At 47.4% G+C, this 144179-nt stretch overlaps 6 protein-coding genes and 1 pseudogene across 8 annotated transcripts in view; 5 read left to right on the top strand and 2 right to left on the bottom strand.

The window, feature by feature from the left end:
* Positions 1 to 18536, bottom strand: part of prom2 (prominin 2) — a 238101-nt gene extending 219565 nt beyond the window's left edge. The window contains exons 1-2 of one of the 3 annotated variants that reach the window (XM_085994192.1): positions 18447 to 18536; positions 987 to 1406 (exon numbers count right to left, since the gene is read on the bottom strand). In XM_085994192.1, coding sequence (XP_085850318.1) covers positions 987 to 1224 — 238 coding nt within the window. In that variant the 5' untranslated portion in view covers positions 1225 to 1406; positions 18447 to 18536. Of the gene's footprint in view, positions 1 to 986; positions 1407 to 5936; positions 6379 to 18446 lie in introns of those variants that run through there. The other 2 variants (XM_085994191.1, XM_085994190.1) reach the window with 2 other exon arrangements.
* Positions 18537 to 50287: 31751 nt separating this feature from the next.
* LOC147113290 (uncharacterized) lies at positions 50288 to 52098 on the top strand. Its single transcript, XM_085994005.1, has one exon. The coding sequence runs from the start codon at positions 50295 to 50297 to the stop codon at positions 51180 to 51182; it is 888 nt and encodes a 295-aa protein (XP_085850131.1). The 5' UTR covers positions 50288 to 50294; the 3' UTR covers positions 51183 to 52098.
* A 28835-nt stretch (positions 52099 to 80933) lies between these two features.
* Positions 80934 to 104839, top strand: LOC147113288 (uncharacterized; annotated as a pseudogene).
* On the bottom strand, positions 94482 to 99648 carry LOC147113289 (uncharacterized). Its single transcript, XM_085994188.1, has one exon. The coding sequence runs from the start codon at positions 96285 to 96287 to the stop codon at positions 94821 to 94823; it is 1467 nt and encodes a 488-aa protein (XP_085850314.1). The 5' UTR covers positions 96288 to 99648; the 3' UTR covers positions 94482 to 94820.
* A 14261-nt stretch (positions 104840 to 119100) lies between the features above and the next one.
* LOC147113287 (uncharacterized) lies at positions 119101 to 126798 on the top strand. Its single transcript, XM_085994187.1, has 2 exons — positions 119101 to 119158; positions 121263 to 126798. The coding sequence occupies exon 2, from the start codon at positions 121289 to 121291 to the stop codon at positions 122717 to 122719; it is 1431 nt and encodes a 476-aa protein (XP_085850313.1). The 5' UTR covers positions 119101 to 119158; positions 121263 to 121288; the 3' UTR covers positions 122720 to 126798.
* A 2593-nt stretch (positions 126799 to 129391) lies between these two features.
* LOC147113286 (uncharacterized) lies at positions 129392 to 130877 on the top strand. Its single transcript, XM_085994184.1, has one exon. It carries the CDS (start codon positions 129674 to 129676, stop codon positions 130652 to 130654), a length of 981 nt encoding a protein of 326 aa, XP_085850310.1. The 5' UTR covers positions 129392 to 129673; the 3' UTR covers positions 130655 to 130877.
* Positions 130878 to 131606: 729 nt separating this feature from the next.
* On the top strand, positions 131607 to 133903 carry LOC147113285 (uncharacterized). Its single transcript, XM_085994185.1, has one exon. The coding sequence runs from the start codon at positions 131972 to 131974 to the stop codon at positions 132932 to 132934; it is 963 nt and encodes a 320-aa protein (XP_085850311.1). The 5' UTR covers positions 131607 to 131971; the 3' UTR covers positions 132935 to 133903.
* The last annotated feature ends 10276 nt before the right edge of the window (positions 133904 to 144179 follow it).

Raw genomic sequence — 144179 nt, 5'->3', positions numbered from 1 at the left:
AGAGCTTAGGGCCCAGGCAGCTGAAGGCACGGCCGCCAATGGTGGAGCGATGGAAATCGGGGATGGGCAAGAGGCCAGAATTGGAGGAGCGCAGATATCTCAGAGGGTTGTGGGGCTGGAGGAGGTTACAGAGATAGGGAGGGGCGAGGCCATGGAGGGATTTGAAAACAAGGATGAGAATTTTAAAATCAAGGCATTGCCAGACTGGGATCCAATGTAGGTCAGTGAGCACAGGGGATGATGGGTGAACAGGACTCGGTGCGAGTTAGGAACGGGCATCAGAGTTTTGGATGAGCTGATGTTTCTGGAGAGGGTTGGGATGGGAGGCCGCCCAGGAGAGCGTGGGGCTAGCCAAGCCGAGAGGTAACAGAGGCATGAATGAGGGTTTCAGCAGCAGATAAGCTGAGGCAGGGGCTGAGACAACCTCTGTTCGAAGTCCAAATAATTACCCATTGGTTCCATGAGCCTTAGCCTTCTCTTAAAGACTTAGAGACAGAGAGGGCCAATGTTGACTTTGGGTGAAGATCGAGCGGGCAGTGGGTGGTGTGATTGCGTTACACCACACCGCCCCCCTCCCCCCCCTCCCCCATCTCCACTTTCTGAACCTGGCGAGAAGCCCGAGTCACGTTAATGGTTGGGTTGGGCCTCATTTTAGATAATGCTGGGGAATTGCGAATGCTGAGCCAGCACTCAGTGGCATCTCGCCGGTCGGGGGAGGGGGCAGGAACTCTGGCTGCTCCACCAAGTGGAGTTGAGGTCGAAGATCAGCCATGATCTTATTGAATGGCGGAGCAGGCTACTGGAATGGCCGACTATTGCTCCTATTTCTTATGTTCTTAAGAGAACTCTCGGTGGGAGTTTCTCTCTTTAAAAGTTTGCATTGCTTGGCGCTAGCAACCCTGGTTCTTTGGCTACATCGCTTCCCTTCCTATGTTACATTTACCTGTTGCCCGATTCGCTGGTCAGTACAATAGGAGGCTCCTCACCTGTTGGGAAGGGGTTTGGTTGGACCATATCGAGGAAGATGTGCACCATGCGGTAAAGGACCGTTATCTCCCCAGAAGCGGGGATGGGATTGCTGCTGTACTGGGCTTCGGGGATGCTGCTGAAATTGTTCTGGCTCCTGCTGCAGCTTTGTGTGGCTGCAGACAGCTGGAAACAGGTGAGTGTCGCGAACACCAGCAGTCCCAGCCCGGAGTGGGCGATGTGCCAACGGAAAGCCATGGCAGACACAGGGAAGAAACCTGGTAACGCCCCGAAGCTGATCTTCCTTTTCTCTTTTTGTCAAAGTCTAGTTTACAATAAAAACTCTTTTTTCCAGAGCTGCAGTGATTCTTCTCAGCGTGCCAGGCCTTGGTTCCACACGTCGGAACGCAGAGAGGGTGTTCTGTCGATGTACAGTTGTGCTATCAAAATAAATAAATAAATGTTACTGAACAATGCAATTTGCTTCCTATTTCGTTATTTGCATATAATGCTTTGTTTACTAAATATTTCTTTCTTTTTTTAATTTACTAAACATCTATTCACAAAATATATAAGTCTTGCATCTAGCAAGTGCCTGTTATACTACGGATGTCACATTTAAAAAGTGTCAAAAGTATATATTTACAAAAAGGAACAAAGTCAGCCCTTTCCTGCTACTGGTTACCGTGGTTATGTTACTGGACTGGTAATCACAGGGAAGATGAATTCAAATCTTATCGTGCCAGTTTGAGAAGCTGAATTCAGTTCAAAATACAGGTATCGGTAAAAGTGGTTCCACAAACCTGTCAGTACTGCTGTAAAAACCCAACTGGTTCACTAATGTTCTTCAGGGAAGGAAACCTGCCGTCCTTACGCAGTCTGGCTGATGTCCCAGTCCCTCACTGGTTAACTCTTAACTATCCTCTGAAGTCGCCCAGCAAGTCCCCCAGTTGTATCAAACCAAGAAGAAGGCCCATCACCACCTTCTCAGGGACATGAGGAATGGCCAATAAATGTCAACTTTGCCAGCAAAGCCCGCGTCCCGAGAGTTAGGGTTTTGTTGGCCTTGGTAGCGCGGTCTCTCCCCCGGGGACCAGCGCTGGGGATTTGCAACCAGCGGAAAGTCTAATGAAATACCCCTTGCAATTAGCCTCTAACTGACCTCAGTGTGTTGCCTATTCAGGCCATGGCCCACATGGAGTATTGAGCAGCGGCCTTACAGGGACGGGGCGGGGGGTTAAATACAGCTCCATCTCAGCAAATAACCAGCACAACCACACTGCCGAGGACCTGCGGAAACGGGTGGGTTAGTAAGGAATCGGTGGGGGAAACGGCAAGTCTGTGATCGGGGAACGGGATGGGCTGGGGGGGTTGGCGGGGAAGGCACAAGGTATCCTTGTGGGGCCAGGAGGTGTCTTCCCACTCCTCACAGGAACCTTCAAAAAAGGAACAATAAATTAGACATACCTGGGCCTCCTGGGCCCCGGGATCCAGGCTGCCCCTGGCTTTCCCTGGCAGGTTTGAGGCCGCGCTGGCCTTTGTCAAGCCCAGGGTTAAAATTGCGTGCACATCCCGATTGCATCACTTGCGGACGACCTTGCCGTTAAAATTAGGCCCTCTGGGGCAGGCGGCCTTCCCCTGCTTGATTTGGGGCTTGTTAAAATGTTGCCAAAGGGAACATGACGGAAATGCTGCGCGAGAGAGTCTAGAACAAGGGGACATAACCTTAAAATCAGAGCCAGGCCATTCAAGAGAGAAGTTAGGAAACACTTCTTCATGTAAAGGGTGGTAGGAGTGTGGAACTCTCTCCCACAAAAAGCAGTAGATGCTGGGGACAATTAATAATTTCAAATCTGAGAACGATAGATTTTAGCTAGACAAGGGTATTCAGGGATATGAAGCCCAGGCGGGTGGATGGCGTTCGGATACAGACAGTGTTCCCTGTAAGATGCGCAGCCGCAGGTATTTTGTCCGTGTATAATTGAGACACGGACTGCAGGAGTTGATTATAACAAGTCTTTACTGAATGGAGACAACCTGGAAACTGAAACTACAGAAGCCTGCTAGGGCCTTTTATACAGGGGTGGTCACTGCCGGTACTGCAGTCTGAAACCAGTTATTCCCTTAAAGGTACATACACAACAATTCCTCCCCTTTTAGATAAACAGCACATAACATTCATTTAACAACTAAATAATAACTAATTACAATTACGGTTGCTAGTTACATTGGTTGAAGTTAAGCAATTATAAGTTCAGTCTTTGAGGAGGCTTCCTGATTCTGTCTGGATAATGCCTCTTTGGGATATCAGGTTCTTCTGGCAAGGTTGAGTCGGGATCAATGTCGTTGTTTGGTTCGTCTGCTTCCAATATCACCGATTCTGCGGTAGATGCAATTGGTACTTCGGTTTCATCGCCAGGTGTATCAGATCGTGGTGTGGAGTTGACTTTTTCCAGTGACTCTAGAATCTGGTCAGCATGGCGTCTTACAATGCTCACTCCAACGTCCACGGTATACATTAGAGGTCCTTGCCGTGTACAGATCGTTCCTGGCTGCCATTTCGCTGTGCGGTAGTCCCGGGCCAAAACTGGTTGACCTATCTTAAAACTCCTGGTCGGCCTTTCATTCATATTCTGAAACTGCCTGTTCTCCACATCTCTTCTGACGTTTGGCTTAACCAAATCCAAGCGGCATCGTAGTCTTCGATTGAAGAACATCATGGCTGGAGTTTGGTTGGTAACCGCATGTGTCGCATTCCGGTAGGCAAACAAGAAGTTATCCACCTTGTGTTGTAGGGGCATATCTTCATTACACATTGCCTTGATAGCCTTCTTGAATGTTTGAACAAACCTCTCGGCCAATCCATTAGTGGCTGGATGATATGGGGCGGATGTGTAATGCTTAACACCATTGTTCTTTAAGAACCTCCGGAACTCTTCAGACACAAACTGTGGTCCATTGTCAGAGCAAATCTGTTCAGGCAGCCCATTCCTGGCGAATATGGTTCGTAAAACTGTGATAGTTTTTTCTGTGGTGGTTGAGGACATTTTTATTACCTCTGGCCACTTTGAATGTGCATCCACCGCAATTAAAAACATCGAGTCCATAAAGGGACCAGCAAAATCAATGTGCACCCTTTGCCATGGAGATGAGGGCCACTCCCATGGATGTAGAGGGGCTTGTGGTGGGGCGTTTTGGACCTTCTGGCATCCTGTACAGCTCTTGGTCATCTCTTCGATTTCTCTATCGATTCCCGGCCACCACACAAACGCTCTGGCTAAGTTCTTCATTTTTACCCCTCCCAGATGACCCTCATGAAGCTCATTGAGCACTCTATCCTTCAATTTGGGTGGAATTTAAATCTTTCTGCTATCAGCAGCGGTGTAGGATTTAGGTGTTCCTGTAGGATAGCAACAATTTCGTTAAAACTCTTCGCCTTCGGTTTGGCTGGAGTAATCAGGTCCCACAATAGGCCGTACGTTCTTGCGCCCATTAAATTTAGCAATACCGATGCCTTTTTCTCATCGGCTATTTCGTTTGCCTCGCAATATACCTCGACTCTTTCCACATACGTGGTCCAGTCTTCTATTGCATTATCGAAGGCAGTGATATCGCCAGTCTTTGGCATCTTGAAAATCTAAGATGCCGCCTCCCGCGCTTTGCCTTCATCCCCGACGGATCAAAATGGCGCCTCCCACACTTTTCCTTCTTCCCCGCCGAGTTAAGATGGCGCCTCCCGCGCTTTCCCGCCGCTGCCGCTGCTGCCAACGCTGTTGCTGGCGATTATATTTATTTTACTATCCTGTAATGGCGATGCCCTATGGTCTTCGCGCCTCCCCGATCGCTGCTGCCAACGCCGCTCTCCGCGGTATTTTTATTTTTCTATCGCGCTCCAATATTTGCTCCGTTAATTGAAGAACCGTTCCCGTCGTGGAGCGGACCCTCTGGGACACTTCCCTCCCTCTTCTTAGGTCCGAACACTGCCCGGCTTCGAAGCACCGGCCGTGCCCTGTGTGCTCCACCCTCTCTCTCTCTCTCTTTGCTTCCCGACTCGCTGCCCGGCCCCGTTGCAGAGCCACCCGATCGAGCTCTAGCCCGCCGCAGCCCAGGAAGGATCAGTGCACGACCTGCCACCAGCCCGATTAGCTGAGAAACCACAGACTGGAGAACCAAACCTGGCTCTCGACAGTCTCTCCTGCACTTTTCAATTCGATGATTTGGAGGGCGGTTGCCCACGGTCGACGCCCGTTTCTCGAGTTTCTTTGGATTATTATTTTTTCTTTCTTCTGGCTTCGACCTTCAATAACGTCGTCTGAGGTGCTGCCGAGTTGCAGGTAAGTTCGTTTCTTACTCGCCGCCAGTATTATGTCCGTGTATAATTGAGACACGGACTGCAGGAGTTGATTATAACAAGTCTTTACGGAATGGAGACAACCTGGAAACTGAAACTACAGAAGCCTGCTAGGGCCTTTTATACAGGGGTGGTCACTGCCGGTACTGCAGTCTGAGACCAGTTATTCCCTTAAAGGTACATACACAACAGCAGGGCCACGCACTACTTCAAGGAATCCGCGCAGCCGGCTTCCAGCATTTCAATGTAAAAACCGCACATGCGAGATACCTTGAATGGCCCGTGCAGCTCCTTAAAGGGGCCGCGCAGGGCCAGAAGAAATTACAGGGAACATAGGATACAGATCAGCCGCGATCTCATTGAATGGCGGAACAGGCTCGAGGGGCTGCATGGCCTCCTCCTGTGTACATGAGAACCCCCCTCCCGTCATCTCAATCCCCCCCATCATCTCACCCCCCCATCATCTCAACAGCCCCCCTCCCACCCCCGCCCCCATTAAAATTCCCGCTTATATCATTATTTCTGACCCAGCTAAAAATATACAGGTATAAACAACATTGATAATATAAAAGTACATATTAGAATGAAATAACCCCTGTCTCGGGGGTCTGGGGATTACCTGTTCTCTCGGCTTCTGGCTTCATTTCATTACCTGGCCCATGTTACTCATTTCTTTCCTTGCACTCAGCCCCAAACTTTGACATTTCCCTCAAATCTTTTTTTTATCAGTCTCTACTCTGCTGTCTTCCTTTGATCCAGCTCCTTCACATTCCTGCAGCTTTTCAAACGTGGCTGTTTTAATGGGATTGTTAAACCCGTTCAAATGGTAAACAGAGGAGTCTGACCCAAATGCATTAAGCAATCTTAAAAAACAACACACGGAATAATTATTACTCCCAGCAGCCTCTCGTACTATTCGCTCCCTTGGTAAATTATTAACCTTGGGGTGAAAAAAATTACAGGATCTTCCTGACAGTTCAGAGGTTTACAACATAATTTTCTCTTTCCAAATTAGTTTCACAGAACTTTCCACAAGCTGGCTCGTCCCCCTTTGCACAATCAGGAAAGGCGTTTCCCTCACTTTTCATTATCTGGAAAATGTCAATAAACTTTCCTCCAATCCAACGGGAAGAAGCTCAAATTAATTTAACTTTTCTCATAATTTAAGTTTCGAATACTCTGCGTCATCGTGGTTCCTCCATATCCTCTCAAGGACAATGATAGCCTTCCTGTGGTCAGGTGACCAGAGCCCCATGCGATACTGACCTGTGCCCTTTTACAGCACAAATACAAGGGCCTAGAAATTCGGTGGGCTGCGCCACCAGTTAGCGCCTAAAGAGGGCACTCAGTGGCTTTAGCGCCACTGGCCGCGCCTCCCACGATATTTAGCTGGGGCGCTAATGGCAGCGTTAACCTGTTGCGCTGCGCCGCCTCCGATGACGTCATCGGTGTGCGCAGCGCCCCGCTACCGCCCCGATCGCGATATTTGGCAGCGACCGCCTCTGTAGCGCTGTTCGCAAATGGCGCCCGGTTCATGGGGCCTTCCTGTGGCGGCAGTGACGCAAATTAAGGTGGAGGTGCAGGGCGGCCGTTTTTTTCGGTGGCCGCCTGCCAGCACCTCCGTCCCCGGCCTCCTGATCGCCCCCCGCGGCATTGCCGGCTGTTTTCCGAGAGCCCGGCACTTCTCCTCGGTGCCGGGCTCTTTTGCTGGCATTTGCGATCTCCGATCGCACTGGTGCAGGCCCCTCCCCCTTAAGAATGGGAGAAAGGCCTGCAGTACCGCAGCGCGCCGTGCCGCAGCGTGTGGCGCTGTGGCACGTTGCACTGCGATATTCAGTTTCAGCGCCCTAAGAGGGATGCGGAGCGCCTCAAGCCTCGCCCCGTGTCACTCTTGGGGCGCTCAAGCTGAATTTCCGGCGGTCGCTACTGCTCCAAACGCTGCGCTAAATCCGGCACCCAGGCGAACTTGGCGCCCCATTTGCGGCTCAACCCAATTTCTCCCCCTAGCTCTTCTGAATGATGTCCTGCCACTCTGCAACTGCGACCGCTTCCTCATTTCCTGTCTTCTCGCTGCCCCCTTTGTGGAACAGTGTGAAGTGGCGGAAGGAGCCACAGGCTGATTAACAGTCTGACGGGCTGCGTAAATGCTCCTTCCATGGCCGTAACCGACTTTCTCCCAGCTGATGGGGGGGTGGGGGGGGAGTTAGTCCGATACGGCGGGAGGGTTTGATGGGCTCCCACAACCCATACGATGAGGAGGGGGGGCGGGGGCCACCCACACCCACCGGACGCAAGTATCCCGCTGGATGTCATAGATACATAGAAGATAGGAGCATGAGTAAGCCATTCAGCCCCTCGAGCCTGCTCTGCCATTCAATGAGATCATGGCTGATCAGCCAAACTCAGTACCCTGTCCCTGCCTTCTCCCCATTTCCCTTGATCCCTTTAGCCTTGAGAAATATATCCAACTCCTTCTTAAATATATTTAATGAATTGGCCTCAACTGTCTTCTGTGGTAGAGAATTCCACAGGTTCACCACTCTCTGGGTGGAGAAATTCCTCCTCATCTCAGTCCTAAATGGCTTACCCCTTATCTTTAGACTGTGACCCCTGGTTCTGGACTCCCCCGACCATCGGGAACAACCTTCCTGCATCTAGTCTGTCTAGTCCTGTTTGAATTTTGTAAGTTTCAATGAGATCCCCTCTCATTCTTCTAAACTCTAGCGAGTATAAGCCCAATCGACCCAATCTCTCCTCATACGTCATTCCTGCCATCCCAGGTATCAGCCTGGTGAATCTTCGCTGAACTCCCTCCATGGCAAGAACATCCTTCCTCAGATAAGGAATTCTGAGCTGGAGCGCCGGTTTCCAATCACCGGGACGTCTGCAAATGGTGTTCCGAACCCTGCACCTTCCGGCCCAGAGACGGGATTGTTACCACTGCGCCAAAGGCTCACGCCTACAACTGCATCACATCACCTATAACTGAGCTGTCGGCTATCAATTTCTCCATTCTAACCCCCGAGACAGGTGGTTATGGTACTAGACTAGTAAGCTCAAGAACACCGAGTTCAAAGCCCACCATGGCAGTTTGGGAACCTGAGTTCAGTTTTAAATAAAATCTGGAAATAAAAAGCTGGGATTAGCAAAAGGGAATGTCGTTAGAAACCCAAATGTTTGAAGATAGAAATGTGCCGTCGTTACCTGGTCTGGCTCATGTGACTCCAGTCCTACACCAATGTCGTTGTCTCCGACCTGCTTTTAAACAGGCAGTAAGCATGTCACCACTTTCTCAAGGGCAGATAGGGATGGCCTTGTCAGTGACATTCACATCCCAGGAATGAATTTAAAAGAAAGACTGCATTCCTAACTGGTCACTGTTCCAGTTAACAAATGTTCCCTTTTTTGGCTTCTTTATAAGTGTCAGCGTAGCTCAATTAGTCCGTGCGTCAGAAGGTTGTGGGCTCAATCCCACTCTGACTTGAGCACAGAATCTGGGCTGACACGTCACTGAAATGCGAAGGGTGTGCTGCATTGCTGAAAGTGCTGTTTTTCAGGCGACACCTTAAACCAAGGTCCGGCCCGCCTGTTCAGGACCAATTCCCTTATTTGAGGTGAGGCGGGGGGAGGTGGGTGGAGGGAGAGGCTGCGTTGTCTGTGCTGGTGCCCTGTTCTCGACCCTGCTGGACTCTGTGGGGTCAGGCCATCGAAACATTCGCATACACCTCCTGCACCTTGTCCTCAGTGTGCAGGGAGTGTGATGAGAACTGGTGATCAGGGCATAAGGAGTGTAGATGTACAGGAGGAGGCCAGTCAGCCTTTCAAACCTGTTTCGCCATTCAGTTAGATCACGGCTGATCTGTACCTCAACCCCATTGACCCGCCTTTGCTCCGTATCCCTCGATACTCTTGCCCAACAAAAATCTATCGATCTCAGCCTTGAATATTTCAATTGGCCCTCAGCATCCACAGCCTTTGGGGGGAGAGAGTTCCAGATTTTCACTAAATCTTTGTGTGAAAAAGTGCTTCTTGCTTTCACTCCCAAACAGCCTAGCTCTAATTTTAAGATTGTGCCCCCTTGTTCTGGATTTCCCCATCAGAGGAAATAGTTCCTCTGTATCTGCCCTATTGGATCCCTTTATCATTTTAAACACTTTGATTGGATCGCCCGTCAACTTTTTAAACTCAAGAGCATATAAAAGTGCGAAAAAAATATGTTACGAGAATGGAAAGGAAAAAGTTAGCAACAAGTTTGGGACAACAGCTAAAACTTGTGACAGCGTATGTTTGTGGCCACATTTCTCCACAATTTGGGTTACTTGACCATTTTCACACCAATTCGAGATGCGAGTCATGCTAAGACACTTCTCCACGGGGAGGGGAAATCACAACAGTCACTTTTGATTAAAATATATAAGATCCTGAGGGTGGATGTGGAGAGGATGTTTCCTCTTGTGGGAGAATCTAGAACTAGGGGTCACTATTTAAAAATAAGGGGTCGCCCATTTAAGACAGAGAGGAGGAGAATTTTTTTCTCACAGAGGGTCGTGAGTCTTTGGAACTCTCTTCCTCAGAGGGCGGTGGAAGCAGAGTCTTTGAATATTTTTAAGGCAGAGGTAGATAGATTCTTGATAAGCAAGGGGTGAAAGGTTACCGGGGGTGAAAGGTTATCGGGGGTAGGCGGGAATGTGGAGTAATCAGATCAGCCATGATCTTATTGAATGGAGCAGGCTCGAGGGGCCGAGAGGCCGACTCCTGCTCCTAATTCGTATGCTCGTATGTTCGTATGTTCACTTAACTATTTATAAGCTAACAACCCAGCCTGTGACCCTGGCTTAAACCCAAGATCAGGCTATGAATCTGAATTAGGTTTAAATTCCTGCTTGGCATGGCAAAACCAAGAAGGAGAAAACAAAGAGGTCCCCTACACGAAATTGGTGGGTTAAAGGCATCACCCAGAATGATACAACAACAATAACTTGTATTTATATAGTGCCTTTAACGTAGTAAAACGTCTCAAGGTGCTTCACAGGGGCGATTATCAAACAAAATTTGACACCGAGCCACGTAAGGAGATATCAGGACAGGAGAACAAAAGCTTGGTCAAAGAGGTCGGTTTTAAGGAGCATCTTAAAGGAGGAGAGAGAGAGGCAGAGAGGTTTAGGGAGGGAATTCCAGAGCTCAGGGCCCAGGCAGCTGAAGGCATGGCCGCCAATGGTGGAGCGATTAAAATCGGGCATGCGGAAAAGGCCAGATTAATTTGGAGCAGCGAGGTCCCAGGTTGAATTAGTGGTCCAGGCTAAGGAGCGGCGTTCTAATCAGTTTCAGTTCCCTGATGTAGGGCAGGGAGAGAGAAATTAACCAGATGAACAGAATTTTAAAAGGAGCAGAACAAAGGGCAAGGGGAAGGGAAGAGGGGTAAAAAATAAAACAAATCACATAGGGGAAATAGAAACAGAATGGCCTGGTGATAGTGAAAGAGGCGGTCGGAGAGATACTGGATGAGATAAAAATTGATAAAGAGGAGGTACTAGAAAGGCTGGCTGTACTTAAAGTAGATAAGTCACCAGGTCCGGATGGGATGCATCCGAGGATGCTGAGGGAATTGAGGGTGGAAATCGCGGAGGTACTGGCCATAATCTTCCAATCCTCTTTAGATACGGGGGTGGTGCCAGAGGACTGGAGAATTGCAAATGTTACACCATTGTTCAAAAAAGGGTGTAAAGATAAACCCAGCAACTACAGGCCAGTCAGTTTAACCTCGGTAGTGAGGAAGCTTTTAGAAACAGTAATCGGGGGCAAAATTAACAGTCACTTGGATAGGGGTGGATTAATTAAGGAAAGCCAGCATGGAGTTGTTAAAGGCAAATCGTGTTTAACTAACTTGCTCGAGTTTTTTGATGAGGTAACAGAGAGGGTTGATGAGGGCAATGCGGTTGACATGGTGTACATGGATTTCCAAAAGGCATTTGATAAAGTGCCACATAATAGGCTTGCCATCAAAGTTGAAGCCCATGGAATAAAAGGGACAGTGGCAGCTTGGATACGGAATTGGCTAAGTGACAGGAGACAGAGAGTAGTGGTGAACGGTTGTCTATCGGACTGGAGGAAGGCATACAGTGGTGTTCCCCAGGGGTCGGTACTGGGACCACTGCTTTTCTTGATATATATTAATGTCTTGGACTTGGGTGTACAGGGCACAATTTCAAAATTTGCAGATGACACAAAACTTGGAAGTATAGTGAACAGTGAGGAGGATAGTGATAGACTTCAAGACAACATAGATAGGCTGGTGAAATGGGCGGACACGTGGCAGATGAAATTTAATACAGAAATGTGCGAAGTGATACATTTTGGTAGGAAGAACGAGGAGAGGATGAGATACTTCAGTTATGTGGAGAGACTGGAGGAGCAGGGGTCCTCCTTAGAGCAGAGAAGGTTGAGAGGAGATTTGATAGAGTTGTTCAAAATCATGAGGGGTCTAGACAGAGTAGATAGAGAGAAACTGTTCCCATTGGTGGAAGGGTCGAGAACCAGAGGACACAGATTTAAGGTGATTGGGAAAAGAACCAAAGGCGACATGAGGAAAAACTTTTTTACGCAGCGAGTGGTTAGGATCTCGAATGTACTGCCTGAAAGGGTGGTGGAGGCAGATTCAATTGTGGCTTTCAAAAGGGAATTGGATAAGTACCTGAAGGAAAAAATTTGTAGGGCTACGGGGAAAGGGCGGGGAGTGGGACTAGCAGAGACCCAGCACAGGCTTGACGGGCTGAATGGCCTCCTTCTGTGCTGTAACCGTTCTATGATTCTATGGTGGAGAACAGGAGATGGTTAAATTGAATCATAGAATAGTACAGCACAGGAGGAGGCCCGTCAGCCCATTGGGTTTCCGCCGGCTCTTTCGAAGAGCAGTCCCTCTCCTCCGCTCTTTCCACATATCCCTGCAATTTTTTCTCCTTCAAGTATTTATCCAATTCCCTTTTGAAGGCTACTAATGAATCTGTTTCCACCGCCCTATCAGGCAGCGCATTCCAAATCCTAACCACACGTTGTGTAAAATAGTTTTTCCTCATGTCGCCTCTGGTTCTTTTGACAATCACCTTAAATCTGTTATCGACCCTTCAGCCATTGGAAACAGTTTCTCTTTATTTACTCCATCTAAACCCTTCATGATTTTAAACACCTCTATCAAATCTCCTCTTGGCCTTCTCCAAGGAGGACAACCTCAGCTTCTCCAGTCTATCCACGTAACTATAATCCCACATCCCTGGAACCATTCTAGTAAATCTCTCCTGCACCCTCTCCAAAGCCTCCACGTCCTTCCGAAAGTGCGGAGCCCAGAATTGGACACAATACACCAGCTGGGGTCAAACTCGTGTTTTATAAAGGTTTAGCAGAACTTCCTGTCTTTTGTACTCTCTGCCTCTGTTTATAAAGCCCAGGATCCCATGTGCTTCATTAACTGCTTTGTTAACCTCTCCTGCCACCTTCACAGATTTGTGCACAAACCCCCCCAGGTCGCTCTGTTCTTCACCCCCTTTAACATTGTACCTTTTAGTGTGTCTGGTCTCTCCTCATTCTTCCTACCAAAATGTATCACCTCACATTTCTCTGTGTTGGATTTCATTTGCCACGTGTCCGCCCATTCCACCAGCCTGTCGATGTCTTCTTGAAGTCTGTCACTATCTTCCTCACTGTTTACTACACTTCCAAGTTTCGGGTCATCTGCAAATTTTGAAATTGTGCCCTGTACCCCCAAGTCCAAGTCATTAATGTGTATCAGAAACAGCAGTGGTCCTAGTATTGAACCCTGGCGATCTCCACTGTATACCACCCTCCAGTCAAAAAAACAGCCATTCACCACAACTCTCTGTTTTCTATCTTTTAGTTAATTTTGTGTCCATGCTGCTACTGCCCCTTTTATCCCATGGACTTCAGTTTTGCCAACAAGCCTAATATGTGGTACTTTATCAAACGCCTTTTGCAAGTCCATATACACAACATCAACTGCACTGCCCTCATCCACCCTCTCTGTTACCTCATCAAAAAACTCAATCAAGTTAGTCAAACACGATTTGCCCTTAACAAATCCGTGCTGGCTCTCCTTTATTAGTCCACACTTGTCCAAGTGGCTGTTAATATTCTCCCAGATTATTGTTTCCGAAAGTTTCCCCACCACCGGCAGTAAACTGCCTGACCTATAATTGCCAGGTTTATCCTTCTCCACTTTTCTGAACAAAGGTGTAACATTTGCAATCCTTCAGTCCTTTGGCACCACCCCTGTATCTAAGGGGGACGGGAAGATTGTGACCAGCACCTCCGCAATTTCTACCCTTACTTCCCTCAGTAACCTGGGATGCTTCCCATCCGGACTGAGTGACTTATCCACTTTAATTACCGCCAGCCTTTCTAGTACCTGCTATTTATCTATTTTTATCTCATCCAGTATCCCGGCAACCTCCTCGTTTATCATAGCTTTGGCAAGTCCTCTTCCTTGGTGAAGACTGATGCAAAATGCTCAGTTAGTACCTCAGCCATGCCTTCTGCCTCCACCAATGGATTTCCATTTTGGTCCCTAATCTGCCCCTCGGTCCTCTGACAACCCTTTTAATAATGTTAATATGCCAGCAGAAGACCTTTAGATTCCCTTTTATGTTAGCTGCCAATCTATCTAAATGGCAGAACGGATTTGCACACGGGAAGAAAGAGGTATAATGAGAGAAATCAAAGAAATGAAAGACATTAAATGATGTTCATATCTATCTATCTATCTATCTATCTATATTATGTCTGTCTGTCTGTATGTCTGTATGTATGTCTGTATGTATGTCTGTATGTCTGTCTGTCCGCTATACACTCAAAAGTTATAGAGCGTACCTACACATATGTTATATCAAAAGAAAGCTGATGATCAGGGGAGTGTCATAGGTATATTTACTTTTTGGTCAGACAAAAATTGTTCGGACAGTATACAAAAAACGTTCAAAAATCCGCTCATTAGCAGTTGACCAACCCTACCGCTCATTAGCGTTGAGTGACGTGATGGTTGACCAATCCTACAGTTCAGTGACCTGATGGTTGACCAATCGGTGCATCACGGGTGGGACCTAATCCTGCAGCCTCCCGAAACTTCGCCGCCATTTTTTCCCCTGCTGTTCCTCAACAGCAAGCGGGGCAGCTGCGTTGGCCCGCCGGAGCGGGAGGTGAGTTGGGGTCACTCAGGCCGATGGGGTCACTCGGGCCGGGCCTCACAACCGCTTGGACCGAGACACAGAGCGGGGGAGCGTCAGCGGCCGGCCGTCAACCACGCGGCCCTCTAAACTGCCCTGGCAACGCCAGGCCCCCCCTGCTAGTGTAATATATTCCAATTCCGAGGAGGTATTCCACACTTTAACATCAGTCCGTGTTCTCCCGACAGACACTGCCTGATCTGCTGAGTGTTTCCAGTGTGTTATGTATTTGTTCCATGTAAAAGCAAGTTCTTTTCTTTCTCTACACTACACCACTCCATCCCAGTAAAGATCCCCGTACACTGCCCAAGTCATAGGTCTTAATTCCAAAAGTGAAGATTCTAATTCAACCGTCCATGTATCTTCACTGAGTGCAATTCAGCTTGAGTACAAAAATTCAGATCAAATAAAGCAAGCCCTTTCACCCCCACTATATAGATTTATGTATCAATCCCATTCCCATTCATTCTTATCGTATAGATTCCAGTGGATCAAACCCATTCCCATTCAATCCCAATGCATAGATTCCCAATGGATAAAACCCATTCCAGTCCAATCCCAATGTATAGATTCCCAATGGATCAATCCCATTCCCGTTCAATCCAAATGTATAGATTCCCAATGGATCAAACCCATTCCCATTCAATCCCAATGTATAGATTCCCAATGGATAAAACCCATTCCAGTCCAATCCCAATGTATAGATTCCCAATGGATCAATCCCATTCCCGTTCAATCCCAATGTATAGATTCCCAATGGGTGAAACAAATTCCTGTTCAATCCCAATGTATAGATTCCCAATGGATAAAACCCATTCCAGTCCAATCCCAATGTATAGATTCCCAATGGATCAATCCCATTCCCATTCAATCCCAATGTATAGATTCCCAATGGGTGAAACAAATTCCTGTTCAATCCCAATGTATAGATTCCCAATGGATAAAACCCATTCCCATTGAATCCCAATGTATAGATTCCCAATGGATAAAACCCATTCCCATTCAATCCCAATGTATAGATTCCCAATTGGTAAAACCCATTCCCATTCACTCCCAATGTATAGATTCCCAATGGATAAAACCATCCCCCTTCAATTGCAATGTTTAGATTGTCGATGGTCAAAACCTTTCCCCAGTGTATAAAATGGTCAAGTTAAATATAATACTTCCGTACACAATTTTAGATCAGGCATGAAATGTTTGATAATCTTCTTAATTTAAATACCTCAGTTCAGAGTCAACAGCAGTTTAGAGATTAAAGCGATTTGGTTTCAAAATCTTTTCTCTCAGACCGAATGACTCCATGATTATAGGATTATAGGTCCGTAAATGTCTTTTATTTGCTAAAGCAAATCACACACTTTACTCCAGGTGAGAAAGGTTTTCTTCCTTGAGATGTTTTTTAAAAAATGTTTCTTGCCATGTTGACAGGAAACCATTAGACTCCTGGCAACATGTTCGAAACGGCCTGGCTCATTTCAGTAAATGTAAAGTACAAACCAATAGCCTCCATGTTAGTATGCAGCAGCACAACAGCGAGTTACCAACCCTCCAGGATTGCCCTGGAGTCTCTGGGAATTAAACATTAATCTCCAGGGCACAGCTGCGAGTAACACCGGGAGAGAAAAATCATAGAGGCATTAAAAAGGATTGTGTGCACTTTACATTCTCTTTCAACACTTCTGCTTGTCAGATATAAAAATATCGGAGTTGGAGAAAAAGAGGCTGTTTGACCGGGTGGGGCGGTTGGGCGCGGGAGGTCCTGTGGTGAAACCTCCAGAAATACGTCCAACCAGAGTTGGCAACCCTGGTGCACCATCCAGCCGAGCGTAACATTTCTTGGGAAAGTCGGAGGACGATTCCCTAGACCTGACGCCATGTAAAGGCGTGGGAGCAGTGCAGGGCCCCCTCTACCCACCGCACATTGTGGGGATGGGCCGGAATCCTCGGGTAGGAGAGCGTGACTGGGCCGCAGAAATTGCATCAAGGAATTCTCTGAACGGTATGCTGAGCTCATTCAGACTCCGGCATATTTCTAAGCAAGAACTTCAATACCATTTGAAAGCATTCCTTGCATTTCTGCTCATAAGGGTCCAATAGTTCAAAGTATTAACAGCACAGAAACAGGTCATTCGGATCAACAGGTCCATGTCAGTGTTTGTTCTCCACACGAGCCTCCTCCCACTCTACTTTATCGAACTCTACCAGCATAACCTTCTATTCCTTTCTCCCTCGTGTTTATCCAGCTTCCCCTTAAATGTATCTATACTATTCGCCTCAACCACTCCCTGTGGTAGCGAGTTCCACATTCTCACCACTCTCTGGGTAAAGAAGTTTTTCCTGAATTCCCTATTGGATTTATTAGTGATTATCTTATATTTAGGGCCCCAGTATTTGCAGGACATTCTGGAGTCTATGACAAACCCTTTCAAAATCAGGTCACCTCTCAGTCTTCTCTTTTCAAGAGAAAAGAGCCCCAGGCTGTTCAGTCTTTCCTGATAGGTTTAACCTCTCCATTCTGATATCATCCCAGTAAATCTTTTTCTCAATTTCACAAGTTCCTCTATATCCTTTTTATAATATGGAGACCAGAACTGATCACAGTACTCCAAGTGTGGTCTAACCAAGGTTCGATACCAGTTTAACGTCACTTCTCTGCTTTTCAATTCTATCCCTCTAGAAATGAACCCCAGTGTTTCCTTTGCTTTTTTTTTAATGGCCTTATTAACCTGGTTAACGCAACAAGTAATTAAAGATGTGGCGTGTGTCTGTCTTATTTTAAATTAATAAGAGCTTCATTCCCCCCCGCCCCCGACACCCACCGGCCCCACCCACCCCCCCGCCGCTCACCCCCCCCACCCCCCACCCACCACCACCCCCCCCACTCACCACTCACCAGCCACCACCCACCGGCCCCACCCACCACCACCCCCCCACCCACCACCACCCCCCCCACTCACCACTCACCAGCCACCACCCACCGGCCCCACCCACCACCACCCCCCCCACCCACCACCACCCCCCCCACTCACCACTCACCAGCCACCACCCCGACTCCTCTGTGGGGAGATGCAGCCTGTAATAAGCCACACAGAGCAGAAAGGCCCAGATTTGATCCCTGGTCTTTGCTGAGTTAAGTGATCTCACTAGAGACAGCAAGAGGTGGAGGTGGGGGTGGAGGTGAGTGGGTGGGCGGGTGGGTGGTCGGTGGTGGGGGTGGGGGGTGGGGTGGGAGTGAGCTGCTGAGTTGTGGGTGGGGATGGGTGGGTGGGGGTGGGGGTAAGTGGGTGGGGGTGAGCGGGTGGGTGGTGGGTGGCTGGTGGGTGGGGGTGGGTGGGTGGCGAGTGGTGGGGTGGTGGGGGTAAGCGGGTGGGTGGGTGGCGAGCGGGTGGGCGGGTGGGTGGGGGTGGGCGGGTGAGTGGGGGGTGGGCGGGCGGGTGGGGGTGGCGAGCGGGTGGGGGGTGGGGGTAGGGGTGGGGGTGGGCGGGCGGGTAGTGGGGATGGGTGGTGGGTGGACGGGTGGGGGGTGGGCGAGCGGGTGGGTGGTGGGTGGGGGTAGGCAGGTGGGTGGTGGGTGGGGGTAGGCAGGTGGGTGGTGGGGTGGTGCCTAGAACTGACCTCTGCCCAAGGAAAGGGGAAGCTCCCGGGGCTCGCACATTAAAGCTAGTTACCCGGGTGACGCAGTGAGTGTTGTGGACACACTTGGCAAGTTTCGGTGCTTTCAGAAAATTGCTAAAAGGTAAAAAAGAAATCAATGAATATAAGAGAGCGGCTAACTTGTTTGCACTGAATTCCACCCCGCACACATATACATTCTCATATACAAATTTAAATTCAACAAACATCATTCACAATAAGTGAGAAAATAAAAGCTTTTAATGTGCTGTCAGCGATCTTACCTGGGCTTGCTGCAATCGAGGTCTGGAGTGTGGCGAGGAGCGAGCAGGTACTATATCTACACACTCAAAAGACTTTTGTTTTGAAAAGGAAGTAGTTGGTTATAGGTTGACTGAAGATTATTAGGGGCTGTCAAGCACAGCAATGACGTTTGAAAATGCATTTCCTTCACAGGACTTTACAGATAACGATTGCCTTCATCCTCTTGGCTGTTATCCAACTTTCACTGCTAATGTGTAACTAAACGTTCTCTTGTTTCAAAAGCACATGACAGCTCAGTGCCAGCACTGGGCGCAGAAGGACATAATGATTAGGAGCAGGAGTGGGCCATTCGGCCCCTCAATAGAACCATGGCTGAGCTTCGACCTCAACACCACTTTCCCGCCCAATCCCCATATCCCTTGATTCCGCTGGAATCCAAAGATCTATCGATCTCAGATTTGAATATACTCAACGACTGATCCTCCACAGCCCTCCAAAGATTCACCACCCTCTGAGTGAAGAAATTCCTCCTCATCTCAGTCTTAAATGGCCGACCCCTTATTCTGAGACTGTGACCCCTGGTTCTAGACTCTGCAGCCAGGGGGAAACAATCTCTCAGCGTCTACTCTGTCAATCCCCCTCAGAACCTTACGATGCAGAGATATCAGCTGGAAATGGTCAAAAACCCAGATCTTCTTCTCAACGTATTTCCTAGCGGATATTTGGGGGGGCGGTAGCGGGGGGGGGTTGGATTTTCCTTCTCAATTCCCCACTCCACCCCCCCCGAAATCAGTCTGAATAACAGCGAGAAAAGTGGGAAAGGCCTACTGCTGCGCTCCACCCACGAGCTCAATTTTCCTCTCCCTGCCCCTGCTGGCTGCCTCATCCTTGTCTGCGGCTAAAGGTAGATGCTGGTGGGGAGGTGGGCCCTGACCAGCCACCAGATTTCTCTTCCCGACCGCCAGGCCCTTTTTTTTGGCCTGGGACTTGGCGAAGGCCTCAAAAAGCAAATGTCCTCTTCTCATCTCTGGGGACTCTTCAGCAGCACCAGAATTCTTCGCCCTTACAACACTGGCCTCCGTCTGGGTGGAATGGGGAGCGCGCTGACCCAGAAAAATGATTTAGGGTTATAGGGGGGTCAAAGTTGCGAGCTGAAGTCCTGCCCTAGTGTTGCCAGCAGGAAGTCAACTCCTTCAGGAATGGAGGAGGAGGGGTGGGACTGGTGGGCGGGGGTGGGGGGGGTGGAGGTTGTAGGGGGGAATTTGGCAGAACAATGAAGCAAACAATCCAGGAAATAAGATAGAAAGAAAGACTTGCATTTCTATAGCGCCTTTCATGACCACCAGATGTCTCAAAGCGCTTTATAGCCAATGAAGTACTATTTGAAGTGGAGCCGCTGTTGTAATGTAGGAAATGCAACAGCCAATTTGCGCACAGCAAGATCCCACAAACAGCAATATGATAATGACCAGATATTGGCCCAGAAATTCCAGAACGGGGCTTGCAGCGCGTGCAAGCCCTGTATTTACACTTACCCCGCGCTACTGCCGATCAGCTCCAGGGACGCCTGGAATTGGTGTTTCCAGAAGAAGAATCCCGGGCAGCGTATGACGTCACGCCGCCCAGGAGTGCAGCCAGCGCGAAGCCAGGAGCGTGCAGTGCAAGTGAGACATGCCCCTTGAGGTCTCAGTTTCACTGGACACGCCCCCAATGTTTCTGTCAAGCTGCTTTGCTTTTTTACATGCAAAGCAGCAGTTTAAATAGGTTTTTGGAAGTTTTTTGAAGATTTTGGTAACTTTTATAAACTTTTTTAAATGTTTACATTATTTTGAGTAATCTGAAGTAGTTTTAAACAGAATTAAAGCAATTTAAAGACTTTTAAAAGCCCTAAAAGAATTTTTTTAATTCCATTTATTTATTTAGCAATGTCGTCGTCATACGTGTCTTCACACTGTTCCCTTTGGGGAACTGTATGAAGTGGTGGAAGGATTTATGGCCATGATTAACGCTCATTCCGTGACCGTAACCATCTTTGAACCAGGCATTAGGGTGGTTAGTCCTATGGCGGGAGGGTTTTACGGGCTCCCACAAGCTATACAAGGAGGGGGGGCCACCCACACCCACGGACGCAAATATCCCACTGGATGTCAACCCAGAATTTAGAGCCGGAGCTCCGACTCCACTTGCCGGGACTGTCTGGAGCGGGGTTCGAAACCCTACGCTGATCTGGCCCAGCAGCGGGGATCCTACCGCTATGACAAAGGCCCAATCCGATTAGCAACGTGAAATGGCAGCATAGGGCTCCAGTCACGGGGAGGGAAAAGGCGCAGGAAACGTATGGGTGTCACCTTTTGTGCGGAGTGGGCCTTTTGCGTAGCAGTAAGCATCCCCGCCGCTGGGCCAGAAGGAGTAGGGTTTTGAACCCCACTCCAGACAGTCCCGGCAAGTGGAGTCGGAGTTCCAACTTTAAATTCTGGGTGGACATCCAGCGGGATACTTGCGTCCGTGGGTGTTGGTGGCCCCCCCCACCTCAGATGGGTTGTGGGAGCCCGTAAAACCCTCCCGCCATAGGACTAACCACCCTAATGGCTGGTTCAAAGATGGTTACGGTCACGGAATGAGCGTTAATCACGGCCATAAATCCTTCCACCACTTCATACAGTTCCCCAAAGGGAACAGTGTGAGGATGCGTACGATGATGACCTCTTGCGCAATGCACCTCCTTGGACCCTCAGTCGCAGATGCGAGGGGGCAAGTCGTGCAATTGTTAAATTTTTCATTTTATTGACATGTAAAATGTTGGCCCAGTAATTCCCTTCCAAATGCGCGAGTACGGTCGGGGTACTTACGCATCTGGCTGGATGAAATGTCGGTTTTCAGCATGCACAGTGCATGTGGGGAAAACCGGCATTTCCTGTCCTCTGAACGAAGGGGTTCAGAGGCAGAACGCGTGCGACTGCACAGGCAGCGCGTGCGCAGTATAATTCGCCGCTTTCATTAATGCTTTCAGTGAGGTCAAGTCATTACAACTTACACATGAAAAAAGCATGGGTACAGTTGCTCCAGAGGCTGTGGAGGAAGATATTTATTATCGTGGAGCTTCTGAAAGTATGTATGTCTGTATATATTCCTTTGCGTGTTATGTATATATTCCTTTACTTATGTGTATGAATGTATTATTTAATTATGACTTTCAGAGAAAGTAACTTATTGGAAAATCATAATTAAAAACATACATTCATACACATTAGTAAAGGAATATAAAACATACATACATATACGTAAAGGAATATATGTGGACATACATACATAACTCATTCTCACATTCCATTCACACACCCACAATTGCTCCTTCTACCTACCGTTCTGAAAACCCTTTTAAAAAAAAAAAAAATTTTAACTTTAAAACTTACTTAAAATTTCTTAAAATAACTTCCCTCCCTTTCCCAAACAAAAATATTGCATTTCAGAAGCTCCACGATAAAATGTTTCTTCCTCCGCAGCCAATGAACCACTTTACACTTGCTTTTTTCAAGTGTAAATTCTGAGGACTTACCCTCACGGATTTCATGAATGAAATCTATGAAGTTCACTGCGCAAGCGCTGCCTGTGCAGTCGCACGCGCTCGAGGTCTGGAAATGCCGGCGTTCCCCGCATGCACTGTTCATGCTGAACGCCGGCATTTCCAACGGCCAGATGCGTGAGTACCCCGAGCGCACTCACGCCTTTGGCCGCGAATTTCTGGCCCAATCTATTTTTGTTATGTTGGTTGAGGGATAAATGTTAGCAAGGCAACCGGGGAGAACTCCCCTGCTCTTCTTCGAAATAGTGCCGTGGGATCTTTTACGTCTACCTGAGAGAGCAGACGGGGCCTCGGTTTAACGTCTCGTCCGAAAGACGGCACCTCCGACAGTGCGGCGCTCCCTCAGCACTGCACTGGGAGTGTCAGCCTAGCTTTATGTGCTCAAGTCTCTGGAGTGGAACTCTAAACCCACGACCTTCTGACTCAGAGGCGAGAGTGCTGCCCACTGAGCCACGGCTGACACTAAGTGAGTACCCACTCCACCGCTGGGAATACAGTGGCAGCAGGGCCTCTGGCCACTGACTGTTCCGACCATTGGCCCTGTCCAAAAATCCTGGGGACGGAGTCTTATTAATATTTAGGGCACATGGGCCATGACTGAAAAGAGGGTCTGCCAGTGCTGTGCTAGGCACAGTGGCACATAGTGACTTTGTTACTGGAGTCAGGGACATGAGAACAATCAATCCAGAGAATGGGAGCTCAAATCCCACTATGGACAGTTCAAGAATTTGAATTCAATTTAAAATAAAAAGCTGGTCTCAGTAAACGTGACCATGGTGCTGTCGGATTGATGTAAAAACCCAACTGCTTCACAAATGTCCTTTAGGGAAGGAAACCTTCTGTCCTTACAAGTCTGGGCCTATATGTAACTCCAGTCCCCCATCAACAGGGTTGACCCTCTAGTGTCGTCCGCATGCCCGATACGAGACTCCCAAAACAAGCGCTCTACTCAAAGCTCCGACACGGCAAGAGAGCCCCAGGTGGGCAGAGGAAACGCTTCAAGGACACCCTCAAAGCCTCCTTGAAAAAGTGTAACATCCCCACCGACACCTGGAAATCCCTGGTCCAAGATTGCACAAAGTGGAGGAGAAGCAGCCGGGAAGGTGCCGAACACCTCGAGTCTCTTCGCCAGGAGCAAGCGGAAGCCAAGCGCAGGCAGCGGAAGGAGCGCACGTCAACCCAAGCACCCCACCCACCCGCCCCCTTCAACCACCGTCTGCCCCACCTGTGACAGAGACTGTAGGTCCCGCATTGGACTCATCAGTCACCTGCGAACTCATTTTTAATGTGGAAGCAAGTCATCCTCAGTTCCGAGGGACTGCCTAAGAAGAAGAAGAAGAAGAAGAGTGGCCTAGAAAGCCGCTCCGTTGTATCAAAACTGCTCACTGCCTTTTCAGGGCAGCTGGAGATGGGGAATCAATGACCACATCCCGAGGATGAATAATTATTTCAAATGGGTGATTTCGCGCATGCGCAAAAGTTTGAACGGGCCGCGCAGCCCGTTAAAGGGACCGCGCATCCAAAAAAAATGAGGGGGAAGAGAGGTTATAACCTCTCAGTTCTGGTATCATTTTTGTTAACTTTTTTGCACCTGCTCCAGCCTCCACAGTCTCTTCTATCAATACTCTTGTGGTCAGTGTTTCTTGTTGGTTTCACTCTTATGCTCTTCCTCCTCGTGTTTGCAATGCGTTGCGATACTAATTCACTTTCTCCTACTTTCATTCATTCAAGGCTTCGGAACTGTGCAATCCCTTACTTTGCCTGCATAACAACAGTGATGGCACATCCCAATTATAATTTCATTGGCTGTGACAGCACCTTATATAAATGCAACTTCATTCTTTCTTTCCTGCATCTGACAATCTACAGATTGCTAAACATTACCTAACCACTATTCCCTGACCCTGAAACTGTCTCTGTGAAGGGTTTATATAACTATTAGGGGCGGGAGACAAAGAGATAGCGAGAGACAGATGAGCTAAAATTTCCTCTAATTAAATATTCGGAAGACCAAAGCCAGTCTTCAGTCCCCGCCACAAACTCCATTCCCCAGCCACCGATTCCTTCCCCCTCCCCAGCCACTGTCTCAGGCTGAACCAGACCGATTGCAACTTCGACCTCCTATTTGACCCTGAGGAATAAACGGCTCTTTTTCCGAGTGGCAGGCAGTGACTAGTGGGGTACCGCAGGGATCGGTCCTTGGACCCCAGCTATTCACAATATATATTAATGATCTAGACAAGGGAACTAGATGTAATATCTCCAAATTTGCAGACAACACAAAGCTGGGTGGGCGTGTGTGCTGTGAGGAGGATGCCGAGAAACTCCAGTATGATTTGGACAGGTTGGGTGATTGGGCAGCAGCATGGCAGATGCAATATAATGTGGATAAATGCGAGGTTATCCACTTTGGTAGCAAAAACAGGAAGGCAGATTATTATCTGAATGGCAATAGATTGGGAGAAGGGGAAGTGCAACGAGACCTGGGTGTCCTTGTGCACCAGTCGCTGAAGGTAAGCATGCAGGTGCAGCAGGCGGTTGAGAAGGCAAATGGTATATTGGCCTTCGTAGCAAGAGGGTTCGAGTACAGGAACAAGGATGTCTTGCTGCAGTTGTACAGGGCCTTGGTGAGACCACATCTTGAGTATTGTGTGTAGTTTTGTATCTGAGGAAGGATGTTCTTGCCACGGAGGGAGTGCAGCGAAGATTCACCAGGCTGATACCTGGGATGGCAGGAATGACTATGAGGAGAGATTGGGTCAATTGGGCTTATACTCGCTGGAGTTTAGAAGAATGAGAGGGGATCTCATTGAAACTTATAAAATTCTAAAAGGACTGGACAGACTAGATGCAGGAAGGATGTTCCCGATGGTCGGGGAGTCCAAAACCAGGGGTCACAGTCTAAGGATAAGGGGTAAGCTATTTAGGACAGAGATGAGGAGGAATTTCTTCACCCAGAGAGTGGTGAACCTGTGGAATTCTCTACCACAGAAGGCAGTGGAGGCCAATTCATTAAATATATTCAAGAAGGAGTTGGATATATTTCTTAAGGCTAAAGGGATCAAGGGATATGCGGAGAAGGCAGGGACCGGGTACTGAGTTTGGATGATCAGCCATGATCCCATTGAATGGCGGAGCAGGCTCGAGGGGCCGAATGGCCTACTCCTGCTCCTATCGTCTATGTCTCTATGAGCTGACCTTCCGACCCCGTATTCTCTCCATCAACAAGACCGCCTACTTCCACCTCCATAACATCGCCTGTCTCCGCCCCTGCCTCAGCTCATCCGCTGCTGAAACCCACATCCATGCCTTTGTTACCTCCAGACTTGACTATTCCAACGCACTCCTGGCCGGCCTCCCACATTCCACCCTCCATAAACTTAAACTCATCAAAAACCGACCTCTTTGACCAAGCATTTGGTCACCTGTCCTAATAACTCCTTATGTGGCTCGGTGTCAATTTTCTGTTTGATAATCGCTCCTGTGAAGCACCTTGGGACGTTTTACTATGTTAAAGGTGCTATATAAATGCAAACTGTTAGAATCACCGAATGGTTACAGCACAGAAGGAGGCCATTCGGCCCGTCGAGCCCGTGCCGGCTCTCTGCAAGAGCACTTCAGCTAGTCCCACTCCCCCCGCCCTTTCCCCGTAGCCCTACAATTTTTTTTCCATTCAGGTACTTATCCAATTCCCTTTTGAAAGCCGCGATTGAATCTGCCTCCACCGCCCTTTCAGGCAGTGCATTCCAGATCCTCACCACTCGCTGCGTAAAAAAGTTTTTCCTCATGTCGCCTTTGGTTCTTTTGCCAATCACCTTAAATCTGTCTCCTCTGGTTCTCGATCCTTCCGCCAATGGGGACAGTTTCTCTCGACCTACTCTGTCTAGACCCCTTGTTGTTGTTTCATTCTTTTCAGTCTTGCGGTATGGACTTGGGCCTTTCATGAAGTTTCCTGAATAATAATTCAGTAAGATTTTCACCACTTCTCTTTGAGCCAGACATGCGTGTATACAATGGGGAAAATACCCGGAGATGCTGCTACTTCCATTGGATGGACTCCGACTTCTTCCTAAGTTGGTTTCTCCGATGCCAATGATTGTCCAGCTTCTGGAGGAGGAACATCAACGTGATGAGGGCCCGCCAGTCCAGAGAAGGATGCTCAGGTTGGGAGGTAACTTGGACCCAGGCCAGAAGACTGGGCACTGTCGTACAATGTGTTGATCTTAGAAGGCCGATGCCCTACAGAGCTCCTCTAGAGGCCCGATTTGTGGTCCGGACTAAGTTGAGGCTTTTCTGCCTAGCTGCTGGCACAAGCCAACTAACAGTGCAATAGGTAGGGTAAGCTGGCAAGCAAGAACAGAGGGACCTGGGGGTGCATATTCACAAAACGCTGAAGATGGCAGGATAAGTTGATAAGGCAGTTAAGAATATTATTAATATGGGATAATTGGCTTTGTAAACCGGGGCATTAAATACAAAAACAAGAAAGTCATGCTAAACCTTTACACCTGAGAGGTCAGATGGGGCCTCGGTTTAATGTCTCATCTGAAAGGCGGCACCTCCGACAGTGCAGCACTCCCTCAGTACAGCCCCGGGAGTGTCAGCCTGGATTTTTGTGCTCAAGTCTCTGGAGTGGGACTTGAACCCACGACCTTTTGACTCGGAGGCGAGGGTGCCCCAGGAGAGCGGGTGTGCAATCGACACAGAGGGGTCGCTGAATTGCAAAAACAGGCTCTGTGTCCGTGGGTTGCATTTCCGTGGCTAGAGTGCCCCTCTGATTTCTCTCTCTCTCTCTCTCTCTCTCACTCGCTCCCCATTACTCTCTTTCCCATTAACCTATTTCACAGAATTACAAAGAAACTACATCACAGAAATGGTCCATTCAGCCCAACTGGTCTAGGACAGTGTTAATACTCCACACGAGCCTCCTCCCACTCTAATTACCTTTTCCCACCCTGCTTCCATATCCCTCTATTACCTGTTTCCTCATGTATGTATCAATGCTATTTGCTTTAACCGTTCAACATAACAGCGATTTCCCCATTCTCACTGCTCATAGAGTCATAGAGTCATAGAGTTTTACAGCACAGAAAGAGGCCCTTCGGCCCATCGTGTCTGCGCCGCCCATCCATCCCTGTCCAGTCTAATCCCATTTTCCAGCATTTGGTCCATAGCCTTGTATGCAATGGCATTTCAAGTGCTCATCCAAATGCTTCTTGAATGTTGTGAGGGTTCCTGCCTCTACCACCCTTTCAGGCAGTGAGTTCCAGCTTCCAACCACCCTCTGGGTGAAAAAGTTCCTCCTCAAATCCCCCCTAAATCTCCTGCCCCTTACCCTGAATCTGTGCCCCCTTGTTATTGACCCCCCTACTAAGGGGAAAAGTTCCTCTTTATCTACCCTATCTATGCCCCTCATCATTTTGTACACCTCAATCAGGTCCCCCCTCAGCCTCCTTTGCTCCAAGGAAAACAACCCCAGCCTGTAGAGTCTCTCTTCATAGCTAAGGCGCTCCATCCCAGGTAACATCCTGGTGAATCTTCTCTGCACCCTCTCCAGAGCAATCACATCCTTCCTATAGTGAGGCGACCAGAACTGCACACAGTACTCCAGCTGTGGCCTCACCAGCGTTTTGTACAGCTCCATCATAACCTCCCTACTCTTATATTCTATGCCTCTGCTAATGAAGGCAAGTATCCCATATGCCTTTTTAACCACCTTATCTACCTGCTCCGCTGCCTTCAGGGATCTATGTACATGTACACCAAGGTCCCTCTGACCCTCTGTACTTCCTAGGGCCCTACCACCCATTGTGTATTCCCTTGCCTTATTTGACCGTCCAAAATGCATCACCTCGCATTTTTCCGGGTTAAATTCCATTTGCCACTTTTCCGCCCATCTGACCAACCCGTTAATATCGTCCTGTAGCCTGAGACTTTCCTCCTCGCAATTTACCACCCCACCAATTTTCGTGTCATCCGCGAACTTACTGATCATACCCTTTACATTCTCATCCAAATCGTTAATGTAGATCACAAACAGCAAGGGACCCAGCACCGATCCCTGAGGTACCCCACTGGACACAGGCTTCCAGTCACAAAAGCAACCTTCGACCATCACCCTCTGCCTCCTGCCACTCAGCCAGTTTAGGATCCAACGCGCCAAGGCCCCCTGGATCCCATGGGCTCTTACCTTCTTGACCAGTCTCCTATGCGGGACTTTGTCAAAAGCTTTACTGAAGTCCATGTAAACCACATCCACAGCATTTCCCTCATCTACACAGCTAGTCACCCCCTCGAAAAATTCAATCAGATTGGTCAGACATGATTTACCCTTGACAAAGCCATGCTGACTATCCCCGATTAATCCTTGCCTCTCCAAGTGGAGACTAATTCTGTCCCTCAGAATTTTTTCCAATAATTTCCCTACCACAGATGTTAGGCTCACTGGCCTGTAATTCCCTGGTTTATCCCTGCTACCCTTCTTGAATAATGGTACTACGTTAGCTGTTCTCCAGTCCTCTGGTACATCCCCTGTGGCCAGAGAGGTTCTGAAAATTTGTGTCAGAGCCCCCGCAATCTCCTCCCTTGCCTCACACAACAGCCTGGGATACATCTCGTCCGGGCCTGGGGATTTATCCACTTTTTGGCCTGCTAAAACCGCTAGTACCTCCTCCCTCTCGATGCTAATATGTTCAAGTATGTCACAGTCCCCTTGCCCGATTTCTATGCCTACATCATCTTTCTCCACAGTGAACACGGAGGCAAAAAATTCATTTAAAACCCCACCTACTTCTTCTGGCTCTACACACAGCTTGCCACTTTGGTCCCTAATGGGCCCTACCCTTTCCCTGGTTATCCTCTTGCCCTTAATATACTTATAAAACATCTTAGGATTTTCCTTTATCTTGCTCGCCAGTGTTATTTCATGGCCCCTCCTCGCCCTCCTAATTTCCTTTTTAAGTATGCCCCTGCACCTCTTATACTCCTCTAGGGCTTCCACCGTCTTTTGTCTTTTGTAACTGCCAAAAGCCCCCCTTTTTTTCCTAATGCATTTTTGTATGTCCTTTGTCATCCAAGGTTCCCTTTGCTTGTTGGTCCCACCCTTGACCCTTACAGGAACATGTTGGTGTTGTACTCTCTCTATTTCCCTTCTGAAAGCCTCCCACTGTTTTGATGTGGATTTTCCTATAAGTAGCTGCTCCCAGTCCACTTTGGCCAGATCCTGTCTTATCTTATTAAAATCTGCCTTCCCCCAATTTAGAACCCTTATTTCCGGGCCGTCTTTGTCTTTTTCCATGACCACCTTAAATCTCACCGAATTGTGGTCACTATCGCCAAAATGCTCTCCTACAGACACGTCCACCACCTGCCCGTCTCCATTCCCTAGAATTAGGTCCAGCACCGCTCCCTCTCTTGTAGGACCTTCTACATGTTGGCTCAAAAAGCTTTCCTGAATGCACTTTAAGAATTTTTCACCCTCCAAGCCTTTCACACTCTGACTATCCCAATTTATATTGGGGAAGTTGAAATCCCCCACTATTATTACCCTATTATTTTCGCACTTCTCTGAGATTTGCCTGCATATCTGTTCCTCTATCTCCCCCTGGCTGTTTGGGGGCCTATAGTACACTCCCAGCAAGGTGCTTGCCCCCTTTTTGTTTTTAAGTTCTACCCATATGGCCTCATTAGAGGAACCCGCTAATATATCATCCCTCCTTACAGCAGTAATAGACTCCTTAATTAATATTGCAACACCCCCTCCCCTTTTACCCCCCCCTCTGTCTCGCCTGAAGATTCTATACCCCGGAATATTCAGCTGCCAGTCCTGACCCTCCCTCAACCATGTCTCCGTGATAGCCACAATATCGTACTCCCATGTGTTCATCAACAACTTCAGTTCATCCACCTTATTTGCAAGACTCCTTGCATTAAAATAAATGCATTCCAGCCCTGCCATATTCCCTTTTGCCTTCACATCTTTGCTCTGCCTTCCCTGCTGACTTGTTTTTTCCTCCGTATTTGGCTGTACCTCACCCCCTACTATAGCTCCACTCTGTATCCCATCCCCCTGCCGAGTTAGTTTAAACCCCCCCCAGCAGTGCTAGCAAACCTCCCCGCAAGGATATTGGTTCCCCTCTGGTTCAGGTGTAAACCGTCCGACTTGTACAAGTCCCACCTGCCCCAGAAGCAGTCCCAGTGATCCAGGAAACTAAAGCCCTCCCTCCTGCACCATCCCTTCAGCCACGCATTCATCTGTTCTATCCTCCTATTCCTATACTCACTAGCACGTGGCACCGGGAGTAATCCAGAGATTACAACCTTTGAGGTCCTGCTCCTTAACCCTGCCCCTAGCTCCCTAAATTCTTGCTGCAGGACCTCATCCCTCTTTTTACCTATGTCGTTGGTACCAATGTGGACCACGACCTCCGGCTGTTCACCCTCCCCCTCCAGAATGCCCTGCAGCCGCTCAGTGACATCCTTGACCCTGGCACCAGGGAGGCAACAAACCATCCTGGATTCACGTCTACGGCCACAGAAACGCCTATCCGTTCCCCTTACTATGCTCTCTGTGTAACTTCCTCCTAAGTTCTTCATTTGTTCTGTTAGTGGTTATTTTATATTTATGCTTCCTTGTTCTGACTCACCCACAAGTGGAAACGGTTTCCCCACATCCGCACTATCGAACCACTTCATAATTTTAAAGTTCTCTGTCAGGTTTTCGATCTGGGATAGTGTCCAGGTGTGTCCTGTCCACAAAAAGCAGGACAAATCCAACCCGGCCAATTACTGCCCCATCAGCCTACTCTTAATCATCAGCAAAGTGATGGAAGGTGTCGTCGACAGTGCTATCAAGCGGCACTTACTCACCAATAACTTGCTCACTGATGCCCAGTTTGGGTTCCGCCAGGACCACTCGGCTCCTGACCTCATTACAGCCTTGGTCCAAACATGGACAAAGGAGCTGAATTCCAGAGGTGAGGTGAGAGTGACTGCCCTTGACATCAAGGCAGCACTTGACCAAGTGTGGCATCAAGGAGCCCTAGTAAAACTGAAGTCAAAGGGGATCAGGGGGAAAACTCGCCACTGACTGGAGTCATACCTAGCACAAAGGAAGATGGTTGTTGGAGGTCAATCATCACAGCCCCAGGACATCGCTGCAGGAGTTCCTCAGGGCAGTGTCATAGGCCCAACCATCTTCAGCTGCTTTATCAATGACCTTCCCTCCATCATAAGGTCAGAAGAGGGGATGTTCACTGATGACTGCACAGTGTTCAGTTCCATTTGCAACTCTCCAGACAATGAAGCAGTCCATGCCCGCATGCAGCAAGCCCTGAACAACAGGAAGAAGGCCCACCACCACCTTCTCAAGGGCAACTGGGGATAGGCAGTAAATGCTGATCTTGCCAGCGACACCCACATCCCAGGAACGAATAAAATAAATAAAAAAGGTCTCCTCTTAGGTCCCGCCCTTTCCTGATAGAGGCATTCTGATAACGTCCTTGTTAATCTTTTCTGCACTTTCTCCAGACCTCATCTGTGCGTGTCTCCCTCTCTCCTGTGATGTCTCTATCTCTCGCGGCCTCTTCTCATCATCTCTCCATCAGCCAATCTGTGCCCTCCCATCTCTCTCTGTTCCCTGACCTCTTCGCCCCATTTCTCCAATGATCTGCAGTCCTCTTGAAGCATCTCTCATAACCCCTATCTCTTCGATTCCCCCCAATTCTGTCTCTATACCCCAATAAATTAAAGGAACCATTACCGCTCGAGGCCTCTGGAAGGAAAGGCTGGAAAAATAATGAGGCAAATTGGCACAGTGGGAGACAAGTTGGGGAGCCATTTAATAAATTATTTAGACCGAGGAGCAGGGCTGAGTGCATCAAGAACAAGGCCAAAGGCCAAAGATGGAAAGCCATTTGTTTATTTATTTAATTATTTGCAAATGGCATGTTGGCCTTTATTGCAAGGGGGTTGGAGTATAAGAGTGAGGAAGTCTTGCTACAATTGTACAGGGCCCTGGTGAGACCACACCTAGAGTACTGTGCACAGTTCTGGTCTCCTTAGCTAAGGAAGGATATACTTGCCATACAGGGAGTGCAGCAAAGGTTCACTAGATTGATTCCTGGGATGAGAGGGTTTTCCTAAGAGGAGAGATTGAGTAGATGGACCTATACTCTCTGGATTTTAGAAGAATGAGAGCTGATCTCGTTGAAATGTATAAAATTCTTTAGAGGGCTTGACAGGATAGATGCAGGGAGGATGTTTCCCCTGGCTGGGGAATCTAGAACCAGGGGTCACAGTCTCAGAATAAGGGGTCGGCCATTTAGGACTGAAGTGAGGAGGAATGGAAGGAGGAGAGAAGAGAGGAAGGAACTGTTTCCCTTGGCAGAGGGGTCAACAACCAGGGGGCAGAGATTTAAAGTAAATGGTAGAAGGTTTAGAGGGGATTTGAGGGGAAATGTTTTCACCCAGAGGGTGGTGGTGGTCTGGAACTCACTGCCTGAAAGGGTGGTAGAGGCAGAAACTCTCACCGCATTCAAAAAGAACTTGGATGTGCACTGGAAATGCTGTGGCCTACAAGGTTACTATAAGGGGTGGTGTGTGTGGTCAGCTTCACCTCTGACTCCCTGAGTGGTTCGAATCGCTCCCACTCCCTCGGTTCTAGACTTTGGACTTATTTGGGGGTTGTAATGAATTTGCAACAGACACCTAAGTTGGTCAAAAGAATTGAGATTTTTATTTTGAGACAGGAAAATAGACAATACAATAAAACTTATACTCTAAAAGGGGGAACACTTCGGAATATGCGAGGGAGAATGACAACAGACAAAATACCTAACCCCTCCCAATCCCACTATCCTAACTAGGCTGAATTCCAGAGGACCAGGAAATGCTCACTAAACGACTTTCTTGACAGATTGTAGAGGTTCGCGATTTCGGGGTTCTCTTTAGTTGTGGCGGTTGGGGCCTGCTGTACCCCGACGTGGTGGAAGACTGCACCTGCGTTGGGTTTTCAGTCTTCGCCTGTCCGCTGATGTGGTTGGATGCGTAGTTGGATTTATCGGGTAAGTACCCAATTTCCTTTGGTTAGGTATAGTTTTTAGAGTCTTTTGTGTCAAATCTTATCCAGGGGTAAGTCAGGCTAGCTTGTAGAGTGGAAACAAACTTGCGAATTTTCGACTTCTTGTTGGTTGGTTTCTTGTTGGTCGCGGTGGCCCAATATTACCTAATTGGTGGTAATATTGTTAGTTGTTGGTTTCTTGAGGCCTTTGGCTGCTGCGATTCCTTTTTCCTTTTGTTTCGTTCTTCTTTCCTCAAGTCTTCGATCCTCCAACTATGTACGGTGATGATGATAACGAGTAGTACTCTTTCTGAACCGTACTTTCTCTCTCCTGTACTGAACTTGAACCTTCTTGAGCTGTGTCCTCAACTGACTCTCCGTTGAACTGCCCGTTGAACTGTCTGTCTTTTCTGTCTGTCTTTACTGAACAAGCAGGCCTCAATTACACTGTGTTGAGGCCTGGCTTATCTGACCGCCAAATCTCCTCTGATTCATTGTTAATTTTGGCAGGCTCGTTAACTTTAATAGTTTTAAAATTCTTATTGAGTTTCGGGGCTGGTCCCATCTATTTTTAATTGGCCTTTAACTGGTTTCGGGATTGCTTCGAAAATCAGTTTAAGTGTGCAAAGTGGTTTTGGAAATCTTTCTGACTGGTTTAAACTGTTATTTGATTGTTTTCTCCTGCTGGGGCCAGGGTCTCTTTTGTTGGTTGTGGGCATGTATTGTATTATTCATGTTCTTGATGACCCTGTAGGTTTTCGGCGGGAACTGTCCTCCCGTGGGCTTATTGTCTTTATGTAGAATGACTGGGATGGCCCAGAACATTCTCAGACAATCTGGCCTTTCCAATACTCAAACTGTCTGTCCCACAGTGTCCAACCCATTCTTTTTGTTGCAGCTTTTCCACAGGCCTGAACATGCCTTTTAAACTAGCAGAAATCCTGGGGTTTTGAGTTTAAGCCCCTTTTGGCCCAATATTTCCTTCAAACAGTCCAATATCTCATCTTTTCTTACTTTGGGGGAATCTGTATAATTTTGCGAGCATTACAGTACGGACCAAGAGCTAGCAGGTGGGGTTAGGCTGGATCGCTCTTTGTCGGCCGGCACGGACATGATGGGCCGAATGGCCTCTTTCCATGCTGTAATCATTCTATGATTCTATGATTCTTGGACACTAAGGGATATGGGGAGAGAGCAGGAAAGTGGAATTGAGGTAGAAGATTAGCCATGACCTTATTTTTTTATCCATTCAGGGGATCTGGGCATCTCTGGCAAGGCCAGCATTTATTGCCCATCCTTAGTTGCCCTTGAGAAGGTGATGGTGAGCCACCTTCTTGAAATGCTGCAGTCCGTGTGGTGAAGGTACTCCCACAGCGCTGTTAGGGAGGGAGTTCCAGGATTTTGACCCAGCGACGATGAAGGATCGGCGATATACTTCTAAGTCAGGATGGTCTGTGACTTGGAGGGAAACTTGGAGGTGGTGGTGTTCCCATGCGCCTCCTGCCCTTGTCCTTCTAGGTGGAAGAGGTCGCGGGTTTGGGAGGTGCTGCCAAAGAAGCCTTGGTGAGTTGCTGCAGTGCATCTTGTAGATGGTACACACTGCAGCCACGGTGCGCCGGTGGTGGAGGGAGTGAATGTTTAAGGTGGTGGATGGGGTGCCAATCAAGTGGGCTACTTTGTGCTGGATGTTGTCGAGCTTCTTGAGTGTTGTTGGAGCTGCACTCATCCAGGCAAGTGCAGAGTATTCCATCACACTCCTTACTTGTGCCTTGTAGATGGTGGAAAGGCTTTGGGGAGTCAGGTGGTGAGACACAGTATTTATGTGGCTGGTCCAGTTAAGTTTCTGGTCAATGGTGACCTCCCAGGATGTTGATGGTGGGGGATTTGTCGATGGTAATGCCGTTGAATGTCAAGAGGCGGTGGTTAGACTCTCACTTGTTGGAGATAGTCATTGCCTGGCACTTGTGTGGCGTGAATGTTACCTGCCACTTATCAGCCCAAGCCTGAATGTCGTCAGGTCTTGTTGCATGCGGGCATGGACTGCTTCATTATCTGAGGAGTTGTGAATGGCACTGAACATTGTGCAGTCATCAGCGAACATCCCCATTTCTGACCTTATGATGGGGGAAGGTCATTGATGAAGCAGCTGAAGATGGTTGGGCCTAGGACACTGCCCTGAGGAACTCCTGCAGCGATATCCTGGGGCTGTGATGATTGACCTTCAACCATCTTCCTTTGTGCTAGGTATGACTCCAGCCAGTGGAGAGTTTTCCCTCCGATTCCCATTGACTTCAGTTTTATTGGGCTCCTTGATGCCACACTCGATCAAATGCTGCCTTGATGTCAAGGGCAGTCACTCTCACCTCACCTCTGGAACGGTGGAGCAGGCTCGAGGGGCTCTATGGCCTACTCCTGCTCCTAATCCTTATGTTCTTAACAGCAGAGAGAGGAACGAGAGCGAGCTAGAAGCTAAACGGTGAGGCCAGAGCTGGAAGACGGGCCCAAGGCCAAGCCTAAACTTTATAGAGCTGGGGAGCCATTTTTTTATTTACTGGAAGAAGCAGAGGTGGGCAGGTGGCCTGAGGCACACACTGGAACCCTGCAATCCTAGGAGGAAAGGGTGTGGGCGGGCGGTCAGAGTCCAGATGTCCGAGGCATTGGGTTTCAGGAGAGGGAGGGGGGCAATCAGGGTCGCCAACTCTGGTTGGACACAATCCTGGAGATTTCATCACACGAACTCCCGCCTCCAACCGCCCCGCCCCCCAGGCCAAACAGCGTTTTCCCCCAACCTCCAATAATCTTATAACTAATAAATTCAAGTGTTCAAAGAAAATGAAACACACACACCATTTTTTTTAATGCCCCTGTGAATTGTTCTCTCCCGGGGTTTTTGCTGGCAGCCCATGTCCAGGAGATTAATCTTCAATTCCTGGAGTCTCCAGGGCATTCCTGGAGCGTTGGCAACCCCCGGTGCCCACTACAGGGCAGAGCTGGGCCTGGGTGGGTGAGGGCAGGCCGGCAGAGCGCCGGGGCCTGTCATGCAGAGAAGAGAAGCTGGAACTGGTGCATTTTGTTTCAGTTTTTTTTACAAAGCAGGCAGGGACTTGGAGCCAAACATCTCGGCAAGGGGAAGATCTATGGAATGCAGCAACAGCACTGCCAGTGGTGATGGCTCTGGAGATGGAAGACAAGCGTTACACAGTGTCACCAGTAGTGGGAGCCCTGCAGCTACTTGCTGAAAACTCAAAGCATTTTCAGTTGTCGCAGGTCAGTGATCAGCTTCACATTGGAAATCCTTTACAGTGGCACCCCTTGCTGGCATTACACCGAATTGTCAATGAAAGCATCGCAACGACCTGCAGACGTGTTAACAGGAGAGTCGCCGTGGAAATGTTTACATAACATTTTGCCATGGAACACCTAGCCAACTTATCAATTTTAATATATTGGCCCAGAAATTCGGGTCCCCACGGGCGAGTACGCACTGGGTACTCACGCGTAGGCCCAATGGAAGTGTCGGTTTCGTGCATGCACTGCGCATGCGCGGGAAACCAGCACTTCCGTTCCCTTGAAAGAAGGGGTTCAGAGTTCGAACGCGTGCGTGGGAGAGGCAGCGCATGTGCATCGAACTTAGGTTTTTTTGCAGGTTTCTCCGGGAGGGTAAGTCTCCAGCAGTTAGACATTTAAAACGCAGGCACAAGGCCTGCTTTTAACAAGGTAAGTGGTGAATTAATTAAAATTAAAACATTTTTTCCACAGGTTTATTATGTTTAAATACTTTAAAGAAAGGTAAGTTTATTTTAGCCCCGTTAGAAAATGTAGTTAATTTTTTCAAAAATTTAAATTATTGTTTAAAATAGTTATTTCATATAATTTATAGTTTTTTTTAAAATGTGATTTTTTAAAATTTATTTATAGTGATGTTTTGGGGCTTATAGTATTTATAGGTTTGACAGCTCTTCCTGTCAAACTTATGAATGAAGCATTCCCTGCTACCATTGGCTCTCCATGGCCCACGTGATCCCAGGGGACGCTTCGAACTAACTGCGCCCCTGGGATACGCAAGCACTGCGCGCTGGCAGTTGGAGGAGGCCCAGGATCGCAATCCCACGGGGGCCCACAGCTCAACGGCCGGCGCGCTAGGTAAGTGCAGGTCAGAGGCTTACACCCGCGGGAAGCCCCCGACCCGAATTTCTGGGCCAATATTATAGATTGTCAGTTTTGTCTACATTTTAGTGATCTCTGTACATGGACCCCTAAATCTTCTTGGACCTCCTCTGTTCCTAGCTTTTAACCTTTAAATAATGCGTGGATCTCTCCTTTCTCTGTCCAAAATGGATGACCTCACACTTACCTGCATTGAAGTCCATCTGCCGCAGTTTTGCTCCCTCACTTCATCTATCAATGTCTCTTTGTAATTTTATGTTCCCATCTACACTACTTACTGTGTCATCGGTAAACTGGGATATTTGGCTCTCTATTGTGTTATCCAAGACATTAATAAATACAGTGAATAGTTGAGGACCCAGCACAAATCCACTAGTCACTTCCTTCCAATTTGAGTACATTCCCATTCTCCCTACTCTCTGTCTTCTACCACCTAATCAATCTCCTAACCAGGTCAATAATTTGCCTTCAATTCCATGAGCTTTAATTTTAGCTAACAGTCTCTTGTGTGGAACCTTATCGAATGCCTTCTGGAAGTCCATATAAACTACATCCACAGACATTTTCCTGTCTACTACTTTAGTTACATTCTCCAACAATTCAATTACGTTCATTAGACATGACCTACCCTTCACAAATCCATGTTGGCTCTTTCTAATCAGCTCAAATTTCTCCAAGTGCTCAGTCACTCTGTCCTTAATTACAGATTCCAATAACTGCCCCATAACAGATGTTAGACTAATCATCTCAGCCCCAGGACATCGCTGCAAGATTTCCTCAGGGCAGTGTCCTAGGCCCAACCCTCTTCAGCTGCTTCATCAATGACCTTCCCTCCATCATAAGGGCAGAAATGGGGATGTTCGCTGATGACTGCACAGTGTTCAGCGCCATTCACAACTCCTCAGATAATGAAGCAGTCCATGCCCGCATGCAGCAAGAACTGAACATTCAGGCTTGGGCTGATAAGTGGCAGGTAACATTCAAGTCACACAAGTGTCAGACAATGACTATCTCCAACAAGCAAGAGCCTAACCACTGTCCCTTGACATTCATCGGCATTACCATCGCCGAATCCCCCACCGTCAATATTCTGAGGGTCACCATTGACCAGAAACTTAACTGGACCAGCCACATAAATAAATACTGTGGCAACAAGAGCAGGCCAGAGGCTGGGTATTCTGCATCGAATGTCTCACCTCCTGACTCCCCAAAGCCTTTCTACCATCTACAAGGCACAAGTCAGGAGTGTGATGGAATACTCTCCACTTGCCTGGATGAGTGCAGCTCCAACAACACTCAAGAAACTCGACACCCTCCAGGACAAAGCAGCCCGCTTGATTGGCACCCCATCCACCACCTTAAACATTCACTCCCTCCACCACCGGCGCACCGTGGCTGCAGTGTGTACCATCTACAAGATGCACTGCAGCAACTCGCCAAGGCTTCTTCGGCAGCACCTCCCAAACCCGCGACCACTTCCACCTGGAAGGACAAGGGCAGCAGGCGCATGGGAACATCACCACCTCCAAGTTCCCCTCCAAGTCACACACCATCCTGACTTGGAAATATATCGCCGTTCCTTCATCATCACTGGGTCAAAATCCTGGAACTCCCTCCCTAACAGCACTGTGGGAGCACCTTCACCACACGGACTGCAGCGGTTCAGGAAGGCGGCTCACCACCACCTTCTCAAGGGGCAACTAGGGATGGGCAATAAATGCTGGCCTTGCCAGCGACGCCCACATCACTTGAATGAATAAATAACATTTCCATTTCTGCTTTTATTTCAGATTTCCAGCAGTTTTCTTTATCTGCTCCAAGTCGGGGCCGATTCTGGGCAGCTATATCCCGGGACCTGCCGCACGATCAGCCCATTGGTGGCAGGAGGGAGTGGACATGGCGCTCAATACATAAACCAATGATGTTTTGAGCCTTTTAGATGCCTTACAAAACCTTGAAATTGTAGATGCTCTCGGCATGATCCAGGAGTAATTAAGTAGAATGGGCCTATGTTCTTCGGAGTTTAGAAGAATGAGCGGTGATCTCATTGAAATGCATAAAATTCTTACAGGGTAGATGCAGGGAGGATGTTTCCCCTGGCTGGGGAGTCTAGAACCAGGGGTCATAGTCTCAGGATAAGGGGTCAGCCATTTAGGACTGAGATGAGGAGAAATTTCTTCACTCAGAGGGTGGTGAATCTCTGGAATTCTCTACCCCAGAGGGCTGTGGAGGCTCAGTCGTTGAGTATATTCAAGGCTGAGATCGATAGATTTTTGGACTCTAGGGGAATCGAGGGATATGGGGATCGGGCGGGAAAGTGGAGTTGAGGTCGAAGATCAGCCATGATCTTATTGAATGGTGGAACAGGCTCGAGGGGCCGTATGGCCGACTCCTGATCATAGAAACATAGAAGATAGGAGCAGGAGTAGGCCATTCAGCCCCTTAAGCCTGCTCCGCCATTTAATGAGATCATGGCTGATCATCCAAATTCAGTACCCTGTCCCTGCTTTCTCCCCATATCCCTTGATCCCTTTAACCTTAAGAAATATATCTAACTCCTTCTTGAATATATTTAATAATAAGCTGACCTCAACTGCCTTCTGTGGTAGAGAATTCCACAGGTTCACCACTCTCTGGGTGAAAAAATTCCTCCTCATCTCAGTCCTAAATGGCTTACCCCTTACCCTTAGACTGCGACCCCTGGTTCTGGACTCCCCGGCCATCGGGAACATCCTTCCTGCATCTAGTCTGTCTAGTCCTGTTAGAATTTTATAAGTTTCAATGAGATCGCCTCTCATTCTTCTAAACTCCAGCGAGTATAAGCCCAATCGACCCAATCTCTCCTCATACGTCATTCCTGCCATCCCAGGTATCAGTCTGGTGAATCTTCGCTGCACTCTCTCCATGGCAAGAACATCCTTCCTCAGATAAGGTGACCAAAACTGCACACAATACTCAAGGTGTGGTCTCACCAAGGCCCTGTACAACTGCAGCAAGACATCCTTGCTCCTGCCGGGACCGATGTCCAAGGGGGAGTGTTTGCTAGTGCTCTGGTGGAGGGTTTAAACTAAAATGGCAGGGGGTTGGGAACCTGAGCAGAGGGACAGAGGAAAGGGAAACAAGGATAAAAGAAAAAGATAGGAAGGAGAAAAACAAAAGTGGCAGTCAGAGAAATCAACAGTTTAAATCAAACATGGCCACAGTAAATAATAATTCTAATAGGTCTAAGAGCATTAAAAAAACAAACCTGAAGGCTTTGTGTCTTAATGCGTGGAGCATTCGTAATAAGGTGGATGAATTAGCTGCACAAATAGAGGTAAACAATTATGATTTGATTGCGATTACAGAAACATGGCTCCAGGGTGGCCAAGGCTGGGAACTCAACATCCAGGGGTATTCAATATTCAGGAAAGATAGGCAAAAAGGAATGGGAGGTGGGGTAGCATTGCTGGTTAAAGAAGGGATTAACACAATTGTGAGGAAGGATATTAGCTCTGATGATGTGAAATCTGTATGGGTATAACTGAGAAATACCAAGGGGCAGAAAACATTAGTGGGAGTGGTATATAGACCTCCAAACAGTAATGCGGAGGTTGGGGATGGCATTAAAAGGGAAATTAGAGAAGCATGCAATAAGGGCACAGCAGTTATCATGGGTGACTTTAATCTACATATAAATTGGGCTAACCAAATTAGTAACAATACTGTGGAGGAGGAACTCCTTGAGTGTTTACGGGATGGTTTCCTGGACCAATATGTCAAGGAACCAACCAGAGATCAGGCCATCTTAGACTGGGTATTATGTAATGAGAAAGGATTAATTAACAATCTTGTTTTACGAGGCCACTTGGGTCGGAGCGATCATAATATGATAGAATTCTTCATTAAGATGGAGAATGAAGTTGTTGATTCAAAGACTAGGGTCCTGAATTTAAATAAAGGAAACTACGATGGTCTGAGGCGCACGTTGGGTAGGATTGATTGGGGAATGTCACTCAAAGGGTTGATGGTGGATAGGCAATGGCAAACATTCAAAGACCGCATGGATGAACTACAGAATTTGTTCATCCCAGTTTGGCATAAAAATAAAACAAAAAAGGTGACTCAACCATGGCTAACAAGGGAAATTAGGGATAGCATAAGATCCAAGGAGAGGACATATAAATTGGCCAGAAAAAGCAGTAAACCTGAGGATTGGGAGCAGTTTAGGATTCAACAAAGGAGGACAAAGGTATTAATTAAGAAGGGGAAAATAGAATATGAGAGTAAGCTTGCTGGGAACATAAAAACTGACTGTAAAAGCTTTTATAGATATGTGAAGAGAAAAAGATTGGTGAAGTCAAGCGTAGGTCCCTTGCAGTCAGAATCAGGGGAATTTATAATGGGGAAAAAAGAAATGGCAGACCAATTAAATATATATTTTGATTCTGTCTTCACAAAGGAGGACACAAATAACCTCCCAGAGATGTCGGGGAACATAGGGTCTGATGAAAGGGAGGAACTGAAAGAAATCAGTATTTGTAGGGAAATGGTGTTAAGGAAATTGATGGGATTGAAGGCCGATAAATCCCCAGGGCCTGATAATCTACATCCTAGGGCACTTAAGGAAGTGGCCCTAGAAATAGTAGATGCATTGCTGATCATCTTCCAACATTCATTGGAATCTGGAACAGTACCCATGGATTGGCGGGTAGCTAATGTTACCCCTCTATTCAAAAAAGGTGGTGGAGAGAAAACAGGGAATTATAGACCGGTAAGCCTGACATCGGTAGTGGGGAAAATGCTTGAGTCCATTATAAAAGATGTAATAGCAGAGCACTTGGAAAACAGTGACAGGATCGGACAAAGTCAACATGGATTTACAAAAGGTAAATCATGCTTGAGTAATCTACTGGAATTTTTTGAGGATGTAACTGGTAAAATAGATAAGGGAGAACCAGTGGATGTGGTGTATTTGGACTTTCAGAAGGCTTTTGATAAGGTCCCGCATAAGAGATTAGCATGATTGAGGGCAAGGTACTGACTTGGATAGAGAACTGGCTGGCAGACAGAAAGCAAAGAGTTGGAATAAACGGGTCTTTTTCCGAGTGGCAGGCAGTGACTAGTGGGGTACCGCAGGGATCGGTCCTTGGACCCCAGCTATTCACAATATATATTAATGATCTAGACAAGGGAACTAGATGTAATATCTCCAAATTTGCAGACGACACAAAGCTGGGTGGGCGTGTGTGCTGTGAGGAGGATACCGAGAAACTCCAGGATGATTTGGACAGGTTGGGTGATTGGTCAGAAGCATGGCAGATGCAATATAACGTGGATAAATGTGAGGTTATCCACTTTGGTAGCAAAACCAGGAAGGCAGATTATTATCTGAATGGCAATAGATTGGGAGAAGGGGAAGTGCAGCGAGACCTGGGTGTCCTTGTGCACCAGTCGCTGAAGGTAAGCATGCAGGTGCAGCAGACAGTTAAGAAGGCAAATGGTATGTTGGCCTTCGTAGCGAGAGGGTTTGAGTACAGGAACAAGGATGTCTTGCTGCAGTTGTACAGGGCCTTGGTGAGACCACATCTTGAGTATTGTGTGCAGTTTTGGTCACCTTATCTGAGGAAGGATGATACCTGGGATGGCAGGAATGACGTATGAGGAGAGATTGGATCAATTGGGCTTGTACTCGCTGGAGTTTAGAAGAATGAGAGGGGATCTCATCGAAACTTATAAAATTCTAACAGGACTAGACAGACTAGATGTTGGAAGGATGTTCCCGATGGCTGGGGAGTCCAGAACCAGGGGTCACAGTCTAAGGATAAGGGGTAGGCCATTTAGGACAGAAATGAGGAGGAATTTCTTCACCCAGAGAGCGGTGAACCTGTGGAATTCTCTACCACAGAAGGCAGTAGAGGCCAATTCATTACATATATTCAAGAAGGAGTTGGATATATTTCTAAACGCTAAAGGGACCAAGGGGTATGGGGAGAAAGCAGGGACCGGGTACTGAATTTGGATGATCAGCCATGATCGCATTGAATGGCGGAGCAGGCTCGAGGGCTCAAATGGCCTAATCCTGCTCCTATCTTCTATATTTCTATGTTTCTATGTACTTGAATCCTCTCGCTATGAAGGCCAACATACCATTTGCCTTCTTAACCGCCTGCTGCACCTGCATACTTACCTTCAGCGACTGGTGCAAAAGGACACCCAGGTCTCGTTGCACTTCCCCTTTTCCCAATCTATTGCCGTTCAGATAATAATCTGTCTTCCTGTTTTTGCCACCAAAGTGGATAACCTCGCATTTATCCACATTATATTGCATCTGCCATGCATCTGCCCAATCACCCAACCTCCCCAAATCATACTAGAGTTTCTCTGCATCCTCCTCACAGCACACACGTCCACCCAGCTTTGTGTCGTCTGCAAACTTGGAGATATTACATCTAGTTCCCTCGTCTAGATCATTAATATATATTGTGAATAGCTGGGATCCTAGCACCGATCCCTGCGGTACCCCACTAGTCACTGCCTGCCACTCGGAAAAAGACCCGTTTATTGCAACTCTTTGCTTTCTGTCTGCCAACCAGTTCTCTATCCAAGTTAGTACCTTACCCCCAATCCCGTGTGCTTTAACTTTACACGTCAATCTCTTATGCGGGACCTTATCGAAAGCCTTCTGAATACACCACATCCACTGGTTCTCCCTTATCTATTCTACCAGTTACATCCTCAAAAAATTCCATAGATTAGTCAAGCATGATTTACCTTTTGTAAATCAATGTTGACTTTGTCCGATCCTGTCACTGTTTTCCACGTGCTCTGCTATTACATCTTTTATAATGGACTCTAGCATTTCCCCCACTACCGATGTCAGGCTTACTGGTCTATAATTCCCCGTTTTCTCTCGACCACCTTTTTTGAAATAGTGGGGTTACATTAGCTACCCTCCAATCCATGGGAACTATTCCAGATTCTATAGAATTTTGGAAGATGATCAGCAATGCATCACTATTTCTAGGGCCACTTCCTTAAGTACCTTAGGATGTAGATTATCAGGCCCTGAGGATTTATCGGCCTTCAATCCCATCAATTTCTCTAACACAATTTCCCTACAAATACTGGTTTCATTCAATTCCTCCCTCTCATTGGACCCTATGTTCCCCGAAATCTCTGGAAGATTATTTGTGTCCCCCTTTGTGAAGACAGAACCAAAGTATGTATTTAATTGGTCTGCCATTTCTTTGTTCCCCATTATAAATGCCCCTGATTTTGACTGCAAGGGACCTACGCTTGACTTCACCAATCTTTTTCTCTTCACATATCTATAGAAGCTTTTACAAGTCAGTTTTTATGTTCCCAGCAAGCTTACTCTCATATTCTATTTTCCCCCTCTTAATTAATCCCTTTGCCCTCCTTTGCTCAATCCTAAACTGCTCCCAATCCTCAGTTTTGCTGCTTTTTCTGGCCAATTTATATGTGCTCTCCTTGGATCTTATGCTATCCCTAATTTCCCTTGTTAGCCACGGTTGAGTCAACTTTTTTGTTTTATTTTTATGCCAAACAGGGATGAACAAATTCTGTAGTTCATCCGTGCGATCTTTAAATGTTTGCCATTGCCTATTCACCGTCAACCCTTTAAGTAACATTCCCCAATCCATCCTAGCCAACTCACGCCTCATACCATCATAGTTTCCTTTATTTAAATTCAGGAACCTAGTCTCTGAGTCAACTACTTCACTCTCCATCTTAATGAAGAATTCTATCATATTATGATTGCTCCTCCCCAAGGGGCCTCGCACAACAAGATTGCTAATTAATCCTTTCTCATTACATAATACCCAGTCTAAGATGGCCTGATCTCTAGTTGGTTCCTCGACATATTGGTCCAGGAAACCATCCTGTATACACTTCAGGAATTCCTCCGCCACAGTATTGTTACTAATTTGGTTAGCCCAATCTATATGTAGATTAAAGTCACCCATGATAACTGCTGTGCCCCTATTGCACGCGTCTCTAATTTCCCGTTTAATGCCATCCCCAACCTCAGCATTACTGTTTGGGGGTCTGTATACAACTCCCACTAACGTTTTCTGCCCCTTGGTATTTCTCAGCTCTACCCATACAGATTCCACATCATCAGAGCTAATATCCTTCCTTACTATTGTGTTAATCTCCTCTTTAACCAGCAATGCTACCCCACCGCCTTTTCCTTTCGGCCTGTCCTTCCTGAATATTGAATACCCCTCCCAGCCTTGGTCAACCTGGAGCCATGTCTACGTAATTCCAATTACATCATATCCATTTACATCTATTTGCGCAGCTAATTCATCCACCTTATTACGAATGCTCCTTGCATTAAGACACAAAGGCCTAGAAATTCAGTTGCTTGCGCCATCAGTTTGCGCCCAAAGAGGCCACTCAGAGGCTTTAGCGCCACTGGCCACAACCACCGCGATATTTAGCGGGGCGCTAATGGCGGCGTTAGCCTGTAGCGCTGCGCCGCCACCGATGACATCATCGGTGTGCGCAGCACCCCGCTACCGCCCCGAGCGCCATATTAGGTCGCGGCCGCCTCTTCCGCGCCGGCCGCAAATAGCGACCGGTACACAGGGGCCTACCTGTGGCGGTAGTGGGGCGAGTTAAGGTGGAGGTGCAGCCGGCCGCTTTTTCGGCGGCCACCTGCCCGCACCTCCGTCCCCGGCCTCCTACACCTCCCCCCCCCCCCGCGGCATTGCCGGCTGTTTCCCGAGAGCCCGGCACTTCTCCTTGGTGCCGGGCTCATTTGCCGGCACTCGTGAGCGGGGATCGCGCTGTTGCAGGCACCTCCCCCTTAACAGTGGGAGGAAGGGCTGCAGTACCGCAGCCTGCCGTGCCACAGCGGGTGGCGCTGCGGCACTTTGCACGCCGAAATTCAGTTTCAGCGCCCCAAGCGGGGCGCCGAAAGCCTTGTTTAGCGGCTGGCTTCCATTTGGGGTGCTGAAACTGAATATCCCGATGGCGCAAGTGGCTCCGCGCGCAGCGGTAATTCCGGCGCCCAGGCGAGCTTGGCGCCCCAAACTGAATTTTTAGCCCAAAGCCTTCAGGCTTGTTTTTTTAACACTCTTAGGGCTAAAAATTCAGTTGGGCGCCGTTTGGGGCGCCAAGCTCGCCTGGGCGCCGGAATTACCGCTGCGAGCGGAGCCACTTGCGCCATCCGCATATTCAGTTTCTGCGCCCCAAATGGAAGCGGGCCGCTACTCGAGGCTTCCCGCGCCCCATTTGGGGCGCTCACCCTGTATATCGGCACGCTAAGGGCCGCAGTGCCACATGCTGTGGCACGGCACGCTGCGGTACTGCAGGCCTTCCTCCCACTGTTAAGGGGGAGGTGCCTGCAACAGCGCAAGCCCCGCTCGCGAGTGCCGGCAAATGAGCCCGGCACCAAGGAGAAGTGCCGGGCTCTCGGGGAACAGCCGGCAATGCCGTGGGGGGGGGGGGGTTTAGGAGGCCGGGGACGGAGGTGCTGGCAGGCGGCCACCGAAAAAGCGGCCGCCCGCACCTCCACCATAACTAGCGCCACTACCGCCACAGGTAGGCCCCTGTGAACCGGTCGCTATTTGCGACCAGCGCTAAAGAGGTGGGCGCAACCAAATATGGTCATCGGGGCGGGAGCGGGGCGCTGCGCACACCGATGACGTCATTGGTGGTGGCGCAGTGCTACAGGCTAACGCCGCCATTAGCGCCCCGCTAAATATCGCGGTAGGTGTGGCCAGTGGCGCTAAAGCCACTGAGTGCCCTCTTTGGGTGCAAACTGGTGGCGCAGCCCACTGAATTTCTAGGCCTTAGTCCTTTTAGAATTATTGTTTACTGTAGCCCTGTTTGATTTACACCCTTGATTTCTCTGCCTTCCACTTTTGCTTTTCTCCTTCCTGTCTTTTGTTTCTATCCTTGCTTCCCTTTCCTCTGTCTACCTGCACAGGTTCCCAACCCCCTGCCATTTTAGTTTAAATCCTCCCCAACAGCACTAGCAAACACTCCCCCTAGGACATCGGTCCCAGTCCCGCCCAGGTGCAAACCATCCAGTTTGTACTGGTCCCACCTCCCCCAGAACCAGTTCCAATGTCCCAGGAATTTGAATCCCGCTCCCCCTTCCTATTTCTTATGTTCTTCCGGCTGCACAGTGACGGGATTCTCATTGCATCCCTAGTTCACCCGAGAGCATCAAGTACTTCCCTCTGTGTCTGCTCCTCCATATTAAAAGGTGCTCCAAAACAACATCTTCTCTTCACCTTTCAGTATTCTCCTCTTTCTTAACAAGGTGGGATCCTTGGGGATCCAATGCTTTGCCCTGCTCACGATCTAGTTTCTCTGGGGATGAGTTGGAGAAGGGCGAGATCTTGCATGTGTTGCCTCTTAAGAGAGATCTCCACTTATTCTTTCAGCAACTGTGGATTGAGAACATAATGGAAAACAACGAGTGAAATGTGAAGGGCATCATTTATTCCTGGAACACCTTCCTACTTTGTTGTTCATTCTAAGTCTGTATCCTTGCACTGATTTGCGACAAGATCAAATCAAAAACCAAGACAAGGCCAGTACCTCGTTGACAAGGGTTGAGAGGCATAATGCAATACTGTCCTTTCACTTCTGGGTGATTCAAATTCAGCTCAGACTGGTAGAAGAAAGTCTCCATTCTGGTCCAGCTGTAAGAGTGCTAGGTGAAACAGGTATAGTCTAGTTTACGGGTTGTATTCCTTAGAGTTTGGAAGGTTAAGGAATGATTTGATTGAAGTTTTCAAGATATTAAGGGGAACTGATAGGGGAGATAGAGAGAAACTATTTCCGCTGGTTGGGGAGTCTAGGACTAGGGGGCATAGTCTAAAAATTAGAGCCAGACCTTTCAGGAGTCAAGTTAGGAAACACTTCTACACACAAAGGGTGGTAGAAGTTTGGAACTCTCTTCCGCAAAGGGCAATTGATGCTGGGTCAATTGTTAATTTTAAATCTGAGCTTGATAGATTTTTGTTAACCAAAGGTTTTAAGGGATATGGGCCAAAGGTGAGTAGATGTAGTTAGGTCGCAGATCAGCCAGGATCTCATTAAATGATGAAACAGGCTCGAGGGGCTGAATGGCCTCCTCCTGTTCCTCTGTGTCTTTGAGTCTGAACCTACAGCATAAACCTGCCCAGAATTTGACACTAATTTAGCAGTCTCATTTTGAAAGCTAATACAAGAAGCGGCACGTAGAAGGTCGGAGTCTGGGGTTGGGCTTGAGGCCCAGGCAGGTTTCTACCCAGTATTGAGCTATGCTAAGAGTTAGAACTAAAAAAAGAAAAATACTGCAGGTTCTGGAAATTTGAAAAAAAACCCACCAGAAAATGCGAGAAGTGCTCAGCTGGTCAGGCAGCCTCTGCAGGGAGAGGAAAGTCAGGTTAACGTTTTAGGCCGATGACATTGTTTCAGAATCCTTTTTTTGAGGAAAGGCCATCGCCCTGAAATGCTAACTCTGCCCTCTCTCTCAGCCTGACTGTTTCCAGCTTTTTCTGTTTTTATGCTAAGTGTAAGATTAGGTTCAGTGGTAGCACTCTCCGTTCACTCAGAAGGTCGTGGGATCAAGCCCCACTTTAGAGGCTTGAGAACACACTCTAACCTGACACTTCAGTGCACCGTCAGAGGTGCCGTCTTTCGGACGAGATTTTTAACTGAAGCCCCGTCTGCCCTCTCGAGGGGCCATAAAAGATCCCATGAGGCTATTTTGAAGAAGAGCTGGCAGCCTCAGTCAGGCAGGGCACAAGGATGTTCACAATGTTCAACAGCTTCAGAGATATTCGTGGCAACAGGTGTGGCCAGACAGATGGGCCTGGATTCTCGTATCCACATTGTATGGGTTGTGGGAGACAATAAACCCTCCCACCCAATAGGACGGAGCACCCTATCATTGAGTCAACTGTTAGTCAACCTCCTTCCTTCTATAGTTCACAATGATTCGCTTTGTGTAAGCACGAGACACTTGATGGCGGCATATACAGAACAGACTTTATTCATACAGCACAGGTGATCAATCTATACAGTAAAAAGGAATCAGTTTCGGGTTTCTCTCTGTTTCCAGCTCTCCAACACCCTGGATGTACACACCTTGTTTATACATCCCAGTTTGCCTGCATCAAATGTACATTTCAAAGATAAGACCTCGCTATCTATCTGTTCTCAGATCCTTTCAAGAACAGTTTATTGACAGCTTCTTTACCTAAACATCCACTCTCTACCATGGTTCATTGATCCCTCTGCCTATGTTTATTACACTAGTCACTAAAGTTATACATTAATCACTCATGGTCAACGTCCCAGTCACTTATTTCCATCATTGGAGGTGATGGTGTTCCCATGGGCTTGCTGCTCTTGTCCTCCTCGGTCACAGAGGTCGTGGGTTTGGGAGGTGTTGTCGAAGAAGCCTTGGCGAGTTGCTGCAGTGCATCTTGTAGCTGGTACACACCTGTATAGTGTGCAAGGAATTGGCTACTAAAATTAGCGCATGTGGCTAAAACGGTATCGCCATGTCGATACCTGGGGCTAGTCAGCAATTTGTATTGGACAACACAGGATTAGGAGATGTGACTAAAAGGGTCTTACATGAGGAGAGGGAGGGTAGACATCCATATCTGGGATCATCCAACAGGTTTCTATTCAGTTGTTTGCCGGTCAGTCAGCCCATTACAATAATTCCAGCTCTGTGCTTGGGCTAGCTGATGATTCATTCCCCTTTCTCTATATATTTTCCAATCTTACTAAAATACTTGGGTCAATTTTAGTCTGAAGGTCTGATGAAGGGTCACACCCCACACATTAACCATTCTTCGCTTCACACATGCTGCACACCTGCTGTGTATTTTCATCATTTTCTGTTTTTCTTAAAATCTATATTTTTGGGGGCTGGGTTTCACGTTTCTCTGCCAGTTGAACTCCGGAACATTGCCCTCAATCTGGGCGATTGTTTATTTTCTGGACAATGCCCTGGCAACCAGTTCTTATAAAAAGCGCAATTGAATCGCTTCACACAGCAGACGCGCTCTGAGCCGCAGGTGAGGAATTAGAACCATGTTCAACGAAGAGGAATGGCACAGAGCAGGCTCAGCCAGGGCTGGAGAGGAAGAATTCTACCCCAAGAAGCATGTGCGCTCGGATCAATGGGGAGCTGATAATTACCCGCGCACACCTGACTACGAGATGCTTGGAGTCCAGGACACGGACCGCGCTTCATTCCAGCCCACAAAACTCTTCCATGTCACTAATTCTAATGGAGCCAAAGCCATCATCGCTGGCAGAATTTTCAGGAGTAAAACTAAAAAGAAAATCGGAGAAGAAGTGGAGGAGCATTTCTCCTGGTGGAGCTTTGTAATAGATAAAGATGAGAAAGAGAGAGAGAACAACAGATACAAAGAGATAATAAATCAGAATCTTCAGAGAAAGAATATCCGATTAGAGGAGTTTTTCAACTCTCCCGCTTTCCAGGATGAATCCCGATACGGAAATTTCCAGTTCACCTATGATATTCAGACCCTGATTGAAACATATAAACAGTCGGTCTGCGATGGAGAGGAACCCGAGTTCCGGGTGTTGGGCACTTTCCGATACAGAAAGGAGATCATACACACAGTGGTTGTCCTTCCTCCAGGTGTCCCTTTATTCCAGGATTGTCCTCAAGTTCCGAATGATCCCAATGCGGTTGTTTCTGTTTCAGACCAGGGGTGGAGGTGGAGACCCGATTCAACCGGTGACAGAAAGCCGAAATATCCTTTATACCGCCGGTGGGACCATGTGGGCTTTGCTTTCTACCTCCTATCGGAGAAGCATCAAATCAATCTGCCTGATGGCGAGCTACCCCTTACTCACTGTGAGATAGGGGAAAGAAATCTCTCTGGTTCCAAAGCTGTGAGTGAGGAGGAATTGACTCAGCTGTTGCAAACCTGGGGTGTCAGCAAGTAATTGACACAGAAAAGGCAAAGCCAACCTCTGGACAGAGAGAAGCCAAGTTATCGCCAGATCAGGACTGAGACACGACACTCCAGTCACTGATCATCTCAGCACCAATCCCCAGAGCTTCTTCCAAAGATTGCTCCAAATTCCAATCCTTCTCCTTTATCCTGCTCTTCATCCACTTTCTGTTGTGATATTTTGACTGTAACCAATAAAGGGGGAAGAACTGTTCCAGTCCCGATGCGGACTCCATATTGGGAATGTCAGCAAAACGGTGAACAGATCAGAAAGAAGGTGTTCAGCATTCACCGGAGGGTGTCTGAATATTTACAACATGCTACAGACACCAGAGCAAGTCCTCCCCAAATATATTTTAACATCAAGAGACTATGTTACTAAGGAAAAAGAATACTTCTCTATTATCGCAATATTCTATCCTGAAACTTTAACAAGCTTTGTAACCAGTGCTCAGGGCACTGATATGAACTTTGACTGATTCTGAAGCTCTTACTGTTTTACATTGTGAAACTGGTGTAGTTGGTATTAGATATTAATGGTTAATGATGCATTGGGTACTACAATATCTCCCGGGGTTATTATATGAATTTAGTCCAGTCTGGGTATTAATGTATAAATAAAGGGTATTAAGGGATACGGAACCAAGGCGGGTAGATGGAGTTAAGATACAGAATAGCCATGATCTAATTGAATGGTGGAACAGGATCGAGGGGCTAAATGGCCTCCTGTTCCTGTGCTCTCAATGGGAAAAGGAGGTGGAATTTGGAATTCTGGTCAAAGCCACGAGATGGAGACAGAGTTTACAGGGACTCGAGCCAAGCCGTGTAAGAGAGTTCGTTGATCAGATGGATGAGAGAAATTTGTACTCATTCTTATAACATCAACCAAATGTATGTCCTGATTTCATTACTGCTGTTATTGTCAATCAATAAATAAATGTAATACTCGTTAAACGTCACTTCAGATATTGTGTCTTTCATTCTCTTCACAAAATGCTCGGACTGCCTGTACTCACTGTTCACTCCTTCACGGATGGTTCACTGTATTTGGTCCGTGCGCCCACTGGACTGAAACACAAGAAAAACTAGAAACCACCTTCAGGTCAATACCTGAGCTTATGGCCAAGAGCTGTCAGGGGTCGGGTCAAGCTCCATTATCTTGAACCAAGCCCCTCACCTCATGCTCCCAGACTCCAGCCCTCCCACATGCTGCTACTGAGGCTCCATGCTCTCCCATCCCAGGACCTCTATCAGTAGTACTACCTGGGACCTCTATCAGCAGCACTACCTGGGACCTCTATCAGTAGTACCACCTGGGACTTCTATCAGTAGTACTACCTGGGACCTCTATCAGTAGTACTACCTGGGACCTCTATCAGTAATACTACCTGGGACCTCTATCAGTAGTACTACCTGGGACCTCTATCAGTAGTACCACCTGGGACTTCTATCAGTAGTACTACCTGGGACTTCTATCAGTAGTACCACCTGGGACTTCTATCAGTAGTACTACCTGGGACCTCTATCAGTAGCACTACCTGGGACCTCTATCAGTAGTACCACCTGGGACTTCTATCAGTAGTACTACCTGGGACCTCTATCAGTAGTACTACCTGGGACCTCTATCAGTAGTACTACCTGGGACCTCTATCAGTAGTACTACCTGGGACCTCTATCAGTAGTACTACCTGGGACCTCTATCAGTAGTACTACCTGAGACCTCTATCAGTAGTACCACCTGGGACTTCTATCAGTAGTACTACCTGGGACCTCTATCAGTAGTACTACCTGGGACCTCTATCAGTAGTACTACCTGGGACCTCTATCAATAGCACTACCTGGGACCTCTATCAGTAGTACTACCTGGGACCCCTATCAGTAGTACTACCTGGGACCTCTATCAGTAGTATTACCTGGGACCTCTATCAGTAGTACTACCTGGGACCTCTATCAGTAATACTACCTGGGACCTCTATCAGTAGTACTACCTGGGACCTCTATCAGTAGTACTACCTGGGACCTCTATCAGTAGTACTACCTGGGACCTCTATCAGTAGTACTACCTGGGACCTCTATCAGTCGTATTACCAACTGAATGCAAGTTAGCAATTCAGAAATATAAAGCAAAATAAAAACTGAATATGCTGGAAATACTCAGCCAGTCAGGCAGCATCTGTAGAGAGAGAAACAGTTAACATTTCAGATCAATGACCATTCATCAGAACTGGAAAGTGTTAGAGATGTAACAGGATTTAAGCAAGTATATTATATTAATAATTGAATTAGGGACATCTTAGTCTTAAGTTTCTGTAAAGTTAGTCAATAGTTGAATAAATAAAGGCAGGGAAGGTCAGTCCCGCGGGATACGCATCCTGTGCCATGTGGGAAATCCAGGACGCTTCCCATGTCCTGGACAACCATATGTGCAGGAAGTGTCGTCAGCTGGAGGAGCTCGAGCTCTGGGTTTCGGAGCTTGAACAGCAGCTGGCGTCACTGTGATGGATCCGTGAGGCTGAGAGCCGTGGATAGCACGTTTCAGGAGGTCGTCACCCCGCAGCTGAGGAGTGTGTAGGCAGAGAGGGAATGGGTGACAGCCAGACAGACAAGGAGGACCAGGCAGGTAGTGCAGGAGTCCCCTGAGTGCATCTCGCTCTCCAGTCAGTATTCTGTTCTGAGTACTGGTGAGGGCGATGGTTCCTCTCGGGAGTACAGCCAGAGCCAAGTCCACGGCACCACGGGTAGCTCAGCTGTACAGGGGGAGGGAAGAGAAAGATCGGGAAAGCAATAGTGGTAGGGGATTCGATAGTTAAGGGAGCAGACAGGCATTTCTACAGCCGCAGACGTGACACCAGGAAGGTATGTTGCCTCCCTGGTGCCAGGGTCAAGGATGTCAATGAGCGGCTGCAGAACACTCTGAGGGGGGAGGGTGAACAGCCAGAGGTCATGGTTCATATCGGTACCAACGAAATAGGTAGAAAGAGGGATGAGGTCATGCAGGCAGATTTCAGGGAGCTAGGAAAGAGATTAAAAAGCAGGACCTCAGAGGTAGTAATCTCTGGATTACTCCCGGTGCCACGGGTGAGTGAGTATAGAAATAGGAGAATAGAGCAGATGAATACATGGCTGGAGAGATGGTGCGGGAGGGAGGGCTTCAGATTCCTGGGGCATTGGGACTGGTTCTGGGGGAGGTGGGACCTGTACAGGCCGGACGGGTTGCACCTCAACAGAGCCGGGAACAATATCCTCGCGGGGAGGATTTGCTAGTGCTGTCAGGGAGGGTTTAAACTAATTTGGCAGGGGGTTAGGCACCAGGATGTAGCATTAGAAAGGAGAAACAAAGGGCCCAAAGGATTGGGAGAGACGGATCGCACCAAAGTAAGAAATAGTAAAGTGTTAGGTGGGGTCAGACTAAGAGAGAACACAGGATGGTTTAAGATGGGTTTACATTGTATGTATGTGAACGCACAAAGCACAGTTAGCAATGTTGGTGAGCTGCAGGCACAAATAACCACATGGGAATATGATGTTGTGGCAGTTACTGAAACCTGGCTCAAAAAAGGGCAGGATTGGTGTTAAATATTCCTGGTTATAAGGTGTTCAGGAAAGATAGGGAAGGGAAGAAAGGAGGTGGGGTGGCAGTATTGATTAAGGAGAATGTTACAGTGCTGGAGAGAGAGGATGTCCTGGAAGGGTCAAGGACAGAATCTATATGGCTAGAGTTAAGAAATAATAGAGGTGCCATTACACTACTGGGTTTATTCTATAGACCACCAAATAGTGGGAAAATATGGAGGAGCAAATTTGCAGAGAAATTACTGAGATACAAGAACTATAGAGGAGTGATAATGCTTCAGTTGTACAAGGTATTGGTGAGACCGCACCTGGAATACTGCGTACAATTTTGGTGTCCATACTTAAGAAAGGACATACTTGCTCTCGAGTCAGTACAAAGAAGGTTCACTCGGTTAATCCCGGGGATGAGGGGATGGACATATGAGGCGAGGTTGAGTAGATTGGGACTCTACTCATTGGAGTTCAGAAAAATGAGAGGCGATCTTATTGAAACATATAAGATTGTGAAGGGGTTGGATCGGGTGGATGCGGGGAAGATGTTCCCGATGATGGGTGAAACTAGAACTAGGGGGCATAGTCTTAGAATAAGGGGCTGCTCTTTCAAAACTGAGATGAGGAGGAACTACTTCACTCAGAGGGTGGTAGGTCCATGGAATATGCTGCCCCAAAAAGCTGTAGAAGCTATATCATTACATAAATTTAAAACAGAAATAGACAGTTTCCTAGAAGTAAAGGGAATTAAGGGTTACGGGGAGCGGGCAGGAATTTGGACATGAGTCTAGGTTCGGATCGGTCATGGCCCTGTGGGTAGTGGAGCGGGCCCAGGGGCCGTGTAGCCTGATCCTGCTCCTATTTCGTGTGTCTAATTCTGTTAGATTCAGGAGATGGTTCTGTGATAGTGGATTGGCGGTTAGGATCAGATCAGCCATGATCTTATTGAATGGCGGAGCAGGCTCGACGGGCCGATTGGCCTACTCCTGCTCCTATTTCTTATGTTCTTATGTTCTTATGGACTTCAACTATCCTAATATAGACTGAGATAGTAATAGTGTAAAGGGCAGAGAGGTGGAAGAATTTCTGAAGTGTGTTCAGGAGAACTTTCTTGATCAGTATGTTTCCGGCCCAACGAGGAAGGAGGCATTGTGAGATCTGGTTCTGGGGAATGAGGTAGGTCAAATGGAGCAAGTGTCAGTCGTTGAACATTTAGGGAACAGTGATCATAGTATCATAAGGTTTAGATTAGCTATGGAAAAGGACAGGGAGCAATCTTGTGTAAAAATACTTAACTGGAACAAAGTTGAAGCCAATGGAATAAAAGGGACAGTGGCAGCACGGATACGAAATTGGCTAAGTGACAGGAAACAGAGAGTAGTGGTGAACGGTTGTTTTTCGGACTGGAGGAAGGTACACAGTGGTGTTCCCCAGGGGTCGGTTCTAGGACCACCGCTTTCCTTGATAGATATTAATGACTTGGATGTGGGTGTACAGGGCACAATTTCAAAATTTGCAGATGACTCAAATCTTGGAAGAATAGTGAACAGTGAGGAGGATAGTGATAGACTTCAAGAGAACATAGACAGGCTGGTGGAATGGGCTGGTGAAATTTAACACAGAAAAGTGCAATGTGATACATTTTGGTTAAGGAATGAAGAGAGGAAATATAAACAAAAGGGTACAATCCTAAAGGGGGCGATTGAACAGAGACCTGGGGTATATATGCACAAATCGGTGACGCTGGCAGGGCAGGTTGAGAAAGCGGTTAAAAAAGCAAACGGGTTCCTGGGCTTCATGAATCGAGGTATAGAGTACAAAAGTGTGGGAATTATGATAAGAACACAGGAACATAAGACGTAGGAGCAGGAGTCGGTCATTCGGCCCCTCGAGCCTGCTCCACCATTCAATAAGATCATGGCTGATCGGATCTTGGCCTCAACTCCACTTCCCTGCCCGCTCCCCATAACCCCTGACCCCCTTACCATTCAAAAATCTGTCTATCTCCACCTTAAATATATTCACTGACTCCGCCTCCACAGCTCTCTGGGGAAGAGGGTTCCAAAGATTCACGACCCTCAGAGAAGAAATTCCTCCTCATTTCTCTTTTAAAAGGGTGCCCCCTTATTCTGAAATTATGCCCCCTAGTTCTAGATTTCCCCACGAGGGGAAACAGCCTCTCTGCATCTACCCTGTCAATCCCCCTCAGTATCTTATATGTTTCAATAAGATCCCCTCTCATTCTTCTAAACTCCAATGCGTATCGGCCCAACCTGCTCAACCTTTCTTCATAAGACAACCCCTTCATCTCTGGAATCAACCTCGTGAACCTTCTCTGAACTGCCTCCAATGCAAGTATATCCTTTCTTAAATAAGGGGACCAAAACTGTACGCAGTACTCCAGGTGCGGTCTCACCAACGCCCTGTACAGTTGTAACAGGACTTCCCTACTTTTATTCTCCATTCCCTTTGCAATAAAGGCCAACATTCCATTTGCCTTCCTAATTACTTGCTGTACCTGCATGCTAACTTTTTGTGTTTCATGTACAAGGACCCCCAGATCCCTCTGTACCGCAGCATTTTGTAATCTCTCCCAATTTAAATAATAATTTGCTTTTTTATTTTTCGTACCAATGTGGATAACCTCGCATTTTCCCACATTATACTCCATCTGCCAGATTTTTGCCCATTCACTTAGCCTGTCTATATCCCTTTGGAGATTCTTTGCGTCCTCCTCACAATTTGCTTTCCCACCTATCTTTGTATCATCAGCAAATTTGGCTACAGTGCACTCGGTCCCTTCATCCAAGTCATTAATATAAATTGTAAATAGTTGAGGCCCCAGCACTGATCCCTGTGGCACCCCACTAGTTACAGTTTGCCAACCTGAAAATGACCCATTTATCCCGACTCTCTGTTTCCTGTTAGTTAGCCAATCCTCTATCCATGCTAATATATTACCCCCAACCTTGTGAGCTCTTATAGAGTCAGAGTCATAGAGTTATACAGCACAGAAAGAGGCCTTTCGGCCCATCGTGTCCGCCCCGGCCATTAAGCCCTGTCGATTCTAATCCCATTTTCCAGCACTTGGTCCGTAGCCTTGTATGCTATGGCGTTTCAAGTGCTCATCTAAATGCTTCTTGAATGTTGTGAGGGTTCCTGCCTCTACCACCCTTTCAGGCAGTGAGTTCCAGATTCCAACCACCCTCTGGGTGAAAAAGTTTTTCTTCAAATCCCCTCTAAACCTCCTGTCCCTTACCTTCAAACTATGCCCCCTGGTTATTGACACCTCTACTAAGGGGAAAAGTTGTTTCTATCCACCCTATCTATGCCCCTCATAATTTTGTACACCTCAATCAGGTGATGGGGATCAGATTGAGGGTGATGGGAAAGTCATACTCACTTTTCCTGTGCGGAGAAGGTCATGAAACCTCTTCCTGCACTGCAGCCAGGTTCTGCATCTCATTGATATGGAGTTGACCTCCTGGGCTACTTGCAGCCACACAGCTTTTGTCTGCTGGGGTGGCTTTTTTCTCCCTGAGGAAGGGAACAGCACCTCCTTATTACAGCTGGCTCCGTGCACCAGAGCTTGGAGGGGGGGCTCATCAAACCGAGGAGCACACTTTTGCTTGATCATGGACATTGTCGGGAAATCATCTCCTTCATACAATTTGCAAAGCGTTTGCAGTCTCCAGAATAATCAAGGCATGCAGCAGCATTGATGACCTCATCGGAGGCGACTTTCTGTATGAAAAGACTCATTGGGCCAGGGGTCCCCACACGCAGGAAATCAATTGCCTAATCAGGGGCAAATCACACATTTTCAACACATTACTTAGAAGTCGGGGTCCTGACACGATTTCCACCTGACACGCCCCAGCCCGCCCACACTGGCAAAATCCAGCCCTCTATGTCCTCCTCACAACTTGCTTTCCCACCAATAGTTGAGGCCCCAGCACTGGTCCCTGTGGCACCCCACTAGTTACAGATTGCCATCCTGAAAATGACCCATTTATCCCGACTCTCTGTTTTCTGTTCGTTAGCCAATCCTCTATCCATGCTAATATATTACCCCCAACCCCATGAGCTCTTATCTTATGCAGTAACCTTTTATGTAGCACCTTGTCAAATGCCTTCTGGAAATCCACTACACATACTGGTTCCCCTTTATCCACCCTGCTCATTACCTCCTCAAAGAACTCTAACAGATTTGTCAAACACGATTTCCCTTTCATAAAACCATGTTAACTCTGTTTGATTGTGTTATGATTTTCTAAATGCCCTGTTATTACTTCCTTAATAATGGATTTGAGCATTTTGCCAACGACAGATGTTAGGTAATTGATAATAACAGCATGATTCGTGATGTAAGAATGAGTACAAATTTCTCTCATCCATCTGATCAACTAACGCTCTTACACGACTTGGCTCGAGTCCCTGTAAACTCTGTCTCCATCTGGTGGCTTTGACCAGAATTCCAAATTCCACCTCTGATAGGGTAACCTGTAGGTTTGGATAACGTTTACATGTATATTGCGTTAGAAGCCATGCTATTAAAATGTTACTGTAACTGCAAGGCATGATGGGATGCTTGACCAAAACCAGACCAAAGCGTAGTGTCAGCATTTAACAGTAGCAGTAGTTGTAATAAAGTTTCTTCACGAAACCTTGAATCAGGAACAATGAACAAAGATAATGGTAACTGGAAGCCAGATAAGATAAACAAAACTGCAGAAATGCAGAAGTAAGGACCTTGGGTCCGGGACAGTTGAGATAGCGGGAAGCATCTGCCAAAGCCTATGTAACCGGTAATTAACGGTTGATTATGTATAAATAAACTGCCACGACCATTGTAAATTTGAGAGACTTCGGTGCGCTGAAGGCTCTGCTCTGCATGCTTGTAATAAAGTTTCTCTCATATCACAGCCTACCCGTGACTCCGAGTGGTTTCTTTCCACGACAACTTGACGTAGTCAGCAGGATCTGTTGTGTATGTAACCGTTTACCTTTAAGGGAACTATAGAATGTAACCGTTCGCCTTTAAGAGCACTACTTTAGGGTGGCACTATTTATTGGCTCATGTATACTGTAATACCGATAGTGACCACACCAGTATATAAGGGTTGGAATACGTTAACTAGGGCAGAAATCGCCCAGACCTCTGAATAGTAAAGACCTGTTTTGTTTGTACTTCTAAAGTCTCTGAAGTTATTTACTGCACAACCTACAGACTTTACAGTGGCGACGAGTCCGATCGTGCCCTGCGGCAAGACTAACCAGTAGCAGAGAGCTTCAAAAAGAAAACACGAGGCTCCGTCTACTAAAAGTATAGTACTTACTGGAAGCTGGATGATTAACAGCAAAGCTGCGGCAGCAACAGGCACAGATTACCCTGCTACCACATCTTGAGCGAGCCAATCAGCCTAAAACAAGGCGGCCGAAGAAACTGTGAGTAGTTAAAACAAAAACAAAAAAAGAAAAAAACGGGGTAGAAGTATTTGGAGGAGAAGGGCAAAGCATTCGGGTCCAACGGCGTCGGGTGACAGCCGGACCGCGGGCAATGTGAGAAGCCGTGCAGCAACCGCCGCCACGAAGCGCTGAGCCTGCGAGTAGGCGCGGGAGTGTCAGAGCCGAGAGTCGCGCGAGCGGGGGAGCCAGAGCCGAGCGGGAGGCGTTGCAAGCCAGCGATCGCATCTCCAGATAAGGGCCGAGAGCCGCGAGAGCGATCGGATCTATAGATAAGGGCCGCACTCGGGCTGACAGACGGCGTCGGGGGACCGGGTGAAGACCGCCAAGCGCGGGAAAACCGCCATTGAAGTGGGCGGGGAGAGCGAGAAGCGCGGGAAAGCCGCCATTTTTCGGGAAAAACCGCTGAAGAAGAAGGAAGAAGCGGGAAACCGCCATCTTGGAAATTATTAAGAATTTCAGAAAAGTAATAAGTAAAGAAATACTTGTGTTGTTCTCGAGAAGAGAAGATGCCTAAACGAGGTAATATCACCAAATGCTATCGTTGTGGGAAGTCAACACACGACCAAAAGCAATGCTGGGGTAAAAACCAGGAATGCTGGAAATGTGGCAAGATCGGGCACATAGCTAAAGTGTGCCGGTCAGGAACGACGTGCAACAATAATGAGTCCTCACAAAAATGGGACAGAAAGGTACATGACGCAAATAGGAAGAGTCTGAAGGAACAGAAGTCGGACACACACGCCAAAGGCAGAGGACTGGACGGTCTAAGAATTCACAACGTGAGCAATGAAGCCGACCGTCAAACTATTTGGATAACGCTACCGATTGAAAAGGTCCCAGTAAAAATGGAAGTGGACACCGGATCGGCGTTGACGGTCATGAATAAGCATGACTATCAAAAGTTTTTCAAGCATATTCCACTACGGGATGCGGATCTGATACTGAAGACATACACGGGGCAAAAAGTATTCCCCATCGGGAAGATAGAGGTCAAGGTGAAATACAAAGATAAAGTTCACCACCGGTTGGAGCTGTATGTGTTGTCTGAGGGAGGCCCACCACTTCTGGGACGGGAGTGGATCCGGAAAATAAAGATGGATTGGCATGCACTAAACACCATGACGGTGGAGCCCGAAAAAGAGGACGTCAAACCTGAACGGTTGGCCAGAATATTAGACGAAGCTAAAGAGGTATTCCAGCAAGGACTGGGAAAGCTACGAGGTATTAAAGCAAAGGTCAAGATTGCAGAACATGCAAGCCCAAAGTTTTGTAAGGCCAGGTCGGTACCGTATGCAATACGACCAGCAGTGGAGGCAGAACTAGAAGAACTTGAACGATCAGGGGTTCTGTCAAAAGTAGACCACAGTGAGTGGGCCACGGCCATTGTACCCGTCATGAAATCCTCACCAAGTAGTAAGCCAGGGGGACCGGGGAAGGTCCGTATCTGCGGGGATTTCAAGATCACAGTGAACCCGGTGCTTCAGTCGGTACAATACCCGCTGCCAAGGATTGAAGATATTTTCGCTTCGTTGGCTGGAGGAAAACACTTCACGAAGATAGACCTAGCTCAGGCATATTTACAGATGGAGGTTGAGGAAGAGTCACGCCAATACCTAACTATCAATACCCACAGAGGGTTGTACCGTTATAACAGACTGGTCTTTGGAGTGGCTTCGGCACCAGCAATTTGGCAGAGGGCCATGGAACAGGTGTTACAAGGAATTCCAAGCACGCAGTGCTATTTGGATGATATCCTAATCACGGGAATGGATGAAGAGGAACACCTCACGAATTTGAAACTGGTACTCACCAGGTTAAAGGAGTATGGCCTTAGGGTTAACCGCAATAAGTGTGAGTTTTTCCAAAAACGAATCTCATACTGCGGTCATATCATTGACCGCGAGGGACTACATAAATCACCGGAGAAGATAGAAGCAGTCGTGCAGGCTCCCGCTCCAGGGAACGTGTCACAGTTACGATCATTCTTGGGGTTAATCAATTACTACCACAAGTTCCTACCAAATTTGTCCACGGTGCTGCATCCACTGAATGAGCTGTTGCGAAAGGAGACACCATGGAAGTGGAGTGAGGAGTGCAAAAAGGCTTTTCGCAGAAGCAAGGAGTTGATTACCTCTGAAGAAGTGTTGGCTCATTTCAACCCAGCATTACCCCTTCGGCTGGCGTGTGATGCTTCACCATATGGAATTGGAGCAGTACTTTCGCACAGGCTACCAAATGGCTCGGAAAGGCCAGTGGCTTTTGCGTCCCGATCTTTGACACCCGCGGAGCGAAATTACGCCCAGATAGACAGGGAGGCCCTCAGTCTTGTGTGGGGCGTGAAGAAATTCAACCATTACTTGCAATGTAAGAGGTTCACATTGCTGACAGACCACCAGCCGTTGGTGTCCATATTTAACCCGAACAAGGCCGTGTCCAACATGACAGCACAAAGGCTACAAAGATGGTCAGTCTTACTTGGGGCACACCAGTATGATATTGAATACAAACGGTCCAAGCAACATGGAAACGCTGATGGGCTATCACGCTTACCATTGCCAATGGTAGAAGAAGCGAGGACAGTAGACCCAGTAGAGTTGTTCCACTCATCAATAGTGGAGTGTTTGCCGATCACGAACGCAATAATCGAAAATGAGACAAGGAATGACCCGACTCTTTCACGAGTCTATGACTTAACGGTGGAGGGATGGCCAGCGCAGTGCGAACCAACACTGCAAGCATTCGCACAGAGGAAAGCACAACTGTCTGTGTGTCGAGGAACCCTGATGTGTGGGTCTAGAGTGGTGATTCCACCCAAACTCCAAAAGAAAATACTCAAGGAGCTGCACGAAGGACACCTGGGGGGCGTAAAGATGAAGAACCTAGCTAGGGCGTTTGTGTGGTGGCCAGGCATCGATGGGGACATAGAGGAGATAACGAAGAATTGCCTAGGATGTCAGAGGGTTCAGAACGCGCCACCACAGGCTCCTCTGCACCCATGGGAGTGGCCCTCATCTCCCTGGCAAAGAGTACACATCGACTTTGCGGGGCCTTTCATGGACTCGATGTTCTTAATAGCGGTAGATGCCCACTCCAAGTGGCCGGAAGTAATTAAGATGACCACCACCACGACGGAAAAAACCATTACGGTGCTAAGGACAATGTTTGCGCGGAATGGTCTGCCAGAACAGGTCTGTTCCGATAATGGGCCGCAATTTGTGTCTGAGGAATTTAAGAAATTTCTAAAAAGCAATGGGGTTAAACATTACACATCAGCCCCATACCATCCCGCCTCCAATGGACTGGCTGAAAGATTTGTCCAGACCTTCAAGAAGGCCATAAAGGCCATGAGTAATGAAGACATAAGTTTACAGCATAAGGTGGAAACCTTTTTGTTGGCCTATCGAAATGCAACACATGCGGTCACGAATCAAACTCCCGCAATGATGTTTTGCAATAGACGCCTAAGATGCCGGCTGGATTTGCTCAAACCAAACGTAAGAAGGGACGTAGAGAACCGGCAATTCCAGGGCATGAATGAAAGGGCCACCAGATCTTTCCAGATGGGGCAACAAGTTTTGGCCCGGGACTACCGTACGGAGAAATGGCAGCCTGGAACTATTAAAAAAAGGCTAGGACCATTGATGTACACGGTGGACATTGGGGACAAGGTAATAAGGCGCCATGTTGACCAGATCATAGGGTCCGCCACAAATGAACAGCCGACTTCACCACCTTACCCGAGTAATGTTGAAACTGAAGTACCCAGAACACCTACTTCTGATCTAGTAATACTAGAATCAGATAAACCTGACACTGTTGTTCCAGCTGAATCGACTTTACCAGAGACACCTACTGGACCGCTGGGAATGACGACACCACTGCGGCGTTATCCGGACAGAATCCGGAAACCTCCACAGAGACTGAACCTGTAAACTGTTTCCACTAAGAGTATGTTGCAACTGTTCCTACGGAGACTGAATCTGTGATCTGTTTTGACATGAAGTTATATATGTTATTATGTTATGTTAAACATGAAGTTATATGACGTTGACTCCATCGAGAGTATATCTGCAAACTGTCTATATAAGTTGAAGATTGTATGTTTAACGGGATTCTGTAAGTAATAAGCTAGAAAGGGAGGAGTGTTGTGTATGTAACCGTTTACCTTTAAGGGAACTATAGAATGTAACCGTTCGCCTTTAAGAGCACTACTTTAGGGTGGCACTATTTATTGGCTCATGTATACTGTAATACCGATAGTGACCACACCAGTATATAAGGGTTGGAATACGTTAACTAGGGCAGAAATCGCCCAGACCTCTGAATAGTAAAGACCTGTTTTGTTTGTACTTCTAAAGTCTCTGAAGTTATTTACTGCACAACCTACAGACTTTACAGGATCCACTGCTAGTACCGAAACCAGGGCACCGTTCCGGGACCAACAGACAAAGTGGGGTGAGTACGTTAATTTATACCACCCAATAGTTAGGTCTGTGGGCGCGGAGCGGTCCCTCGGACTATCAGGGACCCCGAACAATAGGAGTCAGAACGGCTGTCATGTGAGAGAGAGAGAGAGAGGGCAACATTGCAAAGTGGTTGTGGTCACCGATGGCCAGGTGAGGGCCGGGAGAGAGAGCTTAGTGGGTGTCTCTCTGGGGGTAGGAGACCCCCGCGATTTCTAAAAGAGTTAAGGTTCGCTGGCGGCCAGGTGAGGGCCGGGGGAGAGAGCTTAGCGGGTGTCTCTGGGGGTAGAAGACCCCCGCGATTTCTAAAGAGTTAAGTAGGTAAGATGGCCGAGGGAAAGCCGGGTCCTCAGGGATCCATAATGGAGTATTTGTTAAATAAACTTGACAAGGTTATAAAAAGAATGGAAAAGGAAGGCTGGGATCCTGAATGAGTTCCCGACCGACAGAAAGAATGGCGGAGTAAGGAGAGCAAGAATAAGGAGCAGAAAACTGCAGTGGTTCTTTGTCAGGTCCACCTGAAAAATGTGTAAGATCGGAGCCACACAGGAGAAGGAAAAAGAGGAGTTAGTGGAACAGTTAAGAATGGTAGGCGCCAAGTGTGCCGCTGTAATGAAGACAAGGAATGCTAGTGAGGAGGTTGATTGGGATGATTTAGAAAGAGAGGCAGCAGAATGGGAGCGAGATGATGATGTTATCCTCACGCAGGATGATAAAATGTTCGAACAACAAAATCAGATCGAGCTTCTGCAGTGTCAAGTTGCCTCATCTGCTGCGATGATGCAGCAGAGTGTAAACGCGGATCAGGCAGGCTCCGCACTGCAGAATCGGGAGGAAGCCAGGTGTCAGGTAGCCACCCTAACAAAAGATCTCAGTTGCAGGCTAACCAATCTGAAAACTCAGCAAAGGAAGAAAAAAAAACAGGGATTTGGAAAGCCAGGGAAAGCTGCTGAGACGCCAATTTAAAGGAAAAAGGGGGGGGAAAAAGAGAGAAACCTAAAGTTTTACCGACATGGACGTTATTAACGTCTGCGCTGAGACAAATAAAACACAAGATTGTTGAGTGAAAGGAACCTTTAAAAATGCTGGAATTTTAGTTTGTGTGAAAGTGTGTGTTAAAGTGTGAAAGTTTTCCTGACTATGGATGTTTAAGAAGTTACAGTATTCCTTTTGTCTGAAAGTCTGTCCTTAAAAAAAAAGAAAAATGTTGTGTGTTTTAGCTCCACCCACTTCTCTGTGTTAAAAGCATTTTGATTTGATTTTGGAAGTTTTAAGAATGTGCGAATAAGATTGTGCCCCAAGAGAAAAAATCTTTGAACTACAATTTAAAAGTGATGGTGTGTAAAAACTGAGAGGAACAACAAAAGTTTGTTTTTCAAAAGATTAAGTTTCAGTCTAAGATGGAATTGCGGTTGCTATGGTGAAACCTTCCAAAGCAATTTGTTTAAATGTGAAAAACTAATTTTTCTCCAGTTGTATTCAATGTTTTTACAGTCATTTGGAAAGGCATCCGAAGAAAGGACAATAAGAAATATGACGTAATGTCCTGTTTTCTGCAAGCATGTGCTATTTTGTTTTGTTTTATCTGTTCTGTTCGTGTTTAGTTAAAGTGTGAAAGTCTTTTTCGTTTGGGAAAGTTTTTTTTAAATAAATTTACGTGACAATGTTTTGCTCCGCCTTCTTAAAAAACCTACAAAGGAGTTAACTCTTTCCACTGACAGCTGTTTAAGTTCACCAAGCAACAACTTTAGTATTGCTGAATGAAATTTAAAGATATTGGACATTATTAAATTTAAGTTTCTTAATTTTAAGTTAATATTTCCCCACAGTGACAGAAGGAAAATTATGATTTGATAAAATAACTCTTTGGGCTCTTAAACAGAGCTACAGTGGATTCTCTGCTTTCTTTTGTTATATGAAAATTAACTTATAAACTAATTGTCGCACTTCTGTCTCTAATGATAAAACACTGTGTAAACCACCTAGTCTGGGAATCACTTGTTTCTGAAATTGGAATTGATAAGATAAATTGATAGAAATGAAATTGAACATTGACAAAACCTGTCAGTTCAACAATGCTGCTGTTTGGATTTTGGGATAATTTTGAAATGACAAAATGGACTCCGGCACCATATATTGGGTTACTTTTGGGAAAATAAAAGATCCTCTAAAATAATGATAAATAAAAAGTGTTAATAACTTGGACCAAGTGAGAACATTTGAGCTATGTTTTCTATCTTAAATATTGTACTGGACAGTAAAGTTCCTCCCGGGCTCATGAATGAGGTATGAATGGTAACTAATGGGATGTGCAAAATGGAGAGAGGAAGTGATTGAGGGTGTGAGATAGAAACAGGAAATTTATACTACCAAATGAGAATTTTACTAGCTTTCTAGTGAAAGTCAGAAAAGTGTAGTTACGAATAGTAAATTGATAGCTTTCTCTTGGAGACATTTGTGTCCCTACATTGACACATACTCCACCGAGAAACTATCGAATTAATGAAACAATCAGAATAGAGTTAAACACACTGTTAGAGGAATTGAAACTGAAGTTTAAGTGAAGAGTTACATGGAATTTGGATTGAACGGCTGAGGGCGTCATTGGGCTTGTGTGTTCACAATTTCCAGAGGTATGGGCTAGACACAGACAGGATTGTGGGGGGGGGGGGGGGGGTCGATATGACACCCGTCATGATCAAGGAGGAATCCCTCTTGTGATTCAGACCAGGGGACCCACTTTACGGGTAGGGTCATGAAGAGGGCATGTCAGTTATTGGGGGTAAAGCAGAGATTCCACATACCTTACCACCCTCAGAGTTCCTGAAAACATCTATAGCAAAAGCGATTGCAAGCACAGGCAAGAACTGGGTGGATGTCCTCCCGACCATATTAATGAGCCAACCGGACAATAGGACTGACTGTGTATGAATTAATGACTGGGAGGGCTATGAGATTACCAGAAGGGGTGATAGAAGGGTGTAGTGAAACAGGGCCGCTGAGGGATAGAATTACACGGTATGAAGCGGAGCTATGTAAACAGCTTCAAGGGATGAAAGTGGAAGTAAAGCAGCAGCAAGAAGTGGCAGATCGACACAGGCGCGGGCCTGAACCCGAGTCATCGGGGCTCCCAAAATTGGGAGACAGGGTAATGGTAAAAGGAGTGCCATCCAAACCGGGACTGGCACCTCGGTGGTCTGGGCCTTACACGGTTCTAATGACCAGCGATACGTGTGTGTGTTTGGACATTCAAAAGGGGGGTAAGTGGAAACATTGGTCCCAGGTTAAGCCGTATGACTCACATTCTGTTTCTACCAACAGGAAAGCTAGCAGCAGATCTCTTAATTACTTTGTTTCAGATAAACCTGTCTCACAATGGCGGCCTGGTGGACGGCCGTGATGGCGATCACCCTCCTGACAATTACAGTAGCGTGGGAGGCGCCCACCGTGCACATCAATAAAAGTACTTGATTACATCCAGGACAATACATGCAACTACCACAGGGGGTAAAAGGAGAATGGGTAAAGAAACCCAATATATGGATCACGGACCGGGTCACCGCACGTACCCATATGACCAAGGTATAGAAAATAAATCCCAAATGTAATATGGGACAAGGAAACTAGGACCCTATCTGTGGCAGCAACCATGAACTGTCCGCCCCCAGACAACCAGTCTGATTGGAACAGCCTCCCTGCCCATCACAACGAGAAAGATCAGGGTATTGCGCCCCGGGCGGTTGGTCATATGAACTTGAGGTCCATCTCGGCACCACGCAAGCAGACTCCTTCAACTCGGTCTGTATCCTTGTTATCGGACCCAGAAGTGACAATTATACACAACTACAAACTAGCGTGGATATTGATGGAGATATAACGGTCACCGGCATATATGATGATGCCACGGGACTGGGACGTTGGGTATACTCCTGCTCGCCGTACAAGGGGCAGTGCGGAAAAACGATGGGTGTGGTCATCAGCACCATCAACATTATAGCAGGGTGGACTAAATTACCCCCTTTCATCTGAGAACTGGGACTTGAGGGACAATATTGCCAAGAATTGTGTAACGATGTTCTTAAGCGGTTGGAATGTACTGATATAAGATGCTTTGATTTAACAACATGTAGATATCAAAAGCCGTTGCGATGTCCCACCATGGTGCCACCTCCAACAGATGGCATGATCAGGGTCGGGGGTCCAAAGGCACTGTTACATGATGTAACTATAGTCACTTTAGAAGTAACCTATAACCTGAGCAGTATTGTGCCGACGTTGGAGGCCAATTGTGATGATTACCCAACATCAATTACTTGGGCGAAGCATAAATTGCAGTGATTACTTAGTGATTATAAGGACCGCATAGCCCCCGAAGTAGGGGCCTCCAAGGGGCGGCGGAGACCGAGTATATTAGGGGAAGTGGGGGCTTGTTTGGAAGTGCCAACTCGGTCCTACATTCATGGCAAATCACGGGCCTGAATAGCTATGCCTCCTGGGTGGTGCAGGAAAGTGCCAAGGGCCTGCGGTTCACAGCTCAGGGAACAGAGTATGTGCTTACAGCAGTAGAAGTGCAGGGAACCGGGTTACAGAGAGGTACAGAGGTCCGAGGGAAAGCTGTAATAAAGGCGAGTGATTTACAGTCCAAGGGGCGAGCATGTGACATGCTGGCTCGGGACTTGATTGACAGTGTTGAATCAGAAATTGAAGACATCAGGTTTGGGATGGTGCCCCGGCATGTACAGAAGGAAGTCAGCAGTCTCAATCTGATTAACTGGGAGGAAGATAGGAGCTCTTGGTAACCCGACCAGCAGGTGGTGGGGGGGGGGCTGTGGATGCATTTAGATTTCTAATGATGGTGCCACAGGGGCACAAGAATGGGACATATCAGGGGGGATGTAGAGTCTCTGGGAGTGGTCAGAGATGAATCGGCATACCGGGTGGGTACCCGCGGATACGTAGCACCTGGCAAGAATGGCACCCTCCTGATGACCACGGATGAGTGTTGTACTGAGTCGGAGCACTACATAGTGTGTACCTGTAACATCCTGAAACCAATAGATGAGGGCTCAGCAGTGGTGGTGATGGCAGAGCCTCTGGAAGGTGCCCTTAGGGCGATTCAGGCATCTCCGACTTAGTGGTGTTTTCTGACCGACGAGAAGAACTACCTCTATGGGGGATTGGTATGTGCAAATAATCATACGTTTTGCCTTCAAGTTTCAGACTCTCTCACCTTGGGAGATTTCCATCTACCAGGCAGAACCCTCGCCGGCCTGGTCTTCAGCCCATGGTGGGATGACGAGTTGAGTGTGGATAATACACCAGGGAGGGCCGCTAGGGTGGCGGTGGAACAGGCCTTGAAAACCACAATGGAATACATTGCATGGAGTAAACAGACCCTCAGGGGGAAGAGTGGAGGTGGACTTGACCAAAAGAACGGCTAGAAGGCTGGAAGCTAAAAGCCAGGGGGCTTCAGCCATAGGCCCAGTAGGAGAGAGCCAAAGACAGCATAACTGGTGGGACATAGGTAGAATGGCAGCCGCCATCGCCTCCACGCTAGTCCTTATCATCAGTATATGCACCTGTTGCTATCAAAAACGGATGATATCCCAAGTGGTGCTAATGGTGATGATGTCAAATAGGGGATACACCCCGGTGTCAGTAGCCAAGGTGCCATTCTCAGAGACTGGGGAAAAGTGGGACACGTATGCTATATAAATCTGGCTGACTGGGCCCCAATCACAGCCAATGTCACTCGGACATCGGTGAGGCTGTAAGAGGACCATGTCATTTATGGATTTGACACTTGCGGGAGTCCAGTTGGATCCCTGGACAATCCAGTAGGTAGAGAATTCAGGGATTTAGGTATGTCCTAACTGGATCAGACGAGGTCTGACCAGGGGCCAACAGGAGGGACTGATAGGGTAACCCGTAGGTTTGGATAACCTTTACATGTATATTATATAGTTGCGTTAGAAGCTATGCTATTAAAATATTACTGTAACTGCAAGGCATGATGGGATGCTTGACCAAAACCAGACCAAAGCGTAGTGTCAGCATTTAACAGTAGCAATAGTTGTAATAAAGTTTCTTCACGAAACCTTGAATCAGGAACAATGAACAAAGATAATGGTAACTGGAGGCCGGATAAGATAAACAAAACTGCAGAAAGGCAGAAGTAAGGAACCTGGGTCCGGGACAGTTGAGACAGCGGGAAGCATCTGCTAAAGTCTACGTAACCGGTAATTAACGGTTGATTATGTATAAATAAACTGCCACGACCATTGTAAATTTGAGAGACTTCGGTATGCTGAAGGCTCTCCCCCAAAGGCTTGTAATAAAGTTTCTCTCATATCCCAGCCTACCCATGACTCCGAGTGGTTTCTTTCCACAACAACCTCCTTTTCCCATTGAGAGCACAGGAACAGGAGGCCATTCAGCCCCTCGAGCCAGTTCCCCCATTCAATTAGATCATGGCTATTCTGTATCTTAACTACATCTACCCGCCTTGATTCTGTGACCCTTAATACCCTTCATTTATACAATAATACCCAGAAAAGATTAAATTCATAGAATAACCCAGGAGATACTGTAGTACCCAATGCACCATTAACCATTAATATCTGATGTAAGCCCCCAAAGTGTGGACTAAGTGATATACAAAGTCGACTACACTGGCTTGTTGTAAGAAAGACAGACCCAATAATTGAAGTAAAAACGGTTTATTCAGGCCTGGGGAGCTATGGCTCTTGCGTCCCAACACAAGGCTCCGACTCCACCGAATCTCTTGAGGTTTACACAGTTATACACATATTCCGAGACCTCCTACTCCAGAGGTCCAATCGATTTAAAAGTCTATACATTAATCACTAATTAGGTGTGCCTAACTTCTACAAGGTAACCAATAACATAAGTTTCACTTTTCACTGTATGGGCCTGTGGCCCCTCTGATTTCTTGGAAATGAGTCATCAGGTCATGTGATTTCTGAGAAACGAGACCCTCTCTCTCTTGACCACTACTGAGTTTCGTTTTTCCAGAAAAGGGTTATGTCATTGTCTCTTTTTGTAAGTTTCATCTCTCTAAACTGGTATGGTCATTTCTGCAATTAAACATACGAGTAATTAGTACATTTCATCTTTAAACATTTTGCTGCGCAATTGCGTTCTACTAAACGTGCCCTGTTACGCTCATTTTTAAATCTTACTTCAGTCCCTCCTTTTGACCTTTTGGACAATTGTTCCAAAACAGGTCAACATGTATGTCCACTGCCTGGTGTCTGCCAGAGCGTGCACTCCCTGGCCTTCTACCAGTCTAGGTTATACATGTATATATCCTATCAATTTGGAGGCCGACTTCCCCCCTCTGTGGTATGGTGGTCTTTCCTCTACGGTGGGCTTTCCTTTAGGGTGGTCTTTCCTTTATGCACTCCTTCTGGTGTAACCATTCCCGGGGCCCCTTAGACCCTGCACTAATGGTTGAGGCTTTTCTGCTCAAGCCTGTCCCTCATTCCCACGTGGGGTGTGTGACGTGCCAATTCGAGACTGTCATCACACACCAGTCCTCATTCACCACCCTCCTTCTGCCACCCTCCTTCTGCCACCTCCATCTTACGGTTGGCCGGCCCGGTCTTTAATTACCATGCCCAATTAATCCCATATAATTTCAGGGCTTCCCATCGCGTCTTACACCATTTGCCTTGGAGAGGCGGGGGAGTTGTCCATTCTTAACATCGCTACCTGCCCCTCCTCAGGCTCTACTTCTTTCACCGCACCACTTTCGGCCTTACTCATTCTGGCACAAAGGCACTGGAGAAATAAAAATACACAATATATCAGAATAACAATCAAGAGAAATATCATTATGGCTTGTACCACCGAGGCGCCCAAAGTCCCCGACCATCCTGGTCCCCAATTATCAAAATATGAGGAAGTGGGTGAGTTTCCTCTAATGTTGTACTAATGCCTTTTTGTTGTTTCTTTAAGCCTTCTTCTATTTTATGATAGTACTTTAAAATTTCCTTCGTTTCCTGCCGTAACTTCTGCCAAGCTTCCTCTAACTTAGGAATTGCCTTGGGCTCTGGTATGACATAAGTTTCAACCCTTTTTAGTAAGTCCCATATTATCAAATGACCAGGCTTTCCTATCTGTGTAGGTATCTTTAGACCAAAACAACGGTTTGGTTGGGGAATGATATAAGCCATATCTTGATATTCATATTTCTGTTCAATTGTGGTGACACAACAGGTCCCATTGTTCTTTGATGCTACCCAGGTCCAGTGTATCCCCTTGGGTGAACCTCGAGGGTGCAATTGGTAATTTTTGTAAATCCGTACTCGGATGTGTCTCCCTCGGTGGGGGGGTGTGTGCACACCCATGTCCTTCCCTTGTGGTGGCACCCGTCCACTACCACCCCCCTTTAGGTTTCATTCTTCTGTTTATTATCTTCATCCCTTTCCCAAAGCACCTTGGTAGGGACATCATGATATTTAACCCACTTTCCCTTTGTACTTCTCCTATATTAATCACATCGTATCGGGGTTGTCCCCCTTCTGGGAATTGTGGGATGGCCAGTACAAAGCCAATCATCTTAGTCCATGGGGTCAGACAATCACCTGCCCGGTGTACTTGTCCCATTTTACATTCCTTACATAGGCTTTTATTTGTGTCAATCCAAGGTTCCAGATCCTTATTAGTAATCCAATCAGGGATCTGTCCATTATTTATTTGCCTCATGTTATGCTGAGCATTCGACAATAGCCATGAGCCCTACGTGGCACATATTAGCTCCTTATCGGTTTGGCGAGAAGCATTATTAAGTCTATCAATAATTGTATTGATTGTTTCTGCATGGGGGGCTACTATCTCTTCCACCCCCGACAATTGCATTATTGTTTGGTTTCCCTGCCAGTGTCAATTGCTGGCTATTTCCAGTAGCTTGTTTTAGTAACTTCTCTATTTTTGCTTGTAATTCTTCTACTCCTTCGTTTACTCCTTCTATGTCCAAGCTATTAACTGTTGCTAACCCGGCCGCATACCCTGCTCCGGTCGTTTCCAATACTCCCCGTTTCTTACATCTTTGTAAGATAGATTTTTTTCTCCTGTGGATCCTCTAATTGTTTTACCCACAGGGAGTTCCAGGTTTGTTTTGTATCTCAAAAGTACTCATATTAATGGCAAGCTTAGTAACTCTATGTGCTACACTAGAATACACCTCATCCTGTGTTCTCCTTATTACTAATCCCCCTTGATAATGGCAATACTTATGTTCATCCCTAGAATCAAGGCGAGGACGCTCCATCTCATTCCGGACGTCCAATGTTCCTGTAATTACAAAAAGGGGGCTGGTCGTCACCAGCCAATTAGAATTATTCTGCTCTTATACATTTTATCAGTTCAAAATGCTGTACATCTGGTTCATTTCTTGTTCTGTGGCTCTGTCCCCAGACATACCTAAAGATGCTAACTATGGCATATAATATCATCATACACAGCCTATTATCATCATACACAGCCCTATCATTGATATATGTAGTAACTCCCCTTCCCATTCTTTATATCTTCTAGTATACTCCTCACTCTGTCAAAAAGGGCACCATCTCTGGCTTACTCATTGTCTTTCTTATATATTTTTAACTGGGTCCAGTGTTTCCACCTTCCTTTACCCGTTCCAGACCCATCTACATGAGCACGTGTCATTATTCATTAATACTTCATAAGGTCCTGACCATCTGGGTGCTAGCCCTGGTTTGGCTGGTATTATTTCTGCTATCACTTTGCTATCTATTGCTAAGACCTCCTTCTGGTCGTCCCGTGTATCCTGTTCTCGATCCCGTATAATCTGTTGGTCTTTGGCCTCATGTCTCTAACTATCTGTCCAGATTTATCTTTGGGTAACAGGACAGCTTCCCAAGCAGTCTCCTGGCCGTTTGAGACGGTGCTGCAATTAGTTTATAAGATAACTTCCATTTATCAAATCCTAATTTTCCTTCTATCACTGTGGGGAAATATCAGCTTAACATTAAGAAACTTAAATTTAATAATGTCCAATATCTTTAAATTCTATTCAGTAATACTGAAGTTGTTGCTTGGTGAACTCAAACAGCTGTCAGTGGAAAGGGTTAACTCCTTCGCAGGCTTTTGAAGGTGGAGCTAAACATTATTGCGTCACTCCACGCAACCCAAAAACATCCCTGACTGAAAGACAGTTGTGGTTTCACACTTTGATTCAACATGAACATTTGGGCTTCATTGGTCAGATTCCCTCTCTCAGTTGATCGTTTAGCTGCCCATCCTCTTGTGTGCTTTAATTTATTATTACAGACTCTTTGGGTAGGAGAGAGGTTCCTACTAATTCTTTGATTATATTCTTGTCTCTTACGGGTCTTCTCCTGGTGTCATATATCCCTGCCTACTCCCGCTATCATGTAATCAGACACCACCCCAAAGGCATTCCGACTATCTATATAGGTTTACACTTTTTCCTTTGGCTACCCCCCTTTGATCAAATCCTGTATAGGCTGGGCCATTTCTACTTTGTTTCCCGGGCCTGCCTGTTTGTTTGACTTATAATCTGGGGGCCAGTACACTTCATTCGCTTTAGGGTCGACTAAAGCTCCTACTTCTCGCAGTATATCTATCCCTAGGATTGTTCCTTCGGTGTTCTCGCATACCCACAACTGGGTAGGTATTATTATTATAGCCAATTTCTAGTAAGACTGTTTCGCTCTTATAAGCCCTGATTCTTCGTCCACCGATTCCTGCTATACTAACTGAAAGTTTCGTTCGGGGTAAGGGTAAGTCTGTCAATGAGATTGTGGCTCCTGTGTCTATTAACATTTTGCACTGTCGGCCCCCTACCAATACGTCAACAAACATCCTCGGATCCCCCTCCCCTCTCTGGCGCGGTCCCTTCCTGCTGCCATCCCTAGAAGCTTGCGAGCAATCAAAGCACGCAGCCAGTCCTAATGCCCCTCCCATCTGTTTTTGGGCATTTGTCTCTTCCCTTGTGTCACTATGTATCCTAGGTCGACTACTTCATCCTTCCCTACCTATACCTTTCTAAGGTTTAACTCTAGTCCCGCCTTCTATAAGGCTTCCAGTACCATAGTCAATTAAATATTGTAAAGGGACCTGCCGCTATCAGATATTCTTGCGGAGTGGAGTTATCTTATTCAATTCGGACTACACCAATTTACATCAACCAGAATTTCACTGTGGCCACAATGAAAGTCTGGTTTTAATAGGTTAATTTACCTCATAACTTCAAGGTTAGATCTTAGACTGAAACTTAATCTTTCATTAAACAAACTTTTTGTTGCTCTTCTCAGTTTTTACACTCCAGCTTAACTTAAATTGTAATAGGTTTTTTTCATTCTGAGGGCACAATCTTATTTGCACATTCTTAAACTTCCAAAATCCCCGACAAGACAAAGGGGTTAAATGCTTTTACTTTAACACAGAGAAGTGGGTGGAGCTACAACACACAGCAGACAGTTCTTTTTCTTAACGGACAGATTTTCAGACAAAGGAATATTGAATCCTCTTAAACATTCCTAATCAGGAAAACATCCACACTCACACATTTTTATACAAACTGTAATTTCAGCATATGTCTAAGGTTCCTTTCACTCAGCAAATCTCGTGTTTTACTTGTCTTGGTACAGATGCTAATAACTTCCATGTTGGTAAAGCTTTAAGTTTATCTTTTCCTTCCTTTTTAAATCTGACTCAACAGCTTTCCCTAGTTTCCAAATCCCTGTTTGTTTGTTTGTTTTTTTTTTGCTGGGGTTTCAAATTGGTTCGCCTGCAAATTAGATCTTTTTCCTACTTTATCTCTCCCTTCTGTTTCAATTCCTTACATTATCTGTTGCCTCTTTATCTTTAGCTCCTCCCCACCAAGCCTTTGGCTCTCTGCACTGTTTCTTTTTATTTTCCAGGAGTCGGGTTATAGAATCCAGGTCCCTTGAGGATTCTTCTTCCACCCTCTTAGTCATAACTAACTGCTATGTTTAATGCTTAATTCACGGTATTGGTGAATTAGGTTTGTACGCTACGTTGTTCGCCCCTATAGCGTCACCTTCATTAGTTTCTTGCTTTCTATTAGTCACTTCGTTTCGTTAGACACACACCAACCCTTTAGTCCCGAGGTTTTGGTACTGTGGGGTCTGTAGCTCCCAGCGTCCTACTTGAACCTGGCCGTCACGTGGGACTACTGTCCTCTTAATTCAGGCTCAGGCTAGGTGCTGGGGACAGACCTCACCCTTGTCCGTTCTAACCTCTTTATGACCGTAGGGTTTTATCTCATTCACTCACCACGGTGCACCCATTCATTCAATTGTTGAGATTTCGCCGTCTCACGGATAAAGAGGATTTCCCGCCTCCCCGGGGTAGGGGTCTTTCCGCCCCTGTCGGTTCGCCTACCCACGGCTAAATGAGGACTTCTCTGCCTCCCTGGGGTTTTTCCGCCCCTGTCGGTTCGCCTACCCACGGCTAAATGAGGACTTCTCTGCCTCCCTGGGGTTTTTCCGCCCCTGTCGGTTCGCCTACCCACGGCTAAATGAGGACTTCTCTGCCTCCCTGGGGTTTTTCCGCCCCTGTCGGTTCGCCTACCTACGGCTAAATGAGGACTTCTCTGCCTCCCTGGGGTTTTTCCGCCCCTGTCGGTTTGCCGCTATACGGCTTAGGGAACACCTTATCCCTATCTTTTTAACCGCCTTCAATTAAGGGTGTCTTTCTTTTTATAGTTCTTTTATACGTCGATTCTGACTCACCGTCTCGCCAGCGATTAACCCCTAATTTTACAGGTGGTAATTAAAACATACTCACCCGTCCTAGGTTAACGCTGTCTGAGAGTCTGGTTCAGAACGCGCATCCCATCCTCGTCGCCAATTGATGTAAGCCCCCAAAGTGTGGACTAAGTGATATACAAAGTCGACTACACTGGCTTGTTGTAAGAAAGACAGACCCAATAATTGAAGTAAAAACGGTTTATTCAGGCCTGGGGAGCTATGGCTCTTGCGTCCCAACACAAGGCTCCGACTCCACCGAATCTCTTGAGGTTTACACAGTTATACACATATTCCGAGACCTCCTACTCCAGAGGTCCAATCGATTTAAAAGTCTATACATTAATCACTAATTAGGTGTGCCTAACTTCTACAAGGTAACCAATAACATAAGTTTCACTTTTCACTGTATGGGCCTGTGGCCCCTCTGATTTCTTGGAAATGAGTCATCAGGTCATGTGATTTCTGAGAAACGAGACCCTCTCTCTCTTGACCACTACTGAGTTTCGTTTTTCCAGAAAAGGGTTATGTCATTGTCTCTTTTTGTAAGTTTCATCTCTCTAAACTGGTATGGTCATTTCTGCAATTAAACATACGAGTAATTAGTACATTTCATCTTTAAACATTTTGCTGCGCAATTGCGTTCTACTAAACGTGCCCTGTTACGCTCATTTTTAAATCTTACTTCAATATCTAATACCAACTACACCAGTTTCACACTGTACAGCAGTAAGAGCTGCACAATCCGTCAAAGTTCATATCAGTGCCCTGAGCACTGGTTACAAAGCTTGTTAAAGTTTCAGGATAGAACATTGCGATAATAGAGAAGTATTCTTTTTCCTTAGTAACATAGTCTCTTGATGTTAAAATATATTTGGGGAGGAATTGCTCTGGTGTCTGTAGCATGTTGTAAATATTCAGACACCCTCCGGTGAATGCTGAACACCTTCTTTCTGATCTGTTCACCGTTTTGCTGACATTCCCGATATGGTTACGAAAGCACAATACTGCGGATGCTGGAAATCTGAAATAGAAACAGAAAATGCTGGTAAGTTCAGGCAACATCTGTGGAGAGAGAAACAGAGTTAACATTTCAGGTCGATGACCTTTCGTCAGAACTGGGAAAAGTTAGAGATGTAACAGGTTTTAAGCAAGTGCAGAGGCAGTGAAGAACTGGGGGTGGGGGAAGAACAATAGGGAAGGTCTGTGATAGGCTGGATGGCAGTAGAGATGGGGGCTATTTTGCCAGCCTTGAGGAGGCGGGACTGCTGGGAAAATGACATCCGTGCCATCTTCCCAGTAGGCGGGTAACCGACTCGCGCTGGGTCCCATCTTCCGGAGGCGGGAAGGGGGTTACAGCCATTTAATTGTCCGTTAACAGGTAAGTAACAGGCAGTTAAGAGGATTATCCCCATTTTTCCATCAGAGGCGCGGGCTTCCCGACGTCGGGAAACCCCGCCAGGGTCACCGAGGCGAGCAGTGGGTCTGCGGGAGTTGGAGGGGTGCAAAAGTGCGATGTAGAGGTGAGTGATGGGTGCAAGTGTGGAGAGGTGAGTATGTGAAGTGAGTGAAAACTGATTGAAAAAGTTTCCTTACCTTGAGGCTTCACCAGTTGGGGAACCGGAGATTCCGACATCTCACCGGCACAGATGACAGAATGGCTGCAGCATTCAGCGATGCAACAGTAATCTGATTTATGCTCACAAAAGAGGTTTGCTGAGTCTTGAATACAAGAACTCATCAAACAACAGAGAATGTCAGAGTTTGACAGCTTCACAGAGCCATCAAACGATGACAATTCATCTGTCAAATATTTTTGACAGATGAAACGTCATAGAAACATAGAAACATAGAAGATAGGAGCAGGAGTAGGCCATTCGGCCCCTCGAGCCTGCTCCGCCATTCAATGAGATCCTGGCTGATCATCCAAATTCAGTACCCTGTCCCTGCCTTCTCCCCATATCCCTTGATCCCTTTAGCCTTAAGAAATATATCCATCTCCTTCTTGAATATATTTAATGAATTGGCCTCAACTGCCCTCTGTGGTAGAGAATTCCACAGGTTCACCACTCTCTGGGTGAAGAAATTCCTCCTCATCTCTGTCCTAAATGGCTTACCCCTTATCCTTAGACTGTGACCCCTGGTTCTGGACTCCCCGTCCATCGGGAACATCCTTCCTGCATCTAGTCCTTTTAGAATTTTATAAGGTTCAATGAAATCGCCTCTCATTCTTCTAAACTCCAGTGAGTATAAGCCCAATCGACCCAATCTCTCCTCATACGTCATTCCTGCCATCCCAGGTATCAGTCTGGGGAATCTTCGCTGCACTCCCTCCATGGCAAGAACATCCTTCCTCAGATAAGGCGACCAAAACTGCACACAATACTCAAGGTGTGGTCTCACCAAGGCCCTGTACAACTGCAGCAAGACATCCTTGCTCCTGTGCTCAAATCCTCTCGCTATGAAGGCCAACATACCATTTGCCTTCTTAACCGCCTGCTGCACCTGCATGCTTACCTTCAGCGACTGGTGCACAAGGACACCCAATCTCGTTGCACTTCCCCTTCTCCCAATCTATTGCCGTTCAGATAATAATCTGCCTTCCTGTTTTTGCCACCGAAGTGGATAACCTTGCATTTATCCACATTATACTGCATTTGCCATGCATCTGCCCAATCACCCAACCTGTCCAAATCATACTGGAGTTTCTCGGCATCCTCCTCACAGCACACATGCCCACCCAACTTTGTGTCGTCTGCAAACTGGGAGATATTACATCTAGTTCCCTCATCTAGATCATTAATATATATTGTGAATAGCTGGGGTCCAAGGACCGATCCCTGCAGTACCCCACTAGTCACTGCCTGCCACTCGGAAAAAGACCCGTTTATTCCAACTCTTTGCTTCCTGTCTGCCAACCAGTTCTCTATCCAAGTCAGTACCTTGCCCCCAATCCCATGTGCCTTAACTTTACACACTAATCTCTTATGCGGGACCTTATCGAAAACCTCCTGAAAGTCCAAATACACCACATCCACTGGTTCTCCCTTATCTATTCTACCAGTTACATCCTCAAAAAGTTCCAGTAGATTAGTCAAGCACGATTTACCTTTTGTAAATCCATGTTGACTTTGTCCGATCCTGTCGCTGTTTTCAACGTGCTCTGCTATCTTTTATAATGGACTCTGGCATTTTCTGACATGCTGACATTCTCTGTAACCGGATTCCCCTTAATTGGCCTGCTATGCCCGCTGGGCAAGTTGAACAAGGTCAATCAAGGGAAAATAGCGTGGGTTGGCCACAAGTCAATGGAGGCGGGACTAAAACCCGACTAGCAGCAGTCCCGCCTCCAACACACCCCCATTGATAAAATAATCCCCTTTATTTCCAGGACAACGCCTTGGCAATCAGTTCATATAGAAGCACAATTGAATAGCTTCACACAGCAGACAAGGAGTTAGAACCATGTACAACAGAAAGAAATGGCAAGAAACAAACTCATCCAAGGGTGGATGGGAATACTTTTACCCCAAGAAGCATGTGCGCTCGGATGAATGGGATGATGTTCCATACCGCTCCATCCCTGGCTACAGGACACTTGGAGACCAGCAACCAGACCGCGCTTAATTCCAGCCCACAAAACTCTTCCATGTCACTAATTATAAAGGAGCCAAAGGCATCGTCACTGACAGAGCTTTCAGGAATGAAACTGGAAAGGAAATCGGAGAAAAAGTGGAGGAGCATTTCTCCTGGTGGAGTTTTAAAATAGAGGATGGTGAGAAAGAGAGAGAGAAAAAAACAGGTACCAAGAGATAAATCAGAATCCTCAGATCGAGGATACCCTATTGGAGTTTTTCAAATCTCCCGCTTTCCAGGATGAATCCCGATACGGAAATTTCAAGTTCACCTATGATACTCAGACCCTGATTGAAACATATAAACACTCTGCGATGGAAAGAAACCAGAGTTCCGGGCGTTGGGCACTTTCCGATACAAACAGGAGATCATGCACGCAGTGGTTGTCCTTCCTCCAGGTGTCCCTTCATTCCAGGATTGTCCTCAAGTTCCAAATGATCCCAATGCGGTTGTTTCTGTTTCAGACCAGGGGTGGAAGTGGAGACCCGATTCAACCGGTAATCACCCGACATACTGCCGGTGAGACCATGTGAGCTTTGCTTTCTACCTCCCATCTGTTGTATGAATGCATTAAAGCATAGAATCAGGCAGACAGGCTCATAACTGTGATCTTCACTTTATTGTGTAAAATGGCTGACTGCTGTTTTCCCAGGTAATTCCCATAATGCAATGCACATTACATTACCGTATTGACTGGTGTCAAACTCGCAATCAATACACGACATCCCCCTTTTCCTTGGAAACAAACTTGCAGTTTACAAACAGTTGCTTACAATAACACTGCAAATCTTATTTGGTTTATAAACTTTTTACAAACTTGTGTCTTACCACACAACTAAATAATTCCCAGGTTTAAACATTTAACGGCACCCATGCAGTTCTCGCACAGTTTATGTTGTGAAATAATCAGACAGTCTTTGGGGTTTTCTTTTAACCCTTTGAGGTCTGGCTGTATTGGGTATGTCTGACATGTTGGTGTCAGTGGGTATTGCCTGTGTCACAGTGGTATGTGTGTCAGGGTCTACTATACTGTCCTCAGTCCCTTGTGTTTCCTCCTGCTCATGGAGTGTCTCCTTTGGTCCATTGGTTCTGTATTTCTTCACAAACATAGTGTTTCTCGAGTAGCATGCTCCGTCTGGAGATTCTACTACTACTTGACTCCCTGTTTTCCTCAAAACTTTGTGGGGTGTGGCATTAAAAGGAGTGGTGAACTTGTCCACTTTGTCCTGCCGTACCAGCACCGTGTCGCCAACTTCCACCTCTGAGTATTGTGTTCTCCGCTGTTCATCTGCGTACAGTTTGGACTTGCCTTTTTGTTCTGCGTCCCAGTCACGTACTTCCATGTCTGCGCGCGACTCTGTGATGTCTGGCAGCTTTCCTCTCATTTTCCATTTAAAGAGCAGCTCTGCCGGGCTCTTTCCTGTCATGGCATGGTCAATGCTCCTGTACACAGTCACATATTTTCTAAGTTCACATTTCCAATCTAGTCCTTCTGACTGAGCAATTCTGATTCTCTTCATCAGTGATGCATTCTGGCGCTCGACTTCTCCATTAGCCTGAGCCCATTTTGCTGTTGTTTTCAGGTGTTTGATCCCGTTGTTTTCACAGTATTCTTTGAATAATTCAGATCTGAATTGGGGACCATTATCAGATTTGCAGGTGATTGGCAAACCATGATGGCTGAAGATTGACTCTAAACTATCAATAACCTTCTCTGTTGTTGTGGAGGTCATGATGTCGTATTCATAGTAGCGACTATAATAATCAACTACCACAAGAATGGAGTGGTTGGATGGCAAGGGTCCCAGTAAGTCTATAGCTACATCCTGCCAGGGGCCCTCCAGTAATGGTGTTGGTCTCAACGGTTCAGGTGGGTCGGGTCTGGCTACTATCTGACAGCCGTGGCACGCTTTACAGTGTTTTTCAGCTGCCTTGTCCATGCCAGGCCACCAAACCTTGGTTCTGAGATGTTGCTTTGTTCCAACTATTCCCAAGTGTCCTTCATGTGCTAACACCAGGGCTCGTGCATGTAACACTGTGGGTAGCACGATGCGTGTTCCCCGAAGAACTAGGTACCCCACTACGCACAGCTCGTTTGCAATTGCTGCATAAGCTTTACAGTTCTCAAAATGTCTGTTTGTGATTGTCTTCCGTACCTCAATCAGCTCTGGGTCGGTAGCAGAGGCTTCCTCCACCTCTCTAGTAGTGAGTGCTTTTGGTGTCGCACTCACAGCTACAAATCTCACGTATTCATCTGAGCCATGAGAATGTCTCTCCTGTTTTGCTGTCTCCCCCAGCAATCGTGACAGTGGGTCTGCAATGTTTTGCTTGCCTGGAATGTGTATCACCTTAAAATCGTACGGCTGTAATCTAAGTACCCATCTCTCTATATGGGCACAGGGTTTAGAGTGTGGGCCGTATATCACTTGTAATGGCTTATGGTCAGTTACCAAGTTAAATTTTCGGCCATACACATATGGATGCAGCCTCTCACAAGCCCATACAAGAGCTAAGGCCTCTCTCTCTGTTTGAGAGTATTTCCTCTCACAGTCTGTTAAACTACGACTTACATAGCATATTGGCACCTCTTGTCCCTGTTGGTCCTGAACTAGTACTGCGCCTAAACCTACAGGACTGGCATCTGCTATCACCTTGGTTGGTGCGTCCTTATCAAAATATGCTAAAGTGCCGGCTCTGGCCAACTCTTCCTTGAGTGCACTGAATGACTGTCTCTGTTGTGATCCAAATTTAAATGGTGTGTCTTTTCTCGTCAGGCGTCGCAGTGGCTCTAATAGCGTTGCAAACTGTGGGATGAATCTGCTACTGTACCCAACGAGTCCCAAGAAACTCCTCACCTCTGTAGCATTCTCTGGTTCCCGAGCTTCTGCCACCGCTCGCACTCTCTCTGCTGTTGGTCCGATGCCCTTTTCAGACAACAGAATTCCCATGAAAATCAATCGATCCATGTTGAATTGGCACTTCTCTGAGTTTAGTGTCAGTCCACTTTCCATTAGTCTGGTCATGACAGCGTGCAGGCATCTGTCGTGCGTTTCCTGGTCGTGTGCATGCACGATAATGTCGTCTGAGATGTTTTCAACACCCTCTATTCCAGCTAAGGCATTAGCTATCTCGTGCTGATATTGCTCACTAGCTGAAGATACACCGAATATCAGCCTCTTGTACCTGTATACTCCGTTATGTACTGCAAACGTTGTGATTTCTCGTGACTCAGGGGTCAGTTCTAGCTGGTGATAACCCCATTTCAGGTCTAGCTTACTAAACACTGTCGAGCCGTTCATACCTTGGAGTATCTCATCAGCGGTGGGGATTGGATATCGTTCCCTCACTATTGCCTGGTTTGCTCGTCTCATGTCTAGGCATAACTTTACATCCTTATCCGCTTTTGGTACAATAACCACAGGAGTTACCCATGGGGTGGGACCAGTTACAGGTTCGATAATGTCCATGTCCCTCAATTGTTTTATTTTAGCCTCTACTGCCCCCCTTAAGTTGAATGGTATACGCCTGAGTGGCTGGGCCACAGGCTTCACTTGTGGGTCGATATACAAACTGATCTGTTTTGTGTTCAGCCTTCCTACTCCCTGGAACACCTTTGGATTCCACTGTTCTAGTAGCTGTCATACATCTACCACAGCTGAGACATCTGCGCCTATTTTTAAAACTCCCAGTTTCATAGCTGTCTCCCTTCCTAGCAATGGCTCTCCATGGCCTTTAACCACAATGAACTCCACCTGCTCAGTTCTCTTACCTATTGTAATCCCACATGTGAATACACCTTTAACTGACAGTGGTCGGCTAGAAGCATAAGAGAATAACTTTCTCTCTGTCTTAGGGACATGTGACTGACACTTAATGTGTTCTGACTTTAATCCTTCCCATGTATTCTCATCTATCACATTATTAGTTGCACCCAAATCAATTAACATTCTCAGGTTTACTCCCCCCACACAAAAGGTAAGTCTCTCTGTCACGTTATTTCCAGTAACCGCAAATGCAAAGTCATTTTGTTCCTCTACATTGTTCACACTGTGTTTCTTTGTACCCTTTGTGCGGCATACTTTGGAGAAATTATCCTTTCCCTTGCACTTATGACACGTCTGTCTGCGTGCTGGGCATTTCGGATCTCTGCCCATGTGGTCTGTGTGCCCACATCTGTAACATTTCCTTTTGTTCCTATCACCATGTCCCTTTGGTTTCTCTGTCGAGCTTTTCGCATAAAACCCTCTTTTCTGTGTAACACGATGAACAGTATCTGTCTCCGCCTTCTCTGTACATGACATGGCTGACATCTGCTCCTCGACGTTTTCACATTGTGAGGCTAATTGTAACGTGCGGGCGAGCGTTAGACCTTGCCCTTCCTCTAGCAATTTCCTCCGCACATAGGCTGACGTGCACCTACTCAGGATAGCGTCTCTTATTTGATTATCCGCATCCCCCCCAAAAGCACAGTCTTTAGCAGCCTGCCGCAAGCGAGTAGCAAATTGTTGCACAGTCTCACCTGTCTTCTGGGACAACTTATGAAAAGTCTGTCTAGCAAATGCTGCGTTGACCTGGGGCACGAAGTAGTGATTCAAAGCACTAACTGCCGCCATGTAGTCTGCTGGCTCTCCTGTGTCCGGTAGAGTCGAAAAGATATCCTGAACATCTGGTCCTGCTAGGTGTAGAAGTAGAGCTCTTCTCCTCTGCTTTGTGGCACCTGTAGAGGTATCGTCGATAATGAGTCCTTTGCCGTCGGCATAAAGCTCAAAAGACGTTAACCACCTCGCCCATCTTGGATCCAACGTGGCTGGCTCGGCGAAGCATGTAAAATTTTGAATGCCGCTCTTCTCCATCCTAGCTAACTAAAACTTGGGCAGCTACCTATTTAAAATGATTCCGTTCGTTATCCTCGTCGCCAATGTTGTATGAACGCATTAAAGCATAGAATCAGGCAGAAAGGCTCATAACTGTGATCTTCACTTTATTGTGTAAAATGGCTGACTGCTGTTTTCCCGGGTAATTCCCATAATGCAATGCACATTACATTACCGTATTGACTGGTGTCAAACTCGCAATCAATACACGACACCATCGGAGGACATAAGAACATAAGAAATAGGAGCAGGAGTAGACCAATCGGCCCCTCGAGCCTGCTCCGCCATTCAATAAGATCATGGCTGATCTGATCCTAACCGCCAATCTACTATCACAGAACCATCTCCTGAATCTAACAGAATTAGACACACGAAATAGGAGCAGGATCAGGCTACACGGCCCCTGGGCCCGCTCCGCTACCCACAGGGCCATGTCCGATCCGAACCTAGACTCATGTCCAAATTCCTGCCCGCTCCCCATAACCCTTAATTCCCTTTACTTCTAGGAAACTGTCTATTTCTGTTTTAAATTTATGTAATGATGTAGCTTCTACGGCTTTTTGGGGCAGCATATTCCATGGACCTACCACCCTCTGAGTGAAGTAGTTCCTCCTCATCTCAGTTTTGAAAGAGCAGCCCCTTATTCTAAGACTATGCCCCTAGTTCTAGTTTCACCCATCATTGGGAACATCCTCCCCGCATCCACCCGGTCCAACCCCTTCACAATCTTATATGTTTCAATAAGATCACCTCTCATTCTTCTGAACTCCAATGAGTAGAGTCCCAATCTACTCAACCTCTCCTCATATGTCCATCCCCTCATCCCTGGGATTAACCAAGTGAACCTTCTTTGTACTGACTCGAGGGCAAGTATGTCTTTTCTTAAGTATGGACACCCAAACTGTATGCAATATTCCAGGTGCGGTCTCACCAATACCTTGTACAACTGAAGCAATACCTCCCTATTTTTATATTCTATCCCCCTAGCAATGAAAGCCAACATTCCATTGGCCTTCTTAATCACTTGCTGCACCTGCATACTAACCTTTTGAGTTTCATGCACCAGGACCCCCAGATCCCTTTGTACTTCAGTACTTTCCAGTTTCTTGCCATTAAGATAATAACTTGCTCTACGATTTTTCCTGCCAAAGTGCATAACCTCACACTTTCCAGTATTGTATTCCATCTGCCAAATCTCTGCCCACTTACTTAGCCTGTCTATGTCCCCTTGCAGGTTTTTTATGTCCTCCTCACTCACTACTTTCCCTCCCATCTTAGTATCATCTGCAAACTTTGATATGTTACACTCGGTCCCCTCCTCCAAATCGTTAATATAGATTGTAAAGAGTTGGGGACCCAGCACTGACCCCTGTGGAACACCACTAGTTACTGATTGCCAGTCTGAGAATGAACCATTTATCCCAACTCTCTGCCTTCTGTTAGATAGCCAATCCTCTATCCATGCCAGAATATTACCCCCAATCCCGTGATTTTTTATCTTAAGCAATAATCTTTTGTGTGGCACCTTGTCAAATGCCTTTTGGAAGTCTAAATACACTACGTCCACTGGTTCCCCCTTATCCACCCTATATGTTACTTCCTCAAAGAACTCCAGCAAATTTGTCAAACATGACTTCCCCTTCATAAAACCATGCTAACTTTGTCCTATTAAATTATGATTATCCAAATGTCCTGTTACTGTCTCCTTAATAATGGACTCCAAAATGTTACCTACCACAGATGTTAGGCTAACCGGTCTATAGTTTCCAGCCTTCTGTCTACTGCCCTTTTTAAATAAGGGTGTTACATTAGCAGTTTTCCAGTCTGCCGGGACCTTTGCTGAGTCCAGGGAGTTTTGGAAAATTATTACTAATGCATCCACAATCCCTACCGCCACTTCCCTCAAGACCCTAGGATGTAAGCCATCAGGTCCAGGTGATTTATCTGCCTTGAGTCCCATTATTTTACTGAGTACCACTTCCTTAGTGATTTTGATCGTGTTTAGCTCCTCCCCCCCTATAGCCCCCTGTTTGTCCAGTGTTGGGATATTCTTAGTGTCCTCTACTGTAAAGACTGATACAAAATATTCATTCAGTGTTTTTGCCATCTCCATATTTCCCACCATTAATTTCCTGGTCTCATCCTCTAAGGGACCAACATTTACTTTAGCCACCCTTTTTCTTTTTATATAACTATAAAAACTCTTACTGATGTAAGAAAAAGGAGACTTACCATCAAGTAACTTTAAAGTAAGCTTTAAGTAACTTATAAACACACTATATACACAAGAGAGGTCTTTACCATGCCTCTGGTAGAAGCCTCTTACAATACTGAACAGGCCAGTATTTATACCAGTCCAACAGGAAGTGACATATGACAGGAAGTGAGGTATGTACACAGTTCATAGTTCATAGTTCACAGGAAGTGATGACATAACTTCCCGGAAGTTATCATTTTTATCACATTCTTCCCTCCTGCAGGATTAGGAGGCTGTGGTCTACCTTTTGGTCCGCAGCCGCCGAACAAGGAAGAGTCGCACCCGTTTGGATTCCCGTCGTAGAGGGTCGCTGGTCCGCTTACATGCGGTTGGCCATTGGTCAGAGTCTGTGTGGCCTGGATTGCCCTGTGAAGGGTCGGGGAGATCATGGCTTCGAGTACGAGCCCCAATAGGTTCAAAGTCGGACTGCCTCTGTTCAGAGGGAGGTGCAGAGCTGGTCTGTGGCGGATCAGTACTTTCATGCGCGGTACTGGGAAGGTCGCAACCTTGAGCACGGGGTTCTACCGGCACCAAGCTAGTTGGTGTCCGATCAGGATCCTGGAGAGGGGTACCCGATAGGTCCCAAGAGTTTCCTGGTGAAATGCCATCACCCGATGTCCCACTAGGTCCTGGTGGGCAGGGAGCCAGATCCCGTAATGATACGGTAGATTCTCGGCCGTCGGAATATCGTATGTTTGCATAGGTGGGGTTGGCATCGGTTAGTTCGACCTCGTCTACAAGAGGGTCATTTTTAGACGTCCGAACGTATCTTCAGAGTAATACAGGTCCAGGAGTAGTTAGCCATGACGGGAGTGATGTCCCATGAGATGAGCGACGCTGGAATCCAAAGAACCGCTCATGAGGTGTAGTATTTGTGGCTGTAGAAAGCAGGGACCGTATAGAGTGCAATGCATCCGGAAGCACTGTTTCCCATTGCTGGTCTGGTAGGCCCCGAGATCTTAAAGCGAGACGTACAGAATTCCAGATGATACCGTTATACCTCTCTACCTGCCCATTTCCGATGGGATGGTATGGTGTTGTTTTGCTTGTAGCAATTCCCCGTTCTGAGAGGTAGTCCTTGAGTTCCCTTGACATAAAGGATGGACCCCGATCTGAGTGAATATAAGCCGGCATGCCACAGAGAGAAAATACCTGCTCAAGGCAGCAGATTACTGTGGACGCCAGCATATTGGAGCAGGGGAAGGCAAACGGAAAACGTGAATATTCGTCGATCATGGTGAGCAAATATGTGTTCCGAGTTGAAGAGGGCACTGGGCCCTAAAAATCGATGCTAAGTCGTTGCATCGGTTGGGTTGCATGTATGAGTATACCATCTGAGGGGCGGAAGAACTGAGGTTTTAATTCCGCACAAAGCCGGCATTCTGAGCATATTTTCTTTACATCTCCAGTGGAAAAAGGGAGATTCCGTGATCGTACGAAATGTAGCATGCGCGTAACGCCAGGATGACACAATCCATTGTGGACATCCATGAGAGTAGAGGATGACATAGTGGAGCAGAATGCCCGTGTGAGGGTGTCCGGGGCCACATTCTCCTTGCCAGGCCGATAGAGAATGGTATAACCAAAACAGGCCAGTTCCATCCTCCAAAGTTGTATTTTATTATTCTTAATTTTGGTTCGTTTTCGATTATCGAGCATGAAGGCGACTGATCGTTGGTCCGTGATCAATGTAAAGTGCTGGCGAGCTAGAAAATGGTTCCACTTCCGTACTGCCTCTATGATGGCTGTGGCTTCTTTCTCAACCGGAGGATAATGTAGCTCGGCACCTTGTAAGGTCCTGGACATAAATGCTACAGGACGACCTTCCTGATTCAGAGTAGCCGAGATCGCCACCTCCGAGGCATCACATTCAACCACGAAAGGGAGATTCTCATCGATGGAGTGAAGAGCCGCTTTCTCCAACTGTTTTTTGAGAAGGTTAAAGGCTGCAACAGCCGCTGTTCCCAGTGGAAATGATCTAGCATGCAGCAAGGGTTGGATTTTGTCCGAAAAATGAGGAATCCATTTAGCGTAGTATGCAAACAGACCGAGAGCCCGATGTAAAGAAGCCGGATTCTTAGGTGACGGGAGCTCTTGGAGCGGGCGAAGTCTTTCTGGGTCTGGCTTAATGATACCATTGCCTACGCAGTAGCCAAGGATGTTGATGGTCGGTTGCGACTCAACAGATTTGGATTCATTCAGGGTCAAATTACGGCGATGGAGGGCATCCCGAAATTTTTGGAGGTTGGAGTCATGTTCCTGTTGATCGTGACCTGCAATGGTAATGTTATCAAGATAGGGAAAAGTGTCCCTTAGGTTTTCCTGCTTAACCAGGCCATCCATTGCCCGTTGAAAGACAGCCACTCCATTAGTAACCCCGAATGGGAGGCGACGAAATTGGTACAGCCGTCCATTGGCCTCAAAGGCTGTGTACTGCTTATCTGAGGCCTTCAAGGGTAACTGATGATAGGCACTTTTTAAATCGTAAGTTGAGAACACTTTGTATTCGGCCAGTTTATTAACCATATCATCAATGCGTGGCAATGGGTAGGCGTCCAAGTCGGTATATTGATTGATGGTTTGCGAATAATCGATGCATAGTCGCTGTTTGTGAGGTTTTAGAGGGTTCTTGACAATGATGACTTGAGCCCGCCAGGGCGACGAACATGGTTCAATGATATCCTCTGCTAGAAGTCGAGAGATTTCAGCCGCAATAAAAGATTGGACTTCCTGATTAAAGCGCCGCGATTTCGTTATTATCGGTTGGCATTGAGGCGGAATACTGGCAAATAATGAGGGTTCATCAAGTGAAGCTGCTGATAATGCACAAAATGGTAATTTAGACGGTATATTAGAAATAGTAAGTCCGGGTTTGGATCCACCAAACTCAATGGTGAGTTTCTTATGCTGTTTTTGGAAGTCCAGCCCTAAGAGGAGATCACTACATAAGTCCTTGAGCACCGAAAGTCGGGTGGAGGGATACATACGACCATGAAGTGTCATATCAACAACACAAAAGCCGGAGATTCTGGTATTAAGTGATGACTGGGCCATCGCAATTGCCTGGTCCGATGGGAAGACATGTAGTTTCAATTTCGCAACAATCTGTTCCTTAATGAAACTATCAGTACTTCCTGAGTCAATTAAGGCATCTAAGGTATGCCCTTTAATTGAAATTTTTGTGGCTGCATGAGACAGGTTCTGTGGGCAAGCAGCTGTAATTGGTGTCGTTGCACAGAGTGGCTAAAACTCTCGGTGTGCTTCTTTGGGAGAGAGCTCGAGAGGAAGCTTGATAGGTCCTAGCTGGAGCATCTTGATGGGCCCTAATTGGGGCAGTTCGGTAGGCCTTAGCTGGATTGGCCCTCGTAGAGGCCCTTGATAGGCAAACTTTAGCAAAGTGTCCTTTTTTCCCGCAATAACTGCAGATTGCATTGCGAGCAGGGCAGGTTTTCCTAGGGTGAAAAGCATCTCCACAAAAGAAGCATTCCTTCCTAGATTGCCAAGAGGCTGCTAAAGTGGGGTCGTCCTCCTCTTCTTCATCAGAATTATCAGAATTAGATTCCCCCATGATAGGGTTAACCTGAGACCGCTTGAATTGTCTGGTTGCAGCTACAGCAGCAGATCGAGATCTGGGCAGCTGATAGAGGTCTGCATTTCTCTTTGCCAAATCCAGTGAACAAGCTAGGTCAAAAGCTTTTTGTAGCTCAAGTGTTTTACTTTCTAGTAGACGCTGGCGTATAAATGGAGAGGCAATCCCGCAGATGAAAGCATCACGAATAATTTCTTGGCGGTACAGCTCAGCTGAGGCTGCCTGAAAGTTACAATCTACGCTGAGCCTGCGAAGTTCTTGCAGGAATTCATCAATTGATTCCCCTGGCCCTTGCCGGGCTGTGGCCAGTAGATGTCTAGCATAGACCTCATTTGGGGTCTTCGCATACAGTTTCTTAAGTGCCCGAATCACCTCTTCGTAATTATCCCAGTCATCAACATATTCGAACACTTTTGGGGTCACATAATTGACAAGTATCTTCAATTTAGCAGGAGCATCCGCTTTACATTCATCCAGAAAATTCTCAAAAGTACGATACCAATGCTTCCATACCCTGCCAGCTGCTGGTGTATTCGGGTCCAAGTCCAGACGAATAGGTCTAAGGATTTTCTCCATGATGGGTGGTTCCCTGGATCCTTAACTTCCGAGTTTGTCTGAAGGTCTAGTATTTGTCAGTGTAAATTTAAGTTACTTAAATTGATGTAAGAAAAAGGAGACTTACCATCAAGTAACTTTAAAGTAAGCTTTAAGTAACTTATAAACACACTATATACACAAGAGAGGTCTTTACCATGCCTCTGGTAGAAGCCTCTTACAATACTGAACAGACCAGTATTTATACCAGTCCAACAGGAAGTGACATATGACAGGAAGTGAGGTATGTACACAGTTCATAGTTCATAGTTCACAGGAAGTGATGACATAACTTCCCGGAAGTTATCATTTTTATCACACTTACTATCTGTTTTTATATTTTTTGCTAATTTACTTTCATAATCTATCTTCCCTTTCTTAATCAATCTTTTTGTTATTTTTTGCTGTCTTTTAAAGTTTTCCCAATCCTCTATCCTCCCACTAGATTTGGCTACCTTATATGCCCTTGTTTTTAGTCGAATACTATCCTTAATTTCTTTACTTAGCCACGGATGGCTGTCTTTTCTTTTACACCCTTTTCTTCTCAGTGGAATGTATATTTTTTGGAAGTTGTAAAATAACTCCTTAAATGTACACCACTGATCATGTATCGTCTTACCCTTTAATCTATTTTCCCAATCCACTCTACTCAATTCCGCTCTCATACCTTCATAGTCTCCTTTATTCAAGCTTAGCATGCTTGTTTGAGATCCAACCTTCTCACCCTCTAATTGAATATGGAATTCAACCATGTTATGGTCACTCATTCCAAGGGGATCCTTTACTAGGACATTTTTAATTAATCCCGTCTCGTTACACAGGACCAGATCTAAGGTTGCTTGCCCCCTGGTCGGTTCAGTTACATACTGCTCAAGAAACCCATCCCTAATACACTCAATGAACTCATCCTCAAGGCAGCCCTGCCCAATTTGATTTGTCCAGTTAATATGATAGTTAAAATCCCCCATAATTATAGATGTTCCCTTATTACAAGCCTCAACTATTTCCTGATTGATACTCCGTCCAACAGAGTTGCAACTGTTCGGCGGCCTATAGACTACGCCCACTAGTGTTTTTTTCCCCTTATTAATCCTTACCTCCACCCAAACTGTTTCATTATCCTGATCTTTTGACCCAATATCATTTCTCTGTATTACAGTGATTCCTTCCTTTATTAACATAGCCACCCCACCTCCCCTTCCTTCCTGCCTGTCCTTCCTGATCGTTAAATAACCTGGTATGTTTAATTCCCAGGCATTGTCACCCTGCAGCCATGTTTCTGTAATGGCCACAAGATCATACCCATATGTAGTTATTTGTGCCATTAACTCGTCTATTTTGTTACGAATGCTACGTGCATTCAGATAGAGAACTTTCAAATATGTTTTGTGACACTTAGGCCTAGAAATTCAGTATAGCCACTTTTGGGGCGGTAAAGTCGGGCGGCCGCTAAAGTTTGCGCCCGGCGCAATGTCGAGCCCCCTTCACCGATATTCAGTCGCATTGCCCTAAGAGGTTGCTGCTGCGCTAAAACAGGCGATGCACGACTATCATTAGGCGCTAAGCCGGCGGCCCGGGCGCTAACACCGGAAGTTGGGTGCAGGGCAGGTGCGACGAACTGCTGATTGACGGCAGACACTCTGGCTCCAGTGAGCTCTTAAAGGGGGAGGGTGGGTTTGTTGTTTGACAGGCCAAGACTGGTGTATTTGTGGAGGGCCTCCATCACTCCGGTATGTGGTACCGGCACACCTATACTAATTCCTCCTCCTCCTCCTCCTCCTCCATCATCATCATCATCATCGATAGAACGGATTCTTTTACCCTCAGTCTGGTTCAGCAAACACTGAGTCGAACAACTGGAGAATTCAAACGATTTATTATCCGCGGAGTCTTACTCTGATATATCGACACCGACTCCTGCAAGAGTCTGCGAATCCAACAGAGCAAGCAGTTTGTCCTACAGTGTGTTACATTATTATACTTGCATTTGAGAAGACATTAACACATCGTACAGTCTGCACCAATCCCGAGCTGTGCACGTATACAGTTAATTTGATTTCCTGGCCTGGCAGTTTGAAATAAAGAAGTCACATTTTACTGAATGGGTTACAGTTAAGTAAATATCCTGGTAATGGGTTCCTGATCACCTAAACATTATGGTAATGCGTTTGCAATCACGGTAATGTGTTTTCTGATCGCCTATTGTCTGTATAACTTCTGCACTCTGCCTTACATTGTTTCTAACAGCAAGGTGTAACATTGTGGGCGCCAGCCATATTAGCAGCCAAAGATCAGTTTAGCCTTTTTATTTTACTTCTTGCTGCCTTCACAGTTTCTTGTTTCTATTTCCTTGACCTTGGTATTCTCATTCCCTCCTTTTATCATTCTATGATAACCAACCATTATTCGGTTATGTCTATCTTATTTAGTTGATCAAATTCTTCATTGTCATCGTACTTTACTTCCTTCATTTCACATTCATTGGTCAGTCTTACCAATAACATCTTTGGGCTACCTATTTTTTCCAAAGCTAGCTGCATTCTTCCTAGCACACATTTCATGATTGCTAGTCCAATAAAAATACAGGCGATTGCAACTACTAAGTACATAGCCATATTTATCAACCAGTCATACCATCCTCCAAATCCCCAATCTCCCCAGTTACTTGCTTCCTTCATATTATCCATTTGTTCCCTTATCTTAGTGATAAAGCGGGTGATGTTCTTTGTCTGGTCTCGGACTCCCATAAGGCATTTACCTTTGACTATTGCACAGACACCACCTTCTCGGGCCAGCAGGTAGTCTAGGGCATATCTGTTTTGCACAGTGAATAACCTGAGTTCCGACAATTCTTTAGTAACTGCGTCGAGGGCCCCCATGGTAGCATTACCCAGGATGGTGAGGCCACAGATAAGGTAGTTCCGGTTATTGGCAGCCAGATAGGCTCCAATATAGCCTATAGAGAACAGGCCAGCAAATCCATATCCTATAGAGGTTCCATGTCCTCCTAGGGATTCAGGATCTTTCCACTTGGAGCAAAACTCTTTCGAGGCTGCCCTGACTACTATTTTTCGGTGGGATGTCCATTGGGAGGGGCAGGGTACTGTGGTAGGGGTTAAGGTAGCGATGGCTACAGTCCGGGGGGTGGTATCTATTACCATGTAATTAGTAGCTCTTCCTTGGCTCAAGAAAAAGTAGCCTGGTTTGGTATATATCACGGATACGTGTTTCTGCCTTGTGCTTAAATGGCTCGGGGGAAGGAAATAGTCAAAACCTTGGATCTCACGAGTATCAGTAGGCTGGGTATTAGCTATTTTTACTAGCATAAAGGTTTCTCCCCCTACCTTCAGAGTTGTCCCATCCCCTTCTCCACATAAAACTTGTACTCCTTCAGTTATTGACACACATGCGGATTGCTCACATGTGCAGCTACCGGTGTCTGGTCCTATCGTACACTGATGGTGGAGGCAGCGTGTCACCAAGCAGGTGTAGTTCTGCTTAACCCATACTGACCTACAACCATAGCCCGTCCCATTCCAACAATTCTCATAGCCACCAGGGTTCCTGCTTAGTTTCAGGCAATTGGCGGGCGGGGTTAAGGTATAGGGTATTGTTATATTGGTTGTGGGAGGGAGAAGGTGAGCATCTAAAAGAAAGTCCGGGGGAACAATAACCGGGGTTGGGGCAAACACCCCCTCAACAGATATCAGGGGCGGATAACAAACAATTGACTCTGGTGAGTATAGGGCTGCGTGAGTCTGGAGGAATAGGTTGCCCGTCGGGGTTTCTTCAGGGAAAGTGTGTTGGAGATCTCGTTTACGTCTCTTTGTGAGGATACCTTCTACCCTCGAATAGTCGAAGCTGCTCATAGGGGGCAGTCCATTTCTTTTCTTTTCCTGGTTGGACTTTGGATAACAGCTTTGTCCTTTGGTATCGGTAGTTCTGTTGCATTGTCCTGCAGTAACAGACTTGGTCACCTGGCGTCGACAGACGTAATCAAATTTACACTTGGTCCAATGGCATGGCAATGTTCCTGTGTATGTATCTCAGCATTAGCGAGCGGTGGGGCTGTCTAATAAGCCCAATGTAGGTGTCCCAGTTGATCACGTTCCATTTCCCGAACCCGCCTGGGTTATCATCATTGCACCGAAGCACGTCTCCGTGGCATAGGTGGTGTACCCGCTTGGGTTGGTTCCGCCGGCATGTCCACCTTCTGGGCCGTTGAGTTATTCCAAGGGTGATCAGGGCACTGATAGAGAGGATCCACAGCGACGTCTGCATGGCTGGTCGGCGCGGCACGTCTGTTTAGGGAGAGATTTCTTGGAAGCAAGAGAGGTTAGCATTCTTTAAGTTTTAGGCATAGCATTACTGACAATTTTACAGTGGTGGAGGTGGACCCAAGCACTCTTTCCCTCTACTTTGGCAGCAGTTGGGGTGGCACCAGCCGGGATAGTACGTATTTGGAACAAGGCCACGGGGAGTAATTTGAGCCATGTAGTTCCCGTCTCGGCCTGTAATTTGGCAAGTTTATTTTTCAAGGTCTGATTAGCCCGCTCGACCAGTCCGGCGGCCTGTGGCCTGTAGGCACAATGTAGCTGCTGTTGGATGCCCATTTGAGTGCAGAACTCCTTGTTTACCAGACCCACAAAGTGAGGGCCGTTGTCTGAACTTAATCGGTTTGGAACTCCGTACCTTGGAATAATTTCTCTCATTAAAACTTTTACAACAGTGGAGGCTTTGTTATCCGTAGTCGGGTAGGCCTCAATCCACTTACTAAATACATCAACAATAATCAGTACATATTTATAACACTGACACCTTTCTAACTCAATGTAGTCCATCTGGAGGGTCTCAAAGGGACCCGTGGGTAACGGCGTCTTACCCATTTCACAAGGTATGCCTTTTCCCGGGTTATGCTGCTGACAAATGAGGCAGCGACTGCTAATACCTTGAGCCAGAGCTTGTAATCTAGGATGCCACCATGTAGCTAATAACGTCTCACTAGTTGCTCTGGCACCACAATGAGTTGCAAAGTGTATACATTCAATAACCCATAATGCTAGCTCATCTGACATACAAGTTTGCTCGGCAGGGGTGACCCATAATTTAGACACACAATCATATGAACAACCGAGCTGTTTCCACAGTCCCTTATCACGGTCAGGAGCGTCCTCCTGTAACTTAATGACGTCTTGGATGGTTGGCATTGGCTTTTCCGAGGGAGACTTGCTTTTATTTGAGCTTTTAGTCTGGCTCATCATTCTAGGCACAACCACTCGTTGTTCCTGGGACGCTTCCCTAGCTCCCTGGTCAGCGCATCTATTCCCTATATCTACTGGGGTTTGTCCTGCTGTGTGTGCGGAGCACTTTATCACGGAGATCTGTTTTGGTAGCATGAGGGCTTGTAGCAAATCAGATATTAATTTTTGATGAGATATCTGTGTTCCTGCAGAGGTTAGGAACCCTCTGTTTTTCCATAATTGTCCGAAATCATGAACCACTCCGAAGGCATATCTCGAGTCTGTATAAACGTTAACCTTTAAGTCCTTTCCTAAGATACAAGCTCGTATTAATGCGAACAGTTCTGCTTGTTGGGCGGAATACGGAAGTTCAAGGGCGGCCAACTCCAAAGTATTACTGTCCTGATCTACGATTGCATATCCAGAAAGTCTTTTCCCAAGGGGACTGACGGACGCACTTCCATCTACATACATGGTTGTGTCAGGACTCTGCATTGGGGCATCAGATAGATCCTCCCTGATGGAGGTATCTTCCTTGATTAAAATAGACAATCATGTCCTGGGTCTGTTTGTTCGAGGGGTGGTTCTGTGAGAAAACATGCTGGGTTGATAGTAGTACAATGCTTCTTAATTGAAATGCGCATAACAGGTCTCTGGCCATGAGATTGCAATCCAGCCCATTTGTGGTCACGAATTGGTGTTTCACAGACTCATTTCGCAGTGTTACTTCAACTGGTTCTGATATCGGGTACTGGCACACTTGCCCTTGGAATCCGGACAGGCTTTGTGTCTCCCCGGATTTAGGGAGATTGAGCTCTGATCGGACAGATGACATAGCAGCTCCGGTGTCTACCAGAAACGTATGTCGGCTCCCTTCAATCAGCAGGGATAGAAAGGGGCTCCTTGTCTGACTGGAACCCGTTCGCCACGAGGTTGGCTAGTCAGTACTGGGGAAACGGATTATTCTGGGAGAAGTCTGTATATCTTCCTCGTCCCCGATTTCCCTGTCAACCTCCCCGTTGTCCTTGCATGTGGCCCCCTCTTCCTTGTCTTCAGGAGGGACATTCCCTGCTCCAATGGCCTTGCTGGCCACAATTAAAACAGGTATCTGACCCTGCTTGCCTCCCTCCTCTTCCTCTATCGCCGAAATTTTGTCTTGGGGGAGCGTAGGGTGGGCCATAATTAGGGACGGTTGGTCCGTTGGGATGGCTGGTATCTCTGTACCCTTGTCTATCAACCCACCCTGGGACGCAGTACTGGGGCTCCGTCTGATATCCTATCACATCTTGGGTGGGCTTTGGCTCTTCCTTTTTTATCACATATTCGGTCTTGACCTTGACCTGGGGCTGACTCTCCTGACTCTTACTCTCTTTCCAATAATATTTCACTGCCCTGGCCATCTGGCTGGGACTATTCTCTGACCAGTCCATATTGTTAGTCTTAATTGCTTCAGACACCGAGGTTGGTAGACAATTTATCAGGATAGCACAGTATTGCGGCGAGTTTGCTCCGTTCCGGTAATTAGCATCTCCTGACTGACTCCGATATACCTCAGAGAATCTCTCTAGGAATTCCTCTGCTCCCTCGCCCTTTCGTGGTTTAGTATCCAACACCTTGGATATATCAATGGGTTTCTGCAGGGTGGTGGTTAAAGCAGTGAGTATGGCCTGTTCACGAGCAGCACCCTGTGCGTTTTGAGCCTCTAATGCAACATGGTCCTCAAAGCCTAGGTTAACCAAAAACCTTGCATGTTCGGCGGGATTCAAGATCTGCTGTACTAACGCCCATAAGTCTCTTGATTCAGCATTATAGACGAGTATAGTAGTCCAGAGGAATTCTACAAACAAGGTGGGGGATTTCTTCCTATCTGGCATCCCGGTTAAGATAGCCATTATCTCGTTAGGTTTCCAGGGGTAGAAGATACCTATGGTCTGGGGGTTACCGGCGGCCACTGGATTATTCGCGTTAAAGGCAGGGTTAGGCATTTGTCTCACCGGCAACTGCCGGGGTGTCGGTTTATGTCTGGCGGGTCTCTCGGTATCAGATTCTGATTCCAGGGATGACAAGTCGTCTCCTGAATCTCCACTGTCAATGTCACTATGGTCCCGGCACTCTAAAAGGACCTTAAAGCCTTGAGGGTACTCTGGCTCTGACTCTCTAGTCTCTGACTTTGAATCATCTGCCTTTGATTTCTCCGTTTTCGTGACCTTGATGGACTGGGTTGGGGTGGGGAGGGTGTCGTCGGGGGCCGATTATTCTTAGTCCTGAGTCGGGTGTTAAAGGCAACAGGGTCAGTATACTGGGGACCCGATTGTTGGTCTCCCATCTGGACCGGCGGGGGATTATTTACTTGAACCGTGACTGACGGCGGCGGGGAAACGGCACTGGCAGATACTTGAGGTGTCAGCGCGGGGGTTTGTACAGTTGGTACGGGTGCCACCGGGGGATAGATGTTAACGTACGGGGGGGGAGCGTGGGGAACAACCTGAGCCCTGTGATTCCATTCTTCCAAATCATCATCACCATCTCCCTCTGTCAAGGCAAGGCCAACCATTGGATTACGTAATCCACTCTTATCAGCCTTTCCAGGCTCGCTCATGGTCTTTTCAGGCTCCTGTTTTGAGCGTTTCTCATGAGCGCATTCCTTTTTCAATACGTCTACTGATTTGGCTACCCCTCCCCCTGTAAGTGCTATTCCTAATTTTAAGGCAACTTGCTAGCAAGGAAGTTTCTTTCAGTTCCTGACAGTACTGTCTCCATAGGGCAATTAGTTCTTTGGCTGTGGTACCCCTGTTACTTTTCCAAATTAGTTCTTGAGCCTTTTTAGCGGCATCTAGATTCTTAGTTCCTCCTAGTGGCCATTGATCACTTCCTAATTTCTTATTCAATCCTCCCGACAACTGTCTGAGTTGCTTCGCTTTGTCAGGATGTTGTTCACAAAGGGTCTGTAAGGCGCTACCCGATTCAGTCGTGGTATCTAAACAGTTGCCCATCTTACTCCCCTTGTGAACTTTGCACAGTCGCATTTTAAACTTGTTCAGAGCCTAGGCGGGCCAAGTGAGATACAAGGTCGACACTCTTTACCTGACACAAGTGCTTATTTCTAAGTTTACACAGTTCCTAGTTATTCCCTCAGTACGTATACTGACCCTCAGTGATATCCGATCACTGACCCTCAGTGATATCCGATCACTGACCCTCAGTGATATCCGATCACTGACCCTCAGTGATATCCGATCACTGACCTAATCACCTATCCCTTCCAGTATTCGCCAGACTGACCTGGATCTCGGCGGGACACCACACGGGAGTTAGCGATTGGCCGACTCGTCATCGGACTGGCGGAATCGGAGGAAAACCGAGGCAGTACAAAAATTACTCACATTGGGGGCCCATTTCCTCCCTCCACGTCCGAGACGATTCAGCTCCTAGTTCGCAAACTCTCGGTGACTGTCCGTTGAGATCCCACTTCTGACACCAAATGATAGAATGGATTCTTTTACCCTCAGTCTGGTTCAGCAATCACTGAGTCGAATACAACTGGAGAATTCAAACGATTTATTATCCGCGGAGTCTTACTCTGATATATCGACACCGACTCCTGCAAGAGTCTGCGAATCCAACAGAGCAAGCAGTTTGTCCTACAGTGTGTTACATTATTATACTTGCATTTGAGAAGACATTAACACATCGTACAGTCTGCACCAATCCCGAGCTGTGCACGTATACAGTTAATTTGATTTCCTGGCCTGGCAGTTTGAAATAAAGAAGTCACATTTTACTGAATGGGTTACAGTTAAGTAAATATCCTGGTAATGGGTTCCAGATCACCTAAACATTATGGTAATGCGTTTCCAATCACGGTAATGTGTTTTCTGATCGCCTATTGTCTGTATAACTTCTGCACTCTGCCTTACATTGTTTCTAACAGCAAGGTGTAACATTGTGGGCGCCAGCCATATTAGCAGCCAAAGATCAGTTTAGCCTTTTTATTTTACTTCTTGCTGCCTTCACAGTTTCTTGTTTCTATTTCCTTGACCTTGGTATTCTCATCATCATCATCTAACGTTGTCTCTCACACAAAGAAGCCCCTTTAATTTGCGCTCCCTGCGACCCGCCTCGGCTGTGTACCGTTCCACTTCACAGTCGTTCGGGCCGCCAGGCGCACAATGGGGCGGCGCGAGTGAAGTTCCGGTTCCGGGCGCACAAAGGGCGTTGCACGACGAAATGACGTCATGATCTGCGCACGCAGATGAGCGCGTGCAATGACTTTGCGCCGGCGCTAAATGTCTACTGAAGTTGGGGCGAGGCACAGATCGCGCTGCGCCCGGGCGCTAAGCGCCTAGCGCTCGAGATCTACTCCTCCTAAGGCACTAACGGCTGGCGCAGCCAACTGAATTTCTAGGCCTTAGTTCCTACTTTTGCCCTTTTTATTACTTTACCTTTTACTCCATACCTTCTGCCCCTTCCTGACATGCTCTGGTTTTTAATTTCCCCACTGCTACCTAAGTCTATGACCTTCTCTGTTGTCATTTTTATTATTTGCTCTCTGGGAACCTCCCCCCCCACTAGTTAGTTTAAAGCCCTCTCTACAGCCCTAGTTATATGATCCGCCAGGACTCTAGTCCCAGCACTGGCCAAGTGAAGCCCGTCCCAACGGAACAGCTCCCTCCTGCCCCAGTACTGGTGCCAGTGTCCCAGGAAGCAAAACCCATTTCTCCCACACCAGTCTTTGAGCCACGCATTTAACTCTCTAATTTTATTTGTCCTAGCCAAATTCGCTCGTGGCTCAGGTAATAATCCAGAGATTATTACCCTTGAGGTTCTGTTTTTTAATTTGACCCCTAGCTGCTCATACTCCTTTAACAGAACCGGCTTCCTAGTCCTATCTACGTTGTTTGTACCAACATGGACCACGACAACTGGATCCACCCCCTCCCACTGCAAGTTTCTTTCCAGCCCAGAGGAGATGTCCTTAACCCTGGCACCGGGTAGGCAACACAGCCTTCGGGACTCTCGCTCTCGGCTGCAGAGGACTCTATCTATCCCCCTAATAATACTATCCCCTACCACTACAACATTTCTATTTACTCCCCCCTCTTGAATGGCCCCCCGTTCCATGGTGCTGTGGCCAGGTTGCTCATCCTCCCTGAAGTCCCTGCTCCTGTCCCCACAGGGAGTAAGAACCTCGAACCTGTTGGACAAGAGCAAGGGCTGCGGCTCCTCCAGCTCTACCTCCTGGATCCCCGTACCTGCCTCACTCGTAGTCACACCGTCCTGTCCCTGACCATGGGCTACATCTGAATTAATTAATTTCATAGGTGTGACCATCTCCTGAAACATAGAGTCCAGGAACTTCTCCCCCTCCCTGATGTGTCGCAGTGTCTGAAGCTCAGACTCCAGCTCATCAACACGGAGCTGGAGTTCCTGTAGTAGCAGACACATGTCACAGACATAATCACCGTGAGCCTCAATGGGGTTCACCGGCTCCCACATCTCGCAACAGTAACACATCACCTGCTCCATTCTATTTAATTAATTAAATTTTTTATTGTTAGTTATGGACACCCTCTGCCTGATTTTAGATGCTAGTATCCCCTTTAATTAATTGGATTTAAATTAAATCAATCCCTCTAGTTACACCAGTTAAATGGTTTACCAGCAGTCACTCTGCACCAGAAAGGCCTTATTCACTGCAACCCACAGAGTTAACGTTTGAAAAGAGCACCTAACACCCCACTTACCCTAACTCACACTTACCCAAACTCACAGCACTCTTTGATGACTCGCACTAGGACTGGTCTTTTTATACAGTTTGTTTGTTTACAGCCAAATGAGTCACCCCTGCTGATTGGTTAGAAAACTGGTTTCCACTGCCTGCTGTGCCAATTTACTCCTACTGCAGTGTAACCTTGTTTTACTCTTCTTAAACCAACAGAATCCCAAATATTTAACTTTTCCCCTTTACTTAAACTGCTTAAGTAATCTTATCAAGAATAATTTAAAGAGAAATAACAATTAAAGAACTCTCACACTTACCCAAACTCACAGCACTCTTTGATGACTCGCACTCAATCCAAACTGTCTGATGGTGGGCTACCCCTTACACACTGTGAGATAGGGGAAATAAATCTTTCTGGTCCCGACTCTGTGAGTGAGGAGGAATTCAACCGGCGCTTAGAGCAATTGACTGAGATCTACAACAACCCGCGGATGGGAGCAAATAATTGACACAGAAAAGGCAAAGCCAACCTCTGGAGAGAGAAGCCAAGTTATCGCCAGATCAGGACTGAGACACAACACTCCAGTCACTGATCATCTCAGCACCAATCCCCAAAGCTTCTTCCAAAGGTTTGCTCCAAATTCCAATCCTTCTCCTTTATCCTGCTCTTCATCCACATTCTGTTGTGATATTTTGACTGTAAACAATAAAGAGGGAAGAACTGTTCTAGTCCCAAGGTGGACTCCATATTGGGAATGTCAGCAAAACGGTGAACAGATCAGAAAGAATGTGTTCAGCATTCACCGGAGGGTGTCTGAATATTTACAACATGCTACAGTCAGTCACCAGAGCAATTCCTCCACAAATATATTTTAACATCAAAAGACTATGTTACTAAGGAAAAAGAATACTTCTCTATTATCGCAATATTCTATCCTGTAACTTTAACAAGCTTTGTAACCAGTGCTCAGGGCACTGATAAGAACTTTGACTGATTCTGGAGCTCTTACTGCTGTACAGTGTGAAAATGGTGTAGTTGGTATTAGATATTAATGGTTAATGTTGCATTGGGTACTACAATATCTCCCGGGGTTATTATATGAATTTAGTCTATTCTGGGTATTAATGTATAAATGAAGGGTATTAAGGGATACGGAACCAAGGCGGGTAGATGGAGTTAAGATACAGAATAGCCATGATCTAATTGAATGGTGGAACAGGCTCGAGGGGCTGAATGGCCTCCTGTTCCTGTGCTCTCAATGGGAAAAGGAGGTGGAATTTTGAATTCTGGTCAAAGCCAACAGATGGAGACAGAGTTCACAGGGACTCGAGCCAAGCCGTGTAAGAGAGTTAGTTGATCAGATGGTTGAGGGAAATTTGTACTCATTCTTATAACATAAACCAAATGCATGTCCTGATTTCATTACTGCTGTTATTGTCAATCAATCAATAAATGTAATACTAGTTAAACGTCACTTCAGATATTGTGTCTTTCATTGTCTTCACAAAATGCTCGGACTGCCTGTACTCACTGTTCACTCCTTCACGGATGGTTCACCATATTTGGTCCGTGCGCCCACTGGACTGAAACACAAGAAAAACTAGAAACCACCTTCAGGTCAATACCTGAGCTTATGGCCAAGAGCTGTCAGGGGACGGGTCAAGCTCCATTATCTTGAACCAAGCCCTTCACCTCATGCTCCCAGACTCCAGCCCTCCCACATGCTGCTTCTGATGCTCCATGCTCTCCCATCCCAGGACCTCTATCAGTAGTATTACCTGGGACCTCTATCAGTAGTACTACCTGGGACATCTATCAGTAGTGATACCTGGGACCTCTATCAGTAGTACTACCTGGGACCTCTATCAGTAGTACTACCTGGGACCTCTATCAGTACTACCTGGGACCTCTATCAGTAGTACTACCTGGGACCTCTGTCAGTAGTACTACCTGGGACCTCCATCAGTAGTACTACCTGGGACCTCTATCAGTAGTACTACCTGGGACCTCCATCAGTAGTACTACCTGGGACCTCTATCAGTAGTACTACCTGGGACCTCTATCAGTAGTACTACCTGGGATTTCTATCAGTAATACTACCTGTGACCTCTATCAGTAGTACTACCTGGGGCCTCTATCAGTAGTACTACCTGGGATTTCTATCAGTAGTACTACCTGTGACCTCTATCAGTAGTACTACCTGGGGCCTCTATCAGTAGTACTACCTGGGACCTCTATCAGTAGTACTACCTGTGACCTCTATCAGTAGTACTACCTGGGACCTCTATCAGTAGTACTACCTGGGACCTCTATCAGTAGTACTACCTGGGACCTCTATCAGTAGTACTACCTGGGACCTCTATCAGTAGTACTACCTGGAACCTCTATCAGTAGTACTACCTGGGACCTCTATCAGTAGTACTACCTGGGATTTCTATCAGTAGTACTACCTGGGACCTCTATCAGTAGTACTACCTGGGACCTCTATCAGTAGTACTACCTGGCACCTCTATCAATAGTACTACCTGGGACCTCTATCAATAGTACTACCTGGGACCTCCATCAGTCGTATTACCAACTGAATGCAAACTAGCAATTAAGAAATATAAAGTAAAATAAAAACAGAACATGCTGGAAATACTCAGCCAGTCAGGCAGCATCTGTAGAGAGAGAAACAGTTAACATTTCAGATCAATGACCATTCATCAGAACTGGAAAATGTTAGAGATGTAACAGAATTTAAGCAAGTATATTATATTAATAATTGAATTAGGGACATCTTAGTCTTAAGTTTCTGTAAAGTTAGTCAATAGTCGAATAAATAAAGGCAGGGCAGGTCAGTCCCGTGGGATACGCATCCTGTGCCATGTGGGAAATCCAGGACGCTTCCCGTGTCCTGGACAACCATGTGTGCAGGAAGTGTCGTCAGCTGGAGGAGCTCGAGCTCTGGGTTTCAGAGCTTGAACAGCAGCTGGCGTCACTGTGATGGATCCGTGAGGCTGAGAGCCGTGGATAGCACGTTTCAGGAGGTCGTCACCCCGCAGCTGAGGAGTGTGTAGGCAGAGAGGGAATGGGTGACAGCCAGACAGAAGAGGAGGACCAGGCAGGTAGTGCAGGAGTCCCCTAGTGCATCTCGCTCTCCAACCAGTATTCTGTTCTGAGTACTGGTGAGGGCGATGGTTCCTCTGGGGAGTGCAGCCAGAGCCAAGTCCAAGGCACCACGGGTAGCTCAGCTGTACAGGGGGAGGGAAGAGGAAGATCGGGAAAGCAATAGTGGCAGAGGATTCGATAGTTAGGGGAGCAGACAGGCATTTCTACTGCCGCAGACGTGACACCAGGATGTTGCCTCCCTGGTGCCAGGGTCAAGGATGTCACCAAGCGGCTGCAGATCATTCTGAGGGGGAAAGGTGAACAGCCAGAGGTCGTGGTCCATATTGGTACCAATGACATCGGTAGAAAGAGGGATGAGGTCATGCAGGCAGATTTCAGGGAGCTAGGAAAGGGATTAAAAAGCAGGACATCAAAGGTAGTAATCTCCGGATTACTCCCGGTGCCACGCGCAAGTGAGGATAGAGCAGATGAATGCGTGGCTGGAGAGATGGTGCAGGAGGGAGGGCTTCAGATTCCTGGGGCATTGGGGCTGGTTCTGGGGGAGGAGGGACCTGTACAGGCCGGACGGGTTGCACCTCAACAGAGCCGGGAACAATATCCTCGCGGGGAGGTTTGCTAGTGCTGTCGGGGAGGGTTTAAACTAAGTTGGCAGGGAGATGGGCACCAGGATGTAGCATTAGAAAGGGGAAATAAAGGGTACAAAGGATTGGGAGAGATGGATAGCACCAAAGTAAGAAATAGTAAAGTATTAGGTGGGGTCAGACTAAGAGAGCTTTAACTCACTGACACCCTGGTTTAGGATGACTTGCAACATTAGCTTGTATCAATCTCCGTGACGCAATTGTTTAGCGTGTTACCTGAAAGATTTGTTGTTCGAGCCCACCCAGAGACGAAATCTTCAACTGTTTTTTTCCCCTGTTGATTCAGTGCCACACAGTTCCAGGTTGTCAATGTGCACTTTGGCTGCACGAATATATTCTGCAAATATTGCCAGCTGTGCTGCTATCCAGTGAGTTCCCACTCAAACACTTTTACGAGTATTCATTTCAAATAAAATCATTTAAAAAATTGTAGATGGATCAACTTCCACCATTAAAAGAAACTGATTTAAATGATTCTATATATACATATAATGAACTGGAACATGCCATTACACAGTGTGAGGCTACTTTAATTTGTGGCTATTTTACAGCTGGGATTAGGATAACAATTCAGAACACGTTGGACCATTTTATTGATATTTTACCCGCATCTAATAACTTCATTTCTTTTGATGTAAATTTTGTGAAACACTGTGGCCCGATAGCAGGCACATGAGAATATGATGCAACATTTGTGTATTGGAATTCCCTGCCTGAAGCGCTCCACCTGTACCCCTCCGTCACCTCCATTCAGACGCCCCATGAACCGAAATCTTTGAGCAGTCTTTTGGTCACCCATCTTACTAGCTCCTTCTTTGGGTTTGGCATCCATGTTTTTGATTTCACCTCTATGAAGCACTTAGGGACATCCCTAGAAGTGTGTGTGTGTGCGGGGGGGGGGGGTGGGGGGAGGTAGGGGGAGGACAGTGCAATTGGGGGAGGGACAGCCATTGTATGTAGGGCGGGCCATTATTTTCATTCGCCATTGTGTATCGTGTTCCGGACGGCCATTTTGTTGAATTTCAACGGAACTCCTCTGTTAAGAGTCAGTTCAGCCATTTAGTGTAACAATTCATGTGTAGCTTGCGAATGAGACCGTGTCAATAGATAGACAGCTGGTGTTAAGATGCAATGCTCCCAAACCCGGGACCTCTGTCATCGAGAAGGACAAGGGCAGCGGGCGCATGGGTGCAAGTTCCTCTCCAAGTCACACACCATCCTGACTGGGATATATATCGGCCATTCCTTCATCGTCGCTGGGTCAAAATCCTGGAACTCCCTCCCTAACAGCTCTGTGGGAGTACCTTCACCACACGGACTGCAGCGGTTCAAGAAGGCGACTCATCACCACCTTCTCAAGGGCAATTAGGGATCGGCAATAAATGCTGGCCTTGCCAGCGACGCCCACATCATGGCAACGAATAAAAATAGCAGTTATTTGTACATTACTGAATCTGAATTACTCTAATTGTAGGCGTAAGATTAATGGAAGAGGTAGTGCCACACTTCCATATGACAGTTTCAATCCCACATTCACTTATTTACCTTTAGTACTGATGATCAGGATAAGTTTCTTTGGGAAGTTTGCCCTTCCCCTGAGACGATGAGAGACAAGGACGCGAGGGTAGTATAGGTTCGCAAAAATAATTCCAGTAAAGGTTGATTGCTGGAGTAGGGTTCGGACAGGGATCGAACCCGAGCTTATTTGGTAGATGACACCAACGCCTTAGGGCTTGGACACCACAGGTGGTTATATTTGTCAGCAGCTCAATTGCAAATCAACAGATTCAGCAACAGACTTGGAAAATCAACAGACTGAGAAACATCCCATGGATCTTCAGACCAATAAGTCAGCAGACATGCTGGAACAAATTAAACTGTGCTTACATCTCGCCTCTGATGTTACTTTTTTAATGGGAAATTGAATGGATGTGAACCATCATTGGTTTTGTGAAAGTCAATGGAGCAGAATAATCAATGGATGGGAAAAGTTAATGGACGTGAACAAACAGTGAGGGTGATATCAATCGACTGCAACAGGACATAGAAAGGGTAGCAGAATGGGCAGACAAGTGACAGATGGAATTTAATACAGAGAAGTGTGAGGTGATGCATTTTGGCAGAAAGAACAGGGAGAGGCAATATACACTTAATGGCACAGTTTTAAAGAGTGTGCAGGGACAGGGGGACCTGGGAGTTAACGTGCATAGGTCCCTGAAGGTGGCAGGACATATTGAGAGAGTGGTTAGCAAAGCATATGGGATCTTGGGTTTCATAAATAGAGGTATTGAGTACAAAAGTAGAGAAGTTATGCTAAATCTTTATAAAGCGCTGGTTAGGCCACAACTGGAGTATTGCATCCAGTTCTGGTCACCACACTTTAGGAAGGATGTGAAGGCCCTTGAGAGGGTGCAGAGGAGATTTACCAGAATGGTTCCGGGGATGGGGGATCTTAGCTACAAGGACAGGTTGGAGAAGCTGGATTTCATAGAGTCATAGAGTCATAGAGTTTTACAGCACAGAAAGAGGCCCTTCGGCCCATCGTGTCTGCGCCGCCCATCCATTCCTGTCCAGTCTAATCCCATTTTCCAGCATTTGGTCCATAGCCTTGTATGCAATGGCATTTCAAGTGCTCATCCAAATGCTTCTTGAATGTTGTGAGGGTTCCTGCCTCTACCACCCTTTTAGGCATTGAGTTCCACATTCCAACCACCCTCTGGGTGAAAAAGTTCCTCCTCAAATCCCCTCTAAATCTCCTGCCCCTTACCCTGAATCTATGCCCCCTTGTTATTGACCCCCCTACTAAGGGGAAAAGTTCCTCTTTGTCTACCCTATCTATGCCCCTCATCATTTTGTACACCTCAATCAGGTCCCCCCTCAGCCTTCTTTGCTCCAAGGAAAACAACCCCAGCCTGTTTAGTCTTTCTTCATAGCTGAGGCGCTCCATCCCAGGTAACATCCTGGTGAATCTTCTCTGCACCCTCTCCAAAGCAATCACATCCTTCATTCGAGCAAAGGAGGTTGAGGGGTGATTTGATAGAGGTGTACAAGATTATGATGGGTTTGGATAGGCTAGACGGGGAAAGGCTGTTCCCATTAGTTGATGGTACAAGGACTAGGGGAGACAGATTTAAGGTTTTGGGCAAGAGATACAGGGGCGATGTGAGGAAAAACTTTTTTACGCAGCGAGTGGTGAGGACCTGGAACTCGCTGCCGACGGAAGTGGTGGAAGCGGAGACACTCAGGCCTAGAAATTGAGTTGACGCCGCGCCAGGGCTTTAGCGCCGGAAATTTAGCGCCGGCGCTAATTTCCTTGCGCGCGCCAAAAATTCAGTAGCGCCGCGCCCAGACGGCTGCCGGCGCTACTGGCGGGCGTGAGCGCCTCCCAATGGGCGCTGAGTGCCGAATTGCGGCGCTAATCCGGCGCTGCGGCACCCGATGCGGTGCGGCAGGCTGGGGAAGTGCAGGCCTCCTCCTTCAGTTAAGGAGGAGCTGCCTGCACCCGCCCGCTGTCCGTTCAAATATTGAAAAAATGAGCCCGGCACCTCGGACAAGTGCCGGGCTTGCAGGCCAGACGCATCTGTTCCACGGGGGGGGGGTGGAGGAGTCCGGGGAGGGAGGTGCGGGCAGGCAGCCGACGGGAAAGCGGCCGGCCGCCGCGCGACCTTAATGCGCCGGCGCTAACTCGGGGAAGACTCGGTTGCCAGAGTCTTAGTTGCGGCTGCCACGGGCGAGGCAGCCGCAACTGAATTTCGGCGCTGGGGCCCGTCGTCATGGCAACCGGGACGCTGCGCACACCGATGATGTCATCGGTGCCGGCGCAGCGCTACCGGCTTAACGCCGACGGAAGGGCCCCACTCAATTTCCCAACTGGCCATAACTCCGGCGCTAGGCCCTCTAGCGCCTCAAATGCGGCGCTAAGGCTACTCAATTTCTAGGCCTCAATGTTTTCAAGGGGAGACTGGATGGACACTTGAGGGAAATAAACTTGCAGGGCTACGGGGATAGAGCGGGGGAATGGGACTGACTGGATTGCTCTACAGAGAGCGGGCATGGACTCAATGGGCCAAATGGCCTCCTTCTGTGCCGTTATGACTCTTTGGGCTGGATTTTGCCAGCCCTGGGGAGGGGGGTTTGGAGGTGGGACTGCCGGGAAAATGGCAGAGTTTGGGGTGGGTGCCCAACCCGCCCCTAACCCACTTCCATGCCATCTTGCCAGGAGGCGGGTAGCCGACCTGCGCCGGGTCCCACCTCCTCGAGGTGGGAAGGGGATTAATGCCTATTAATTGCCTTTTAACAGGTAGTTAACAGGCAGCTTTTTGCCTAATCCCTAGTTTGAGCCCTGAAGTGTGGGCTTCCCAACAGCTCCGCACCACACCAGGGTCAGCGAGGCAGGCCGTCGGTCTGTGGGGGTCGGAGGGGCCGAGATGTCCGGTGTGCAGGTGAGTAATGGGTGCATGTGTGCAGAGGTAAGTGTGTGAGGTGTGTGTAAAGTGTTTTAATAAGTCTTACTTTTAATAAGACCTGTGTGGGAGCAGTGAGGAGCGGCGGCAGTTTAAAACCGGTGGCGGCAGCAGCGAGGCCCGACCAGAGCATCGGACCTGTGTGGGAGCAGTGAGGAGCGGTGGCAGTTAAATCCGGCAGCGAGGCCCGACCAGAGCATCAGACCTGTGTGGGAGCAGTGAGGAGCGGCGGCAGTTTAAAACCGGCGGCGGCAGCAGCGAGGCCCGACCAGAGCATCGGACCTGTGTGGGAGCAGTGAGGAGCGGCGGCAGTTTAAAACCGGTGGCGGCAGCAGCGAGGCCCGACCAGAGCATCGGACCTGTGTGGGAGCAGTGAGGAGCGGTGGCAGTTAAATCCGGCAGCGAGGCCCGACCAGAGCATCGGACCTGTGTGGGAGCAGTGAGGAGCGGCGGCAGTTTAAAACCGGCGGCGGCAGCAGCGAGGCCCGACCAGAGCATCGGACCTGTGTGGGAGCAGTGAGGAGCGGCGGCAGTTTAAAACCGGTGGCGGCAGCAGCGAGGCCCGACCAGAGCATCGGACCTGTGTGGGAGCAGTGAGGAGCGGCGGCAGTTTAAAACCGGCGGCGGCAGCAGCGAGGCTTACCAATTCAACAGCGGGGGAGAGAGGTAAAAAGTAATCAAAGTGTGACGTCACCAGGAAGCAGGTCTGTGATTGGTTGGTGAGTATTTCTCTTTTTTTTAAACTTTAACTCTGTGGTTTATAGTTACTATAAGGTCTCTCTGGTGTAGCAGGGACTGTTGGTAAACCAGTTAACTGTAGTGTAATTAGTGGGATTGATTGATTTAATTTAAATTCAATTAATTAAAGGGTAAGTCATGGCAGGACAGCCGGGCCACGTGATATGCTCCTCCTGCGATATGTGGGAAATCAGGGACACTTCCTGTGTCCCTGACAACTACATGTGCAGGAAGTGCATCCAGCTGCAGCTACTGACAGACCGCATTGCGGCACTGGAGCTGCGATTGGATGCATACTGGAGCGTTCACGATGCTCAGGACAGTGTGAATAGCATGTTTATGGAGTTGGACACACCGCAGGTAGAGGTTGGACAGGAAGAAAGGGAATGGGTGACCAACAGGCAGAGTACTAGGCGCAGGCAGGTAGTGCAGGGGTCCCCTGTGGCCATCCCCCTCTCCAACAGATACACCACTTTGGGTACTGTTGGGGGGGATGGCTTATCAGAGGAAGGCAGCAGCAGCCAACTTCCTGGCACCAGGGGTGGCTCTGCTGCACAGAATGGGAGGAAAAAGAGGGTTAGAGCTATAGTAATAGGGGATTCTATTGTAAGGGGAATAGATAGGTGTTTCTGCGGCCGCAAACGAGATTCCAGGATGGTGTGTTGCCTCCCTGGTGCAAGGGTCAAGGATGTCTCCGAGCGGCTGCAGAACATCTTGGAAGGGGAGGGTGAACAGCCAGTTGTCGTGGTGCATATAGGCATCAACGATATAGGTAAAAAGCGGGATGAGGTCCTAAAAGTGGAATATAGGGAGTTAGGAGATAAATTAAAAAACAGGACCTCAAAGGTAGTAATCTCAGGATTGCTACCAGTGCCACGTGCTAGTCAGAGTAGAAATAGAAGGATACTTTAGATGAATATGTGGTTAGAGGAATGGTGCCAGGGGGAGGGATTCAAGTTCCTGGGGCGTTGGAACCAATTCTGGGGGAGGTGGGACCAGTTCAAACCGGACGGTTTGCACCTGGGCAGGGCTGGAACCGATGTCCTAGGGGGAGTGTTTGCTAGTGCTGTGGGGGAGGGTTTAAACTAAAATGGCAGGGGGTTGGGAACCTGAGCAGGGAGACAGAGGAAAGGGAAACAAGGATAAAAGCAAAAGATAGGAAGGAGAAAAACAAAAGTGGCAGTCAGAGAAATCAACGGTTTAAATCAAATCTGGCCACAGTAAATAATAATTCTAATAGGTCTAAGAGCGTTAAAAAAACAAGCCTGAAGGCTTTGTGCCTTAATGCAAGGAGCAATTGTAATAAGGTGGATGAATTGGCTGCGCAAATAGAGGTAAATGAATACGATTTGGTTGGGATTACGGAAACGTGGCTCAAGGATGGCCAAGACTAGGAACTCAACATCCAGGGGTATTCGATATTCAGGAAAGATAGGCAAAAAGGAAAGGGAGGTGGGGTAGCATTACTGGTTAAAGAAGGGATTAACACAATTGTAATGAAGGATATTAGCTCTGATGATGTGGAATATGTATGGGTAGAATTGAGAAATACTAAGGGGAAAAAAACGTTAGTGGGAGTGGTATATAGACCTCCAAACAGTAAGGCGAAGGTTGGGGATGGCATTAAAAGGGAAATTAAAGAAGCGTGCAATAAGGGCACAGCAGTCATCATGGGTGACTTTAATCTACATATAGATTGGGCCAACCAAATTAGTAACAATACTGTGGAGGAGGAATTCCTGGAGTGTTTACGGGATGGTTTCCTGGACCAATATGTCGAGGAACCAACCAGAGATCAGGCCATCTTAGACTGGGTATTATGTAATGAGAAAGGATTAATTAGCAATCTTGTTGTACGAGGCCCCTTGGGTCGGAGCGATCATAATATGATCGAATTCTTCATTAAGATGGAGAATGAAGTAATTGACTCAGAGACTAGGGTCCTCAATTTAAATAAAGGAAACTACGACGGTCTGAGGAGCGAGTTGGGTAGGATTGATTGGGGAATGGCACTCAAAGGGTTGACGGTGGATAGGCAATGGCAAACATTCAAAGACCGCATGGATGAGCTACAGAATTTGTTCATCCCAGTTTGGCACAAAAATAAAACAAAAAAGGTGACTCAACCGTGGCTAACAAGGGAAATTAGGGATAGCATAAGATCCAAGGAGAGGACATATAAATTGGCCAGATAAAGCAATAATCCTGAGGATTGGGAACAGTTTAGGATTCAACAGAGGACAAAGGGATTAATTAAGAAAGGGAAAATAGAATATGAGAGTAAGCTATCAGGGAACATAAAAACTGACTGTAAAAGCTTTTATAGCTATGTGAAGAGAAAAAGATTGGTGAAGTCAAGCATAGGTCCCTTGCAGTCAGAATCAGGGGAATTTATAATGGGGAACAAAGAAATGGCAGACCAACTAAATACATATTTTGGTTCTGTCTTCACAAAGGAGGACACAAATAACCTCCCAGAGATGCCGGGGAACATAGGGTCTGATGAAAGGGAGGAACTGAAAGAAATCAGTATTTGTAGGGAAATGGTGTTAGGAAAATTGATGTGACTGAAGGCCGATAAATCCCCAGGGCCTGATAATCTACATCCCAGGGTACTTAAGGAAGTGGCCCTAGAAATAGTAGATGCATTGCTGGTCATCGTTCAGAACTCGATAGACTCTGGAACAGTACCCATGGATTGGAGGGTAGCTAATGTTACCCCACTATTCAAAAAAGGTGGTAGAGAAAAAGTGGGGAATTATAGACCGGTAAGCCTGACATCGGTAGTGGGGAAAATGCTAGAGTCCATTATAAAAGATGTAATAGCAGAGCACTTGGAAAGCAGTGACAGGATCGGACAAAGTCAACATGGATTTACAAAAGGTAAATCATGCTTGACTAATCTACTGGAATTTTTTGAGGATGTAACTGGTAAAATAGATAAGGGAGAACCAGTGGATGTGGTGTATTTGGACTTTCAGAAGGCTTTCGATAAGGTCCCGCATAAGAGATTGGCGTGCAAAATTAAGGCACATGGGATTGGGGGCAAGGTATTAACTTGGGTAGAGAACTGGTTGGCGGATAGAAAGCAAAGAGTTGGAATAAATGGGTTGTTTTCCGAGTGGCAGGCAGTGAATAGTGGGGTACCGCAAGGATCGGTCCTAGGACCCCAGCTGTTCACAATATATATTAATGATCTGGGCGAGGGAATTGGATGTAATATCTCCAAATTTGCAGACGACACAAAGCTGGGTGGGAGGGTATGCTGTGAGGAGGATGTCGTGAAACTCCAGTACGATTTGGACAGGTTGGGTGATTGGGCAGAAACATGGCAAATGCACTATAATGTGGATAAATGTGAGGTTATCCACTTTGGTGGCAAAAACAGGAAGACAGATTATTATTTGAATGGCAATAGATTGGGAGAAGGGTAAGTGCAAAGAGACCTGGGTGTTATTGTGCACCAGTCGCTGAAGGTAAGCATGCAGGTGCAGCAGGCGGTTAAGAAGGCAAATGGTATGTTGGCCTTCGTAGCAAGAGGGTTCGAGTACAGGAACAAGGATGTCTTGCTACAGTTGTACAGGGCCTTGGTGAGACCACACCTTGAGTATTGTGTGCAGTTTTGGTCGCCTTACCTGAGGAAGGACGTTCTTGCCATGGAAGGAGTGCAGCGAAGATTCACCAGGCTGATACCTGGGATGGCAGGAATGACGTATGAGGAGAGATTGGGTCGATTGGGCTTATACTCACTGGAGTTTAGAAGATTGAGAGGGGATCTCATCGAAACCTATAAAATTCTGTCAGGCCTGGACAGGCTCGATGCAGGAAGGATGGTTCTGATGGCCGGGGAGTCCAGAACCAGGGGTCATAGTCTAAGGCTAAGGGGTAAGCCATTTTGGACAGAAATGAGGAGGAATTTCTTCACCCAGAGAGTGGTGAACCTGTGGAATTCTCTGCCACAGAGGGCGGTGGAGGCCAGTTCATTAGGAAGTAACTGGTAAAATAGATGGGGGAGAGCCAGTGGATGTGGTGTACCTTGACTTCCAGAAAGCCTTCGATAAGGTTCCACACAAAAGATTGTCATGCAAAATTAAGGCTCATGGGATTGGGGGCAAAGTATTAACGTGGATAGAGAACTGGCTGGCGGATAGAAAACAGAGAGTTGGAATAAACGGCTCGTTTTCAGAGTGGCAGGCAGTGACCAGCGGGGTGCCGCAAGGATCTGTCCTGGGACCCCAGCTGCTCACAATATATATAAATGATCTGGATCAGGGAATTGGATGCAATATTTCCAAATTCGCTGACGACACTAAACTAGGAGGAGGGGTGGGCTCTGATGAGGATGTCAGGAGGCTACAGTGCGATTTGGACAGGTTGGGGGAATGGGCGGATACGTGGCAGATGCACTATAATGTGGATAAATGCGAGGTTATCCACTTTGGGGGTAAAAACAGGAGGGTAGATTATTATCTAAATGGCAATAGATTGGGAGATGGGGAAGTGCAGAGGGACCTGGGTGTTCTTGTGCACCAGTCACTGAAGGAGAGCATGCAGGTGCAACAGGCGATTAAGAAGGCAAATGGTATGTTGGCCTTCATATCAAGGGGGTTCGAGTATAGGAATAGGGATACCTTACTACAGCTGTACAAGGTGCTGGTGAGACCGCATCTGGAGTATTGTGTACAGTTTTGGTCGCCCCATCTGCGGAAGGATGTTCTTGCCATGGAAAGAGTGCAACGGCGATTCACCAGGCTGATACCTGGAATGGCGGGAATGACCTACGAAGAGAGATTAAATAGTTTGGGCTTGTACTCACTGGAGTTTAGAAGATTGAGAGGGGATCTCATCGAAACATATAAAATTATGGCAGGCCTGGACAGGCTGAATTCAGAGAGAATGTTTCCAATGGCCAGGGAGCACAGAACCAGGGGCCACAGTCTAAAAATAGCGGGCAAATCATTTAAAACAGAGATGAGGAAGAATTTCTTCACTCAAAGAGTGGTGAGCCTGTGGAATTCCCTGCCACAGAGGGCTGTGAAGGCTAATTCAATAAATATTTTCAAGAGAGAATTGGATATATTTCTGAAGGCTAAGGGGATTAAGGGTTACGGAGAAAAGGCGGGGACGGGGTACTGAACTGGTAAGATCAGCTATGATCTCAGACGAGGATCAGCCATGATCTCATTGAATGGCGGAGCAGGCTCGAAGGGCCGAATGGCCTACTCCTGTTCCTATCTCTATGTTATGTTATTAAATATATTCAAGAAAGAGTTGGATATATTTCTTAAGGCTAAAGGGAATCAAGGGATATGGGGAGAAGGCAGGGACAGGGTACTGAATTTGGATGATCAGCCATGGTCTCATTGAATGGCGGAGCAGGCTCGTAGGGCCGAATAGCCTACTCCTGTTCCTATCTTCTATGTTTCTCTGTATTAAATTCCATCTGCCACCTGTCTGCCTATTCTGCTAGCCTTTCCATGTCCTGTTACAGTCGATTGGTATCACCCTCACTGTTTGTCACCAAACTTGGGCGTGTGGCATCGGCAAATTTAGAAATTCTACACTGCATTGCAATATCCAGGTCATTTATATGTATATGAGCAGGCTCGAAGGGCCGAATGGTTGACTCCTGCTCCCATTTCTTATGTTCTTACAAGTGCAAGTCTATCTTGAACCCACAACCTTCTGACTCTACTATCCACTGAGCCACAGCTGACTCCAGTCTTTCACACAGTTTCACCATAACTTCCTTGCTTTTTGCACTCTACGCCTCCCCTAAAGCAGGGGAGTTATGATGAATTGTTAAAGTTTTTTTTGCAGAGTGACCAAGTTTGTCTGCAGGAAACAAATGTGCATGTCAAAGAAGCTTGTATTGTGAAGCTTGTGCCCCTTTGCCAGGCCCGCTGCCTGCGGCCAGCTCTGTGCCGCCTGCGGCCCCTCTCCCAGATTCCGATTCCAGCCCCAGCTCTGTGCTGCCTGCGGCCCCTCTCCCAGATTCCAGCCCCAGCTCTGTGCTGCCTGCGGCCCCTCTCCCAGATTCCAGCCCCAGCTCTGTGCTGCCTGCGGCCTCTCTCCCAGATTCCAGCCCCAGCTCTGTGCTGCCAGCGGCCCCTCTCCCAGATTCCAGCCCCAGCTCTGTGCTGCCTGTGGCCCCTCTCCCAGATTCCAGCCCCAGCTCTGTGCTGCCTGAGGCCCCTCTCCCAGATTCCAGCCCCAGCTCTGTGCTGCCTGCGGCCCCTCTCCCAGATTGCAGACCCCGCTCTGTGCTGACTGCGGCCACTTTCCCAGATTGCAGCCCCAGCTCTGTGCTGACTGCGGCCATTCTCCCAGATTCCAGCCCCAGTTCTGTGTTGACTGCGGCCCCTCTCCCAGATTCCAGCCCCAGCTCTGTGCTAACTGAGCTGCTCTCAGCTGGGGACAGCGCGTCAAAATCGGCCCCAGCGCATCTGAGCTGGAGAGGAGGCCCCGCCCCCTTTAGGCGCCGCTATTGGTTGACGGACCAGGCCGCCCAGTTCAGTCCGCCCACCTCAGCCCTCGTCCAATTGGTCAAAGCACCCGTCAGTCACAGGCCGGGCCTCCATCCACCTGAATTGCCTCTTTCTCTGATGACGTCACAATCGGGCCCCAGCCTACCAGCGCCGGGGAGGAAGGTCCCGCCCCCTAGCCGCGTCGCCATTGATTGGAGGACCAGGCCGCCCAGTTCAGTCCTCCCAGCTTAGCCCTCTTCCTATTGGTCCGCGCTCCCGTCAGTCAGATTCACGTTGCTCCGGCTCAATCCGCTCAGTCTGACGTCCGCGGAGGTCCTGCCCGCCCGCGACTCTCAGGTTTGGTTTTCTCGTCTTTTACTTTATAATCTCGGTCTCCGCTCCCCCCCTCACCTCGACTTAAATCGATTCCCCAACAGTTGACTTTACCCCGGCCGCTGATTCCGCCTCTTCCCCGGGCCCGGCCTTCCGGCTGCTCCCCGGAGATCCCGCGCAGGCGCACTGGCAGCCTGGTGTTGTGGTGGGGCCGAATGAGCATGCGCGGACCCGCGCCTCCACATTTAAAGGGACACCCGCCCCCTCTACATTTAAAGGGACACCCGCCCCCTCCATTTTTAAAGGGACACCCGCCCCCACCACATTTAAAGGGACACCCCCTCTCATGTATTCTTATGATTAAACATGGAAGAAACATAGAAGATAGGAGTAGGCCTTTCGGCCACTCGAGCCTGCTCCGCTATTCAATGAGATCATGGCTGATCATCCAAATTAAGTACCCAGTCCCTGCCTTCGCCCCATATCCCTTGCTCCCTTTAGCCTTAAGAAATATATCCAACTCCTTCTTGAATATATTTAATGAATTGGCTTCAAGTGCCTTCTGTGGTAGAGAATTCCACAGGTTCACCTCTCTCTGGGTGAAGTAATTCCTCCTCATCTCTAAGTCTAAAGATAAGGGGTAAGCCATTTAGGACTGAGATGAGGAGGAATTTCTTCACCCAGAGAGTGGTGAACCTGTGGAATTCTCTACCACTGAAGGCAGTTGAGGCCAATTCATTAAATATATTCAAGAAGGAGTTAGATATTCAAGAAGGAGTTAGATATATTTCTTAAGGCTAAAGGGATCAAGGGTTATGGGGAGAAGGCAGGGACAGGGTACTGAATTTGGATGATCAGCCATGATCTCATTGAATGGCGGAGCAGGCTCGAGGGGCCGAATGGCCTACTCCTGCTCCTATCTTCTATGTTTCTAAGTTTCTATGCGACCCCTGGTTCTGGAACCCACAACCATCAGGAACATCCTTCCTGCATCTAGTCTGTCTAGTCATGTTAGAATTTTATAAGTTTCAATGAGATCCCCTCTCATTCTTCTAAACTCCAGCGAGTACAAGCCCAATCGACCCAATCTCTCCTCATACGTCATTCCTGCCATCCCAGGTATCAGTTTGGTGAATCTTCGCTGCACTCCCTCCATTGCAAGAACATCCTTCCTCCGATAAGGCGACCAAAACTGCACACAATACTCAAGGTGTTGTCTCACCAAGGCCCTGTACAACTGCAGCAAGACATCCTTGTTCCTGTACTCGAACCCTCTCGCTACGAAGGCCAACATAACATTTGCCTTCTTATCCGCCTGCTGCACCTGCATGCTTACCTTCAGCGATTGGTGCACAAGGACAACCAGGTCTCTTTGCACTTCCCCTTCTCCCAATCTATTGCCATTCAGATAATAATCTGCCTTCCTGTTTTTGCCACCAAAGTGGATAACCTCGCATTCGTGGGGGGGCCCAATGAGCATGCGTGGCCCCGCCTCTCCACATTTAAAGGGACACCCACCCCCTCCATATTTGAAGGGACTTCCTCCCCCCCCTCGTTGTCTTCTGATTAAAGGGACAGTGACAATTCCCCCGGCCACCGCACTTTAGCAAGGATGTGAAAGACCTTGAGAGCCAGCCAGTGGCTCCATTGGGAGCACCCTCGTCTCTGAGTCAGAAAGTTGTGGGTTCAAAGACCCCACTCCAGGGACTCGAGCACATAAACCTAGGCTGACTCTCCGGGACAGTGCCGAAGGAGCGGTGCTTAGGGGGCGCAGCCCTGTCGGAGGGGCGGTACTGAGGCAGCACCACACTGACGGAGGGGCAGTACTGAGGGAGCGCCGCACTGTCGGAGGGCCCTCTTTCGGATGAGACATTCAGGTGGACATAAACGATCCCACTATTTCGAAGAAGGGCAGGAGAGTTATCCCTGGTGTCCTGGCCATTATGTATCATGCAAATTGGCTGCAGTGTTTCCCACATTACAACAGCGACTACACTTCAAAAAGTACTTCATTGGCTGTAAAACCGTTGATTGTGAAATGCGCTGTGTAAAGGCCAGTCTTTCTTTATTTTCTCTCCTGTATTTACATTAATTACTTATATAAACCTGTTTTACCATCTCTTGCAAGGGGAGGAATTGCAGACGGGCAGCTTAATGCAAACTTCACGCGAAGATCTGACAGAGTCACTGGATTCATCAGGACCTGAATATCATCGACATATGGAAGCGGAAAGCAGCAATCAGAATGCGGGCAAACTGCACACGTGTCTTGTGTGTGGACGTGGATTCAACCGAAGGTGCAGCCTGGGGAGGCACAAGTGTAAGCAAAGCGAGGAGAGCCTGTGTAAATGTCGGGAATGCGGGAAGGGATTCAGTTGCCTCTCCGAGCTGGAGACTCATCAACGCAGTCACTCCATGAAATGGCCGTTCACCTGCTCCATGTGTGGGAAGGGATTCACTCAACAATCCGCCCTGCTGAGACACCAGCGAGTTCACACCGACGAGAAGCCGTTCGCCTGCTCCGTGTGCGGGAAGGGATTCACTCAACAATCCGCCCTGCTGAGACACCGGCGAGTTCACACCGGGGAGAGGCCGTTCGCCTGCTCTCACTGTGAAAAGAGGTTTAAACAGTCTTGGAACCTGTTGATACACGAGCGTGTTCACACCGATGAGAGACCTTTTCAGTGCTCCGACTGCAAGAAGAGCTTCAGAAGGTCCAGCGACCTGATACAGCACCAGCGAGTTCACACCGGGGAGAGGCCGTTCACCTGCTCAGTGTGTGGGAAGGGATTCACTCTCTCCTACGCCCTGCTGATACACCAGCTGGTTCACACTGACGAGAGGCCGTTCTCCTGCTCCGAGTGCGGGAAAGGATTCAATTGTCCCTCCTCTCTGCGGATACACCAGCTTGTTCACACTGACGAGAGGCCGTTCACCTGCTCCGAGTGCGGGAAAGGATTCACTCGTCCCTCCTCTCTGCGGGAACACCAGCTGATTCACACTGACGAGAGGCCATTCTCCTGCTCCGAGTGTGGGAAAGGATTCACACGTTCCGACTTTCTGCTGATACACCAGCGAGTTCACACTGACGAGAGGCCGTTCCCCTGCTCCGAGTGCGGGAAAGGATTCACTCGTCACTCCTCTCTGTGGCTGCACCAGCGAGTTCACACTGACGAGAGGCCGTTCTCCTGCTCCGAGTGCGGGAAAAGATTCACACGTTCCGACTCTCTGCTGATACACCAGCGAGTTCACACTGACGAGAGGCTGTTCTCCTGCTCCGAGTGCGGGAAAGGATTCACTCATCCCTCCTATCTGCGGGTGCACCAGCGAGTTCACACTGACGAGAGGCCGTTCACCTGCTCCGAGTGCGGGAAAGGATTCACACATTCTGCCTCTCTACGGGAACACCAGCGAGTTCACACTGACGAGTGGCCGTTCACCTGCTCCAAGTGCTTAGGTGGAATTACCACTCGGGATCCACACATCAAGGTTCCCCGGCGCACTGACAGCTGTTCCCTCCTTGGCGAGAATGCTGGCAACAGTGAGTCGCCATATGCTGGCCATCCCTTCACCGTCAAATCATAGACCCGAGAGAGTGTCGGGTCATTTCAGGTTTCCTTCTCAATACTTGCGTTTGTAACAGGCAAACATTCGACTATGGTCGCATGGAATATCTCCACAGGGTCCACTGCAGGTGCTTCTTCCGCCGTAGGCAACGGTAGGCGCGACAGCCCATCAGCGTTTCCATGTTGTTTCGTACCTTTGTACTCTATGTCGTACTGATGTGCCCCTAGAAAAAGTGACCATCTTTGCAGCCGTTGCGCCATCATCACCGGAACGCCCTTGTTTGGGTTAAAAATTGAGACCAGGGGTTGATGATCAGTCAGTAGGGTGAATTTCTGCCCGTGCAGATAGTGATTGAACTTCTTCACCCCCCACACCAGGCTGAGGGCCTCCCTGTCAATCTGGGCGTAGTTACGCTCGGCTGAGGTTAGCGAGTGCGATGCAAAGGCTATTGGCCTCTCTGAACTGTCACGGAATTTGTGTGACAGCACCGCTCCAATGCCGTAAGGTGACGCATCACATGCCAACCGAATCGGTAGTGTTGGGTTGTAGTGGGCCAATACTTCTTTTGAAGTGATTTGGCATTTACATTCCTGAAAGGCACGCTTACACTCATCACTCCATTTCCATGTTACACCAGTTTGAAGGAGGGCATTCAGTGGGTGCAGAATTGTAGATAAATTCGACAAGAACTTATGGTAGTAGTTCACCAACCCGAGGAATGACCTCAGTTGCGACACATTTTCTGGTGCTGGAGCCTTGACTACAGCCTCAATCTTGTCCGGCGACTTATGCAACCCTTCCTCATCAACCATGTGGCCACAATACGAGATTTGTCTCCTGAAGAACTCTCATTTGGGATGGTTGGCTCATAGCCCATATTCCTGCAATCTCGTGAGCACCTGTTCCAGGTTGGCAAGGTGTTCATTGTCATTTTCGCCCGTAACCAGGATGTCGTCCAAATAACACTGGGTCCCCGGGATCCCTTGCAGGACTTGTTCCATTGCCCTCTGCCACATAGCCGGGGCCGATGCTACCCCAAATATCAGTCGATTGTACTGGTAAAGGCCTTTGTGAGTGTTTATCGTGAGGTATTTCCTAGATGCTTCTTCCACCTCCATTTGTAGATACGCTTGAGCCAAGTCCATCTTTGTAAAACGTTTCCCTCCAGATAGTGAGGTGAAAATATCTTCTATCCGCGGAAGCGGATACTGTACTGTGTGCAGGGCTGGGTTCACAGTCACCTTGAAGTCCCCACAGATGCGAACTTTCCTTGGCTCCCCAGGCATGCTGCTCAATGCTTTCTTCATTACAGGAACGATGGGTGTGGCCCACTCGCTCCAGCCCACCTTAGACAGCACCCCCGACCGCTCCAGACTCTCCAGTTCAGCTTCCACAGCTGGGCGTATCACGTATGGCACCGGTCTGGCCTTGAAAAATTTTGGGGTTGCGTTATCCTCAATCTTTATGGTTGCCTTTACTCCTTTTAGAGTCCCAAGTCCTTGTTGGAACACCTCTTCCGCGTCAGATAGAATTTGTGACAGACGTCCAGGTGCGACGTCATCATCTTTTTTGTCAGTCACAGTTAGTGCCAGAATGGAATGCCAATCCAATTGTAGTCTTCGGATCCATTCACGTCCCAATAATGGTGGTCCTCCATCTCGTAGTATATACATATATAGTTTCTGTGTTTCCTTGCCGTTATATTTAACTGGCACCCTTATTTTTCCTCTGGGGTAGACCTTTTGCCCCGTGTATGTCTTCAATACAATGGACGTGTCCTTTAAGGGTATGTGTGAGAATAGCCGCTCATAGTCTCGTCGATTCATGACAGTTAGGGCTGATCCTGTGTCCAATTCCATCTCCACTGGGGACCCTGCTATCATGAGGGTGACCCAAATGGTTCGGTGATCTTCTTTTGCGATCACATTGTGTAACTTTAAACAACTTAGTCGCCTGCTCCCGGAGTCCTTATCACTCTCCTGATCTTCTGAACTACTATCTGTCAGTTTCTTTACTTTCCTGTACTGTTCCTTAGTAGCTCTTGTCATGTTGGTCTTCTTTCCCGACCTGCAGACTCTTGCTATATGTCCCATCTTCCCGCATTGCCTGCATATTTTGTCTTTAAACCAGCACTCCTTCTGCTCATGGGTTATTCTGCCGCAGCGATAGCACTTTTCGGCTCCATACGCCATTTCGTTAGCACTGTATTCTTGTGGTTTCTGTTGTATTTCCGCAGCTCCCCATGCTGCTGCTTCGTAGGATACTGCCACGCTGAAAGCCTGTTCTAGTGTCAGGTCCTTTTTTGAAAGTAGTCGTTTCTGGGTTCCTTCACTCTGGAGCCCGCAGACAAACTTATCCCGTAAGGTGTCTGCCAGTCCTGCTCCGAACTGGCAGTGCTTCGATAACTTAAGAACATAAGAACATAAGAAATAGGAGCAGGAGTAGGCCAATTGGCCCCTCGAGCCTGCTCCGCCATTCAATAAGATCATGGCTGATCTGATCCTAACCGCCAATCCACTATGACAGGACTATCTCCTGAATCTAACAGCATTAGACACACGAAAACAGGAGCAGGATCAGGCTACACGGCCCCTGGGCCCGCTCCGCTACCCACAGGGCCATGACCTATCCGAACCTAGACTCATGTCCAAATTCCTGCCCGCTCCCCGTAACCCTTAATTCCCTTTTCTACTAGCGTAGTTCCGTAAGATAGTCAGCATTGCTCTCATCTTTGTGCTGGTTTCTTTTATGGAACTTGAATCTTTCTGCTATCAGCAGTGGTGTAGGGTTTAGGTGTTCCTGTAAGATATGAACAATCTCCTCAAAACTTTTCTCCATTGGTTTAGCTGGGGTAATTAAATTCCTTAATAGGCCGTACGTATTCGCACCCATCAGATTTAATAATACCGACGCCCTCTTTCCATCGGCCACCTCATTTGCCTTGCAGTACACTTCGATTCTTTCTACATACGTGGTCCAGTCTTCTACCTCGTTGTCGAAAGCAGTGATACTGCCACTTTTCGGCATCTTGGGCGATTTAAAATGGTGCCTCCCGCGATTTTGCTTCTTCCCCTTACTGCCATGCTGCTCCTAGCATTCTACGGGGTAATGGCGGCGACCTGTAGCTTCGGCGCGTCTCGCTTTCCTTCCCCCCCGTTTAGTTTCTCTCCGCTGTCCTGTTCTCGAGCACCGACCGTGCCCTGTGCGCACCACCCTCTCTCTCTTGTTTTCTTTTCCCGGCGACGCTGCGCGGCCCGATTTGTAGAGCCGCTCGATCGAGCTTGAGCCCGCCGCAGTCCGGAAGGGTTAGCACGCTACCTGCTACCAGCACGATTCGCTGGAACCACAGTCTCTCCCGCAATTCTCCAAACACCGATGGATTCTTTGGGCGGTTGCCCTCGGTCGACGCCCATTGCTCAGACTACGACCTTCCAGGACCTTCCTTTCAGGCGAGATCCCCGTGAGATGATGCCACACTGCAGGTGAGTTCGAACTTACTCGTCGCCACTGTAAAGTCCGTGTCTCAATAATACACGGACTTCGGGAGAACAGTTTAACAGGTACTTTACTGAACAAGAAACTGAAACTACAGAAGCCTGCTAGGGCCTTTTATACAGGGGTGGTCACTGCTGGTACTGCAGTCTAAGACCAGTTATTCCCTTAAAGGTACATACACAACAGGAAGGCTTTCTAATTGAGTCTTGAGTAAAGACACAACTTAGAAGACAGATTGTCAGTGTTTGACAGCTTCACCGAGCCGTCAAACGATGACATTTCACCGGTCAAAAGCTCTTGACAGATGAAACGTCACTCGCTGATGTCACCTGTAACTGGCTTTCCCTTAATTGGCCTGCTGAGCCCGCTGGGCAGACTTAACAAGGTCAATCAAGGGAAAGTAGTGTGGGTTGGCCACAAGTCGATGGAGGCGGGACTAAAACCCAACAAGTGGGAGTCCCGCCTCCATCACGTCCCCATTGACAAAATCCAGCCCAAAGGACTCTATTTCCCCAACACTGGGACTAATTTCACTGGTTTATATTCTTCCTTCTTTTCTAAGTCGGGGTGTATTGTGCGTTCAATAAACCTATCCTTTCCTACTTGTGCTATTTCTCTCCCAATCTATATAGAAAGACTGACTTGCATTTCTGCAGCACCTTTCACAACCTCAGAACGTTCCAAAGCACTTTACAGCCAATGACGAACTTTTCAAGTGTAGTCACTGTTGTAATGTAGGAAGCACAGCAGCCAATTTGTGCACAGCAAGATCCCACAAACAGCAATGTTCAGAAATCAAATCGGGAATTCAGAAGAAACTCCTTTACCCAGAGAGTGGTGAGAATGTGGAACTTGCTACCACAGAGAGTGATTGAGGCGAATAGTATAGATGCAATTAAGGGGAAGCTGGATAAACACATGAGGGAGAAGGGAATAGAGGGTTATGCTGATAGATTTAGATGAGGAAAGATGGGAGGAGGCTCGAGTGGAGCATAAACGCCGACATGGACTGGTTAGGCCGAATGGCCTGTTTCTGTGCTGTATATCCGTGCAATCCTATGTGATAATGACCAGATGATCTGTTTTAGTGATGTTGATTGAGGGATAAATATTGGCCCCAGGACACCGGGGAGAAATCCCCTGCTCTTCTTCAAAATAGTGCCATGGGATCTTTAAAGTCCACTTGAGAGAGCAGACAGGGCCTCGGTTTACATCTACAACCAAAAGACTCAATTGGCACTGCATTGGGAGTGTCAGCCTGGGTTTTTGCGCTGAGAAGGGAAAAATTCCAGAGGGGAAAAATTCAGTTGTTTGCACCTCCCGTTAGCGCCTTAAGAGGGCAGTAATGAGGCGCAAAGCAACTAGCGCCCGGGCGCGGCGATGTTTATGCCGCTCGCGAAATTAACTAGACATTTTGCGGCGGCGCTAAACACTACCGCCACGATCTCCTGCGCCGTCAGATTGTGATGTCAGTCGAGTGCGCAATGCCCCAGTAGTGCCCCGGACCGGATATTGAGTGGCGCCCCCTGCCTTACCACCTGCCGCTAGCAATGACAGGTTGAGGGGAGCGTTTTGCTGTCAAAGGGACTGGGCGGGCGCTATTTAAAGGCAACCGCTTCCTGCCTTTTTTTGTTGGTGACATTTTGCACCACACATTCTGAGAGAGAGAGAGAGAGAGAGAGACTTCTGGAGAGAGTCAACGCTGTGTGACGGAGTTTTGGGTACAGAGCAGCACTTTGCAGGTTCATTTTGATTTGCCCTTCCTTGCTTCGCCAGCGCTCCGAGGTAGCGCCTCGCTCCTCGGCGTTTGCGCCTTAAGATAGGTGTGAAGCGCCTGATTTAGCGCTCCAGTCTCCTCCAGGGGCAATAAAAGCCAAGTTTGCTGTCGGAGGCGATAGTTAGCGCCAGGCGCTAAACTTTGCGCACGGCCGATAATGGTGCCCCAAATGGGGCAATACTGAATTTTTCTCCCCAGGAGTCTGTTTGTAACAATTCAATGATAAAATATTGGATTTATCTTTTTCACTCAAACAATACAACACGGAGAGACGCCTTCACCATCACTGGTGAGTTACCTCTAAGTGTAAATCATTTTGGGAAAGTGCTCAACTCTCTCTGCAAGTTGCGGTTGGGTTGATGGACCGAATATTGCTGCTTCGGGATGCTGCTGACAACAACAACAACTTGTATTTATATAGCGCCTTTAACATAGTAAAACGTACCAAGGCACTGCACAGGAGTATTTTAAGGCAAAACATTTGACACCGAACCACATAAGGATAAATTAGGGCAAGTGACCAAAAGCTTGGTCAAAGAGGTCGGTTTTAAGGAACGTCTTCAAGGAGGAGAGAGAGGCGGAGAGGTTTAGGGAGGGAATTCCAGAGCTCGGGGCCCAGGCAGCTGAAGCCAATGGTGAAGCGATTAAAATCAGGGGATGCTCAAGAGGCCAGAATTAGAGGAGCGCAGATATCTGGGGGGTGGGGGGGCTGTAGGGCTGGAGGAGATTACAGAGATAGGGAGGGGCGAGGCCATGGAGGGATTTGAAAACAAGGATGAGAATTTTGACTTCCAAAAATTATCACCGCAACCACCGCCCTCTGCTTCTCTGCCACTGTGCGAGTTGCCCTGGGATCAGGGCTGTTCCCCATCCCTGCTGACTCTACAGCGAGGGAAAGCCAAGGAATGTGCTGCAGGGGCAACAACAGGGGGTGGGTTGTGGCAACAAGTGCTGGATCAGGTTCCACCAACACCCTGCAGCCCAGGCTGGTCAGGAACAGAAACTCGAGGAGCACCTTAGACAGGGAGACAGCCGCGCCATTCTAAGCAGTGATCATTTGTAGAGGACATGAGAGCAAAGTGTATGAGTGCAGGCTTTTCTACTTTGTGTTTCACTTCTCGCTGCTGTAAGGCGGCCTCACCCAGACTTGAAATGGACACGAAACCGCACACTTCCTGCACACCGGCACCGGGAACACCATCCCGCGAGAATGATCGATTTGCCGGGTACAACACGCCGCAGGTGGGTCTTTAAAAGAACTATGGACCGTGTAAAATATCCCGCAAAACTTGTTTTATTTTTGCGGGGGGGGGGGGGGGGGAGGCTAGGTGTAATCGGCATCGCTTCAGTGTTGGGAGCCGGAGTAAAGCCAGTTCGGGTCGATTTCAATGGGATGCTGCTGTTGGGGGGGGTGGGGGGAGGTGGTGAAGGGACAATAATTGAACCCAGATTCCTCTCCAAACCGGCGACGCTCCCCGTTTACTTTTCACACAAGTGGCGTAGGTTGGTAGGACGCTTCTGTATTGGAACATGACAACTAATATAGAGACGAGGTAACGCGAGAGTATGCAGCAGGGTGGGGTCTGAATGCTACACGACAACTGCGCTCACTTTCAGAACAGAAACACATCTTGCGTTTGGCGTCGAGTTGCTCCAGGGAACCCTGTCTGGCTGACTGCTCCTCTCTTCCCCAGTGAGCCATGTTCACCAATGCACGATGGCAGCGAATTAAGTCTGGGTTCCGTGGACCCGAAGATTTCTACCCACTGAGGCATGTCAGTCACAGGGAATGGGGCAGAGGCTTCACTCTGCCAGACTCCGCTTTACTTGGGATCAATATCGATGTTCCCCGAGAGGGGAAGCGTTCTGCGTTCCCCATTACCAATCTAATCCATGTCACCGACAGAAATGGAGCCCAAGGCATCCTCGCCGACCAGTGCTTGAAGAAAGCAAAGATAAAGCAGATTGGGGAAGAGCTCAAGGTTCTTTTCTCCTGGTGGAGCGTCCAAGTGAACCAGAAGGAAATGGAGATGGAGAGGAAGGTTCGTGGGGACACAGTGGAAAAATGGCTAATCCAAACCACTGAAGCCTCACCCCAGGATCGGGAAGGTTTGGCGGACTCCCTGTTGGAGCAGTATGTCAGCTCCCCCGCTTTCCTGGAAAAATCCAATTACGGGAATTTCAAATTCACCTACAATATAAATGATCTAATAGGCGAGTATCAGAAAACGGTCTGTCAGGGGAAAGATCCCGAGTTCAGCGTGTTGGGAACTTTCAAATATAATGTGGAGATCATGCACACTGTGGCTGTCCACCCGCCCGGTGTCCAGCTATTCGAGAGATGCCCTCCACTCCCTTCTGAAGTACTCTCTCGGGAAGGCACCAACTGGACATGGAGACCAGAATCTACAGGTTCGGAAGTGCGAGTGCTGCGGGAGGATGGCGAGGGGAAGTGGAGAGTCGATGATTGTTACCCGGACCGTCGCTCCTGGGACTTTGTGAGCTTTGCCTTCTACCTGCCCGGTGAAAAGCCCGAGTTCCCGGTCCCCTTGGAGTGCAAACACCTCACCGTCTGCGAAATGGACGAGAGTCAACGATTCCGGCCGCCTCACACATACATGAGCCGGGGTGAAGCCGAGGAGTTCTATCAGTCTTTGTGCCCCCCGGATAGAGCCCTGTAGGCAGGTTGTCCGCAAAAAGAAAACATGTTTCTGTCTGTGACATTAAATACTCTTTCACTTTTTGGGAATGTGTCCAAGAATTCTAAGACATTTAACGGGGAATGAGGGGGGATTGTGATTCTGTTGAATTCCAGTTTGAGCTGATAGATTATGGGTTTCTTGAATGTTTATTTTCGCTTTAATCAACTGTGGTCCACTTGAATAAAAACTTTAACCCGGGCAACTCGTGTGATTGTTGTTTCATTTCCTAATGTACATAAAAGGAAAATATGTTTCAAAAATACTGCATTAAACGGGGTGGTGCAGAACTTGGTGCAAATAATAATAACATCAGGAGCTAAAGGGAAACAAATCAATTGCTGGAAATCGAAATAAAAACATAAAATGCTGGAAGTAAGAGCGTAAGAATATAATAAATAGGAGCAGGAGTCGGCCATTCGGCCACTCGAGCCTGCCCCGCCGTTTAATGAGATCATGGCTGATCATCGACCCCAACTCCACTTTCCCGCCCCATCCTCATATATACTCAGCAAGTCGGCCATCACCTGTAAAGGAAAGAGGATGACATTTCTGGTTTTACCAAAACTCGTTTGACAAGGGCTCCATATTCCAAATTTTAACCTGACCTTTATATATATGCTGACCGACTTGCTGGGCAGCATCTATATACCAACATTGCACAGAACAGCTGTGTTGTTAATTGGCAAATATCCATGGGACCAAGTCACCTATTAAAAAGACACAAACTCATGGTTAACAGACGCATCAACTGTATAAGCCCGTGGGTAAAAGATTGAATCTTGTTGAATATAATCCGCACCCCCTCAGTGCAGGCAACTGGGGTAAGGGCAATGGAGCGGGAGTTAGCAACAATGGAGGGAGTCGGGAGCCATCAAGTCTCCTCTATCAGAGGCGGGTTTGATTATTGTGTTGTCTTGTGTTGTATCTATTATTCCCTGTTTTGAAGACCAATAAGTTCCTCTTCAAATCGCTTTAATCTTCAATCACACCTTCGCAAGGCCACCCTGTAGAGCTGTTTACAGCATTATAGTCCACATAATCAGCCATCCCTATTGACTATCAAAGCCACAGCCACCGCCCCTTCCAACTCAGTAGAAATGGTTTGCGTTCGTGTGAAGTTTCCATGTAAGGACGTCTTCATTGACGTGCTGTGTGATGGTGGAAAGTGATTGGTCTGAATGGAATATGACAAGTCCATGCATTTCTTCCAATGACATAAAGACTGCTCTTGGGTCTGCTGCTGACTTGCTCCAGAGAACCCGGACTCCCTCCCTTCCTCTTCGTTTGGAGTAAGCCATGTACACTGACCAGAAATGGTATCGAATTAGGGTTGGATTCGGTGGACCTGAAGACTTCTACCCCCTGAAACACGTTAGCCACAAAGAATGGGGCAGAGTCTTCACTTTCCCAGACTCCGCTTTACTTGGTGTAAAAATTGATGATCTCCAAGACGGGGAACGCACTCGGTTCTCTATTACAAACCTTACCCATGTCACTGACTCGAAAGGCGTCAAAGGCATCCTCGCTGACCAGTGCATGAGGTTTGCAAACGGAAAGGAAATAGGAGAAAATCTGAGCGTCAGTTTCTCGTGGTGGCACGCCGAAGTGAAACTAGAGGAAAAGGAGGAAAAGAAGAGGGAACACAGGGAGACAACGTATAATTGGGTAGGAAACCTGTCCCGGGATCTGGAAGGTTTGGCGGACTCCCTGTTGGAGCAGTATGTCAGCTCTCCCGCTTTCCTGGAAAAATCCAATTACGGGAATTTCAAATTCACCTACAATGTAAATGATCTAATAGCCGAGTATCAGAAAACAGTCTGTCAGGGGAAAGATCCTGAGTTCAGCGTGTTGGGAACTTTCCGATATGATCTGGAGATCATGCACACTGTGGCTGTCCACCCGCCCGGTGTCCAGCTATTCGAGAGGTGCCCTTCACTCCCTTCTGAAGTACTCTCTCGGGAAGGTACCAACTGGACCTGGAGACCAGAATCTACAGGTTCGGAAGTGCGAGTGCTGCGGGAGGGTGACGAGGGGCAGTGGAGAGTCGATGATTGCTACCCGGACCGTCGCTCCTGGGAGTACATGAGCTTTGCCTTCTACCTGCCCGATGAAAAGCCCGAGTTCCCGGTCCCCTTGGAGTGCAAACACCTTACCGTCTGCGAAATGGACGAGAGTCAACGATTTCGCAAAGTGTATCTGACCCGGGATAAGGCGGAGGAGATCCGCAGATGTGTGTGTGGCTCGGACAGTGCTCAGTAACACCAGTCTGCTGTAAACAACTCCAATTCTCAGCTATCTGTCTGCAATATTTTAAACTTGATTCTTTGACCTTTTGGGAATGTTTGCCATATATTGTGATAATTTCATGCATTAGCATTCAAAAGAATATTAGGGAAAAGGTGATTCTTTTTCTATTTTCTGTTTTACTGAGATGTCACAGTGGATTTATGTCTATTGAACATCTAACTGCCGATAGACCGGTTTCGCTCCCTGAGGTGGTCACACACATTGATCCTGTTTTCAGAAGGCCCATCTCTTCCATGTTAGGACTTTCGCCATTGTGTGCGAACAGTATCGTTGAGAAAGAAGCTACATTTCTAGAGTGTGGGTAAGAATTTTTCCGTTTGTGTATTTTATTGATTTATTTTTCAATGAACGGAAATATTCGTGAATAAAGCTTTCAACCTACATAATTCCCCTTTACATTTCGTAACACAGATACTTTTAAACATCCAATTCATTAACCCTGGAGGTGATAGGGAATGAGATGTCCTATTTTCCCGGCTGGGTGTGAGATGCTATGGACAGAATGGGTTGAACTGACAAAGCAGGAGGAGGCGGAAGCGGAGAGTGGGACTCTTCTGTCGAGTGACACTTCCTCACAGCCTGTGGAAAATATCAGGGCATCAGGGAGAATTTCTACCAAAAATTCTCACAAATATGCCCTGAATTCAGAAATCTGAATGATAACCAAAAACTCCCATTCCTACTGGGGGAGGAGAGAAGCTGTGTAACACTGGCGGCACACTATGTTACAGCTTGCCATGAACAGAGGGACAACCAGTAAACTAAGAAAAGAGGCGAATGTATATTTATACACTCAGGGATATACCTGTTTATACACTGTATGAATAGAACTGCGTTTATGTGTTCAACCATAAATGTATTTTGATGCTTTGGCAACATAAAATGTACCTTATCATGCCAATAAAGCGATTTGAATTTGAATTTGACTCTACCAAGTGCTCTGTCCTCAGTGTGGGTTAACCTCGGGGCAAACAGCTTCTCATTGCCATGTCACTAATAAGGTAAAACTCCCTTCATTTTGCAGGAAGAGGTGAGACTATCCAGGGACAAAACACACACAATTTAATGAATTGAGGGAACAACTGAAGCAAATAGTTTGGGAGGAGGTTGTTCAATAACACTTCATTAAAGGTACAATGCCGAGTCCGTCTGCCATATTCTTCCCTCGGGCAGGTCGGAACTCACATCTCACACATGAGATTTTTGAGCCACTCACTGGGGAAGAGCGGCTGAGGTGGTTTCTTGTTGACTTCCTCCAGAATATCATCTCCTTGGTGGACTGCAACCAGGACTAAAGAGGCCCACCTACCCCTTACGATGGAAGTTCCCCCGCTGGGTGTCAATCCAGTATTCAGGGCTGGTGCTCTGGTCTGCGCTCACTGGGGCAGCCTTGAGTGGGGCCCGACTTCATCCTTTCTGAGTAAGAGGCAGCAATACTAATACTGAGCCACCGGTCACTCTGTCATAAGAACATAAGAACATAAGAATTAGGAGCAGGAGTCGGCCATTCGGCCCCTCGAGTCTGCTCCACCATTCAATAAGGTCATGGCTGATCTTCTACCTCATCTCCACCTTCCCGTCCTATCTCCACGTCCCTTGATTCCCCTAGAATCCAAAAATCTATTGATCTCTGCCTTGAATGTATTCGATGACTGAGCACCAACAGCACTCTGGGGTAGGGAATGGCGTAGGTCCAGACACGATAACACTGCTGATGTCAAATTCTCACCCTCATGTCCAAATCCTTCCATGGCCTCACCCCTCCATATCTCTGTAACCAGCTCCAGCCCTACAACCCTCCAAGAACACTGGGTTCTTTCAACTCTGGCCTCTTGAGCATCCCTCACTTCCTTCACCCCATCATTGGTGGCCGTGCCTTCAGCTGCCTGGGCCCTAAGCTCTGGAATTCCCTCCCTAAACCTCGTCGCCTCTCCGCCTCTCTCTCCTCCTTTAAGGTGTTACTTAAAAGCTATCCCTTTGACAAAGCTTTTGGTCACCTACTCCCTCCCTAACAGCCCTGTGGGAGCACCTTCACCACACGGACTGCAGCGGTTCAAGAAGGCGGTTCACCACCACCTTCTCAAGGGCAATTAGGGATGGGCAATAAATGCTGGTCTTGCCAGTGACGCCCACAGCCTATGAACAGCTTAAAAAAAATAATGTCTGTTTCTTTGGCTCGGTGTAGATTTTGTCTGATTATGTTTCTGTGAAGGTGTTAAATAAACACAAGTTGTTGTAGTAGATTCACTTGGTTGGTCAGAAGAAAGTGCTGGGTGATTATTGGAATAAGGAACTGCACTGATCTCATTAACTGCACTATAGATAAAATACATGCTTGCTTGTTAGTTAGGAATTCATTTCATGAACTGAACTATAGATAAGGTATGTTTGCTTTTAATTTCTCCTAATATGAAATTGTTTTGAACTCCTTTGGTATAATGGGTAGACCTGCCAGTGGTCATGTACACCTGGGGTGGGACCGTAGAGTATAAAGAGAGATTTTAAGCACCTCCAGTGACTCCTTCCCCGGGAGTATGCAAGGCAGAATCGGTCCAGGTTAGCAGACTGCTAGTGTATCCCAGATCGGTGATGTATGATCTGTTTACGTCTATTGAATAAAGTTTACAGAAAGACCTTTGGTGGTGGAGTGTCTCATTGTAGAAAGATAGAAACATAGGAGCAGGAGTCGGCCATTCGGCCCTTCGAGCCTGCTCCGCCATTCAATATGATCATGGCTGATCCTCTATCTCAATACCATATTCCCGCTCTCTCCCCATACCCCTTGACACCTTTTGCGTCTAGAAATCTATCTATCTCCTTCTTAAATATATTCAGTGACTTGGCCTCCACAGCCTTCTGTGGTAGAGAATTCCACAGGTTCACCACCATCTGAGTGAAGAAATTTCTCCTCATCTCAGTGCTAAATGTCCTACCCCGTATCCTGAGACTGTCACCCCTTGCTCTAGACCCCCCAGCCAGGGGAAACATCCTCCCTGTATCAGTCTGTCTAGCCCTGTCAGAATTTTATACGTTTCAATGAGATCCCTCCCATTCTTCTAAACTCTAGTGAATACAGGCCTAGTCGACCCAATCTCTCCTCACACGACAGTCCTGCCATCCCAGGAATCAGTCTGGTGAACCTTCGCTGCACTCCCTCTATGGCAAGTATATCCTTTCTTAGGTAAGGAGACCAAAACTGCACCCAGTACTCCAGGTGTGGTCTCACCAAGGCCCTGTATAACTGTAGTAAGACACCCTTGCTCCTGTACTCACATCCTCTTGCAATGAAGGTCAGCATACCATTTGCCTTCCTAACTGCTTGCTGCACCTGCATGCTTGCTTTCAGTGACTGGTGTACAAGGACACCCAGGTCCCTTTGTACATCAACATTTCCCAATCTATCACCATTTAAGTAATACTCTGCCTTTCTGTTTTTCCTACCGAAGTGGATAACTTCACATTTATCCACGTTATACTGCATCTGCCATGTATTTGCCCACTCACTCAACTTGTCTAAATTGCCTTGAAGCCTCTTTGCATCCTTTTCACAACTCACAATCCCACCTAGTTTTGTGTCATCAGCAAACTTGGAAATATTACATTTGGTTCCCTCATCCAAATCATTGATATATATTGTGAATAGCTGGGGCCCAAGCACTGATCCCTGCGGTACCCCACTAGTCACCACCTGCCACCCCGAAAAAGACCCATTTATTCCTACTCTCTGTTTCCTGTCTGTTAACCAATTTTCAATCCATGCCAATATATTACCCCCAATTCCATGTGCTTTAATTTTGCATACTAACCTCTTATGTGGGACTTTATCAAAGGCCTTCTGAAAATCCAAATACACCACATCCACTGGTTCTCCCTTATCTATTTGTTGTGTCTCAAGGGGTTTTATACCCTGATCTTTATAACAATTAAAGAAGGACTCCAGGGTGGAGAGTTTAGTTAACGGCCATTTATTACAATGTGCTTCTTCACTCAATGCACTACATTTCCCATAGTGCATTGCAAACCACAACTACGGTATCCCATGTGGGGACATTTCTAACACACATTCAAATACACAACATATTCCTCCCCCTTAAAATAGAATGTCCACAAAACAGAATAACTGAAAATGACTATAACTTTGGAAGAGAGGGTAGACTGCCTCTACATTCCGCTAACCCTGGGGATTATTCTGCCCCATGCACACAGGTTAGCACTAACTGTAAATAAGGCGCTCTGGAGGCTGCCTTTCTCTTTGGGGGTAATGCCTAGTCTCAGGAGCAGGCTCTGGCTGGCTCTCCCGTGACCCTGCAGGCGTGGCTTCCTCCCTCGATGGCACAAGAGTGGATGGTGCCACTGTCTCAGGGTCGGACGACCAGTCCCTGCTGGAGCCCCCAGCAGGTCCTTGATCCTCTGTTTCTTGGGTTACCTGTGGCGACTGTCTTGGCAGTAACTGGTCTACATGCTGTCTCCATGTTTGGTCATCTCCGGTGTGGACTCGGTATGAAACGGGGCCCGTCTTTTGAATGACCGTAGCCAGGACCCACCGCTCCGGGGTGGTGTAGTTACACATGAGGACATTGCCCCCCACCACAAAGTGTCGTTCTTTGGACCTCTGAGCTCGCCTGCTGACTTGATCCTGCTGATTGGCATGCACCACTGCTTCTGTGGACGTAGGCCTCAGCAAGTCAAGGCGTGTCCGTAGTTGCCTTCCCATGAGTAGGTAAGCAAGAGATGCTCCTGTCGTAGCATGAGGCGTGTTTCGGTATTTCAGCAAGAAAGCATTCAGGCGCTGCTTTAGAGGAGCATCACTTCTTGCAGCTTTCAACGCGCGTTTCAGCGTTCTGACAAATCTCTCCACCAATCCATTCGTGGATGGATGATAAGGCTTGGAGAACGTGTGCTGGATTCCATTGCTCTTGAGGAACTCCTCCATCTCCTGGGATGTGAACTGTGTTCCATTGTCGGTTACGATCTGTTCCAGCAGACCAAATCGCCCAAACATCTCTCTCAGAGTCTCGATGGTTTTCTCCGTAGTGGTAGTGGACATCACTGCAACCTCTGGCCATTTGGAATGGGAGTCCACCGCGACCAGGAACATCGCTCCTTCCACTGGTCCCGCGAAGTCCAGATGGATCCGTTGCCACGGTGTCACTGGCCATTCCCATGGATGCAGCGGCGCTGCTCTTGGCATATCCCTGGTTGTCTCGCATGATGGGCATGATTTCGCTTCAACTTCAATTTCATGATCCAGACCGGGCCACCAGAAGTAGCTTCATGCCAGCTCCTTCATCCGGACAATACCACAATGTCCTGAGTGTAGCTCGTTGAGGACATGTTTCCACAGCTTTGGTGGTATGATCACTCGCATGCCCCAAAGGAGGCATCCTGACATCACAGACAACTCCTTCCCTCTCAACAGGTAAGGTAGGAGCTCAGGTGGTGCGTCTGACACCCGTGATCCGTCTCCTCGCATCACCCGATCCAGCACCTTGGATAGCGTAGGGTCCACTCTGGTCTCTTTTGTGACCTGCCGGGCCGTGACAGGGGCATTGCTCACCATGTCAAAGTAGAAAATCTTCTGCTCACATCCTTCAGAGGGCACAGGCAGTGGAAGTCTTGACAATCCGTTCGCATTGCCATGTGCTGCTGACCTCCGGTATTTGATGTGAGCGCTTAACATCAGCGCCCAGCGCTGCATCCTGCACGCTGCCAGGGAGGGTATTCCTGTGTGTGGACCAAAGATCGATGTCAGAGGACGATGATCCATCAGCAAGGTGAATTTCCTTCCGAACAAGTAGTGATGGAACTTTTTGATTCCAAAGATGATGCCCAAAGCCTCTTTTTTGATCTGCGGGTATTTCACCTCCACCTTGCTCAGGGACCTTGACGCGAATGCAATCGGCTTCTCTTCACCTGAGGGAAAGATGTGGGACATGACCGCACCGACGCCATAAGGTGACGCGTCACAGGCCAGCTGAATCTGCAACGACGGGTCAAAGTGCGTCAACACTCTGGGGTCAGTCAAAGCTGCTTTGACTTTCTTGAATGCAGCTTCGCACTCCTTCGTCCATGCCCAGGCCTTGCCCTGACACAGCAACTCATGTAATGGCTTCAACAGTGATGCCAGCTGTGGAATAAACTTTCCATAATAGTTCAGGAGACCTAAGAATGACAGCAGCTGGCCGACATTTGTAGGTGCAGGAGCATCGGCAATGGCTTTCACTTTCGACGGTGCTGTGTGTAGGCCGTCCGCATCGATGACATGGCCTAAGTACTCCACTGATGGCTTGAAAAATTCGCATTTGTCCTTGCGAACGCATAAGCCATATTCTTCAAGTCTTCCCAGTGTCTTCGCCAGGTTCTGCAGATGCTCGTTGTCGTCCTTTCCTGTGACAAGGATATCGTCGAGATAACATTGTACCCCTGGAATGCCGCTTAAAATCTGGTCCATAGCCCGCTGAAACAAAGCTGGTGCTGACGTTATACCAAAGGGTAGGCGGCAGTACCTGTAGAGGCCCTTGTGGGTGGTGATGGTGAGGTACTTCTGTGAGTCCTCTTCTACATGCATCTGCAAGTAGGCTTGGCATAGATCAATCTTGCTAAACTTCTGACCGCCTGCTAGACCCGCAAAAAGATCTTCAATGATGGGGAGGGGGTACTGTTCAGCTGAGAGCACCGGATTCACTGTTACTTTGAAATCTCCACATAAGCGAACCGTGCCATCACTCTTCATCACTGGTACCACGGGCGTGGCCCATTCACTGTGCGAAACCGGCACCAGGACCCCTATCTTGACCAGGCGCTCCAGGTCAGCCTCCACCTTTGGTCTGAGGGCGTAGGGAACGTTCCTGGCCTTCAGGAATCGTGGCTGGCTGTCAGGCTTCACCTTGAGTTTGACCGTAATCCCCTTCATGCTCCCCAATTCTCCGTCGAAGACAGCCGCATGCTTCGTCAACACTGCCGCTAGCCCCGCCTCTTCGACTGACACAGCATTCACTTTTTCCCAATCCAGATGGATTTTCTCCAACCATGGCCTTCCCATCAGGGATGGATAGTCACCCTTGACCACGTAAACTGGCAGCATCACGGTTTGTCCATGAAGCTCCACCTTGACCTCCGTCTTACCCAGCATGGGGACTGTTTCCCCAGTGTAGGTCTTTAAGATGAGCTTGGCCAGCATCAGTGATAGGTAGTTCAGTTTTTCTTTGAATAGCTTCTCTGAGATCAAAGAGACAGCGGCCCCCGTATCCAGCTCCATTTTGACCGGTATTCCCTCTAGTTGTGGAGTGACTCTATAGCCTGATGAGCCTCCATTCACCGTTAACACATGGAGATTCCACTCCCCATCAGAGTCTGTGTCACTGTCTTCCTGTTCTTGTTTCACCATGTGTAGGTTTTTCTTTTTAGAACGCCAGTTGGGTGTGGTTCCTTGTTTGTTTTTGTGTGTCTCTGTGTAAGATTGTTTGCTTTGCCCTTTACACACACGTTCAATGTGTCCTTTCTTTTCACATTTCCGGCAGGTCAGGTCTTTGCCAGCAGTCAGATGGCTGATGACCTGACCTCCCACATCTGTAGCACTCTTTGGCACCCCTTGCATGTTTATCCGGTGTAGCTGCTACCCTGTGCACTCGTTGCAGCCCCCAACAGCTGTGCATCTTTAGCTGCTAACTCCATAGACACAGCGAGCTCCACTGCTGATTTAAGCGTCAGTTTGTCAGTCGTGAGCAAGCGCTTCTGTGTTGCTTCACAGCTTAATCCACACACAAACCTATCACGGACAGTGTCATTTAGAGTTTCACCGAACTCACAATGCTCAGTTAGCTTCTTTAGCACTGCAACATATTCGGCTATGGACTCACCCTCCCCTTGGTTTCATTTGTGAAACCTGAACCTCTCGGCAATCAGCAGCGGCTTGGGTGCGAAATGTGTTTCCAAAACTTCCACAATCTGATCACATGTCTTAACGCTGGGCTTATCCGGGTGCATCAACCTCCGTAACAAGCCAAATGTTTTTGCGCCGATCACACTGAGGAATGTCGCCACTTTCACGTCATCTTTAATGCCATTTGCAGTCACGAAAAATCCGAAACGCTCTGTATAAGCACTCCATTGCTCCGCAATTTCATCAAATGGTCCAAACGCTCCAGTTAGCATCGCCATTTTTAAAAATTATTTTTTTTTAATTTTATTTATTTTTTTCCAGTCCTTTTCACAGTCCTTTTTCTCCACTTCGCTTCACTGTATCGTTACTCTCCCCTTCTTATTCATGTAACACACGTACTGCCACCTTTACGAGGCGATGGCATCAGTCCTAAACTGCGGGCGTGCCATTCAGAAAAGACAGGAACTTCTTACTTTAAACATCGCCGATTCTTATGCAAAGTGATGCGCAAGTCCTTCGTCCTCGTCGCCAGTTTTGTTGTGTCTCAAGGGGTTTTATACCCTGATCTTTATAACAAGTAAAGAAGGACTCCAGGGTGGAGAGTTTAGTTAATGGCCATTTTATTACAATGTGCTTCTTCACTCGATGCACTACATTTCCCATAGTGCATTGCAAATCACAACTACAGTATCCCATGTGGGGACATTTCTAACACACATTCAAATACACAACACTATTCTACCAGTTACATCCTCAAAAACTCCAGTAGGTTTGTCAAACACAATTTCCCTTTCATAAATCCATGTTGACTTTGTCTAATCCCGTTGATAATTTTCTAAGTGTCCTGTTATCACATCCTTTATAATAGACTCTAGCATTTTCCCTACTACTGATGTTAGGCTAACCGGTCTGTAGTTCCCTGTTTTCTCTTCCCTCCTTTTTTAAATAGTGGGGCTACATTTGCCACCCTCCAATCTGCAGGAACTGTTCCATAATCTATAGAATTTTGGAAGATGACAACCAATGCATCCACTATTTCCATGGCTACCTCTTTTAGTACTCTGGGATGCAGATTATCAGACCCTGGGGATTTATCAGCTTTCAGTCCCATTAATTTCTCCAGCACTATTTTTTTACTAATATTAATTTCCTTTAACTCCTCCTTCTCACTAGACCCTTGGTTCCCTAGCATTTCTGGGAAGTTATTTGTGTCCTCTTCCGTGAAGACAGAACCAAAGTATGTGTTTAATTTCCCTGCCATTTCCTTGTTCCCCATTATAAATTCTCCCGTTTCTGACTGTAAGGGACCTACATTTGTCTTCACTAATCTTTTTCTTTTTACATACTTGTAGAAGTTTTTACAGTCCGTTTTTATGTTCCTTGCAAGTTTACTCTCACACTCTATTTTTCCCCTCTTAATCAATCTCTTGGTCCTTTTTTGCTGAACTCTAAACTGCTCCCAATCCTCAGGCTTGCTACTTTTTCTGGCAACTTTATATGACTCCTCTTTGGATCTAATACTATCCTTATTTCTTTTGTTAGCCATGGTTGGGCCGCTTTTCCTTTTGTGTTTTTGCGCCAGAAATGAATGTATAACTGTTGCAATTCATGCATTCATTCCTTAAATGTTAGCCATTGCCTATCCACTGTTATGCCTTTTAATGAAGTTCCCCAATCTATCATAGCCAACTCCCTCCTCATACCTTCATATTTCCTTTGTTTAGATTTAGGACCCTAGTTTCGGATTGGAATTCTTCACTTTCCATCTTAATGAAGAATTCTATCATGTTATGGTCACTTTTCCCTAAAGGACCCCACACAACAAGATTATTAATTAACCCCTTCTCATTGCACAAAATTGGCTAAGGGACAGGAAGCAGAGAGTAGTGGTGAACGGTTGTTTTTCAGACTGGAGGGAAGTGTGCAGCGGCGTTCCCCAGGGGTCGGTGTTAGTGGCACTTCACAGAAGCAATTATCAGACAAAATAGTGTCAAATTTTGTCTGATAATTGCTCCTGTGAAGTGCCACTAACACCGACCCCTGGGGAACACCACTGCACACTTCCCTCCAGTCTGATAAACAACCGTTCCCCATTACTCTCTACTTTCTGTCCTTTAGCCAATGTTGTATCCATGCTGTCACTGTCCCTTTAATCCCATGGGCTTGAATTTTGCTAATAAAATTGGTGATCAGGGACAACTCCTGTAGTCAAAGCTACGACTCCAGTAAGGCTTCTGCAGACAGAGGAGGAGAACAGGTCTAATGAGGTCTATGGCACTATAAGAAGTGTAATAGAACAGGTGTGATGTGACTATGCAGGTGTGTCAACTTTTAATCATTGACAGCACTGGGTATAACGTGTCTCCACCTTTCTCTGTCTGCTGGCTGCCTGGTGCCTCGTCCTCTCCTTCCTGTGCAGCCTCTCCTCATGCTAGATCCCTCGGATTTTCACCATCCCGTCTTCATCACCATCCCCTTCAGCTTCTAGCAGCAGCTAGCCTTTCCTCAACACAGTATTGTGCACTCCACCCGCACGATGCTTTGCACCCGAGCACGGAAGAGGAAAATCTGCCTCAACATGTCTTTCTTTCCCCTCCAGAAAATCCTACATTGTAACTTGCTAATACCATAGTTACCAGTCAGGTTCGTAGTTTCGGGCTGGACAGGGACATCGACGGGTGAGGAAGGTTCTTGCGGACAAATACAAGCCACGTCCCACCTTGTTGAGTCATGCCCAGTAACTAGGCTCTCTGGTGACCGACAGGCTTTGGGTTCTGGTGATGACAACGCTCTAAAGGGGGGCTGGAATTATACGCCGAGCCTGTGCACGCTGAATCAATCAATCAGTAATAAATCGTTACTTACTGTCCAGGTTCGCTGTGACACTATTTATCGGGACTGAGCTGACATCAGTGATGGCTGTGATTTGCTGAAAAAAATGAGTTTAAAGAAAAATTAGAATTTTAACACACACACAGCTCCTGAAAATTATATTATACAAGAACTCCAGTTCCTGTATATTCTCTAACTAACCCAGTGTCCAGAGTTATATCCATTAAATAACACACCCAAATCTTGAACATCTATCTTTATCTATCTATCTTATTATATCTATATATATAAAGCGGCTCTTCTGTCTGTCTGTCCCGATGTCTGTCTGTCTGTCTGTCCGTTCTCTATACGTTTGAAAGTTACAGAGCGTACCGACGCGCGCGTCACCTCAAAAGAAAGCTTGCGATTCCGGACCGGTCATAGGCGTATTTACGTTTCGGCCGGACTAAAATCCCGTCCGCAGTATCCCAAAAACGTTCAGCG

This window comes from Somniosus microcephalus, chromosome 8 (genome assembly GCF_052327205.1).
Source record: "Somniosus microcephalus isolate GS21.2 chromosome 8, FLI_Smic_1.0, whole genome shotgun sequence".
In the NCBI taxonomy this organism is placed as follows: domain Eukaryota; kingdom Metazoa; phylum Chordata; class Chondrichthyes; order Squaliformes; family Somniosidae; genus Somniosus; species Somniosus microcephalus.
This window is presented reverse-complemented; position numbering and strand designations above follow the sequence as displayed.

Excerpts from the sequence above, each read along its gene's own strand:
- LOC147113289 (XM_085994188.1), bottom strand. The coding sequence starts at position 96,287 with ATGAGCAGCTTCGACTATTCGAGGGTAGAAGGTATCCTCACAAAGAGA.
- LOC147113287 (XM_085994187.1), top strand. The coding sequence starts at position 121,289 with ATGCAAACTTCACGCGAAGATCTGACAGAGTCACTGGATTCATCAGGA.
- LOC147113286 (XM_085994184.1), top strand. The coding sequence starts at position 129,674 with ATGTTCACCAATGCACGATGGCAGCGAATTAAGTCTGGGTTCCGTGGA.
- LOC147113290 (XM_085994005.1), top strand. The coding sequence starts at position 50,295 with ATGTTCAACGAAGAGGAATGGCACAGAGCAGGCTCAGCCAGGGCTGGA.
- LOC147113285 (XM_085994185.1), top strand. The coding sequence starts at position 131,972 with ATGTACACTGACCAGAAATGGTATCGAATTAGGGTTGGATTCGGTGGA.